Consider the following 142,754-nt stretch of genomic DNA (forward strand, 5'->3'; position numbering starts at 1 on the left):
TTATTCTGCTGACTCTAGTCTGTGAACTCTTATGATACAGAGGCTGTGACTTATGCATGACTCTTTTCCAGTGTGTACCGAGGGCCTGCTATGTTGCTGCGTAGCAGGATCTCAGGGGTAGGCATTCCAGAATATGCAGCTGTGAATGAGATGGGAGTTTTTCTAGAAGGAGCTTATACTCAAGAGCGCAGGTCAGGTCATCCAACTATGGTCCACTTATAGTTTTTCTACAGCTCACAAGCTAAGAATGATTTTTATATGCTTAAGAGGTTGAAAAAATTCAGTTGCCTTGTGAAATACAAAAATCATGGAGATTCAGCTTTAAGTGCCTATAAAGTTTTCTGGAACACAGCCAGGCCCTTTTCATCTATGCATTTATGCATTGTCTATAGCTGCGTTCATGCTACGCCGATGAGGCAGAGTAGTTACGACAGAGACCATATGGCTGCAAAGCCTGAAATAATCACTATCTGGCCCTTTTCAGGAAAATACGTCAATCTTTGCTCTAGACCTCTACTGTCCAATAGAACTTTTGTGATAATGAAAATGTCCTATATCTGTCCAAGGTGGGAGCCACTAGCCGCATGAGGCAGGCTAGTGTCACTGATACGTGAGTGTTTTTTTCTTTTTTTTACACTTTATTGATTATTCAAAAGATTTTATTTATTTATTTATTTGATCAAGCAAGGGGGGAGAAGCAGAGGGAGACAGAGAGAGAAAATCTCAAGCAGAGCCCGACTTAAGGCTCGATTTCACGACACTGAGATCACGACCTGAGGCAAAATCAAGAGTCCGAGGCTTAATTGCTTGAGCCGCCCAGGCACCCCTAGACTTTTACACTCTAATGATAACTGATATCAGTTTAAGGAGCCTGCTGTGGCTGGTGGCTACTGCAGTGGACAGCTCAGCCTTAGGGGAGATGGTGATTATGAAGATGCTGATGGTGTCACCATGTGCCAGGAGCCACGCTAACAGAGCAAGGGCAATGCTCTTACCGTTCCCACTTTACAGATGAGAAAACTGGGGTGTAGGGAGTTTGAGTGATTTGCTGACGGTCAGGCAGCTGGTGGGTGGCAGAGGTGGAACCCGGGTAGATAGACTCCAGAGCTGTCACTCTAACCAAGAAGCAGTACTGCCTCAGTAAGGTAAGACCTAGACACATTGAACTATGACATCTAGGAGAATATGACAGGTCCTGTGGATTTCATGTAGACAAGGCAGGGAAATGCATGAGAGAAGAACATCTGACCAGGGAGGGAAGAGACATCTTTGTACGTGCCCGACTCTTGAATCTGGTCTTTGACATTCAGGCAGGATTTGGACTATTAGCGATGCACTTGTAAAGTAGGAGGGTCCAATGACCTGAACCTGGGTGTGACATTGGGAAAACGGAGGGGCTCTCAAAGAACTAGAGAGCAGTCCAGTTCGGAAACCCATGCCAGAGCTTTGTCAGCCAAGGACACACACGTTTTCTTGACAGGTGGGTGCATTTCCTCTTTTCTATCAATAGCAACCATGTAAGTGACCTTGTCTCTCTTTTCCCTTGCTGGGAAGCTTCGCCTCACACTTGAACTTGATGATAGCAATAGTTAGGAAAGTCTTAGGGCTTGAATATTTATGTTTCCTCTTCCATCCTGCCCCCAGCTTGATTTCTGCTCTTATTTATGTTTTTATTTTTCTGATCTTACTATTTATTCTTATTCGTGTTTTAACCTAATTTTATTTTAAGCTTATTTATTCTAATGCTCCTCGGTCCTTTTATGAATGTGTCTGGGTATACATAAGAAAGTAGGTTCTGGGGGCGCCTGGGTGGCTCAGTGGTTAAGCCTCTGTCTTCGGCTCAGGTCATGATCTCAGGGTCCTGGGATTGAGCCCCGCATCAGGCTCTCTGTTCAGCTGGGAGCCCGCTTCCTCCCTTCTCTCTCTCTGCCTGCCTCTCTGCCTACTTGTGATCTGTCAAATAAATAAATAAAATTAAAAAAAAAAGAAAGTAGGTTCTGGTCGGGTGAGTATCTCAGGTGAGTGCAGGCAGGTAAGTCTGAAAATATAAGAGGACTGTCTGAAAAGACACGTTGGTGTTGGGCACTGGGCAGTCACGGTCAGGTGCAATCCCCATGCCCTCTTCTCCGGCAGCCTTGGCTAGTATCCTGGCAGCTTGTTACTCAGTTCTCGGAAACCTGGCAACTGACCTTAATTCCATCCCGTGCTGTTGCCCCCTCGCTTCCTGGACTGGCTGATATGTGTTGATATCTCCCCCGAGTGTTAACTCCCAAACATCCTTGGTGCCAGTGTTGCCATTGGCACCAGAGAACATGCTGGCATCCTGTGACCTTTCTTTCTTTTTTTTTTTTTTAAAGATTTTATTTATTTATTTGACAGAGAGAGATCACAAGTAGATGGAGAGGCAGGAAGAGAGAGAGGGAAGCAGGCTCCCTGCTGAGCAGAGAGCCCGATGCGGGACTCGATCCCACGACCCTGGGATCATGACCTGAGCCGAAGGCAGCGGCTTAACCCACTGAGCCACCCAGGCACCCCTCCTGTGACCTTTCTAAAGTAACCTTGATTGAGGTCCTCTTCCCCTTGAGGTCTTTTGCTCAGAAGGTAAAAACCCAGGTGCATTGGCTTGGCTCCAGGTCCAGGTTCACACCCCAGCTCTACCTCTTCCTATCTCTATGACTTGAGCAAGTTCCTTAGCATCTCCATGCCCCAGACTCATCTGTAAAATGGAAATGACAATAGCATCTACCTTAGGAAACTGTGGTGAGGGATGGGCTGAGTTAGTATGTGTAAAACATGGGGGTCGTTCCAGACACAAGGAAACACTGTGTGTGTGAGTGCTAGCCTTATCGTCATGAGCTCTTCAGACTCATCTTCAGCCAGTTGTCCTCATGCGGCATCTGGGTTCCCATGTCTGGAGCTACTTGCCATTCAGAATATTCCCTCGTACCTCTGGGTGTTTTGCACATGTTTCCTCTGTCTGAAAGCATTCCTTTCCCCCACTTCACCAACTCTTCCTCATTCTTCTTGCATTAGTTTAGATGCCACCTCCTCCAGGAAGCCCTCCCTGCCTACCCTCCATCCTCCCTCCCCCACTTGTAATTTTCTTGTCTCTCTCCCTGAAGACCAGAAACTGTGTTTGGCTCACCCTTGGAGGGATAATCACAGTTCCTGGTAGAAGAGCTACACATTAATCTGTTAATGAGTGCTTGGATGACTCGGTGGTCAAGTTAAGACACAGTCCAGACAAAAATGTATGCAATTGGAAATGAGATGATGTCCATTTCCAGCCGCAGAATTTCAAAGCTGGCAGGACTCCTAACCCCTGTTTATACCACTGCCACTGGGTGACGCCACTTTAGCCGTGAATAACGATCAGCCTTCCTCAGGATCAGTCTTAAATAATGAGTGCTCCTGGAACTTGTACTTTGCGTACAAGGCTAACGCCTTGTACTCCTGATCAAGGCTGAACGGCAAGTGCATGCTGTGATGGGTAGTAGGAAGATGGGGAAGGTCAAGGGAATACTGAGACAGGGAGTTAGTCCCCATCAGGGGATGGGGAGTTAAGAAGGGTTTCTGAGAGCCTGGGGGTGTAGACAGGAGGCCCATTGCAAATCTGGAATGCTGGACTCAGTTCAGAGAGCAAGGGTGTCATGGAGGTGGGAGAAAGGAGAGGAGAGGTATAGAAGTAGGTAAGGCCCATTTGGCAAGAATTGATGAGAAAACATTCAGAAATGGGGCACTGAATTCTATCCTGGAATCCAAATCTAGAAGTAGGCAGGGGTGGGGCAGCAAGCTAAGAGGTGGGCCAGAAGGACCAGCCTTAAGATCTGCTTCATTAAGCTTCACCAACAGCCATCATTAAGATGAACGCAAATAAGATGTTTATTTCAAAGTGGAAAAGGCCCCTAGGTTTTCCCAGTGCAGAAATTTGTCTATGCTTTTCTCCAGCTTGCAGCAGAGATTTTTTTTAATGATCCTCTACAGTTGAGATGACCACTGCACTGTACAGTGTTGAGTTGTAAGTGATAGCCATGGAGCCGAGCCTCGGGCTCTGGGCTCCCACCTTCAGGCATGGCTGCATCAAGGTGGTCAAAGTGTGGCTAGCCAGCCTGGGCTTTCCACATGGCTGTAATTTTGACTGGGTGAGTATCTCACTCCCTGACCTGCTCATCCGCTGCTGTCTCACGGTCTTCCTTTCTTGAATGACATAAAGACTGCACTTGAAATAACATGTTGCTTTATAATTATCCGCACTTGATCTTAGCCAAAAGGCTGAGAAGTGATTGCTTTATAATTATCCAAATAGAAGTTTAGAGACTTTTATACTGTTGTTTTCCAGAAATTTATATCAGTCAGTGTTCTCACATGTAAGCAAAGAAATAAAGGCTGGGTGACCTAAGTAGGAAAGGAATTTATTGAACGGCTATTGGGTAACTCATAGAAGTTCTGGGAAGGCATGACGACCAGGTTTGGGGAAGGTGCCAGTTGGGGCAACACTCAAAATGACACTGCGGAAATAGTTGGGTAAGGACACCATTCAGGATTCACTCTATGGGATGTGACTAGAAAAGCAGTTAATGAAAGCAATGCAGTCTTGACATTCTGTGTGGTTCCCTTGTGCCTTTGATACAGATCGCAAATGAACATTAAGTAGCCTGACGGCTTCCTGATTATTTATTCTTTAATCTCTCCCTGGCTGGTCAATGCAAATGAGTTCGTGTGGAGAGGCAGCCCAGAGCATACTTCCTCCCTGATGGCAGATCAGAAGTGGCATCTTGGTTTCCGGTGTCCCACCTGTGCTGTGAATTGTCTCAACTTTTCACGTCTCGCGCCATCGCTTTGTAGCCTTGGTTTCCTTCTGGAAACACTTGTTTCCTTCGGTTTCTGTGACTCCATTCTCTCCTGGTGTGCTGCCTGCTTTCTAAATGTTCCTTCTGGACCCCCCCTCTTCCCTAACCTCTCAACCTTGGTCCTTCTCAGGCCACCTTCCTTCTTCCCTTTCCTTCTCTCAAAACACCTCCACCCCCATGGTTTTGTAATGAATAAGCTGGTGATTTCCAACCAGCACCTGGATGGTCCCTCACAGGTGTCCCAAGGTCCCCGCACACTCCGTGTGTTCCCACGCACCTTCGCTGTCCCACCTGTGCTCTCTGAATCAGTGAATGGCAACAGCATTAACCATTGTCTAAGTCAGAAACCTCGGCGTCATCTCTGGATGCCCTCCTGGGTTCCCACACATCAGTCCCTGGGTTCTGTGCCTCTTGTTTCCTTAATATCTCCGGAACCTGCCCAGCTCTGCTTACCTGTATCGACACTTTTTTTTTTTTTTAAAGATTTTATTTATTTATTTGACACACACACACACAGAGATCACAAGTAGGCAGAGAGGCAGGCAGAGAGAGAGGAGGAAGCAGGCTCCCCGCTGAGCCGAGAGCCTGATGCGGGACTCGATCCCAGGATCCTGAGATCATGACCTGAGCTGAAGGCGGAAGCTTAACCCACTGAGCCATCACTATCTTTCACCTGGATCACTGCAACAAAACCCCTAATAGGTGTCCTTGCTCCAGGCTCCTCATACTTCCTACTTCTTCCCTTGCTTCATTACAAGCAGAGTGATTAAGTGGATAGTGGGCCACTTCTCTTTACTGCGCGTGACCTTTCAGTGAATCTCCAGAGGCTCTAAGAAGAAAACCCAACTTCTGCAGCAGAGGTTGGCCCATGCCAGGCCTGTGGGTTGAATCTGTCTCACCGCGTGTTTTCGTATGGCCCACAAGTTGACAATTACTGCAATTTTAGTTTTTTATTTAAATTCAATTAATTAATGTATAATGTATTATTGGCTTCTGAGGTAGAGATCAGAGGTTCATCAGTCTCGTATAGTATCCAGTGCTCATTACGTCACCTGCCCTTCTTAATGCCTGTCACCCAGTTACCCCATCCCCCCCCACCTCCCCTCCAGCGACCCTGTTTGTTTCCTGATTAAGAGTCTTGTATGGTTTGTCTCAGTCTCTGCTGTCATCTTGTTTTATTTTTAGCTCTCTTCCCCTATGATCCTCTGTTTTGTTTCTTAAACTCCACATATAAGTGAGATCACACGATAATCTTCTTTTTCTGATTTTTACATTTTTAAATTGTTGAAAAAAAAATCCAAGGAATGTGACATGTGAAAAGGATGTGAACTTTGTTTAAAATATACAAAAAACTCTTAGAACTCAACAAATCGAAAACAAACAATTGAATTTAAAACTGGGCAAAAGGTCTTAACAGACATACCTTGCCAAAATACAAAGATGGCAAATAAACATACAGAAAGATGTTTAATGTCATACGCTATGAGGGAATTGCAAACACAAACAATGGAGAGATGTCGCTACACACCTAACAGAATACCTGACATCCCAAACACTGAAAACGTGGCATGCTACTGAGGACATGGAGGGGCAGGAACTATCATTCACTGCTAGGGGGAATGCAAAATGGTGTGGCCGCTTCGGAAGACAATTGGGTGGTTTCTTACAACACTAAACATACTCTTATCCTATGATTCAGCAGTTGTGCTCTTTGGTATTTATCCGAATGAGCTGAAACATGTCCACATAAAAATCTACACAAGATGGGCACCTGGGTGCCTCAGTTGGTTAAGTGTCTGACTCTTGGTTTCGGTCCAGGTCATGATCTGAGGGTCGTGAGATCTGTGTCTGCCTCTGCGCCTGACATGGAGCCTGCTTGGGATTTTCTCTTCTCTTTTCCCTCTACCCCTGCCCCCCAAAATACCCTGTACATGAATGTTTATTGCCAAGTCATAATTGCCAAGACTTGACAGCAAGATGTCCCTCAACAGGTGAATGCATAAATAAACTGTGGTCTGGCCACACAATGGGAAGTGATCGGTACCAAAAAGAAATGAGCTATGAAGTCATGAAAAGATATCAAAGAACCTTATGCATAATATCATGTGAAAGAAGCCCATCTGAAAAGGCTACATGCTGTAGGTTTCCACCTGTATGACGACGTGCAAAAGGCAAAGCTCTGGAGACAGTAAAAAGATCTGGGTTTGCTAACAGCTCAGGGAAGGCAAGGAGGGATAAACCGAATCTGGTGGACCTTTAGGGCAGTGAAACTTTCTATATGAAAACATTCTATAGGATACTATAATAGCAGATGCCTGTCATTATACATTCGTTAAAACCCATGGAATGTGCAACACCAAAAGTGAATCTTAATATAAACAGTGGATTCCAGCTGATAACATTGTATCAATATTGGCTCATCATTTGCTACAAATGTCCCACACTAATGCAAAATGTTGATAGGGGAAAATGTATGGTGGGTGGGGGTGAGATGCTATCTGGGAATTCTCTGGATTTCACACTCAATTTTTTTGTAGACCTAAAACTCAAAAACTAAAGATTATGGATTCAAAAATTACATCAATTTCAGTGTTCCCAATGTATTATTGGAACCTGTGCATGTCATTCATTTACATGTTATCTATGGCTCTCTTTGGGCTACAAAGTCTACCTTGAGAAGTTACCATGGTGACCAGATAACTAGAAAAGCCTAAATCAGTTACTTCCTTGCTCTTTTTGGGAAAGAACGGGCTGACCCTTGGTCTAAGCCTTTCTGCGTGAGGCTGTCATTTACTCTTCCAGCTTCCTCCGCACCCTGCTGCCTCCCATCTCATCCTTCAGTCATCGGAAAAATATTTTCCCTAAGAACCCAAACACTCTCTTGTCCATCAGTTTCCTCTACTGGAAAGACCAGGCAGGACTCCAGCAGAATTTTATGTGTCGCAGCATCTCTTTGGGGAAGCCTTCTCTGACCTCCTGAGTCTGAGTTAGGTGCCCCTTTGGTGCTCCTTACCCTCTCTCACATATCACCCTGTCTTTGAAAAATGTTATGTTCTTGCTGATTCCATGAGACTGTGAGCTTTTGAGGGTGGGGCCATGGCTCTTCTCTGCATCCTTGGCGCCCGAGTGCCTGCTGTGTGGATGCCAAGGGAACATTTTTCAAGACTTCTGAACCTGGCATGCATGCATGGATGGGCTTCAGAGTATGTGAAATCAGGTGGTAAATGTCATATGTGTGTCTGTTTAGGCATATTTTCTGGGCAGGAAGCCTGTTGTTTTATGAGCTCCTCCAAAGGGGTCAAGACCAAAAAATTTTAAATTAAAAAAATTAGATTTCCTGGAAGAGGTATGGATACATGGTTAGCAAATTGCCAATAGGGATACATTAACAAGATTTGTTGACTTCATTCATTTGAGAGAATGAAAGTTCCTGACCCAACTCAACACAGCCAAAAGGTCTTTGTGGATGAAGGACCCACCACTGTTTTTGTTAAGCCCCATATTCATGACCTATTGATATAAAGTTAGCATTAGTTAAAAATAACATAGGCATAGGAGATGGATATACAGAGGAAGAATATTTAGAAGAGATATATACAGATATCTGGGCTGAACTTGATTCATGTTTATGATGATTAATTTTACATGTCAAGTTGGCTAGTCCCTGAAGCCCAATTTTTGGCTAAACGTTAAGTCTGTTTGTTGTTGAGAGGGTATTTAAGGTATTTTCCAGATATGATTAACCTTTAAATTATAGACTTTAAGGAAAGCAGATTACCTTCCGTACCATGGGTGGGCCTCACCCAATCAGTTGAAGGTCTTCAATGAAAAGATTGAGGTTCACTGAGAAAGGAGTTTGGCCTCCAGGCTGCCTTGACACTCAAGGCTAAAACATCAACTTTCTCTGGGGGTTTCTATCCTGTTGGCATACGCTGCAGACATTGGATTTGCCAGCCCCCCACTATTATCCAAGCCAATTCCTTACAATAAATCTCTGTACCTTACTTAATACAACTCTCTCTCTCTCTCATTGAAATTCATGGATTTAAATACACTACTTTGGATAAAGCTATGTTTTGGATGAAGCTGTTTTCACTTGGAAAACTCTTTATTAGACCCAGGATTGCCACTCCTCTGGTTTTGTGTTTCATTATTTTCAATTAGTGCTCAAGGTAAACACCCCTCCTGAGTTTACATAAGCATTTGCCAGTGAGAAAAAGTAGGAAAACTTTTGTCATTTGAATGCTTGCTGGATTTGGGTTATGTTTGAAATCACAACCTTGAGTTCTTTCAGAAGCACAAATACTCAGCCCTCCCGTGTACTACAAATAGGATTTTTTTAGTCTGAAAAGTTCTCCTTGGAGATCTGAACTATGTGGATCTGTCCTGAGCCACTGGAAACTAAGCATAAGAAACAGGAAGAAATGGGCTGCCAAAATATTCCTTCCTTCTACATATAGGCTTTCTTGGTTCTACTTCTGCTTCCTGAATGCACCACTGATATTTATTTTGCTTTTAAAATTGTTTGCAATCATTTTGCAAACATTGTAATGGCAACTAATGGGTTTTTCTTTTTTTTTAAAGAGAAAAATTTAACTGTAACTGCCTTAGAACCCGCTTTTTAAAATTTATTTTTATTTTTTAAAAGATTTTTATTTATTTATTTGACACAGAGAGAGAGAGATCACAAGTAGGCAGAGAGGCAGGCAGAGAGGCAGGCAGAGAGACAGAGAGGGAAGCAGGCTCCCCGCCGAGCAGAGAGCCCGATGTGGGGCTCCATCCCAGGACCCTGAGACCATGACCTGAGCCGAAGGCAGCGGCTTAACCCACTGAGCCACCGCCCCTAGAACCCGCTTTTGTTGTATTTTTCAGGGACATAGGCCAATGGAAAAGCTGACAGACCTTGGAATCAAGGGCAAAAGGCCTCTGGAGGAGAGAAAGTGGCACAGAAACTATGGTGGGACAAGTGTCACTTCCGAAGTGTAATTTACAAGTTGTTCCTCTCCCAGCTTCGTGGCGTCACCGAAAGAGCATTTGCACGATTTGGAAACCACGGATGCTGTTTAGTTTTTCAGAACAGCTGTCTCCGTGACCTCTCCCCAGGCTCAACTATCTACTGCCCGTTTCCCTTTTTGTCTTTTGAAGCCCCAGCATCTAAGGATTTGGCAGCCCGCACAGGGTTGAGCACCACTGACACAGGAAATGGTCCATGGCTGGACTGGTGCCTGAATGCAGCTGAATGGGGACACACACCCAGGCCTTAGCAAGGAAGCAGCTGTCACTCAAAGCCCTCAGCAGCTCAATGTCACCAGCTTGCTCATCTCCCTGTTGGAAGTGTCTTGACTGTCTTAGGAAGGTAACACTAATGACGGGACGCAGGATAGCTTGGGCTTTGCCTTGTAGTTTGGGTGGCTCTTTGGATAGGAGAGAAGAACGTGGGAGATACACTTGCACTTATTCATTGTATCCCACACTGTGCTGGGCACTTAATCCCCTATGTTCTGCAAAGGCAGAGATCCTTGCCTGGGTGTGAGCCACAACAGCCGCGTGGTCTTGGGCATGTCACTGCACTTCTCTGGGCCTCATTTTCCTTCTGCAGCACAAGCACCAGCACCTACACCACAGAGTTATTATGAGGACTAAGGTAACTATCATGTGGGAAGCACTCAGGGCAGTGCTGGGAACATGTGTGCCATTATGAGCTTTCTGGGTTAATTTCAATACAGCCCTGCTTATTTGTTTAAGATTGGGGAAACTGAGGCTCATGGAGATTAAGTCAATTGCCGGAGGTGGCAAAGCCTGCAACCAAGCTCAGATTTATCTGCCTGCCGTGTTTTCTTCTCATAACATGACTGGACCTGCTCGGTGCTATCGAATTCCCTCTCCTGCCTGCCAGCTCAGCATTCAGTTTATTAAGCCGTTCTTTGTACCGACAAGGGTGAAATCCTATATGACTGAAGCTCTGTCTTTAATCTCCCATTCCACCCATCCCTGGTGAAAGGCCAGTGGCCCCCCAGTGGGGGCCCTGCGGGGGAGGAGACACTTTTCTACATTTCCCTCCTGCAGGCCTCATTAGCCCTTTCCGATGGTGCCTATGCTGCTACGATTTTCTGAAAGCAGGAGTAGCCTTAACTGAATAAAAGACATATTCTGATGAGCAGGACCCTTCCTTATCAGCCTGGTGGATTTAGGAGAGCGGATGGCCCAAACCAGAACACACACACACACACACAAAACACAAAACTAAATAAAAAGTAACAAACAAAGGTGAAATTAATTTTCATACTATTTAATCTAGTCTATCCAAAAGTTACCATTTCAACCTGAATCCATATAAAAATTATTGAGATCTCTGTGTATATTGTGTCAATATAGTTAAATCCAGTGTATTTTACACACACAGCCCTAGAGCTATATACCATGTGAATACAACAGGTACCAGACAGGAGGATACGTGTTCCCCAAGGGCCTTCTTTATCCATTTACGGATTTTATGTCTAAAACTGCCTCCCACTGCCCCTTCCTTCCTCTCCGGGCAGATACCCCGATGGAAAACATGGCTGAAGCGGTAGAGGAGCCGCCTTTTCAGCCCCCTCGAATCCGAATCATCCTTGATGAGTGGTTTTTGCAGGCAACTGGGATTTCTCGGGGGTTCACAGAGAGGGAGGGCTGCGTCTATCTGCTCCCTTTGTACTGGTCACCACGCCGGGTCAGGCGTCCTGATGGAGGGGGGCAGTGCGGGTTCTACAAGTGCCCTGACAAGTCCTCTGCAGTGTCTCGGGCCCACAGGGACGTTGAGACCTCCACTGGCCACAGCACCCCCGGAGGGGAGAGCGGCCCGATCGGCCAAGCCGACACTTGGCACGGCTCGGATTTCCTGGACCGGATGGCGGGCCCGAGCCCGGAGGCGGGCGAGGAGAAGGCCGGGCACAGGATGCGCTGGCCCGGCGTGCGCATCCTGTGCACCCGCCCGCGCTCGGCCCGCGCCGCAGCTGCCGCAGATCCGCCGGGGCCGCCGCCTCCTCCGGGGCCTGGAAACGGCAGGAATCTCCCCACCCCGGCCCCGCGTCCTCCCCCTGCGGGGGCCGCCGGGCGGAGTCGCCCACCTGTCATCCGAGACGCCCCACGTGGGGCGGCCCGGCTGGGGGGGAGGAGGAGGGGGTGGGGGTTGAAAAGGGAGGGAGAGACGGAGGCTGAGGCAGCGAGGGCGGGGGGAAGGCCGGAGCGCGAGCGGGGCGGGGCGGAGCGGAGCGAGGAGGCCCGGGGCCGGGGAGGGAGAGCCGGGGGCTCCCACAGCCGCGCCGAGAAGGGGCGAAGAGCGGAAGGGAGAATCAAGGGGACCCGCGGCGTCCAGGGCGGGACTGGTAAGGGGGCAGCGCCGGGCTGGAGAGAGCGGAATGGATGACAGGCGGCCGAGAGGAAGGGGCTGAGAACAGGGACGGGGTTAGAGGGAGAGAAGAGCAGAAGAACGATTCCAGGGCGTGGAGGGGCGGAAGGGGAGCTCGGGCCGCCGCGCCTTTAAGGTTGCCAAGGCGACGGCTCTGGCCAGAGCGAGGCGCATTGACGTCAGCAGCCGAGCGTTGATTGGCTGCGGCAGGGTCGTTTCCGGTGGAGCCGCCGCCGAGCCGCTATCGCTGAGTAGAGCTGGGCTGGGAGGGAAGCGCCGGGACAGCTCAGCTAGCCGTAGCCTCGCACCCGCTGCCCCGTGTCCGCCGCAGCCCGTCCCCAGGTGAGTGGGGTCGGTGGGGAGCCCCGACGCGCCCCGCTTCGCCACCCCGCCACCCGTTCGGGGGCGCTGGACCGATCCAAGATGGCGTCACGGGGAGCGACCTGCAGGGGGACGGCCGCACCCCCCTGCCCCTCCCCGGCCCCGGCGGGCGCCTCTCCGCGGGCCTCACGCCCCGGGCCGCGCCCCCGACCCCGAGTCCGCGGCCCCGAGGCCCCCAGGCCGCCGGGGCTGCTCCGGTGCCGGGCTCACCGGCCGCCCGGGCCGTGCGCCCTCCCCGCGCTCCGCGGCGCTCGGGCCCCCGGCCCTCTGCGGCCCTCGCGCCCCGGCCGCCTCCGCCCCCGCGCGCAGCGGCCTCTGCGCTCGCCCTCCCCCATTTCCTGAAGGACATCCCTTCGATTTTACTGGAATCCGCCATCGTGTTCCCCAGCCCTGCTGGCTGGTCTTGAGACCCGGCTGTTGTCGTGTTTCTTTCTAGAGAATGTCTCCTTGTCATCTCCAGCGGGGGCTTGGCCTCTCCTGCGTGGGGTTCCACCCCCATCCCACCCCCACCGCCACCCCCACCCCCCGGATTGCAGCCTGCCTCCTAAATTTGTCCCGGTTCGCCTCCCCTTTCCCGATCGGCCCCTCCCTCCCCCTTCTCCGTCCCCCCGTCTTTTCGCCACCATTGTGGCCGTCCGACTAGAGGAGGATGAAGGAAGGATAGGCCTCCCTTCTTCGTTCTGTGGCCACGACTGTGGCAGGAGTGAAGTGAAGGGCACTCTGCTGTCCTTCCTCTCGAAAAGAAGTACGTGGTACCTCTTAACCCCTGCAGCGCAGCGCAGCGCAGGTGAGATACCAAACCGCTACTCTCAGAGGTTCTCAGGAGCCTGGGCTTTCTGACCGGAGGAAGGAAAAGAGAACAGTTCCTCGGGAGGACCCCAGAGGAGGTGTTCCTGGCAGGTCTGAAGGGGCTGCGGTCTGAATCAGCACGTCTCTCGAAAGTGTGCTAGGTATTTCCTCGCGTGAAATCCCTCTGCAGCTGATTCGGATCGCCATTGAATGGACGAAAGAAAAGATCGGAGTTGTCCTCTTGGGAGCAGATACAATGCAGTGAAAGTTTGAAAGTAGTTACGTAATTTTGGGGGGTTGGGGAGAAGCTACAATGTTGAGCTCTTTAGTTTTATGAACAAGTACGGAGTTCATCTAGGTGTATTCGATTAAAAGTATTCAGTCTGTTAAATTTGGATTAAGGGGTTCACATGATGACTGCGTTAATCTTGGGGCATTTTTTTTTGTTAAGGTGCTGCCTTAAGAAACCAGTGTGTTCTTTTTTAATACATAATTTTGTTTCAAACAAAAAGCCAATTTCACTTCTTAGACACGGTTCTCTCCTTTCTACCAGCACAAAACCTGATCTTTGAACGGTTTCTCTGATCAGTTGAATAAATGTATTGGTATTCGGGAAATACGTCCGAGTATTTTGAAGCATAAAAGGTCTGATTTATCATTGTTGTTGGTGGGCTTTGGTATTTGAAATGCAGAAAATTCTACTGAAGTGGATTATTAGTTCATAGGATTGTCTGACCTGGAAAAGTGTCTGGTATAAATCCAAAGTAAATGAAGCTTTTTTTTTTTTTTTTTGATTGTATATTTTTGAAGTAGCATGATTCTTTTTCTTTGACTTTTAGTTTAGTTGCTTGTCAGGGAGCTACAGACTTTCTCATGGTCATTTAGTCTGTTATCACCTTTATCATGAAAGTTGTCAAAACAAAATGAGTAACAGTGTAGCACTTTGGCTTTTGACCCTGGTATTTTATATCTTTTTTCTTTCAAATTTACAATTTCATCTTTGATTTTGAGCGCATTGTATTTCGAAAAGACTGATGCGTATTGAATTCAGTTAGGGGGAGAGGACCTCACTTTTATTTTCTAATCTCAGTTGCTTAATAATAAGGAGTTGCAAGGAAGATAATTTATGACTGTTAAATTATTATGTTTTTAATTCCAAGGTAAAGTCTGCTGCTCACTCTTCTATTTTTACATCAAGGTAGTTTGAATCCTCTAAAATTCATTAAATGCAATTTATCTGTTGACTCTTCATGTAAGTTTAAAATTTAACCTATTCTAGCATTTTTCTGTCCAGTTGAAGAAAATGTTTTGACATTTACCTCTCCAAATCTTTTATGATTTTTACTTGGTAAGGTTTTTTTGTTTGCTTTGTTTTATTTATTTTTTTTTCCCGTTAAGGACTTTTTTCTCTTACCAGTGTGTTAGTGCAATGTTATTTAGGGCTGGAATTTTATAGAAGTGTCTGGAATAAAGGCTGCTTTTATTGGGGGTTCCTTTTTTGTTTTTAAAATTTTTGATTATGCTTGTAGTTGGCTAATCAGATCCTTTGCTCCAGTGGTTTGCTGGGTGACAGTAGGACACTCCCCCAGGATAGGAGGTACATACAGGGAATGTCAGATGCTCTTCATTGTGCTTACTTGCTTTCACTTAGAGCCAGCTTGTGAGCCCTTGTAATTCTCAGTCCTGTTTACCATTTACACACTTCCTACGTCATCATGATTTCTTTTGCAGGGGGAGAACTGAATGAAATTCCCTTAAGGGCCTCACTCCTCAGCAGTTCACCTCTGTAGGGGATAGTGGCTCATACTTCCTCCCAGGAGCTCAGGTTCTTGCCTTTTACTGTTGCTTCCTGCAGAACCCAAGTGAAACCCTTCTTTGGGAGAATGCTGTTTTCCCAAGTATTTTATTCCTGAGCCCCCACTTCCTGTGTTAGGAAAAAAAAAATCTTCTTAGGAAAAAAAAAAAAGTCCTTGTGAATCAGTTGGCTGATGAATTTATTAAGCCAAAGGCCAAATTGGCATTTGCTCTTTATAAATAGTTCCCACAAGCATATGTGTGTTTCTTCCTTGTAGAGAACCATGGCGTCTGGCAGCACCACCGCCAGCGAGGAGGAGCGCAGCCTCCGGGAATGCGAGCTCTATGTCCAGAAGCACAACATTCAGGCGCTGCTCAAGGATTCTATTGTGCAGTTGTGCACTGCCCGACCTGAGAGACCCATGGCATTCCTCAGGGAATACTTTGAGAGGCTGGAGAAGGTAAAAATAAATGCGGGGAGAAGATGACCCTGGCAGTTGTTAAACGTGATGCTGTAGAATGTTGTTAATCTGTACCATTTGGCAGAAAAGAATTCTGACCAAATAGGAAATCTGAAACAGAATTTCCAAAAAGAAATGCAGTTAAGGCATTTGTAGTGACTTTTAACTTTGTGATCAATAGAATTATCAGAAAACAAACCCATATGCTAAGTTTAGTTGGGTAACAGAGGGCTTCTGCATGTAGTTCCTTGTAACTATTTTAATCCATAAAATTGATTAAAATAACTAATTAGATACAATTGATCAGAAGTAGCAGTTGTAGGACAAGAAATTCTACAGTACTTGAAAGCAGTGAATGCTTCAGCAAAACAAGTAAACTGGGTAAACCTTATCTCACCTTTTAAAACCAATGTAATGAAGCATTTGAGTCCAGTTTCTGACTGATACATCAGAAATTCTGAATTAGAGATGTCCATATTAGTACAGATACCAATTTATCTCAGATGAGTCCACTCTAAGGCAGAGACATTAAGATTGATGGTTGTCAGAATTTTACTTTATTTACAGTTTGGGTCAGGACGTGATTCCTCTTGAAAAAAAATTAATTCAGTTTTTATTCTTTGTTCATCCTCATTGTGTGTATGTCACTGTGACCTAAGCATATAGTTTATGCTTTTCTAAGCAAAATGATAATCAAGAGCAATGCTTCAATTCACTTCCCTTAAGAAATGATGAATGAGAAAGTCTGGAATGTTAAATGTTTTGAGTAGTTTGATTTGTTTTTTTGTGAATCAACAAGATGAAGTTTTGATGTGGTTCATAATAATTGTGAACCAATAGGGATGCATTTCTTAGGTATATGATCATTAATTATCTAATTGTATAATAGAAATGTTTGTAATACATCCGCTCTGTTTGGACAATCTTTTAAGTAGCGTACTTTATTACTGAAAGAATCTGTTTATACTGGGATTTAAAAAATGTTTGATAGCTCCCTGATCAGACCATTTGCTACTGTTTTCTTGAAAAGCTGTTTGTTAAAATTGGTGTTTAGTAAATGATTAAAATAATTAACAACAAAGAACAACTATTCAGCCCCCATAAATATAGCCTTGCTGTCTTAGAATTGTGGTAGAAAGTCTGTTTTTCTCCTTTTTAAGCAATTTCCAAATAGTTAGTGAAATACTGTAGAGCCAGGCTGCAGTGGGCGTTCCCTGTTTTGAAATAAAGTGTGTTCCTGGAGATCTGGTCCTGAAATGGGTCACTGTAAGGTGATCCCTCTTCCTTTCGGACATCAATAGAAACCATTAAATGAGGGAATGAAGTTGGTGAGACATTAAGTGTGTGTCTTTTTATAGGGAGTGTTGAATGTGTGGTGCTAGTTTCAAAGCCTGGGCTTAACTGTAATGCTGTTTAAGCACTAACCAGCAGGGAAGGCAAGAAATCATTATTAAATAGTTTTTTTGCGCATGGGATTTTTACATTTAATGTATTTTTTTTGGCTTCTCTACCTTTTTAACAAAAGTCAGAGCTGAACATACGCTTTCCTGTAACTCCAGGATCTTGATTCACTCGCGCACATTCCTTTAGCGGGGCTTGAATGTTGCTATCTGGGCTTTCAAGCAACCAGATTTTTAGCTTTTCAGCAGATCATTGTTCTGTACATTAGGTGTTAGGTTTATATGTCTGAAATTATACAATCACGTTCTTGTCCCCTCCTTTCTTGTGTTAGCCATGGGTCATGTACCCTCAGCTGCTCAATGAGAACTGTGCCAAAAGAGTCACAGTTGGTCCATTGAAAGTGTCTGCATTTTGCTTCAGGCTTTCTCCTGGAATTTAAATTCTCATTTCCTCATATATTGGCACTTTGCCTGTCTGATAGATCAGAGGAATTTTAATAGCTGTGTCCACTGAGTGGCTCCTATGGGCCAGGTACTGTCTGAAGTGCTTTGCATACACACATACTCATTATTTTAAATGTGTGAGGTAGGCGATCACCACCATTTTGAGAGGTAGCAGTTAAAACTAAGAAATGAAGTAATGTGGTTGTGGTCTTGCGGTGTAGAGTTAGACCTTGTGGCAGCATACAGGCACCCCCTCCCCGCCCCCCAGTGGCTCACTACAAGAGATCTTATTTCTGTATCACGTGTAGCCCTTCTGGGCTCAGCCCTTCCTGTCTTCTTGACTCCACAGGTTTTGTTCTGGGGCTGAGTGGAAGGAGCAGTTGCTCTATAGAGCACGCTGTTGTCAAGGCAGGGAAGGACTGAAGCTCAAGGGGGCAGACCGTAGAAGGGGACAGTGTGGCATGTCTGCTTATATTCCATGGCCAAGGCAAGTCATATGGCCAAGCCCCAAGTCCATTTGGAAGTTTATTTCATCTGCAGGGTAGAGTGGAATGGCAGTGGCAGAGAGGGAACGAGTAATTGTTGAGAACATGTTAAGTGAGTGTCGAGGGGAGTGTGAACTTAGAACTCGAGAACTTCAGAAGTGCCAGTGTCTAGTTTGTTTGTGTCTAGTGTTTTTTGTTTTTTTGTTTTTTTTTATTGCTTTTGTTTTAATAAGTGGGACAACTAAAGAGGGAAGAGACTGACAGCCGAATGACAACAGCAAGAAAAAGGATATAAAAATGTATCATAATCTGTACTAGAATGTGCTCTCAGTTAATGGCTCTGAGTGGTCAAGATGAGGTTGTATCTGATTGCCGTTTAAAGATAATCCATGAGGGACGCCTGGGTGGCTCAGTTGGTTAAGCAGCTGCCTTCGGCTCAGGTCATGATCCCAGCGTCCTGGGATCGAGTCCCACATCGGGCTCCTTGCTCCGCAGGGAGCCTGCTTCTCCCTCTGACTCTTCCTTCCACTCTGTCTGCCTGTGCTTGCTCTCACTCACTCTCTCTCTGACAAATAAATAAAAAAAAAATTAAAAAAAAAAAAAAGATAATCCATGAAACAGTTAAAAATCACCATGCTTTCAGTACTTGAAAATTATTTTAAAAATTCACTTAGGTGTAGTTCCAAATGAGATGTTATTTGTATAATTTTTCATGAAATTTTTATGAAATGCCAATGCCTGGTTTTGAGGGATAGAGTGTGTTTTACTTATGGTCTTAAACTAAATTTGGGGAAACTGGATTTTTACAGCTATAGCTATAGTTTTAGAGTATGAAATGGGAGAATCTTACTGGTGTTGGCATCACCAACATTGGAAAATGAAATGAGTTTTCTGAAAAATGTATTTTAAAATATTGGTTACATATTTGCTCATGGTTCAGAATTTTACAGGTACAAAGGGTATGAATGGAATATATGCATTATACTGCATTTTCTATTTAACTGTGTGTTAACATAGCATATAATATGTAAGATATGTTTTATATATGTACAAATTAGACATTATTATATAATAATATATAAAATATTTTAAAAAGTCTCCTTCCCACTCCATTGTCTTCCTTGAATATAGCCAGTTTTCCATAGATTATATAAAGGCATTTACCTACAAATTCAGTTATAAAAGAGCTGCTTACTTTCCCAACAGGTGGCATGGCATTCCATTGTATGGGTAGACTATAGTTTATTTAATCACTCCCCTGATGATCATTTTGTTTCTACTGTTTTACTATTATAAACAACGATATGATGAATAACTTTGTACGTATCTTTCCATATCTTGAAATAAATTTCCAGAAGTAGAATTAACGGATTATTTGGTCAAAAAGTAGACTCAGGCATGCCTGGGTGGCTTTAATTTGTTAAGTGTGTGCCTTCTGCTCAGGTCACGATTCCAGGAACCTGGGATTGAGCCCTGCATCCGGCTTCCTGATCAGTGGAGAGCCCCCCTCTCCCTGTCCCTCAGCCTTTCCCCTCTGCTTGTGTGCCCACGCGCCTGCTCACTCTCTATAAATGAAAATAAATATCTTTTAAAAAAAGAAGTCAATGCATTTGTAATTAAGTAGACAAATGTATTAACTGTTTTATTATATGTTTTTCTTACGGTGGTTTCTTTTTCTTAATTTGAAAATTAGAAAATCCAGAGAAAAGAGAAAAATCCAAACCTTCCTTCCAGAAAAGAATAAAAATCAGGCATGATTTTACTAATAGAAACTAACATCATTAATACCTTAATGGTTATCATCCTAGGCTTTGTTCCTGCATGTATAAGTTCTTTTCTTTGTCTTGATGCCTAAAGCAGGGCTAAATACCATGTAGGAGAAAAAGTAAGCATCTTAATTTCTTTTATTATTATTATTATAAGTTTTTTTTAAAAAAGACTATTAGAGAGAGTGCTTGTGCACAAACCAGCGGAGGGGCGGAGAGAAAGGGGAACCGAATTTGTGGCTGAGCAGGGAGCCCACATGAGGGGCTCGGCATCACGACCCGGAGATTATGACCTGAACCAAAACCAAGAGTCTGACGCTTAACTGAGAACCCAGGCACCCTTCTTTTATTTTAAAAGAAATTAAAAAATTTTTTTTTATCAAAACGTTTTCTGAAATTATCAGTGAATGCTAGTAAGTTCATTTAGAATTTGAAAGATGGTTTAGAAATTCTGGAGAATGAGTTAAGTGAATGAGCGTATAGTAGAGAACATAATCTTATTTATAGGAGGCACAATAACCCGTTCTTTACTGCAGAGTTAAGAGGGATTTCTAAGCCCTAGATCTGAAAAAGAAGAATGTTAGAGTTTATTTCAGTTTTTATATGAATTGGTTTAATGAGTTCGAAGACAACTAAACTTCTCTTGGTTTTAATTTTGTCATAAACTCTGATAATAAGAAGGCTTCCAGTTCTCTAGGAGAAGTATTGGTAGATCTAATCTTATTTAAATTCTTGGTTACCATCACATCATTTCATTGTTTGTTTCTCTTTGAGACTCCAGCAAGAATATAAATTCCACAGGCTTAGGACTCTTTCCTGTTAGTTTTGACAACATTTTCCTAGCATATACTTGACATGGCAGATCTAGAGACTTCTTCCTGAGTTAATGAAATAATCCAGTAACCCCAACATTCTTCTCTATCACTTTGCTGTAGCTTAGTGGTTATTTCTAGGTAATATGCTTCTTGTGTGTGTGTGTGTGTGTGTGTGGTATGTGTATGTTTGGGGGGGCGGTTCATGCTTCATGCTGTCTGTAGCAGCATACAAAACCCCCAAGATTTTGTTTTCAGTACATTATAAAGCCTTGTTGTCAATCTGTTACTATAACAAGTGTCCCATTTTTTATTTGTGGGTTGTGTCTGTATTAATGGCTTTTCATTAAAAAGTATAGTATCTGTTACTGTCTGAGGAAACAGTATGTCCTTTCAGAGTATCTCTTTTCAAACTTGACTCACTGTTTTTGCATTTGGAATTGATATTTCCCCCGTTCACATCGGTAACAGAGGAAGAGCTTTGAAGTGATGGACATTGGTTCTTACTGTGATAGGAGAATACCAGATTTACATCCTGAATGATCTCGTTTTATAAGCTGGCAATGTTTTTGTTTTGTTTTTTGTTTTTTTCAGGAGGAGGCAAAACAGATTCAGAATCTGCAGAAAGCAAGTTCCCGTGCGGATTCGAGGGAGGATGAAATCTCTCCTCCTCCGCCCAACCCCGTGGTTAAGGGCCGGAGGCGCCGCGGTGCTATCAGCGCGGAAGTGTACACGGAGGAAGATGCCGCATCCTACGTTAGGAAGGTAGGCTTGCCGCCCTCGCCCTGGGGAGGCTTGCCCAGGACCCCGTGGTCTCAGCTGACCTCCGTGGGTGAATGCAAGTGCTGTTTTGAAGAGTAAAGCGTGGACAGGATGGGCTGTGCTTCACGCTTCACAGTTCTTGGGTACTGGCGAACAGGCTTGCTGTAATAACGTGCTGTCCGAGCAAGTGACTAACGGTGATGGTCAGACAGTGAGTAATGGCGTTTGGGGGGGTTCCCTTTCCATGTGAGGTTGCAGTAGAAGAAGCAGGCAGTACTCTTTTTTTCTCTTGAGTCCTGGTTGGTTTTTTGACATCCTATAATTCATGTTGTGACTTTTTTAACCGCTTATCATCTAAGTTTCATTCTTTTGACTCTGCTTTAGAGTTAGCCATCCATTTTGAGTTACGGTGTTAAGTCAAATGGGGAAGAGAATCGTGCTGACAAGAGGCTTACGAAACTAGTAGTACGTGATCACGGTTAAGAAATGGCTAAGTGTCATAAAATGCTTAGTGCTGCCTCAGAATAGTCACCTTGGTTAAGGTGCCGATGGTTTGTTTATTTGTTGACTGGAACCCAAACATCAGCCTTTAAATACAGGCTTGGTTGTAGGCAAGGGGATTAATTAGTCAATATTTATTGAGTACTTTAATATTTAATAAAGTACTTTAATATTGAATAAAGTATTGAGTACTTTATAGATCAAAGATATTACAAGTGTGTTGTGTTAAATACTTAACACAAAGTGGACTTGTTTAAATACCGTAATGTATCTTGACATTCAGTTGAAATGCATGTTCAAACATGCTCTGCTTTTGATTTATGGAATTGTTACTAGACCTTCTTTTCTAGGTTATACCAAAAGATTATAAGACGATGGCTGCTTTGGCCAAAGCCATTGAGAAGAATGTGCTCTTTTCTCATCTTGATGATAATGAGAGAAGGTACGTGCAGGTTCTTTTTATTTCAGTACAGTGGTGGCCCCACACTAGTCGCATCATTGTTGCAAGTTTTAAGACTCTTAATAATTGTTTTCCTGAGGACAGTCCAGGCTGAAAATCTGGGCACTATAAGTCTAAAGTTAATATTTGCAATCTGTAGAAGACGCAGATGGGGTCTAACTTGAGGCCTTCTCTCTCTTGCAGTGATATTTTTGATGCCATGTTTCCGGTTTCCTTTATTGCTGGAGAGACTGTTATTCAGCAAGGTAGGGGCTGCTCCCCTGTGTCCTGTAGTGCTGTGGGAAGTTGGTATTCCTCCTTCAGTCTACCATTTTCTTCTGTCTTAATACTACTGGATTTTCCTATTTTTATTTCTTTCCTTTTTTTTTTTCTGTGAGTATAGTTGACACACAGTGTTATTTTAGTTTCAGGTGTGCAACTTAGTGATTTGACAAGTTTATACATGATGCTGTGTTCACCGCATTTATAGTATCATCTGTTCCTTTATCAGTATTATAGTATTGTTGATTGTATTCCTTATGCTGTCTCTTTTATTTGTATGATTTATTCATTCCTTAACTGGAAGCCTGTACCTCCCACTCCCCTTCACCCATTTGCCCAACTCCCCACTACCTTTCTCTTCTGGCAACCATCAGTTTGTTCTCTGTATTTATGGGCCTGATTCTGCTTTTTGATTGTTTATTCATTTGTAGGTGTGTGTGTTTGCTTTTGGTTTTTTCTTTTTTTAAAATCCCGCTTAGGAGTGGAATCATGCGGTATTTATCTTTCTCAGTCTGACTTATTTTGCTTAGCATAGTACCCTTTTGGGTCCATCCATGCTGTTTAATATGGCACCATCTCATCCATTTTTATGGTTGTATAATATTTCATTGTGTATATACACCAAGTTTTCCTAGTCCATTCATCTATTGATGGCCGCTTCGGTTACTTCCGTATCTTGGTTATTGTAAACAGTGCTACAGTAAATAATAGGGGTCCATATATCTTTTCAAATTAGTGTTTTCATTTTTTTCTGGTTAATACCCAATAGTGGGATTATTGGATTATATGGTATTTCTATTTATAGTTTTTTTTTTTTTTTTAGATTATATTTATTTATTTATTTGTCAGAGTGCGCACGCTCGCATGCTGCGCGAGCGAGTACACAGGCAGGCAGAGCGGAGAAGCAGGCTCCCTGCTGAGCAAGGAGCCCAATGTGGGACTCGATCCCAGGACCCTGGGATCATGACCTGAGCCAAAGGCAGCAGCTTAACCGACTGAGCCACCCAGGCATCCCTAATTTTTTGAGAAACGTCCATACCTTTTAAAATAGTGGCTGTACCAATTTATATTTCCCCCAACAGTGCAATGATATTGTGTCATCTGCAACGAGGGGTCCTTTTTCTCTGCATTCTCCCCAGCACTTCTTATTTCTTGTCATTTTGATTTTAGCTGTTATAACTGGTATTAGGTGAAACTTCCTTGTGGTTTTGATTTGTATTTCCCTGATGATTAGTGATGTTGAACATCTTTTCATGAGCCTATTGTTCATGTATATGTCTTTGGGAGAATGTCTGTTCCCCTACCCCATTTTTTAATCAGATTGTATCTTTTTGGTGTAGAGTTTATAAGTTCTTAATGTATTTCAGATATTAACCTTTATTGGATATATGATTTGCACATATCTTCTCTTGTTCGGTAGATTGTTTTTTTGTTAGTGGTTTCCTTTGCTGTGCAAACGCTTTTTATTTCGATGTAGTCCCTTGCTTTAGGAGACATATCTAGAAAAATGTTGTTATAGCCAATGGTAGAGAAATTATTACCTGTATTACACTCTCTTACAGGATTTTTATGGTTTCAGATCTCACATGTAGGTCTTTAATCCATTTCGTGTTTATTTTTGTGTATGGTGTAAGAAAATGGTCCACTTTCGTTCTTTTCCATGGAGCTGTCCAGTTTTCCCAGCGTAATTTTTTGAAGAACTTGTCCTTCCCCCAGTATACATTCTCGCTTCTTTTGTCATAGATCAGTTGGTCATATGCTTGTGGGCTTATTTCTGGGCTCTCACTTTTGTTCTATTGATGGGTGTGTCCCTTTTTTTGCTGTACTACACTATTTGGATCACTACAGCTTTGTAGTGTATCTTGGAATCTATCTGGTATTGTGATACCTCCAGCTTTGTTGTTTTTTTCTTCAGGATTGCTTTGGTTATTTGGGATTTTCTGTGGTTCCATACAGATTTTAGTATTACTTGTTCTAGTTTTGTGAAGAATGCTGTGTTGGTATTTTGATAGGCATTATATTGAATCTGTAGATTGTTTTGGGTGGTAGGGGCAGTTTAGCAGTGTAACTCTTCCAGTCTATGATGAAATATCTTTGTTTTTGTCATCTTCAATTTCATTCATTAGTGTTTTATAGTTTTTGGAGTATAGCTCTTTCACCTCTTTGGTTTATTCCTTGGTATTTTGTTCTTTTTTGGTGCAATTGTAAATGGTGTTTTTAAAATTTCTCTTCCGGCTTTGTTGTTACTGTATGGAAAGGCTATTTATTTCTGGCTCTTAATTTTGTATCCTGCCACTTTACTGAATTCATTTATTACTTCTGATAGTTTTTTGTTGGCGTCTAGGATTTTCTGTATATAATATTGTGTCATCTGCAAATAGTGACAGTTTAAATTTCTTTACCCATATAGATGCCTCATTTGTTTTTCTTGTCTGATTGCTGTGGCTAGGACTTCCAGTACTGTGTTAGAAAAAGTGGTGAGAGTGGACATCCTTGTCGTGTTCCTGACCTTAGAGGGAAGCTGTCAGTTTTTCACCATTGAGTATGATGTTAGCTTAGCTGTGGGTTTTCATATATGGCCTTGAATATATTGAAGTATGTTCCCTGTAGAGTTCATACCTCCTCAAACTATTCCAAAAAGTAGAAGAGGAAGAAAAGCTTCCAGATACATGCTATAAGGCCAGCATTACCCTGATACCAGAACCAGACAAAGACACCACCAAAAAAGAGAACTATAGTCCAATCTCACTGAGAACGTAGTTGCAGCAATCCTAAACAAAGTAATAGCATGAAGCAATGCATTAAAAAGACTGTTCACCACAATCAGGTGGATTTATTCTGTGGATGTGAGGATGGGTCAGGATTCACAAATCAATCAATATCATACACCACATCAGCAAAATGACAAAAGTCATATCATCAAACTAAGTGATCCTATTTTTTTTAAAGTTAAAATCCTTTGAAATAAAAGGTACAATTTCCCTTAAGGACGACTATTTTTCTAATATCTGATACAGTTTTGTTTATACTAACGCTTAAAAAATATTCTTATGTTTTAATTTTGAATGTTGTGTGGGATTTCAGAACCATATGTCTTCCATACAGCCTTTATATTCGTTATTAAGCACGTACAGAGTAAAATAAAGTAGGAAGTAGCAAAGCATTTGCATTCTTAATCATACAGCCCATCTATTTATAAGGTTCTGGGCCTTCTACTGATTCTTAACCTTTTTGCCCGGTATATGGACATGGATCTGACTTTATGGGTATCTGCCTGTCCCCCTCCTCGCCCCAGCCTTTTAAAATGCCTTTTAAAATTTATTCTCGAAGACTTTCATCACGGGTCTCTGTAATCCATGTCTTCTCCAGGTTGGTGACAGTCTGATGTTTTGTTACTTTCTGAGTTGTTTCTTGTTTTGTGGTTACAAATGACGTAGCAATTAAAATATTTGTACACATGTGGCTTTTTTTTTTCCCCCAGAGATATTCTTCAATAGGAGATGACTTAAAAACATTGATCAGTTTTATGGCTTTAAAAACATATTGCTGGACTTTTTTTCCCGTGAAAGGTTATGTTAGTTTATAACACAGTTTCTCTCATCACCTGTATAAAATAAGTTTATTTATTATTTTATATTAACTTGGTAGTTCTAATATATGTTTCTTTAATTTATATCGCACATCTGACATTTTTACTCTCTTTTAGGTGACGAAGGTGATAACTTCTATGTGATTGATCAAGGAGAGATGGATGTAAGATTTAATAATAGCAAAAATATATTGATGATTGTAGAAGTTAATGTGCTGATATTTATTACTATTAAGAGTTTCTGAAGGGCTTGTATAACTCTTACATGTCAAATTCCATCAACATTTTTGCTAAATATTTTAATGATACAGAGAAACTTTAAATTACTGAAGATAATTTCTTTAGCTAGACACTAGTTTTTTTTTTTTTTTTTTTGGAGAGAGAAAGCATGCATGCATGCTTGAGAGTCGGGGGAGGAGGAGGGGCAGAGGGAGAGAGAGGCAGATTATGTGCCCAGCACCTATGTGGAGCTCTGTCTCACAACCCTGAGATCATGACCCGACCAGAACTCAAGAGTCAGACGTTGAACCAGCAGCCACCCAGGTGCCTCTTGGTTTAAATCTTGCTGGAGTCATGGTTGAGGTGTTTGTGTGTGCTCTGTGGTAAGACAGATGAGAGAGTCTCAGTCCTACGTGGTCATTAGCTCTGAGACTTGGTATAGCTTTCTGGATTCTGTGAGTCTTGTTTACAAGTGAAATGCGGATAATAACAGCATTGCTGTCAAGGACTATTAGACAGTTCAGTGCCTCCTGCAGGTGAGATGCTTAGCACAGTTCCGTGACGCAGCACTCTGAGTGTACGTGATGGTTAATGCTGTTTACCTTTTTGTCCTGGTCATCCCTATGGGAACCTTTTTCTTATCTGGTAATTAAACCAGGTAATTCACAGACACTCTGGGTTTATTTAATTCACCCTCAAACAGCAACTGCTTTGCTATGCTTTCTCAAAACCATATATTCTATTCTTTGAAACAAAGTTCAAGATTCTGCGCCCTTAGAAAGTTTTGTGGATTTTTAATAGTCCTTTGTTTGCTGTGTATGTGGAAAAAACTCATTCTTTGTCATTTGTGTTTTAGGTCTATGTCAACAATGAATGGGCAACCAGTGTTGGGGAGGGAGGGAGCTTTGGGGAACTTGCTTTGATCTATGGAACACCTAGAGCCGCCACTGTCAAAGCAAAGACGAATGTGAAATTGTGGGGAATTGACCGAGACAGCTACAGAAGAATCCTCATGGTGAGACAGCGTGGATTTTCGCGTGCAATTTAGGATTTCAGTCTGTGTAACTGATGTTTGAGTAATATCACCAGATCTTGTAGAACGAATGTCTGGCCAGAAAAAGCATAGGAAACAATTGTGTAATGGCCAGGTCCCACTTGGAGGTCTGTCCAGTTGCCGATCTTTACTTATTTGATCTTTGCGCTGAGATAGCTTGATAGGTGTTACTTCTAAGTGCATCAAGTGACTTAAAGCTAGTCAGAAGTAATCCGCTTCCCTAAACTGCCGGTGAGTTATCTGTAGTGCAGATGTCCCCTTTCACTGAAGGAGTAAACAAATAATAAAACCACTGGAATATTCTGCTGATGTAGGCAGACTTTTTGAGAACTTCTCCGTGGATTTATAGAGTAGCTGTAGATTTAAGTGCCAGCTAATGGCATGAGTCCTCTTGAGTGATTTCTGTAAATTTGCGCAGTGCCTGTCTGGCTGTTTGACAATATGCACTTGAGTGTATTCTGAATATTTGTGTATTTGGGGAATATGTGTGGACAGTTAAATGTATACGTGCGTGTGACGACATTGCAGAGGATGCTGTTTCCCTCTCACCTTCCCCCAGGTGTATTTAACCTCACAGATAAGACACCTAGGTTTAGGTTTGGGTGATGGCACTGTTTTTGGTGGGAGGTCTAGAAGTGGTAGCAGTTTTATTTCCTCACTTCTGTGGAGGGTTGGGGTTGTGGGGAAGAACCCTGGGCTAGAAATATGTTCAGCTATAGTCACACATATAACTTTTTTTTTTTTTTAAGAACTGATTATTTATTTGGCATTTCACTAATTGGTGATTTTAGGCACCTTCTTTGGCCATATGCCTGATGTTATACTTTTTTTTGAGGAGGGGAGTGATGAGGGGGAAGGAACAGGTAGAGAGAGAATCCCAAGCAGGCTCCCTGCCCAGCACACAGAGCCTGACCTGGGGCTCGATCTCACAACCCCAACATTACGGCCTGAACCATAATCAGGAGTCGGACTCAACTGAGCCATCCAGGTCCCCCAGCTTGGTGTTACGTTGAAGAATGAGATACTAAGCTTTTTATTGAGCTGAACAGAGGATTTACCATCAGCAACCAGAAGAAAAATAATCATGTATCAAGAAGCAACAGCAAGCGTTAACTATTTTTTTTTTTTTAAGTTTACTTAATACTCAGTATTTATTAGCTCACAGCATTATGTGATAATTAACACATTTTTGAGATGACTTTGTTTTTTTCGTTTATAGGGAAGCACTCTGAGAAAGCGGAAGATGTATGAGGAGTTTCTTAGTAAAGTATCTATTTTAGGTGAGTTTTGGAAGATTGCACAATCAGTAAATTGAAGTGTTGGTGATAGTTAAGAAGAACCTATTGCATTTCATAAAAACTGCTCTGGTTACAAGTCACACCCCCCCCCTTTTTTTTCTTTCTTTCTTTCTTTCTTTCTTTCTTTCTTTCTTTCTTTCTTTCTTTCTTTCTTTTTTGCTAATAGTAATGAAAAACACATGGGATACAAAGTTGAAGTTTGACTAAGTTAGAAGTAATTTTACAGCGTATTTAATTTGATAGTATATGACAGACCTCTTAATTAGAAATGGTGGGCCTGAGAAAAGCTTCTTGGATTTGTGTGCTCTGCATTCCTCTAGGAGAGGCAGAGAGGCTGAAAGTGTCCTCCTTTGACAGTGGACACTAGTAATTGTCCCCCTGCGGGGTCTGTCTCTTTCGCTCCATTGGTGAGTTTATTGATAGGTTCAGGACAGTGAGTATTGCTAAGAATGCCTTTTCCCTGTAGAAAGATTAGGTGCCATTTTTTGACTTTTCTCTGAAAAAGTGCTAGAATTGTGAAGTTTAGAGTAAAGCAGGTTAACTTGAGATAATTGTATATATTTTCTTTTGTGGCCTTAGGGTGTGGTTACAACTTGTTCTTCCCTGGGAGGGGTTGTGTGCTGATTCTTAGGTAATAGCCTTCTGCCATTGTTTTGTTAGAGCAAATGGACTTTTTCCCTTATTTTTCCTTTCTCCAAAAGGATTACATTTCATTTGTGACTGGAGTTTCAGTTTGGCCTTTGAGAGCTAATATCACTGTCAGTTCTCCTTGTTGGCTTCATAAGTAAATTCATCTTGGGATTTAAATAGATAAGTTATTTCCGTGAACCTTTGGAATAGTACAGTTGATACTTTCACTTCTGGGTCTTGTAGGTTAGATTCGCATTGATGGTATTCATTAGGAAGACTTACTGATTACATTTTTTAAACTCCTTTACCATTGAGTGCAGTTGGTACAAATTAAAATGGCCACTGGACTACTGAAGTAAGGGTCTGAGGGTCGTCTGTAAGTAAGAGGAAGATCTGGCTGAGATTTGAGGTAATTGAAGAGAGGTCCTGTGTTTAATCTGTAACACTGGATATCGAATGGGCATGGCTGTTTGATTGATTCTCCTTGTAGTTTATTTTTTGACATTTTTAGCAGTGACAGTGTGGAGAAATTCTTTTGATTCTTGCCTTTCAGAATCTCTGGACAAGTGGGAACGTCTCACGGTAGCCGACGCACTGGAACCGGTTCAGTTTGAAGATGGGCAGAAGATTGTGGTGCAGGGAGAGCCAGGGGATGAGTTCTTCATTATTTTAGAGGTAAAGGGATCTGTGTTTGATGCTTAAAAAAAAAGAAAAGAAAAATTGTAAGAGATTTTGTAAAATTATAAAATTATAAGAGAAAAAAAGGGCCCAATTCTGATTTATAGTTTGATTTTTTTAAAAGAATACCTGACAGTTTTATTTAAAAATTATCTTTCACTTTGAAGTGGTGCTGTTTGGTTTTCTCCCAGGTCACGACATTTTATTTCATTTATTAATTTTTAAAAAGATTTTTAAAAATTTTTTTGAAAGGGAGAGAGAGGGGAGTGGGGTAGGCAGAAGCTGACTCCCCGCTGAGCAGGGAGCCTGATGTGGGGCTCCATCCCAGGACCCTGGGACCATGACCTGAGCTAAAGGCAGACACCTGATGGCTGAGCCACCTAGGCGCCCAAGTCACCACGTTTTAAATGAGTTTGAGTCAGAATTCTGGAAGGGATATTCATGAAGTAATAGCCAAATTCTGACCTACTCAGTCCTTATGCAAGCCAAATGAAACTCAGCCATGTAGCTTAACTCTTACGGATCTGTACCATCCTTGTTAAAATCCTATGTTTGGACTGTTTGGCAAACAAGGATTAAAGGCAGGTATTTCAGTTGTAATAGTTACTATGTTTTATATCTTCACAATTCATGGAAGTGTGTAACAGTTGCTCTCGCCTGCCAAGCAGAGCCAAAGAGCAGATTTTCTGTGACAGTGGCGCAGTAGGTGCTGACGGATAATTCAGGAGTTGCACTCTTTCTCTGGAGGGCCAGTTGGGAAGTCATCGAGGCTTTTGTGAACCTTCGGGTTTGTATTGCAAAGACTCCGCTCTTGTTAGAGTGCCAAAGTGACAGACAGTGTGTAAATGAATGGGTATGCTGTTCCTTGTAACATTTTATTTATAAAAACTGACCTTGGTTCTGGCCCTCTGGCCGCAGTTTGCTAACCTGAGTCTGAGCCCCCGTGTGATGAGGAGACCCTCCCAGTGGGGGCTCCTGGTGTGACGCTTCGCAGTCGTCTTTTATATGGGTGGGAAGATGGAAATGGCTGCTGAATCATTTTTTTGGATTTTTAAGTTTTTTTTAACAAAGTAGCCGGAATTGCATTGGACATTGTCACCCTGGTTTTAAAGTATTTGTTTTGCTGTTTGGTGATTGTATTGTAGGGTTCAGCTGCTGTGCTGCAGCGTCGGTCAGAAAACGAAGAGTTTGTTGAAGTGGGAAGACTCGGGCCTTCTGATTATTTCGGTATGTGAATTTCCTTGAACTAAATACATAGTTAAGTCACCTTTCAGTGAGATAGCGGTCTCCATAGTCTTTCTTAGTTTTGTTGAAGTTTATTTTTTAATTGCAGTCTCTCAGAGAGAGGTTTTGGAGTGCCTGCCTTTAACCTGTTAATACTCAAGTTACTGATTGTCTTCTGTCTACCAGGTTGTTTTTTTTTTAAGTGCAGATGTGTGGTTTGTCCTAGTTTACTGAGTCATTAAGACAGAGAAGCCTGGCTTTCTCACTGCCGGCGGTCCGTGTCGGTGCTCACCGGCCCCGTGTCTTCTCCCCTCGCCAGGTGAGATCGCGCTCCTGATGAACCGCCCTCGCGCCGCCACGGTGGTGGCTCGTGGCCCTCTGAAGTGCGTGAAGCTGGACCGACCCAGATTCGAACGTGTTCTCGGCCCGTGCTCAGATATCCTCAAACGAAACATCCAGCAGTACAACAGTTTCGTGTCTCTGTCTGTCTGAGATCGGCCTCCTGTGCCTCCCTTTCCTCCTCCCCCACCCCCGGTCCGGGCTTCACCCCTGCAGACTGCTTTCTCTTCTTCGCAGCGCCACGTGGCCGCTGGTACCGCAGCTTCTCGTCTGTTTCTATTCAAAGTTGCTTTTATTGCACCGTTTTTAATTTGGAGCATTGATTGAATGCTCAGGCACAGTTAAATAAATAGAAAGAGTTCTGTGGAGACCTCGCTGTTACTGCTTCTCTGTGTGCAGTGTTAGTGTTCGACCTAGGCAGCGCGTGCCCTGCTTTCCGGTGAGGGCGCATCCCTGCGCTGCGCGGAGTACCGTAGAGTAACGGTGTCCCAGTGCAAGATTTGTTTTTTTAAGTGACATGATTTTCCAGTTATCATAGGCATATTTTAGACTGTGGCCATATATGCTGTGTTTCTTTATAGAATAAATGATTTCTCATTAAGCTCTGAGGATTAGGAAAAACAGATCTGGAAAAATCTTACTATAGTAGAAAGACATCTGCCTGTGTTTAAACTAGTTTAAGGGTGGAAAAGTGCCCATTTTTGCTAGTTATTGGATGGATAATGGTCTGTTGAGTTTTGTTTTTTGTTTTTTGTTTTTTTCCTCTTAAGCAGAATTTTTGTCAAGCTCATCCGCCTGGTTTTGTCTGTCTCCTGTTCGTGTTTCCTCCAATTCTGAAACGTGTGGGTGTGGCTATCTGTGCCTGCCTTTGGAGTTTGAAATCAAATCGTAGACTGCAAATACTGAGTTGTGATTTAACTGTGTCTGCCTCAGCTCAAATATTGCGATTAGACCTTTCTTTATCCAGCTAGTGCCAAATATTGATCACCAGATGCTGAATCGGGAGTGAGAATTTGAGGTCTACAGTCTAGGTTAACTTAGAGCTTTGGCTGAGTGTATGACGTCCTTCAGTTGGCTCCAGGATTCTCTCCTGTGCTCCCTGGACGCTGGCTGCCGGAGACGGAGTTGGCTGGGAGAGGGCAGGACAGATGAAACCGACGTCCCAACAGAAGAATGGAGGTGATGTTGGTGAAGGAGAAATGCCAGGGGGACAAAGTTCAGTGTTGGGGACTCTGTCCCACTAACTTCATTGGGACACGAGATTTGGGAAGAAGTGTTTTATTTTGGTTTTCCCTTTTTCCCTTTTTATGTCAGCTAGGATTTGTGGTGGTTGGGGGGTGGGGGTGGGTGTGTCTGTGTTGTTTCAGAGTGGTCTACAAGGCCATCCTGCTGAAAAGGTCTGCTTTTCTATTTAGCGTTTATTTTCTGTGGCAAACTTCTTTTGTAAAAAACTTGTTTTGAGTCTTAATTGTTTTCCAGTATTTTCCAGCCTTATCATCCTTATATGTTACATTATTCCATGTGCACCAATGATACCCAGCAGTTTATTTTTATTATTGTTGATTTTTTTTTTAAAATTTCAAAATTTCACTGTTCTGTAACGTTAGGCACTTTTATTTTCATTATGATTTATATATAATGTAGGGGTTATATTTGGGAGTGACTGCAAGCATTTTTTTCCATTTGTGTGCAACTGGCTCTGATTATTAATCCTCTCTCCTACCCTGTCCTGGGTCATTTAAATTGGTCGTGATTTAGTTTCATAGATTTGAACAGTTTTAGGTTGTTAATAAGTTTGGAGGATAGATCTGGGAAAGAGGTTTCATTTACATTTTAGTGTGAGATAGAAAGCCGCCTTATTACAAATTCTTTTATGTTTCAAAATAATCTATATTAAATGAGGGTTTTCTGACCTGTACTTTGTGTTTAGCTACCTTTTTCTATTTAAAAAAATTAAGAATAAAAGTTATGTTCTTATTAGCTTAAAGCTTGATTTGATCTTTGTTTAAATGCCAAAACTGTACTTAAATGAATTATTTAGAATGCCATAAATTTGCACAGTTCTCATATGTGTATATAATCATGTTCATGTATATTTAGATACATTTAATGCTTTCTAAATGAGTTTTGCTCTTAAATCATTTGGCTTGCTGTTTACTCCCTTTTGTAGTTTTTAATCTAAGGATTTTTAAGTCTAAATTTAATAATTAATCACATTTAAAGCTTTCTCTTTGTGCAATCTAAGAAAATGTGAGAAATCACAATTGGTGTAGTTTGTCTTAGTTGATATTCAGGGCTTTAGAAGTCATTATTTCTGGGCGTGGTGAGTGAATTTAAGAGACCTACTGCTCTAGAAAGTATAGATGGCCAAAGGACCATTTTGTATCGTTTCCTGGTTACTAGTCTGATTATACTGTGTGTGCTAATATACTCTATTCTTTTTGTTATAGATTGTCTTAACGGTAGGTGAAGTAATAAAAAAAGATTAAATAATTTAAATCCTTAAATGAATCAGTTTTTCTTCCCCTCTTCCTTTCTTTCTTGTCTTCTTCCCCTTCACCCCCAGAAACTTTGAATCTGGTGGGCAAGAATGAAAATCAAGAGTGAATTATGGGGTTAGTGTTTTGAAAGAATGTTTGTTTTCAGTGTTTTCCAATCCATTCCAAAGAATGAATCTCAGATCCTTATCTGAAGTGTGATTGAGTTGAAGCAGATCTCTTTACTAGTAATGGAAGGAAAAGATTAAATCAGAAGCCAAAAGAGTGCCTTTTTATTCCAGACGGACTGGTTCTCTGGTCTCAGAACTTTGCCAGACTTCATGGGAGCTGTCATTTCTGGATCAGCATACTTTGTGGTTTAAATTTAATACATGCCTTTGGGTATTTTTTACGTATATTTTACATTCATGAAGTCTTACTTCTGATAGTCCTCGTATTTCTGAGATGATTAAGTTGTACTCATTAGTTAGTTGGTATTCATTCCTTCATATCCAGTGAAGTTGGAGGTGTGTCGTATTCTAGAACATTCTTTAATTTGTGCTGCTTTGTAACAGATGTACTTTTGTCTGGATTTAGTAGCCCCTTCCCTTAGCTCACTGGAGGGGGGAACATTCAGAGCCACCACAGAATATAACTGAGGAGAACTTCTTCAGATTGACTGTCCTGGTTCTAATTTTATTCTCCTAGAACTCTGGCTCACGTGGAGTTGTTTTTGTTTTTTAATGACTTAAATATTGACATTTATTTATTTATTTTTAAATATTGACATTTTAAAATTGAAGTAGCATGATGTTTATTTCCTTAGTACTGCTTTATCTCCATAACCACAAATTAATAACTGAACATTTTTGTATTTTTGTTCCGCCCAGGCAGAGTATTTCTAAATGGGCGAGGACACCATCGAGAGGCAGTGGCCAGAACACCATTTAATGTGTCCCCCAAAGTCATGTCATACCGCTGCCAGTGAAGGCTGCAGCTAGGAGATTGTGAAAGGGAGTCTTAAAGCTCCCTTCTAACCTTGTGGAGCTTACACGTAGAAATCAATATTATTGTGTACATTTAATGTTAGAATTTGTTAACATTAAGTTCAGAGCTGTGACTTCATCCTGAGTCGACCTAAATCTCAAACCCCTAATGAGTTTAATTTTTTCGTTGTGTGACAATTTCTGCCAATTTAGCTCAAGTAGCTTTGTGATTCTCGAAGCCACCACTAGATGGAGGGTGTTTGTTTTTATCCTCTTGGTGAACGTCAAAGGAGTTACAGTTCATCATCCTCACTCATGGTGTTGTCTTTGCGAATTCTGTGAATTTGTCTACCTGCTAAAACTGATTAGTAACCCCCAAATCAGTACTCGGAGCACTTTCCCTGTTCCCCACATGTGGGCGGAGCGGCAGAGACTTTGATTCTCCGGACCTGACACGCACGTCCGTCTGCGCTCCGAACAGCGCCGCTCTGCCCTGTGCTTCCGGCGCTGCTGCTGCCATCGCGGTCCGCCTCGCGGTCTGTCCGGGGCTACGCCAGCATTTTTGCACTTCCTGTTGGTGATGCCAGTACTTAAAATGGCTCCCCGAGTGTCGTGCTAAAGTGCTGGCTAGTGTTCCTGAGGTCGAGGAGGCCGGGATCTGTGTCTTGTAGAGAAAGTAAGTGTAGTAAGTAGCTTCTTTTTAAGGCCTGAGTTATGTTGGCTTCAAGGTCAGTGTCTAAATCAGCAGTACATAGTGTGGTGTCTTGAACACACCCCAACACCTCAGACAAGGTTATGTACTGATTTAGGGCCAAAATTTAACTAGAGTCTCTCCGGAACCTCAACCCTGTATTTCCTCTAGGCAGACGGGCCTGTCTCCACTAATCTGGTGTCGGTGGTGACTTTACAAAACCACCATGAGTAAGAGAACCTGCCTGCATTTTTTACAGTCTTCAAACTCAGATTGTCCTCCTGGCTTTTGGGCAGGCAAAGCTGAGTTCCTTCATGCCTCTCTCCCCACCAGTTTTTGTACTGACCATTCCCTTTCATTTTTCATTTCATTGTCCGTAGTAATGTGGAAAGTTTTATAGAGAGGAGAATTTTTATGTGATGGGAAGTTGAACGGCGGTCCAGAATGGACATGTTGGAAGAACCTGACAGTTCTAAGAAAGTAGTCTTTTGTCCCCCGGCGTTTTTGACAAATGATAGAGTCTTAGTCTTTGCATTATTGAAAAAATAATGGAGTATTTAAGTAAAAAATTAGGTAACTTGGTACCTTACATATTGTGGTCAAACTCCATTGGCAAAATACACCACAGCGTTTATTCTAGGCCGTATAAAAGCCAGTGCCTTGTCCTCCAAGTGGCTGGATCTGAGACAGAGCTGTGGCTTACCTTCCTGTCCTCAGGCTCAGCGGATGACACCCCAGGCCACTCTGTGCTGTTCTTTGAACATCTCTGCCTGAATCTTTTTCTGCCGCCCCTCTGTGTGCAATTACCTGGTTTCTCCGCCCGAAGACAGTTGTCTGGAAGTAGGAGACCATTCCCGGAGTGGGAAGCCCTGATCGCGGCAGAGCCCGCAGGTGATGGAAGTCTCGGGGGGAAGGGTCTACCAAAGGGTTGAGTTGTTTTTTTGTGTTTTTTTTTTTTGTTTTTTACATAAACCACCATAGCTTCACAGACTGATTGAAGTGCTGTTGGGTTTTTGTAGGACTGTGGAAAGAAAACTTGGGCGTACGCTTAAATCATTGAGTTGTGTGATTTTGTGAGGCCGTTTTTTCTGTGACCCTCGGAGGTCAGGGATTCAGTGTGTGTGTCGGGGAGGCTGGGAGAGCTGTCTGCCGACACCTGGGAAGAGCCCCGCGGAGGGCACTGGCGTTACTGTCCTGGAGACGCAGGGGCGGGGTAATGCACCAGGGATGTGGGGTACCGGCTGGGTCAGAAAGACTCATGTCACTTTTCAGCAGATGACCTCTCTGCTCCCTGACCTGGCAGCCCCCTGCCTCACACTTCTAGAATTTGAGCTACTGGCCTTTAATGGGGAAGTGGATGTGCTGAAAGCGACTGTTTTTACTGGTTTATTGACTGACAAGTCACTCCATAGTATGAATACATTCCTGTCATTTGGGTTTTCAGACATGAATTACGGGCTAAGAAACAGAGCCTGCTGTGACAGTTCTCTCAGATGTTGGCAGGTCAGTAGGGAGAAGGCGGAGGGGGTGGGATTCCTGATGTGTCCGTTTTTAAGGGAGGCTTCAAAAGTCAACTTGAAGGGCGCCTGACTGGCTAAGTTGGTGAAGCATCTGCCTTCGGCTCAGGTCATGATCCCTGGGATCAAGGCCCCCATTGGGCTCCCTACTCAGTGGGGAGTCTGCTCTCTCTCCCTCTGGCCCAACTCGTGCTCTCTTTTGTTCACTCTCAAATAAATAAAATATTAAAAAAAAAAAAAGGTCAACTTGATTGAGTCCTTTTTTGATAAAGCCGCTGAGGGGAGGGACATCTAGAGTGTCAGGCCTCTTCAGAGAGCCTCCTGCTGCTTTTGGGGGCAGGGGGGTGACCGTTCGAGGACCTTATGGGAAAGAGGATTGTGGTAGGTGGGCAGTGGGAGGCCCTGGCTTTTCTCCTGCCCGAGTCCAGGCTCATGCACCTGCTGGGCCCATTCTGCTGTTCCCCTTTAAGACTACTGGTTTTCCTTCCGGTACAATTCTTTCTCTCCTTGCTGGAGGCTAAATCTGACATAGTTGTTGTTTTGGTTGGTGTTTAAATATTCTTCAGATTGAAAACATCCCTTTTCAGATATTCTGAGCAAATTCCTCTGTTATTTTTACCCCTTGCAACAATGTTTCCAAGAAATTACTTTTGGACTGGTCAAGGGATTTCTGTATTCAGCTGGGCCACAGTGACTGGGGCAGAAATAGAAAGGGTGAAGTCTACTTCGGACCAGTTTGAAAGCTACCATATTTAGATTTTTTTTTTTTTGTCTGCTCCTGAGATGCCAAGCGTTTTATCTGGGTCAGAAATTATCCTTGTAAACAATAAAAAAAAAGAAAAGAAAAGAAAAATGATCCTTGTAGATACAGTAAGGATCTGGAGGTCAGCTAGGTGTCCATGATGTCCTTTAATTTTATTTGTTCTACTCTTTCCTGGGACAAGGCTTCCAAACCTTCCAAGCCCGACTCTTACCCAGATTTCCCAGTGGACTCAGGACATGGTCTGTGGCGTTGATGAAACAGTACTTTCTGGGAAAGAGGGAGCCAAGGAGGTCCACTAGAGAAGCCATGCACCAAGGAAGAAAGTTCAGCGGATCCCTCTTGCTCTTGTGGAATCATCCCAGTGCCCTACCTCTTCCAGAGCTCTAGACCCAGCCCCTCCTGGGGCTGTGAGGAAGCAGTGGTCCGCACCCGAGTATATGGTTGGCTCCGGGGTAGTTCCTGAGGTCTGGCTTCATCCCGCCCCTAGCTTGTCAAGTTAGCCTGGCTAGAGTCTGGGGCGGACTGTTGTGCTGGGTCAGTGGCTATGACATTCTGCTCTCCGTGGGCCTCCACGCACCCCTCCACTGTCTGCAGGATGATTTGGAGTCTCCGGTCCAGGGCCAGGAGGTGGGGCTCTGTGAGGACGGGGCTGAGCTGGTCTTCTAGCAAAGACTCCCGCATCACGTCACTGAGTCTGTATTCGGCCTGGGCCAGCAGCTGCAGGTGCAAAAGCGTTTTCTTTTTTATCCTGGAAAGACAGAGCCATAGGAGGCAAATGAGTAAATGTGAACAGAAAAGCTTGCCTGAACTTCTTTCCCCACAAACAGCTGCCGTGGCTGATGTTCTGGAAGCCTTCTCCCCCAGTGTCTCATCAAGCACATGTTATTGAAAACCAGAGAAAGGAAATAAATGACAGTTAACGGCATTTGAAGGAGATTTAAAGCCACCGAGAGAATTTTCTCGTAGGCGAAATGATGAAGAGGTTTGCCATCTCAAAAGCCGTAGGTACCCTCAGCCCAAGTTGGTTCTTGCCAGTTTTATATTTCCCTGTGTCAGACTCTTAGAGGGATGGAGATGGGGTGGAGCCAATCTCGACTTTATAGGATCTTGATTTCTTTTTTGAGAGTCTGACTTGCACTCAGATCTGTAAGCAGCTTAAGTGTCCGACTTGTCATCAACAACCACTGCCTAGCCGACTTGTAGCAGGGGGCGCTGGAGGGAGGCACGTTTAAATGAACCAAAGAAGCAGATAAAGAACATGCTCTGCTCAGACTTTTCCAGCTGGAAACGGTTTTGCTAGGCGTGCATCCCGTATTTTCAGTTAGCTCTGGAAACCGCACCTGAGCCGGCGGACCCATTCACCAGCCTGACTCCCAACACCAGAGAGGTGTGGGAGTGGGTTAGACATTCTCTAGAGCAGAGAGGCCACACTAAGTCCAAGTACTTCCTTTCAATCTGACATGAGTTTATAGGGCTTTTTAAAGATTTTTATTTTTTTTTTAAAGATTTTATTTATTTGACAGAGATCGCAAGTAGGCAGAGAGGCAGGCAGAGAGAGAGAGAAAGGGAAGCAGGCTCCCTGCTGAGCAGAGAGCCCGATGCCGGGCTCGATCCCAGGACCCCGAGATCATGACCTGAGCCGAAGGCAGCGGCTTAACCCACTGAGCTACCCAGGCGCTCATTAAAGATTTTATTTTTATTTTTTTAAAGATTCGTTTATTTTAGAGGGGGGCGGGGCAGAGGGAGAGAGAGAGAGTCTTAAGCAGACTGTGTGCTGAGCCCAACGTGGGACTCGATCCCTCAAATCCGAGATCACGATCTGAGCCAAAACCAAGAGTCAGACATTGAACTGGCTCTGCCCCCCGGGCGCCCCTAAGGTTTTTATTTTTCAGGGATCTCTGTACCCAACATGGGGCTTGAACCCATGACCTGTAGTCAAGAGTCGCCTGCTGTACGGACTGAGCCTGCCAGACGCCTCTGGTTTATGGGACTCTAATCAGAATTTTACTTGGAGGGTGAACAAATGGTATTTACGAGCTGCTCTGAGTGCTGAGCGAAGCAGAGCTCTGATGAGTCGTGTGGGAGACGATCAGCCTCTGCAAGGGTGAGCCCTTCTCTGGGTGGGCTCGAGATAAAAGTTAGCGTCTGAAGGGTTTACAAGATGAGGTCCTCATTCATCCTGTGTGGCCAGATGGAAGAGGGAGATGTTGCTGGGGAAAATTCTGTAGGTGGACAAGGAATGAGGTCATGCCGGTGCCCCTACCCCCTGGGGTCCTAGACCAATGAACTCGAGGACCTCCGGAGCCTAGTTGCAAGTGGGATGAAGGGCACAGTTGCCACCTGCCCTGGCACTGGGAGCTCACCTGCAGCACTGGGACAGCGGCGACAGGATGGAGAGTTCGTCCTGGGAGTGTCGTCCAAACCTGGATGGGGAGACGGGCTTTCAGGGTAATCCCCTCGCCCCTACACACCTTACTCTGAACGGTTTCCTCTCTCCTCTACCTCAGCCTTGTTCTGACTCACAGCCGGGCATAAAATGCCAGGGGTCAGCCCCTTGTCCTCAATCAGCTCCCCCAAGGCCTCTGTGCAAAGAGGCTACTACCAAGCATCATTCGTTCAGGACTGAGCCAGAGAGTGAAAATGTGGAAAACTGACTAGCAGACTCAGGAAAATCCACCGTTCCTTGGCAGAGATCTGGGAAAAAGGGAATGGGACGAGGAGGGCAGGGCAGCTGGGTACGTGAGCATGGAAGGGCCTCGTCCTCGTGGGCTTCCGGTTGGCCTCGAACAACCACACCTGGGCCACGGCAGGGGACAGCGGTGTTGCGACACTTACCCTCTGGCATTGTCAAGGTGAATGAGGAACCCATCATCCCCGAATTTGGTGAACATCTCGTAATGGTGCCGGTCCATATTTCCTGCAAAGGAGGGCAGGTGCGTCTGACCTCCCCATCCTCCCTGGGCCCGGAGTTGAGTTGGGAGTCTGAACCCAGGACCCCACGCCGTTTCCCACGGTTATTAGTGGCGGTGCAGCGGGAGAGGGGAGCTAAGCGAGCAGACAGTCCCTCCTGTGGACGGGTTTCCCACCACGTGCCCGCCTTCTGAGGTCCTCTCTAAAGAGGGGAGCGTGTTAACCTCTGTCCCCTGGAACCCCCACCACTTCCGAGGCTGTGGGCCGTGCAAGGTTGCACAGGCTTCATGGTCCAGGCTCGAGCTCATGGCCCAAGGTCATGGTGAATCCCAGCCCCACAGCTGAGGCCGCTGCTGCCAAGCGCCTGAGCGTGGGGACCTACCTATCAGGAAGTCGAAGATGGCCATGTCGATGATGTTGAGGAGGCGGTTGCTGCTGTTGTACGGGTAGATCTGCTTCACGGTGTCACAGTAGAGTGGATTGACCTCCCACCTGAGGGGGAGAAGAAGTCCTGGGGCTGGAAAAGCCAAGATGGCAAGGTGTTGGGGGCCCTCCTCATGCCTCCCTGCACCGCCCCCCCGAAGCCCCGCCTCCCTGATCCCAACTCGGGGGGGCCTGGGCTTCCCAGGGTTTACTCAGGAGGAGCAGGTGTCCCTCCTGCGGGCCTCCCACTGCATCCTGTACGACAGCAAGTGGGACACCGTGTGTTCGTGATGGGCCTGCTCGTCTGACCGTCCCCCTAGGCTGGGGAAAGCCTCTGTCCCTGGTCTCCGTACCCCCAGCACGTAGGAGGCTGTTTGTAACTGAATGCATGAGCCAAAGGGGGAGAACAGACACCGCTGGCCCTAGGATTGGTGTGAGATCAGGAAATGCTTGGGGCTTAGGGGCTGGCGGCAAGGCCTCGGTGCTGGGGTGCAGCTCCTCTCGGGGACCAGGCGGCCGGGACGTGGGCGTGGCATCGTGGCCAGGGGGCCAACTCACTCCTCTTTCCCTGCCAGCGAGTAGGATCGGATCCAGGGGTTGGGCACAGACAGCCGGGGGGCCAGGTTGAGGGACGGCAGGAACGCGGAGAGGGAGCCCTCCAGCAGGTGGGGGTTGCCGCACACGGCGTATTCGGTCTTGCACATGTACGGGCACTTGGCAAAGAAACACACGTTGCTGGCTGGAGGGCACGGGAAAAGAGAGAGAGAAGGAATAAGAGAAGGAAGCAGCAATGTCGTGTTCCTGTCCCCACCCCACAGCCCAGGAAAGTCCTCCAGGAGGGTGGGAGAGGCCTCAACTCACAGCTCGGGCACAAGCAGCAAGGACAAGACAGTATTGCCCTCCCAGATGCCGCGGCTTGCTAGTGCTCTTAAACTGAGCATCCTGGGTGCCGAGTTTTCAAATGTCTCCGAGCAGAGGAAGTGTGGGCCCCAGCCTCCCATCCAGATGATGAGAATGCTGTGCTCGCATGGGTGACCTCTGAATCTAGGGGGGGCCGGCCTTGTCCACGCCCACACAGGCTATGCGGCATCTCACCCGCGACCCTTTCCCAGGGTGGGAGAGTCTGATGCAGCACAGACCCACCCCAAGGAGGGCTGGCAGGTGCTCAGACCCCTGGGAATGCATCGGTGGCCACAGGGGCCGACCCTCCCACACCCAGAACGTCGCTCGGGCCAGTACTCTACCCGGAGACACGAAGAAAACACTCTGCAGGATTTCATTCTTGGTGACCTCTAGGATTTCCTTGGTGACATTGACTAGCCTCCCCACTGTGGGTGGCACTCGCCGGAAGTCCAGAATCCTGAAGGAGAGAGAGCCCTGTTCACGTCGGGGGATCGTTGAGGGGGTTGGATGGTCGCCCCTTAGGAATGGTTGGGCATTCCTGACCACCCCCAGCTCAGGGCGCCCTGCAGTACCGAGCTGACGGTGCTCAGGGCAAACCTGTGTCTAAGGAGCTGGGAGAAGGGGTGGCAAAGGAATCCCGATTCCAGCAAGCCTCCTGGACAAGCCTTCCTACAGTCCACACTGTGTTCTAGGTCAGAGCTCTTCATACATCACTGGGCGTGCAAGTGAGCTGGGATCTCCTTCCCATGCAGGCTCTGATTCAGACCGGCCAGGGTGAGCCTGAGCTGCCGGATTTCTGAAAAGTTCCTGGTGTGGGGCCCTGGCTGCCGGTCCTTAGAACACCCCGGGAGGAGCCACGACGGGCAAATGGGAGGGGAGGAAGTTGAGGAATGTGCCTTCACCTCTGGGAGAAAGGGGATCTATGGGAGTGAAAGCCTTCTCCCTGTTATCAATCAGGAAACTAGAGCGGAGGGCAGGGTCAGGTCCAAGGTGGCAGCCTGAGCAGCCTGGCAGGGTGGTTAGCTTTCTTCTGCGTCATTCTTTTCACTACATGAGAGGCCTTGTGTTCTTCAAACATGGGTTTGAACGGGAGATGTGTTGAATTCAAAGGCATCACTGAGGTTCGTGAGGAAGACAGGATGCGGGAAGGAAGAAACGCCAGGGAGGTCCCGCCTGAGGTCCTGCCCGGCGCCCGTTGGGCCGTCGGCCCTCGCAGTCAAAGCCATGTCCCTGGGGCCCGACCCTACCTGTCCAGGTGGAAAGCTGCGATCTCGGCATTGTGTCTCTGAAAGTCAATGAAGTAGAAGAAGTCGGCGGGTGTCTCTTCATCTCGCTGCTGTCTGGAAGGAAGGGAGGACTCACGCCCTGGACCCAGACTCGGTGGGAGCCTGAGTGGAGGGCTGAGAAGCATGACTGGAGGGAGAGGGAAACAGCCTTTCGTGCTTTCAGTGTCCGTGTTGCCTGATGGAACGACCTGCCAGGGACGGCCCGTGGCTCCCACGGCTGGGAGAAGATTCTCGGGGTTCCCGCAAGACCCGGTCCTGCAGACGCTCCCCGGACCACATCTCCTATCTGAGCCACTTTCGGGGACCGCGGCTGATGCTTCTAAAAGGTAGGTTAGTTGGGAAACTACACAGACATTCTTGGGCAGGTGTAGACAGAAGAGAGGCACTTTCTGGCCAACCAAAGGGGCAGAGACCCAGACATACAGAGTTAGAGGTGGGGGAGGAGGTGGGCCTTTTCTAGAAGGAAAAGCGTCCTAGGGATGCAGTTTAATACAGCTGACATTTGAAGACCAGAGATGGTCCAGGTCTTAGGGTGACGGGGTGAAAAAAATAAGCCTGTCCCTTCGGAGAAGCCTCCGGCTGGGTCCCGAGAATGAGCCCAGCCGGAGGCTTGAGGGAGGCTGGTTCAGAGGATATTGATTAGAAAATCGCTAATGGATTCCTGAAAAGCCCCAGGTCTGCCGGAGGGCGACGGGGCTGCTGGGTATGAATGTTCAGAAAGGTGCCTCCCAATTCTTCAGGGCAGCGTGGCCTCTGGCCCCAAGCTTGACTTGCCTTGCTGTGAACACCCGTGCAAGTGAGATCGGCCCTGGGGGGCAGCGTGAGGCCTGCAGAAGCAACTCAAATGTGCAAATATGCGTAATGTTGCCCAAAGCAGGAAACCGCTCCAGCGGTTGAAACAGTGACGTGCACTTTGCCAAAAAACACACGTCCTGGAAACCACGGCGAGGCGCTGCCAAAGCAGGTGTCCTGTGTTTAAAAGGTGCGGCCACCTTGGAAGGACAGGCCTCCGTGTGCTGGTGTGCCCCTCTTCTCCTCACCAGCGTCGCCGCCCGGCGCCGGGGCAGCAAGGAGCGTGTCCGTGGGGCCCCATCCGCACATCTGAACCCCTGGATTCCATCCGTCAGGGTCCACCGTCTCTCCGGCACCTTTGAGAATTTTCTAAGACATCATTTCCCCGTTTCTGTATGGCCCACCTAGATGGCACTTCAAATTTGAAAATCATTTTTACATCAGGGCTTCTCAGGCTTCGACAAGGGCTGATGCATTTCTCAGGGTCTCTAGTCCATAGATGACATGAAAAATACGATCTTTAATTATGGCCATAGTTTATGTTCTCCAAAGATAAACTTGTACTTTCCCTTTTTAATAAGGGACACGTTTGGTTTTTTTGTTTTTGTTTTTGTTTTTACTTTAAATGACGTAGAGAAAAAAAAAATGCACGCTTTTCCAAGAAATACGTTTTTTAAAATGATGCTGTTTGGCTTTGGACGAAATTTTATACAAATGCAGATTAAAGTTTGTGTTATGGCCCCAGGATAGACAAAAGGGCTTCTGTGACCCAATGCTGGAAATTTTTGCATTCTATCCAGGAAGAAAACCAGTTGGTTTGGACAGGTTGTTTGTAGGTGACGGGTTGTTTTTAGGTGACGAGGTAGAGACAGAGGAGGGGCCGGCACTCCCGGGCCTCTCCGGCACATAAACCATGGCCAGTGCGAGTGGTTTTCCTGCCCACATCTGAACAATGACAGTAAAGCTCCCTGCCGTATAATTAGCTCTAAGTTTTAATAAAAACCACTGCCATCCTAAGGGGCCAGATAAGATGTTCCTCAGAGAATGCAGCCCCCGGATCTGGTGAGGGGTGGTGAATGGGTGAATGTGCAGATTTATTATTGTTTTTATGCCCGAATATAGGAGGAGATCCCCTTCCCAGCCTGCCCACATTCACGGATTTTTGTTCCGATTCCCTCACGGCTGCCGCAGCTGGACGCGGAGGTGAGGAAGGCGGTCACTTACCTCATGGGTTTGAACATGGCCTTCCCGAAGTCTGAGAACCTGAGGACCAGCTTGAGGTGGACCCCGCTGGGTTTCACAACTGTGAGGGGGGAGAAGGGAGGGTGAACACTGTCTCTGAGCCTAACCTCAGGGATGCGACCTTTTGGTCCTTCAAAAAAACAAAAAACAAAAACAAAAACAAAACCCAATTGGTTTCTTCTTTTTGTTCTTATGGGTTAAGATCCTGAAGACCAGCATTTGCTTTCGAAACCTGCAGGGTAAATTCTAGTGTGTCAGGACATGGAGAACGTGTCCAGGGAGGGGCTCAAGACAATCCCAAAGTCGTTCTTACGGGAAGAGGGTAAATGCTGTAGGTTTCCCGAGACAGACCCTCACTGAAAACCCTAAACGATGTTTTCCTAAGAAGAACTGATGTCGTCCCCTCTGTGCTTCCCAGGGACCCCTGTGGATTCTGATTCTGCCACCTGTTACGTGGCATTGGACCCGTTTATCTGCATCTCTCTCTAGTTCCGACCGCACACCTGGGCCGGGACAGGGTTTGGGGACTGACACACCCGTGGCGCCCCTTCCTCACCCGGCACTCGGCCCTGCCTCCTGATACTTTGCATTCTGGCTGCTTCGCTCGCTTTGCCCCGTCCTGGCCTTGCTGTGAGCCCCTCGTGGGTTGGGACAACACCTTACTCACCTTTGTGTTCTGTAACACGGCAAATGGTGGGCAGGTGCTAAGCCAAAGCAAAGGGAAGCCCCGGGCCCTACAAATGCTCTTCTTGAAGCCTTACCATCATGGCACATACTGGAATTTCTATGTGTGATCAGTGTGTTGAAGTAAATGGAGGAAGTTACTCATCATGGGCGGTGACTTGCCAGTGCGTGGCCTGGCCACTCTGGGGGCTGGGGAGCTCCGTTTCCAGGCACAACTGAACCTGACTCATGGCACCCTGGGAGCTGCTCTATCTCCTGCCTGTCTTTCTGATTCTATTCTAGTTACCCCAGTGGGTCTCCACTTCGGCTGCACTGGACTCACCTGGAGGGCTTTAAAATTCTGATGCCTGGACCCATTGAGCCAAGACCTCCTGAGGTGGAGACAGTCCTCAGTACTTTCTAAAGATCTCTAGGTAATTCTAGAATGTGGCCAGCTTGGGAACTGCTGCCCAGGGCATCTGCTTCTGAAATCTACAAATGTCCTCCAACTCCTTGAGGATTTGGTTAAAATCCAGGTTCTGATTTGGAACATCAGAGTGGGGACTGAGATTTTTCATTTCTAATAAGCTCCCCGATGATGCTGATGACGAAGGGGACCACGTGCTCTCCAGCAGGACCCTAGGAATAGCCCCTCCTGAATGCCTTTTCTTCTGTGTGGGTGGCTATGTGGGTGGATGGGTGGAGAGAAATGTCGAGTTCTTAGAGACTGGGCCGAGAGACTCAAGCTCCTTCAGCTTCCAACCAGGACCACCACAGAGTGAACGGCGAGTTCCTCATGTTGCTGCCAGGTCCTGGGGTTTACGGGGCTGTGGTGGTGGAGGGGCTGGACAGAGGCAGGGTTGGGTCACTTACTCTGGGTGCAGTCACATGCCCCAAGCAAGGCCTTCTCGTCCTGACTATAATCTGTAAAGGAAGAGAAGGGAGTGAGAACGTCCAGTCTTGCTCCTAGGAGAGCTCACCACACAGCACCCTTAACTCTGGTTAGACCACAGAAGGGGAGATGGTGAGGCAGCCTGGGGCCCTTATCCATTCAACAGGGGATGGCTGGGGGCCCCAGCTGGCTACAGCCTCCGCCCTGCTGCATCCCAGGCCCCATGCCCTCTAGCCCTTCAGTAGATGCTCCAGCAACTCCTGGTGTGTGATGGAGGCTAATCTGGTCCTTGTTAGTGACTAGGCTGTTGGAGTGCTTGAGAACACAGACGTGGCACGGTAGGACTGTTTGAATCCCAGTACCACCACTGGGTCTCTGGTCAGGTTGCTTAATCTCTCTGAGCCTCAGTTTCCCCACCTATAAAATGGCCATAACATCTATGTCATATTGTGATTGTATAAAAGAGAGTTGCCAAGTTCCTGAGAAGCTCACAGTAAATGGTAGCAACCACCATTCTTAATGTGTACAGAAACGCTTTCTTCTGCCTCTCTGATGCGGTGGTGATGAGATTAGAGCGATAAGATCTCATTCAAAGGCAAAAATACAGGGTTTGTTTTTCTTCTTACGGTCCTACCACACGTCAGAGCCAACCCTTTAATATTTCACCCTAGAGCCCAGTCTGAGATGGTTTATGCAGCCTCTCCAGGAGAAAGTTAGTGCATCCCGCCTGACCCAGTGCATCTCACCAGCACTGATGGTGGGAAAGCGCATCATGTCCTTGAGGAGTTGGCTGACGACAGGACTGGACCGGGAGTACAGCCCGTGGCGGCTGATCCCCAGGTGGAACTGGACCCAGCTGGCCTCGAGTCGGAGCTGCAGGGGAGCGTCATTGGAGGTGATGTTGAGCTGCTCTTTGTACATCTTGTGTCGTCTGAAAGAGCAGGGAGAGTTTTGTTTTGTTTCCACTGGGGCTATGAGAAGTGCCAAGGCTTGCCAGCGCCCCTTGTCTGGACTCTCTATTCATTCTTTCATTCATTCAACAGCAGTAGTCAGCACCTACTTTGCACCTGGCTTTATGCTGAGCTTAGGATACTATTGGGGGCAAAACAGGCACATGTCTTCCTTGCCCTCAAAGGGCTTATAATCTAGTGAGTACAACAGGCACGTAGATGCACAATGCCATCCACAAATACATAAATACCTAATTACAAACCATGACCAATTCATCAGAAGGAAAGGGCAGATGGTTAAGAGTAAAATTAGGGACCTCATATAATCTGGCATCTGGGTCTCTTTGTGCACTTCTCCATGAAAGGGTCTGTATGCTTATACTTCCCACTCTTTTCTGACCTAGGGAGTGAGGAGTTGGGGGACAGAAAGGTACCTGGCGAGAAGGAAGTGGTTGGAGGGTGAGGATCCCTTCAGTAGTGCTGGGGGCCAAGTAGATTAAACAGTAAGTCATATAGGAAAAGAAGAATCCATTAGCCATTTAATGTGTGTCCTGCTCAAGAGCCTTTTCTGCTGGGGTACAAAGAAGAAAGCAACACCAGGGCTGTATAGAGGCTAAGAGTCTAGTTTGGGAGACAAGTTGTAGGTCTCTGAAATCATCAGAGGAAAATACAAGGCGGTTGTAGATGATGGCTAGATAGGTCAATCAGACGAAAACACCCCAACCTTTTGGAGACGGCAACAATGCCTACACAATGAAGTGGTCAGACGAAGACAACCGCAGAGGAAGGTGGGCTTCCGCTGGATCCTAAAGAATGGGTGGTGTTTCGACTGAATGGGGTGTACCAGGGTACTCCTGGGCGGGGGATGGTAGGAGCGCCGGGAGAGGCTGGCAGGGGACCGATGTACGTGAGGATCAGAGAGGCAGGTGCGGTAAGTAGGCGACTGAACAGAAACGTGGAGGCCTCCAGCTGGAAGGCAGAGCAAGCGCGTGATGTCATCTGGCGAGGTAAAGCTGACTGTAGGGCAGGTGGGCTTGTGGGGGGAGGGAATGGGTGGGTGTTCCTACCCATCTGTGTTTCTCAAACTGGTACCGGACCTCTGAGGTCTGTGATGGGACTGAAGTGTTTTTTTTTTGCTATAATTTTTGAATTCTGAATCTATCATTTTGAATTCTGCTAAGCATAAAGTATCTCATAATACCACCGAGTCAATGTTGACTCATTGTTTCGTAAATGTTTAATGAGATATGAATTCCTTCTGATTTTGGAGTTTTCGTTTTCGAGCCAATACATTTTCTTTGTTCAGGTCTTGGAGCCCTTTAAAAGCTCTTGTGTATTTTCGGCACTGTGTCCACATTGCTAACGGATAAAGACCCCCGATCTATTGTCTCCGTCGGCTCAGGACGCCCAAACCAAACACCACTTCCCCGGGGAGCTTCAACACCAGCCATTGATTTTCTCACCCTCCTGGAGGCTGATGGTCCAAGATCAAGTGTGGCTGGGTTTGGTTTCTTCTGGGACCTCCCTCTCGGGCTGACAGACAGCTGTCTTCTTTCTTGTCTCCTCACGTGGCCTTTTCTGGGGGTGTCTCTCCCTCTTCTTATAAGGATGCTAGTCTTGTTGGTTTCAGGCCCACTCTACATAGGAATCTTGAGGGAACACTTGCTCACCCACAAGCTTTGCTGGTAATCACCAGGAAGGTCCACTCCAGAAGACTTTCCTCAACTCAGTCCAGGGGGTCAGGAGAGAGAAGGGCTGGGACAGCAAGGCAACTATCCATTGCTGAGGTTTCTGACCGGAACACATTTCTGCCCACGTATGGAATTTGATGAGATTCATTGCTGTCAGGCAGGGCTGCGTACTTCCATTCTCTTTCTCTCTCTTTTTTTTATTTGACAGACAGAGATCACAAGCAGGCAGAGAGGCAGGCAGAGAGAGGGGGAAGCAGGCTCCCCGCTGAGCAGAGAGCCCGATGCGGGACTCGATCCCAGGACCCTGGGATCACGACCGAGCTGAAGGCAGAGGCTGTAACCCACTGAGCCACCCAGGCGTCTCCCCATTCTCTCTTTAATCAGCTTCTCTGGGGGTTAAGAGAAGTACTTGGTAGTAGTCTTCTCAGGCTGCCAGAACAAAATACTACAGATCCGGTGGCTTAAACAACAGACATTGATTTCTTGCAGTTGTGTGGACTGGGAGGTCCAAGATCAAGGTGTGATTTGGTTCTAGATGAGGGTTTACTTCCTGGCTTGTGGATGGCCACCTTCTCACAGCATCCTTACATCCTTACGTCCTTACGTGGAGACAGAAGCAGCTCTCTTGCTTTTCTGATAAGAATACTAATCCCATGATGGATCCCTACCCTCCTGACCTTATCTAAACCTAATTATTTTCCAAAGACCCCACCTCTAAACACCACGGCATTCAGAGGTCAGGCTTTTGACATATGAATTTGGTGGTGGGAGCAGGAGGAAAGGAAGACTCACAAGTATTCAGGCCATAAAAAGATGAGCCTGTTTTTCCACCCTTAACTCATCTGTAGAGAACACTTATTTAACATGCGAGGGAGAACAGATGCCCCATCTAAAGGGGACAGCTGCTATTAAGTTTCAGCTAACAGTAGTCATGCCTTGTCAGTGCTCATTCATTTATTCATTCGTCAAATATTTGTTGACTGCTAGACGCTGATCTCCATCCTGGAGCTAGGGCTGTGTACAAAACAAACTCTGTGTTGTCATGAAACTTACGTTTCCTGGGAAATCATTTATTCTGAGTGTTCAAGAGACGCTAGAAATCCAGATCTTGGTCAGAATGTAGAATCTTCCTTTTTATTATTTATTTATTTATTTATTTATTTTATTTATTTATTTGAGAGAGAGACAGTGAGAGAGAGCATGAGCGAGGAGAAGGTCAGAGAGAGAAGCAGACTCCCCATGGAGCTGGGAGCCTGATGCGGGACTCGATCCCAGTAATCCAGGATCATGACCTGAGCCAAAGGCAGTCGTCCAACCAACTGAGCCACCCAGGCGTTCCTAGAATCTTCCTTTTTAAAGCACGCTGGCTTAAATCTAAAAACATCCTGTATCAGCTGCGTATACACAAGGAAACGAAACCAGTATAAACCAGTATCGTGACGAGATTCGTGACGAGATTCCTACATTCCCTCGATCATTGCAGTATTATTCCCAACAGACGCGGAAGGGACTTACTTCGGTGTCTCCCAATGGATGAGCGGAGAAAGGAAACGCGGTGTATATACAAAGGAATATTATTCAGCCTTAACAAAGAAGAGAATCCTGCCATTGGCAACGTTGTGAATGAACCTGGAGGACGTTATGCTAAGTGCAATAAGCCAGACACAGAAAGACAGACCCAGTATGATCTCACTCACAGATGGAATCTAAAACAGTCCAGGTCAGAGCAGCAGAGAGTAGGATGATGGTTGCCAGGGTGGGGGCTGAGAGGAAGGGGAGATGGGGAGCCATTCATTGGTCAAAGGGTACAAAGTTTCCATTACACAGCATGAATGCCTTCTGGAGATCTAACATACAGTAGTGTCACTACAATTAACAATACATACGGTATTATATGCTTGAAAGATGTAAGAGTCGATTTTTGGTGTTCTCTGTACACGCTGCGGTAACTCCGTAAAGTGATGGATATGTTAATTAGCTTGTTAATTGTTAATTAGCTTGACGGTGGTAAATTATTTCGCAATCAATCAAAATGTTAAGTGTGTCAAGATATTGAGTTGTACACCTTGCAAACAGACAGCTGTTGTCAGTTGTACCCCCGTAAATCTGGAACAACAACAAAATAGCCACCCATTCATGTTCCTGTCCCTGTGCGGTTAAGGCACACTCAGATGTGATCTGACTCAATGCAGGGACATATTAAGACACACATGGCTCTGAGGAAGTCCGCGCAAAGAGGCGACAAGGCTAGGCTAGGGAACTCTCTCTTAAGTCTTCGGTCTCCAAGAGCAGAAGAGAGACGGATGGCGGAGACTTCCCTCTCCCAAGTCAGCGAGCCCACTGCAGCCATCCAGCTAGGGGTGGGGGGAAGATTTGAGCTCCCGGCATCATTCTTTCAAATGACACACTGTTGAACTGCTTCTATGAAAATCAGGGGAAAGGACAACTTGTTGACCAGGTCTGTAGGGCCCCTGCCAACTTTTCCTTACGTTATTAACATTTATTTTTATTTTAACAGCGAGTCGGGCCAGGCTCTCGTTCCCAAGCCTACTTTGAGGTTAAAGCTAAGGGACGGCTAACCTCTCTGGGGAGTCTGGTGGAAAGATGGCACAGTCCCGAGCTAAGCCAGTCCCCCTGCACTAGAGCAGCGCCCAAAGCAAGTTAGGAGGAGAAAGAGCTGGCTTTTCGTTGGGGCCGAGCTGGCTTTTGGCAGAAGGGCTTGGGTGGGGGGGCGGGGGAGGTTCTCTTAAGTGGCGCTCTTAGCTGATGAATTCCAGCCACAGCGGCCGTCTGGGATACAGCATCCATAGGAAAAAGACACATGTGGCAAATTGAGTGTCGCTTCTGGATGAGGGCAAATTGCTCTTCAAGGCATAGGCGTTTACTGTGAGGCGGGGGACACATGGCTCTCTGGCTAGCTGTTCTACCCTTGCCGGAGCCAGCGTGACAACCTTGGGGAAAGGGTGGGAAGGGGAGAGAAAGGTATCAGGTACCCTTTACCGGCTTTTATTTTATTTTATTTTTTATGGTTACGATAGGGCTGTCAAGACTAATTTATTTCTGGTTAGAAACTTTGAGCGCCCTTGGTTCCTTGGGGACAACCAGCAGGGCGTGCTGGAGCTGGCTTGGACCGGGAGCTCAGGGTTGGCCCTGGTGGGAGCTTTGACACCATGGCAATTGGCAGAAGTGACCTACCAGGGTTTAAAAGTATAAAAGTGCTGAACACAGAATTTACCCGCTTTCTTTCCTGTTGGCAATACTTAAAAAAAAAAAAAAAAAAGTAGTTTTCTAAAAGAGCAGTTCAATAGGGCAAAGGTAGATACCGCTATGTTGGGGGCCCCTGGGTGGCTCATTTGCTGAAGCGTCTACCTTCAGCTCAGGTCATGATCCCGGGGTCCTGGGATCGAGTCCCGCATCGGGCTCCTTGCTCAGTGGGGAGTCTGCTTCTCCCACTCCTTCTGCAACTCCCCCCCTGCCTGTGTTTGCGATCTTTCTGGAATAAATAAGTAAAATCTTAAGAAAAATACCACAGTGTTGTTAAAAAGCTATGTGTATGTGTATGTGTGTGTGTATACATCTCTCTCTCTCTCTCTCTCTCTAGTTTGAGGGCCTGGGTACAGCCGCCATGTTTGGATCATCTCATCGGGACAAGTCCCCTTCCTCTCGAGGGGGTGGGTTGGGTTTCCAACACTTGCCCTTTGAAAGCCGCAGATCCTGCTCCTATGCATTGTATGCTTGCTCTGGCTTTGGGAGATGGGGTCAGGTCCCCTGTATGTCACCTGCACACACTACAGAGGGATCGAGCCTGGTCACCTCACCTCCAGGTTCTAGTCGGGACTCTGGAATTCATTCCCGATGCCCACAGTCATTAGGGACATTTTTATTTTTTTAAACTGTAAACAAAACTGCTTCCCCAATTCCATCTTATATGTGGATGACCTGATAAATGCCTTTCTCAGTGCCTTTATTACTCAATGCCTAGTTAAACCCTTGCTTCATTTCCAGACTCCGTTCTTGGCTTGCCTGGTTGGTTGTTTTCTCGATAACCTTAAATCTCTTCCTAACGATGCTTCCCAGACTTGCAGCCCGCTGGGACAGAAACCTTCAGCCACAGAACTCCTTCAAGCACCATCTCCAATGCCCCCATCTCCAGAGTGAACATTTCCTTGACTTTCCCAAATAAATACTAAACACAAGAGCAAAACACGAGGCCTGTTCTGCTGGGTAATACTGACAATGGGAAAGTTCTCTCCCTGCTAGAGTGAGATGACGGGGTCACTCAGACATCAGCGCAGTGAGGCAGACCAGCAGCTAATCTGCAGCGTGACAATAGAAAAAGACACAGACTTCTGTGTCCCGAAGACCTGGTCCTGTTTCTTACCTGCAGAGTGAGTCACCTTGAGGACCGGGCTATACCTACAGGACCTCCCGTGAGCCTATGACCAGTGCATGAGATACCTATTCTCATCCCCAATTCACAAATGAGAAGACTGAGAACAGGGCATGGCCTTCAAAAAAAAAAATGTAGTTTAAGCCTTCTGAGCCTCAGTTTACCTATGGTGGAAAATGGGCATGCTGACATTGAGCCTCACTGTGTTGTAAGAGTGAAGTGTAGTACCATCCAGCCACAGAGAAGTCATCAAAGAATGGTTGCTTTTCTAAATTATTATTATTACTGTTTATAAAGACTGGAGATCAGGAGAGTAGGATTTCAAAAATACAGCTGTAGTGGGTAAGCAGAAACAGTGGCTTTGCAAGCCAGAGCGGAGTCCTTGGATCGTCCTTTGCGCAATGGAAGGACCTCTAGGTCATCTATTGTATTAGATACCGCCAGGGGCACGCTCTCACCCATCTTTGAGGTCAGGGACCATCCACGGGACCTCAGAATTCCTTTGTTAGTTTGCAGTCTTGGGGTATAAATGGAACCCCAGCCAATGCACCTTGGAGGTATTAAGGCAATATTCTGAGTGTTCAGGCAGGTCTGGCCTTGGAACATTCAGCTCAGTGGGAGCCTGGATCCGCCTTTGCTTGCTAGCAGGTGGGCAGACGGCAGCATGTGGAGGGTGCCAACCTCCCCTGTTCGTTCTGAGATCCCGAGGGCACAGCCACCCCGGGCGGGGGGCGGTGTGGGCGTGGCATTCATTAGCCAGGTGCTGAGGGTGCGTCAGGCAAGGAAGGGAGACAGCTGTGACTCAGAGGGCTCAAGGAGGATCTGGAAGGTTCTCAGCGCTTGGGTGAACGCCCCACGCTCCCAGTCACTGACCCCATGGCTTCAGATCTGAAAAACCTTCCCGGCGCCTAAAGTTCCTCGTCTGTAGGAAATAGAAGAAATAGAATTCACCACCTCGGCCCTGCCAAAAGGCATAGATGCCTTGATTATGTTTACAGAGACCCCGTGGGTTGGGGTCAAATGCTTCTGGAATAATTTTGGCACCAGGCCATGCAAATGCAAATAATACTTTCTTTTGGCCGTTGCAGTGGAGAAGCCAGGGTGACATCAGAAGGGAAATTTGAGGCCCGCCCTTATTCTCCAAAAGCAAAGAGCAAGCTATTCGTCCTCAAATTTACCAGTGGCAAAGGCCAAGCTTCTGACTCCTTTCCCCCTCCAATTCATTTCCAAAACCTATAATGTTATCTCCACACCCTCTAAAATTTCCATTTTCTTTCTGCTGCCCGCGCCAGCGCAGCCCTCGAACCTCTTACCTAGACCCTGGGATGTCCTCTCTCTCCCCTGATACTCATCACTCTGTCTCCCCCTCTGCCCTCTGGGGCGCCCTGACAGTCAGACGGACAGTAAAACACAGCTCCAAGTGTGTGTCTCCCTACAAAATCCTCCTCTAGGTCTTTACTGAATCCTTCCCAGCCTTCTGGGCCAACCCCCCACAGAACTTCCTCTTTGAAGCTTTTCCAGTCCAACCACCGGATATGATCTCTCTTTCTCGTGCCCACAAATTTCCACCCAACTCCCGTTTCTTCTGCTGCGCTTGCCATTTTCTGGGTAATGGTGATTTAGACACATTTCTCATTCCTTCTAGCACATCGCGGATCGGGGCAATGTCTTGTTCGTCGTTGCGTCCCTTCCAAAGCCCAACGTGGCCCCTTGCCCATGGAGGACACTTCACGTTTATTATTGAAAGAAGTCAGAAGCTCTCAGCTACCACCAACACGTGCTATGACTTGAGTATATTTCTGGTATTAACATGCTGCAAAATTTTTCAGCGATTCGATGGTCTCTAATTCGAAACGAATCTGGTCTTTCCTAGATTATTTTACCCCAACTGTCCACAAAGAAAACTTTCTAACTAAGGGAACCCCATAGGAGTGGGGCATTGACATCCAGGAGTTAGAGAGGGTAACTAGCAGAAGGGTGAGCGAGGAGAAAAAAAAGAAAGAAAAGAAAGTTGAGTGAGGATGGGTCATCTCCTCCTGAGTTTAAACATCACAGCATCCTTCACAACTAAGACCCAGCATATGGGGATCTCTCTCTGTTTTTAGCTGCATTGGGCCAAACTAACTTCCAAACAATGTTTTATAATTTATTTATTTGTGTGTGTGTGTGTGAGAGAGAGAGAGAGAGCAGGGAAAAGGGCAGAAGGAGACAGAGAAAATCTCAAGCCAACATCATGCCCAGAGCTCAATCCCAGGACCCCAAGGTCATAACCTGAGCTGAAATCAAGAGTCGGACGCTTAACCAACAGAGCCACTCGGGCGGCCCTTCCGAAGAATTAAATGCAAGATCATTTTGAAAGTCCTGGAAAGAGCACATGTCTTTTGATGGATACTTCAAAAGGCTGATTCTCCAGAAGAAATTCGATATCCCAAGACATAAAAATGAGTGGGTGGCATAAATGATGTTTTCCTGGTGTTTGGAACTTTAGGGAGCTCCCTGGGTTTTCTCCGACCTTTCTGGTCTCTTGGTCTGGTTCCCACTCAGGCTTCCTTGATCCACCATGAAGTGCTAGAATCCCAGAAGGCTCTGTTCTGGTTCTCTCCCTCTAGCCTCACCTTTGATATCCTTGTCCCCACACCCGTAGGTTTACCTGCTACTCATATGCCGAGGGCTCCCCAATTCTTACCCCCAGCCCTTTGAGCTGCTGGCCTCTACATCCAGCTGTGTATTTCTATAAAGGACCAGACAGCAGATATCTAGGGCTTGGCAGGCCGTGCCGTCTCTGTCTCGACCATACAGCTCTGCCACTGTAGCGTGAAAGGAGCCTCGGACAAGGCAGAGAGGAATGGGGGAAGCTGCATTCCAGTACTTAGTCTATCGGTGAAAACAGGTGGCCACGGGCCAGTTCGGGTCTGCGGGGTGTCGCTTGCCAAGGCTGGTTTTAAAAGCATCTGCAGTCAACAAGTTCAAACCAAGCTCACGCTTTTCCCTCCAGCCCGGGGCCTCTGCTGTGGTTTCTACCCCCAAGGGCTGCCTGTCAGGGAGAAGCTGACCCTGGGCTTTGGGTTTCCGAGAGGACAATGGGCTAAGGAGACGCTCCCTGGAGAAGCAGGGGAAGGTGTGTGGGAAGCAGGGTGGGGGAGGAAGAAGCCAGAAAAAGGGGTGACTTTAGGGGAAGTCCTCTCCATCTGTCTGATCCTTTGGGAGACTGGTGTGGGCTCTGCAGCTTGTTACATTCTGGAAGTTTGTCCTACAGTGCGAGGCGAGGGAGCCAGGCTTTTGTGCTCTTACGCGGGTCAGTCACTGGCTCCGCTCTTCCCAGGGCAAGAGCTTGTGGGGTCATGAGGCAGCCAGAACAAAGCACCACAAACTGGGTTGCTGAAAACAACAGAAAGGTATTCTTCCATATTCTGGAGGCCAGAAGTCCAAAATCAAAATATCGGCGCAGCGGGTGCCTGGCAGGGGCCAACTCTTGATGTCGGCTCAGGTCATGATCTCAGGGTCCTGAGATCAAGCCCCGCATCGGGTTTCAATCTCCGTTGCGGGGGGAAGTTTGCTAGAGATTCTCTTTCTCCCTCTCCCTTGACCGTCCCCTGGCCTCCCTCTTTTTCTCTCTAAAGTAAATCTTAAAAAAAAAAAAAAAAATTTGGCAGGGTTGCTTGCACTTCTTCTGAAGGCTTAAGGGATGAAGCCTTCTGGTCTCTTCCAGCTGTTGGTGGCTCCAGGCGCTCCTTGGCCTGTGACAACATCACACCAGTCTCTGTGGTCACGTGGCCTCCTCCTCTTCTCTCTTCCAAGGACACTTGTGACAGCATGTTGGGCTCCGTTCAGATAATCCAGGATTAGCTCCTCATCTCAGAATCCTTAACTTAATCACATCTTTGCAAAGATCTGTTTTCCAAATAAGGTAGCATTCAAAGATTCTAGGGATTTGGTGTGGATATCTTTGGGAGCTATTTTTTTTTTTTTTTTTTCTACCTAATGCAAAGAGTAAAACTCTCAGGGACTTCTGGCCCCTCCTAAGGGTGAGGCTGGTAGCAAAGCGTGCAGAAGCTGGAGGCTGGAGGCGAAGCTGGAAGGGGCCCAGCCCAGTGGATTACACCGCTGTCCATCTGGATGAGCCAGACTCCTTGGAAACATTCTAGAAATTTTCCTCCCCCTCTCCACAATGTCCACTCCATCACTAAGTCATACAGACTTGGCGCAAAATGCTGACATGTGTTTTTTTTAAATGTGGAAGGTAAGCATTTCTTATGGTCTCACTATAATAAATGTGCTCATAAAACCCATTACTTAGAATGGGGCATTTCTGTCATTCCTGAGTATCATGGCTTACTTTTTCTTTTTATAGATTTTATTTATTTATTGAGAGAGAATGAGAGAACAGGGGAGGGGCAGGGGAGAAGGAGAGAGAGAGAGAGAGAGAGAGAGAAAGAGAGAGGGAATCCCAAGCAGACTCTGCGGCTGGCATGGAGCCCAATGCGGGGCTCGATCTCACGACCCTGAGATCATGCATGACCTGAGCTGAAATCAAGAGTCAGACACTTAACCAACTGAGCTACCCAGGGGCCTCATGGCTTCCTGTTTCATGGTTGTAGTTAGCAAAGAATCCTGAATTCTTAATAATTAAAAAGAAAAAAGAAAGTCAATAGCTCTTGAAATCAAAATGATTGTTTTTCAGAATGCAAGCTGATGCCGTCAGCCTCCTGCCCAGAAGCATTCCGTGTTTCCCTACTGCTGTTTGATAAGCTTCTTTACCGTTGCTGCCAGCCTGTGTTGGCGCATGGGATAGCTACGAGCCACAGGAGACTATTTTGATTTAAATTAACTAAAATGAAATAAAATTAAACGTGGTTCCCTGGCTACATTTCAACTGCTCGGTAGCCACACGTCACTAGTGGCTACTTCTGTGGACAGCACAGATCATAGAACATTTTCAACACTGTGGAAAGTTTTATCGGATGCCATTGGTCGACAGCCATGCTTCTCTACTCCAACCACGAGGGTACGGACCCGTCCCGCCACAGGGACTTGGAACATGCTATCTCCTCTGTCCGGGGCACTCGTTCATTCCCTCTTTTCCCAAATCCTTCTCATCTGGACTCCAGCTCAAGCCTTCCCTTCCTTGAAGGTCAGCATTGACCCACGTCAGGTCCCACGTCACTACCTCTGTGTTCCATTGCAGAATATCTTCTCCTTCGTTCATGTCAGTCTTACAATTTCACACTTGTTTCTGCTTATCAGACCCAAGCACTACAGCGGTAGAGTCTTTTTCTGTTTTCTTCTTGACACTGGATCCTGAGCATTTGGCATGTAAGAGGGGCTTAAGAATCTTTGTGGAGTGAGTGGAAGTACTCCGCAGCTCACACGGAGTGGGTGCACAGCTCTAAAAGGAACGACTTACTGTATTTTTCTGGAAAGGCAGTTAACAGAAATCACAAGCTTATTCAAGGGAAGCTGCTCTGTATGCTTCTTTTTGGATATCAGATGTTTGCCAGAACATTAAAATCTCCAGCCATTCTACCTACCCTCCTTCCTTCTCCATCACTGTGTCATCTTTGGAATTTCCTGCTTCTCCTGCATCAGGACAGTCTGAGCTGATCTGGGGAGATAACCTCCGTTCTTTCTGCTAAAATAAGTCTCCCCTTGGCATCTGGACACAGAATCCCTTCCAGAAGCAGCACAACGATGCCAAGCCCTCTCAAGCGTAGCTATTTCATTTGTGCACCACCGAATTTATATTTGGGCTAAATTTGGTGGTTATGAAGCTGTTATGAGAAATGACACTCCCTCCGCCGTGAAAGCTCACATGGAGGTCCCTGCAGAGGAATTTGGTGATAGTCCATTAATTATTTTCTAACGACTTGAATCCCTGTTCATTTCCTGGAGCTGTTCCTTCCTGAGCAATTCTAGAAGGTGCTGTACCAGGTGCAGAGGCGTAACAAGGTTCCCTCCCTGTCCCATCGCTAGAGTGGATGGTATTCGAGCGTTCGTGGAGCCCTGGCCACCTGCACCCAGATCCTGAACGGAGGGAGGGAGGTGGGAATGGGGTGTCAGGCCCCCAGACAAAACCCTCTCTGTTGGGGGGCACCTGGGTGGCTCAGTGGGTTAAACCACTGCCTTCGGCTCAGGTCATGATCTCAGGGTCCTGGGATCGAGCCCCGCATCGGACTCTCTGCTCAGCAGGGAGCCTGCTTCCTCCTCTCTCTCTACCTGCCTCTCTGCCTGCTTGTGATCTCTCTCTGTCAAATAAATAATAATAAAAAAACAAAAACAAAAAAAAAACCCTCTCTGTTGGAAACTCAGGGTAGTGGTCCCTTTGCTCCAGCCTCAGAAGAGAGACCAAGGGTGCCTGGGTGGCTCAGTGGGTTAAGCCGCTGCCTTCGGCTCAGGTCATGATCTCAGGGTCCTGGGATCGAGTCCCGCATCGGACTCTCTGCTCGGCAGGGAGCCTGCTTCCCCCTCTCTCTCTCTGCCTGCCTCTCCGTCTACTTGTGATTTCTCTCTGTCAAATAAATAAATAAAATCATTTAAAAAAAAAAAAAAGAAGAGAGACTGAGCAGGAGTCACATATCAGAGTCACATTATTTTCTTCCCAACTAAGAAGCTTTATGTTTCTCAAGGGGAAGGATCCGCCTTGGATTTCTTTTGCTTCTGCCTCAGTATTTGGCAAAGTGCTGTGCACACAGTAAATGCTCTATAAATAATGATTCCAAGACGTCTGAACAAGTTTCCTGCTGCAAAGACGCCGTCTCCAAAACACTAGGATCAAAACTTGGTAGGGGGATTTCTTGAACACGGAAATTGCACTGGATTTTGCTCTCGGTTAGAACGGAACTCAGAAGGCTGGTTCTCCTCGTTTTATGAATTTCCAAAAGCATTCCGTGAGGAAGAAAATTTAAAAAGCATTAGAGTGAGCCTCGATGGGGCTTGGCTTTCCATTTAAATCTGTGCACCTGCTTGGTCCATATGTCTGTTTCAGTATTCTTATCCTTGACACTGGCCTTAGAAATAACATTTATTCAGAGTTGTTTATTGTGGTGGTAATGAGTTTGGAAAACGCTTCTTCTTTTTTTTTTTTTCTAAAGATTTTTATTCATTTATTTGATAGACAGAGAGAGATCACAAGTAGGCAGAGAGGCAGGCAGAGAGAGAGGGGAGGAAGCAGGCTCCCTGCTGATCAGAGAGCCCGACGTGGGGCTCGATCCCAGGACCCCGAGATCATGACCTGAGCTGAAGGCAGAGGCTTAACCCACTGAGCCACCCAGGCGCCCCGGGAAAACGCTTCTTTGGATTGTTCTGTATCTCCGGTGACCAAGAAGGATCCAAGTTCAGTGGGGCCTGACATTTACGTATTTGGAGGACCATTTTTTAAGAAAAAGAGTACAAAATTACGAATATAACATTACGAATATAACATTAGACATGAAGAGTGGCTGTTTGTTTAAAATGAGAAGAGATATCAACGAATTAAGAGTGTCTTGAGGATTTAGAGCCCTTTCTTCTGAGATGCCCTATTGACCTCGAAATACGTCTTGCCTGGGACCCGGCTCCCTCCCTATCTGGCTTTCGTCCACACCCTATGGCGACCAGCACCCACAGGGGAAGTCGGGGAGCCTGGGCTGACGCTTTATCAGCATCCTGGTATATCTGCCCTGGACAGGCCGGTATGCAAATCACAACCCAGAAATAATTACTTAGCACCTAGCACGTCACTTTTCAAGCACATTATCTTAGGGCAGTCTTTAGGGGGCTTTATCTAACTGGACCTTCTGGATCCCCTTGGCCGGGAGCTGAGTGTGAAAACGTCAGAACAATGGCATCAAGCAGAAGTGGCTGAGGCCGAGAAGGGCGTGGGCTTTTGGAAAGGGCCTTTTCTGTTCACCATTCGAATGGACTTTATTCCTGAGCCCCAAGCTTTGAGCTCCTGCTGGCGGCCTGTGCTCACCATAGAATTATGTAGAATGACCAGCCTTTGGCAGACTGCTGGACTCACCGTCCAAAGCCGTACACAGGTCATGGGCTGCTGACTGATGTCTCCCCACCACTGGGTCCCATGGGTTCAAAGAGGACATTTCCCATTTCTTCCCTTTCTACTCATCCTCCTCCTGGTCTGTTCATCTCTGTGCCCTCGAGGCCAAGGGAAGCCTATGGGAACTGTGATGCAATAGTAGTGGTGGGGAGCCTCAGACCCCAAGGTGACGTCCCCAAGTGCTCTTCATTTCCTCGTTTTTCTTCCCAAGACAGACAAGCACTCACCCCTGGAGGCTGTCCTCCAGCTTGGAAAAAGTATCTGCTTCCATTAGCTCGTGGATCAGAGCTTGATTTTTAGGGGTAGGAGATGAGTGGTGATGCTGCTGTGTCTGTCCATTAAGAATGAGTTTGCAGATCCAGAGAGAGGGGACTGGAGAGGCAGGTCCTGGGTCCTGAGTCCTGGCTCTACCACTCACAGCTGTGTGACCTGTGGCAAGTTACCTGACCTCTCTGTGCCTCCCTCCATCTGAAAAGCAGGGATGGCAAATGTACCCACCTTTACGTGATTTTAGTGAAGATTAAATAAATTCATTGTTATTTATGTGCGTTATTATTACTATGATTTTTGAGACTCCTTTATCACAGGGCTCTGTGATATGCTGGTGGGGAAGGAGGGTGGTGAAGAATTCTGCACAACAGCTGCTTAATTTCCCAGTTACCTGAGTTGCGCTCACAAGGGTGGAAGCAAGAGCTTATTCTCTATTCTCTAGGACGGCTCCTGCAGTAGGCTGAGCAATGGCTCCCCGCAAGGAGACCCAGATCCTAATGCTGGAATCTGTGTACTTTTCCCTCTATGACCAAAGGGACTTGCAGACGTGATTCAGTTGGGGATCCGGGGAGGGGACGATGATCCTGGATTGCCTGCCTATCATCCCAGTGTCCTGATAAGACGGACACACAGACGAAGAGATACAGAGAAGAGGAGGTGGCGACGTGACCACAGGGGCAGTGATCCCAGTGAAGGGACCTGGAATTACCAGAAGCTGGAAGTGGCAGCAAATGAGTGCCCCCTCCCCACCCCCCCCCCAGAGCCTTAGGAGAGAACATGACCTTGCCTACACGTTGACTTTGCACTTCTGGCCTCCTGGAAAGGAAGAAAATACATTTCTGGTGTTTTAAGCCACCCAGATTGCGGTCATCTGTTTTGGCAGCTCTAACAGAAGTGGCCACAGGCAGGTACAGCCAATGGAGCCAACAGAAACCACCAGCCACACGGAGTGGTTCTTGGCTCCATGGTTCCTGAGAGCAAGTCCAAAAGGCGTTCCCCTAAGGAAGCCCCTTTCCCGCGCTCAGGAGCTGGCACTGGAGGCGGGGACTGCTAATAGGCTAGAGATTCTGAAACCTGGCTGAGTGCTAAACTCCTTCTACAGATCTGGCCGGACAAGGAAACAAGCTCCCACAAAGACTTGAGAGCCCAGGGGCGCCTGGGTGGCTCAGTGGGTTGAGCGACTGCCTTCAGCTCAGGTCATGATCCTGGAGTCCCGGGATCGAGTCCCACATCGGGCTCCCTGCTGGGCGGGGAGTCTGCTTCTCCCTCTGACCCTCCCCCTTCTCATGCCCTCTCATTCTCTCTTTCTCTCAAATAAATAAAATAAAATAAAATAAAATGTAAAAGAAGACTTGCGAGCCCATTGACAGGCAATAAGGAGGTGATCAGCGTGATCCAAACTCAGGCCGCTGCGCCCTTGCCCTGTGGCTCCCGAGAGCCAGCCCCTCAGCAGCCCCTCACACCTGTCACCAGCACCCTTCGCTCCCTCTGGTGCTCTCGCATACGGTGGTCCACAGCGAGCACAAGGAGGCTCTTGCTCTGGGCCGGGCACTCCCCAAGCCCTGGCTCATTTCTCGTCACAGCTACCCGATTACCCATGAGGCAGGCCCACCGCTGGCCCCATTTCATAGGGGAGGAGACCCACCTGAGTTAGGGACCTGTGTGGAGTTGCCTCAAGGTCACCAGCCTGGTGAGCGTTGGCTGCAGAACAGGGACAGAAATCTCAGGGACTGCCTTCTGAGGACACCTCCTCACCACCACTCTGGTTGTCTGTCATTTTTGCGGCCATTGACAACCCTCTCGCTCCCTGTGTCTTGATCCTTGTGAGCAAGGATCATTGATGACTCCCCAGGCTCCTCCCCAGGGAGAGGGACCCATAGCCCCACGCGTGCAACCAGGAGCCCATCCAAGTAGGGAGGGCATCACCGTGCCCAGCCTTCACCCTCGGGGGCGGGTAGCCACGAAGGACATTAGCTACATGCAGCTGGGCGTGTAGGCATGAAATGACTTGCTTAACTGAGGTGGACATCTAAGCTAAAATAAGAAACCCTCGGTCCTCATGCTCCCAAGTGTGAAAAAAAATAAAGATCTTGTCAAAGTGGCTAGACTTACGCATTTCACGCAGACTCTGTTGGAATTTGCTTCACAGATGGGCTCGACACCCGTGGCAATGAGGAGGAACATTCCAGGAGCTGAGACAATGACCTCAGTGGGGAACCTGATTCTTGATCTTCTTAACAACCTTAAGACCGATCGCCCAAGATGTGAGTAGACTGGACACTCTGGGGAGGAAAGCAAGAGCCATCCCCAGTCTCCAGGACCCCCAGACTCAAGTCCAGGAAAGCGCAGACCCCTTCTAGTGGGGCTACGTTTCTGCCTGGGTGCAGAGCTGAACACCGACATGACTCCCAGACATTACGGGTAGCACACAAAGAGATTTGGAAAGAGCCGCACGCTGAAACCTCTCTGGGCAAGTCACAGTGGTGGGAGAACAGGAAAGGCTCTGGGAAGTCCTGCAGTCAGCCCTCCCGTCCCGAGAGCCCTTCCTGTCCCCGGCACGTGTTGGCAACCCCTGGACTCCGTGGTGCACACGACACATTTGGAAACATTCAAGAGCCATACCGGACCAAGGAACCCCTCCACCCAACCATGACTGATGATTCATAGAGCTGGGGTTCCACAGCTGTTTGTCCATTTTTTCCACCGGACCGCTGCCTCTGGCGAAGACCAGAGCTTCCCAACCAGAGGCCATTTCACTCCCTGGGGGTGGTGATACTTGGAGAACATTTTGCAATAGGGGTGGCGGGGGAGGTGCTCAGGGAAGTGTTTGAACTCCCTTTGGTACATAGAAAAGCCGAGCGCAATGGAAAATCGACCCGAAATGTCAGGAGTGCTGACGCGGAGCGACCCCGGGCTGCAGCCACAGAATCACGAGCAGGCAAGACACTGAATCCTCTGGCCATGACCTGAAAATCGCCAGGATGGGCTCTGGACTCTGTGCAATTGGATATTTTCCATAGACAGCGTGCAAGTCTTCCTCCGGGCCTCCCACACTCCTCCGGTATCTTCTGCGCAGCAAAAATTATAAATGTTTCTTAATGGTTTAAAAAAAAAACGTCGAATGGGAGTCAGCACGTCCGGAGCTATCAGAGTTATCCCACTTCGCAAGCCCGTGGCTAAAATGCTAACACACCTGACCCCCGCAAGAGATACGGGACGGGTCTGTTGAAATGTCATCATTTTGGTTCTTCCCAACCTCCCATTGTGCGGTCCCCAGATAAACAGAGATGCCTCATGGACACAGGACACATGCGTAAGCGTTACACACACACACACACACACACACACACACACACACAAACACACACACACACACACACACACACACACACGCTGTGAACGAATGATATTGACGTTGGCTGGGCGAGGGTCTTCTCTCTCGCCTGGACTGTTTTTCCTGACTGCAGAAGACAGAAATGAGGTCTAGCGGCCATCCTTGGAGCGGACCCAGAAAAAGAGGAACCTTAAAAATCCACACCTGGGGGGGTCCTCTGATAATCAAAGGTCCATCAGAACGTACGTACTTTCAAAAAATGTTTGAGCTTTGCCTGGAGGTCTGGCACACAAGGCAAGGGCATTTGAAGGACAGAGAAGTCTGAATGCAGGGAGATCGAAATGCAGGGGGTTGTAATCGGGGGTTAGGTGAGGGCCGGGGGGGGGCGCACAGTACATGATTTCATGGTTTGTGGGCCAGTTTCCTTGTGGCTCAGCCACGGACTGAATTCTTTCCAGTCCTTGGCCTGGAGACCTAGCTTGAGTTAGGGCTCATTTGCATGGCATTCTTTTTTCCATCTGATTTACAAACAGAGAGTGATCGCCGACCTTGGCCTGTTTTCCTCCTCTGCACGCGCAATGACCCATGGGGTAGGATAATTTATTGAGATATTTTTGTGGTTTTTTTGGTTGTTGTTGTTGTTCTTGTGGAATTTTTCCCAACTCTGTTCCGAGGAGGTAGCTGGGCTTTGAGTTTCCCTGTCCCCGAGGCTGCTGATGACCGAGGACCAAGCAGGCAAACTTGAGACAGGCTTCCCCACTCCTTCTCTGGACTTTTTTCATTTTTGGTTTTTGGAAAGCCTGAACTCCATGAAGGGTTACGCTGGACAGTGGGGTTTAACAGACTGTGGGATGTGCCTACCGAAGCGCAAACTATTGAGGGTAGTAGGCAGATTCCGAAAGCTGCTTAGGAAAGGGAAATTGGCTGGGGGGTATATGTCTGGTCTGTTTCCTGGGGGCGACCCAGGGTGGCAGAAAGTGACTGCATGGTGTGCCTAGGAAGGTGTGTTTCAGGTACTGGAAACCCACCCCAGCAAATAGTCCTGTGCTTATGTTTGAGCTTGGCATAGACCCAACAGAGTATCCCCAGCCACCTGCACAAGCCCAAGTGACAAACATGAACGAGGGGAGCCTCCTCACCTGTTCTGTCACCTGTGACCTTAAGCACGTCCGCCCAGCATGAAGGGGTTTGGGAAAAAGAGCTTCCGTGATGACTTCGAGTAGATAAATGTCCAACCAACCTAACAGGAAAGGGGGCTTTGAGTTTCATCTTAGACTGGATTCCTCGGAGAAAGAAACCTACCTCTTGTTTCTTTCACCCTTGTGCTGGTGGATCAGAGGCAGGTTCTGCTAGAATCCCAGGGTAATCTCCGTGGTTTCCCACAACAGAGGCTCCTTTCTTACTCATGCTCCTTGTTTCGTGAAGGTCGCAGCGTGCTTCAGGGACCTGGCCTTGGGGATACGCCAAGATCCCAGCGGGTGGCCTTCTGAGGCCATCAGGGTCAGGAAAGAGAGGCCCCGGAGCGTTCACTACTGGCCAGGAAGTGACGTAGGTCATAGGTCACGTCTACTCTCCTGCCACTGGCTAGAACTGATCCTATGGCCCCACCTGGCTGCCGGGGGGCTGGGACCCAAGGGGAACACATGGATGCTGGTGCCTCACTCTCGTGCTATTAGCTCACATAGGATGTGTCTTTACTGAGTGTCACTAACTTGCGCTTGTGAAGAGCTTATTAGACATGAATCGTGGGGGTCCTTTGCGTGGCTTCTCTTCTTCTAGCTCCCCCATGCCCTGTGAATTGATCATCCCTCTAGTCTCTGGACGGGGAAATGAAGCTCTTTTTCCCAAACCCCTTACTACGCATGACAACGTAGTAAACAGAAAAGACAAAGGAACAGCCTTTTCTGCTCTTCCCCAGAGTCGGCAGGGCAAGTGATGCTTTGTCAAGGACTTACTCGGCCAACCAATGGGGTCCCCATAAAGATCAGGGAGAGGGTGGCGAGAACACCAGCCACACGGGCTTGTCTGTCCGCTGTTGGGAAAGCAACGGTATCAAGATTTCAGTGAGCCTTTGCCGAATGGGCTGATTTCTCAACACAAACTCGTTTCTCTCCGGCTGAAACACAATCACTTCCCCCTCTCCGAGCTGGGTTCATGCTATGTTGCAACAGACCGCTTGTTTCCACTCGGGGCTGACTGGTCCCCCACCCCATCCTGACCTCCCGGGGTCACGGCTCTGGCTCAGCGGTTGAGTAAGACCTACCCAGCATGACAGGGGCTTCTGAGCTGGAGGGGACCCAAAGCAGAGGAGACCTGAATTAAATGGGGGCAGATCGGTGACCGTCCCCAGTGCTGCTGCGATGAAACCCAAGCCTGGAATCAGAACACGGGGGAGGGATTCAACCATCACTGATTTTTTGCCCCTGATTATAAAAGCAAACATTTTTTTTGGTGGCGTAAAGACAACACAAAGAGGTCTAGAGGGCATCACAACGGATGAGTTGAGCTATTTTTACAGCTTTTGGTGCTTACCACCAACTCGCCCTCCGGGAAGCCCACACGATCTGTGTGTCCATGGCCGAGGGCTGGGAGCTTTTCGGCCTGGCCCACCCCCAGACTGCGACGCAAGGGGTCACTCTGAGAACACAGCCCCCAGGCCTCCTGCTCTTGACTCTAGTTTCAGCTATGCTGCCAGGACCCGATCTCAGATAGGAGGCGAAGTTCAAGTCAGTGTTGAATTTCTGCCTTGGAAATCCAGTTTCTGGTGTAACCTCACCCCCCTGAGCCTTTCTCCTCCACCGAGGATGCGTACAATAGTAGTACCTCTCTTACGGGGTTGTTGTGAGGATTAAGTGAGAGAGTTTGGGAAGGAGGCAGCGCGGCTACCCTCCCCCCACCGCCGGAGTAAGGATTTCTCGGGTGTCAGCTAGGACCACTGTCACCGACCTGTGGGAGGCTTTGTTGCAAGGAAAAGGGCTGCCGTGAGCAGAGAGCAGCCTGTTTAACTGGCTTAAGAAATGCTTGTGGAAAGAGCAAAGGAGAAAAAAATAAAGTCATTTCTGGAATCCGCAGGATTCCTGTCATTTCAAGTCCTGTCCCTGGGCAAACATTAGCTGACCGGTTTCTACTCTGAAGCGTGTGTGGGGGGCGGGAAGCGATGTGATCTCTGAAAGACGTAGACTAATGGCACCGAGACCCAGTTCCGTGTTCTGTCCGTCCGCAAGCACTAGGCGTCCGACGTCCGGGTGACCGTGGAGAAATCCATCCATGCATTTTCTGTCTCCGGAAGCACCAGATGTGGCCAAGGCAAGCCAGGGCGCTGGCTGGGCTGGAGGCCCTGGTGCTCTTCCCGTGGCTGTGGGACCTGGCCAAGGCTGCTGTTGCTTCATCAACTGAGAATCCCACGTAACTGGATAAGGCTGGCGACCGACATGTGGCAAGTCACCCACATCGAACACAGAAGAATAACCAACGAGCGGTCCTTCCCCTGTTGGAGACACTGTGCTGTATGCACCAAGCATCACGCTCAAGACGTTACGTATGTGACCTCACTCTGCCCTCCAGTGCCCTCAGGGTGGGTATTCTGGGCCACACTGCTGATGAGGACACCCGGTCTCCAGAAGACAGGCCTCTCGGTGACCTGTGGCAGAGCCAGGATTTCAACCCAGAACTGCCTGCTCACAGAGCCTCTGAAATACTCTTTTTCTCATTCATGCACCAAACATTTATTAAGCACCTACTGTGTACAAACCAGCCTTTTGGATACTGGCTTCCATCGTCAAAGACGCAAGCAAGCCTCCATCCTTCTATTAGGCTCTAGGATGATCATAATAGATGACCACAAGTTTGGTGGCTTTCCAGAAATTGAGTGTTCTCGCCGTTCTGGAGGCCGGGAGCTTGACAGCGAGGTGTCAGTAAGTCTCTGCTCCTTCGGGGGGCAGGGGTGCTGCAGGGGGAGAATCAGTTCTTTGCTTCTTCCAGCTTCTCGCGGTTGTTGGCATTCCCTGCCTGGGAGCCCCACCACGCTCTCTGCTTTCTTGCTCACGCTGTCTCCTCTTTTGTGTCTACTCTCCCTGTTTTTCCTTAAAACGACACTTGTTTTATCCATTCATCTGTGGATGGACATCTAGGTTCTTTCTATAGTTTGGCTATTGTGGACATTGCTGCTATAAACATTTGGGTGCACGTGCCCCTTCAGATCACTACATTGTATCTTTGGGGTAAATACCCAGTAGTGCAATTGCTGGATCATAGGGTAGCTCTAGATGTGGTATATATATATGCATATATATACACAAAGGAATACTATGCAGTCATCAAAAAATGACATATTGCCATTTGCAACGATGTGGATGGAACTAGAGGGTATTATGCTTAGCGAAATAAGTCAATCAGAGAAAGACAACTATCATATGATCTCCCTGATATGAGGAAGTTGAGATGCAATGTAGGGGGGTTGGAGGGTAGGAAAAGAATAAATGAAACAAGATGGGATTGGGAGGGAGACAAACCATAAGAGACTCTTATTCTCACCAAACAAAGTGAGGGTGGCCAGGGGGAGGGGCGTCAGGAGAGGGTGGTGGGGTTATGGACATTGGGGAGGGTATGTGCTATGGTGAGTGCTGTGAGGTGTGTAAACCTGGTGATTCACGGACCTGTACTCCTGGGGATAAAAATACATTATATGTTTATAAAAAAATAAAAAAAATTATATATAAAAAAAGGGGAAATGTAAGAACATATACAAGTTCTAACAGATTGTTATCACTTGGATAAAGTAATAAAGTGTGAGAATAAAAATAAAAAAGGACACTTGTTTTAGGATTAGGATACACCCAGATTACCCAGGATGAATTCCTCATCTCCAGATCCTTCACGTAATGGCATCTACAAAGACTTCTTTCCTTTTCCAAGTAAGATACCCGTGACAGATTCAGGGGACGAGGACGTGAATGTATCCATTCAATTGAGTACAACGCTTTAAGAACCTTGTGATCTAGTGAGGTTAAATGCTGAGCTTATCAATAAGCGAGAAGGTGTTAAGTCCCGTTAAGAAGCCTGATGAAAACAAGGCAGGAGCCAGCAAAGGAGGCCCTGGGACCCCTTTAGGTCACTGGGACAGGAAAGCCCCCTGTGGGTGGGGAGCTCTGAAAGGAGACCCAAAGGGCAAGAAGAAGCCAGCTGGTTTTTTGGGGCCTAATCGTTCTGGCCCATCTGCTTGTTTTTTTTTTTAAATACATAATGAAAAACTGATGTTTTTGGCTGAGTGGATCCTGCCAGGGAAGTCAGGAAGAAGCATTTTCATAGATGCAGATAAAACAGTTTTCCTAATCACAGATGACAAGTAACCTTAACAGATCACTAACTCCATCATTGCCAGAAAGAAGGGCGGCCGCCCGATTGTCATAAATCCAAGCTCATCGTTTCTGGCTGACCTCCTCAGACCTTTTAATGGATTTACAGCTCATAACAGAACAGAAGGCCACCTCGTTCGGTGACATTTTGCAATGAGTTTAACCCACAGGGGCCACCACTAAATTCTACTGCTCAGATTAGGCGTACCGTGGTGGCTTTGTTGATGGTTTTTTAATACCGAAGGTGGCCATTCGGTTATAATGTCTTTTAATATTTTTCCAGCCCCCAATTTTGCAGCCACATGCCACGGCACAAGGCTGGGTGGCACTGATTACCCTTTGACCCACCTGTCACTGCAGCTCCCGAAGTATTGTGTGAGGAGGATGCAGCCCGCCCTTGGACCTTTGGCTCCTCGCTGGACGGAGGTCGGTGGCTTTGAATCCTTCTGGACCATGCGACCTTCCCACAGAACCTTCTGTTCCTACTTCCAGGTCTAGCCAACTGCCTAGTCTCCCTCTCTGCGCTGAATGATAACCCTGAGAAACTCCCCCCCGCCCCTCCGCCCGAGCTCCTGGGCAATTTATCCTAAATATAATGCCTCTCGACATCGAATAGAAGCTTTGCTGTGGGGCTCTGCTGGGTGGCTCCTCCGGTGAAGCGTCCGCCTTCCGCTCAGGTCATGATCCTGGGGTCATGGGCAGGGAGCCTGCTTCTCCCTCTCCCTCTGTCCCCACTCCCCCCACCCCCCACCCCACTGGTGCTCTCTCTCTTGCTCACTCTTTCAAATAAATATATATTTTTTTAAAAAACAGCTCTGCTAAAACATCAGGCTTGTTGGGAGGCTGCCCCAAGGAGGTGTCTTTTACTTGTTTCTCTGGAACCTGTCGGTTTTCTCCTTCGATAACACAAGCCAGCAGGCCTGCGAGCCGGTCCTGGGCCACACAGGGCCCGCGGGGTCATGACCGTAATGGACTTGCTGGGGGACACGGCGCCACTTGTGCTGGGGAAGGTAAAGGCTCTGGTCCTTCTACCACGTGGTGTCCTCTGAGGTGCCGGACGTGAGGGAGGAGGAGAACAGGGAATTTCCAGGAATCCCTGGGTCCACCCTGGGCTATAGGCTAGCTCTTGCCCTAGAGACAAGACACGACGAGCAGCTCTCCTGAGCACAGCTAGCTCGGGGGCGGGCAGGTTTTCACAGAGGTGTTCTGAGACGTTCCTCCCTCTAGGCCCCATGGGTCTTATTTTCCCTCTGACTTGTTTTGTTTAACTATTTTATATTTATTTGACCATGAGACATATCGTAATTGTCTTTATGATATAGTTAAAAGATTATCTACTAGATGATGTTTCATTTTTAAACATTGTTTTTACAGGGATGCCTGGGTGACTCAGTGGGTTAAAGCCTCTGCCTTCGGCTTGGGTCATGATCTCAGGGTCCTGGGATTGAGCCCCACATCGGGCTCTCTGCTCAGCGGGGAGCCTGCTTCCCCCTCTCTCTCTGCCTGCCTCTCTGCCTACTTGTGATCTCTGTCTGTCAAATAAATAAAATCTTAAAAAAAAAAATTTTTTTTTTTTTTTTTTTTTTTACAATAAAACCATGGTCACTCACGGTTTGTATTCATATCAGAACGGGACTGCAGTGGCCTGCAGGGTGGTCTCCCAAAAGACCTCATGTCCACGACCTAATCCCTGGGACCTGTGAACGGGACCTTATTTGGAAATAGAGTCTGTGCAGATGTAGCAAAGTTAAGGATTTTGAGAGGAGATGGTCTTGGATCCCCCGTGGGCGCCCCAGATCCGATGGCACGTGTCCTTCCAGGAGAGAGAGACAGGAAGCAGTGAAGACCCATGAGCTCAGAGACAGAAGAGGGGGTGACGGGACCATGGAGGCAGCGTGGAGAGGGATGTGGCCACAAATCAGAGAACGCTGGCGGCCGCGACGAGTTGAAAGAGACAAAGAACTGGTTCTTCCCCAGAGCCTCTGGACAGAGCACTGTGCCCTCTGCCAAGTGACCCCTGCGTTTCAGAGTCAGCCTCCAGAATTGCGAAAGAACACCTTTGTTACAGGACACGAATGCCAGTGACTGAATCCCCTTCTCAGAACTTGCTCAGGAAACGCTAACACCCAGTGGCTTAGCGATGTGACTTCCCCAGGAGTGGGAGATGGAGCTCTCCAAGTGTTCTCTGCCAAGGGGCCCCGGGCCACGGAGCGACGCCGTGTGTGGCATGAAAATCCGTCCTTGATGGTCTGTTTCATTTCCTGACAGCAAATGATCCTAGATGAACCTCCTTCCTCACTCTGACATTATAACGACACAATGATTGTGATGATGATAAACACAGCGCAGACATTTTTCCCCGTGTTGCTTTGATGCCATTGCACTGAAGGAATTTTTGCAAATTTCAGCAGAGGGTTTCCCAGAAGGCGTGGCCTCTGAGGGTCCCGGCATAAGACAGCACTTTTCTTCCCAGGGGTCGGTCGTACACGGAGTCTGCTGCCCGAGGCTGGTGCCAAGGATACCGCTATATATCCAAAGACAGACGGATTGGGTGTCTTTCCATGGGGACACTCAGTCAGCCTCTTACTGGCTGTGAAGACACATCCTTTTCTATAGTGAACTAATTACAGACTGTTGAAAAGAGCTTCAAGAAGGGGCGCCTGGGTGGGTCAGTTGGTTAAGCGTCTGCCTTTGGTTCAGGTCATGACCCCAGGGTCCCCGGATCGAGTCCCGAATCGCACTCCCTCCTCAGTGGGGAGCCTCTTGTTTCTCTCCCTCCGCCGCTCCCCCTGCTTATCTGCTCCTGCCCTCCCTCTGCCGAATATATAAATAAAATCTTAAAAAATAGGGGCGCCTGGGTGGCTCAGTGGGTTAAGCCGCTGCCTTCGGCTCAGGTCATGATCTCAGGGTCCTGGGATCGAGTCCCGCATCGGGCTCTCTGCTCAGCAGGGAGCCTGCTTCCTCCTCTCTCTCTCTGCCTACCTCTCTGCCTACTTGTAATCTCTCTGTCAAATAAATAAATAAAATCTTAAAAAAAAAATCTTAAAAAATAAATAAATAAAAGAGCTTCAAGATGCAGAAAGGATTCTACACACTCATGCCTCTAATCATATTAACAGTTATTATCAGAAATGCTCTAGAGATAAGTGAATGGAGAAAGGTCTTTGGAAATTTCCTTCAGGCCCTTAATACACATGAGAAGTGAAAACAGATTTTCATCATTGTTCTAAATATTACATTGGTTCATAGAAAAGGAAGTGTTTAAAAATTTTCAAAGCAAGGAACACCTGGGTGGCTCAGTCGGTGAAGCGTCTGCCTTCAGCTCAGGTCATGATCCCAGGGTCCTGGGATCGAACCCCTTATCCGGCTCCTTGCTCGGCGAGGAGCCTGTTTCTCCCTCTCCCGCTGCCTCTCCCCCTGCTTGTGCTCTCTCTCTTTCTCTCTGACAAATAAATAAAATCTTTAAAAAAATGTACAAAACAAGTTTTAAACACCTGGTGGGAGCATGCTGTGTCCTCAACCCATTCCATCGGAGTGTCCATGGTCTTGGGGGTGATTAGGACCCTCGTGGGAGGGTTGCAGGGAGACAGAGAGACCAGTATCCACTTCAGACCTCATAAATGGTCTCCAGAACAAGGGGAACTTCAAGTCTGTCCGTAAACAGGTCTGAATGAAGAGCCAAACATGCCCTTGACCGTAAGCGGGGATGGAGGCTGTGTCGTCTGGAACTGAGGGAGTTTTCAAGGGCTTGGAAAGGGAGGCCCAGAGGCTTCATGCAGCTGGAAGAACTAGACCAGGAGGTGGGGACCATTTCAGCGATGACTGCCGGTGTCCCAGGAGCTGAGGTGGAGGCAGGCCCGAGGCAGCAGATCAGCCACAACGCCTCCCCATCAGCTGGCCTCTGTATGCGTCTGCTCAGGCTGCTGCCACAAAACACCTCAGACTGGTGTGGCTTAAACAATAGATGTTTATTTCTCACAGTTCTGGAGGCTAGAAGTCCAAGATCAATGTGTCAGTGGACGTGGTGTTTCCCAAGGCTTGTCTCCATGGCTTGAAGGTGGCCGCCTTCTCCCTGTGTCCTCATAGGGCCTTCCTCTGTGCATAAGTATCCCACCTGTCTCTCTGTCTTCCTTCAAGGACACGGGCATAGTGGCTTAAGGCCCCACCCTTGTGACCTCATTTGATCTTAATCTTCATTATCCAGTCTCCCAAAAACAGTCACGTCCTGAGGTGTATGGCAGGTTAGAACATGAACGTATGACTTTTGCGGGAACATGATTCAGTCCATAGCGGCATCATTCGGTTTTGGGGGGTTACGTTAGATGTCTTTCTCACTGACATATGGGGCAGATTCTTGCCACTTGGAGCCACCGGCGCACTGCCCGACAACTGACCAGCAAAGGGGACCTGCTCTGAGCCTTGCTCAGGGGAACAGTACTAAGTTATTAGACTGCCTCTTCTCCGATGGCCAGGAGACCTGAATCTCCCCAGATGGCCTGAGATGTATCTAAGCAGAGGTGATACTTAGGAAGCTCTAGCCAGGACTTCCAGGGGCCGTGCACACATCTCCTCTCTCTTGATAACCTGCTACCACCATGTGACGAATCCTGGACTAGCTGACTGGGGGATGACAGGCCGTGGACAGCCACAGTCATCTCAGCCAAGGTCCCAGACAGGGAACCCCAAGGAAGAGGACACATCCAGGATCAGTAGAACATACACAGCAGCAGACCACAGATGTCTCAGGGAGCCCAGCAGAGAATCAGAAGAAGGCTTAGCTGAGCCCAGCCCAAATGCTGACTTGCAGAATCACGAGCTAATAAATGGTTCTTGTCATTGTTCTTCTTCTTTTTTTTTTTAATGGTTCTTGTTTTAAGTCACTGCATTTTGGAATGATTTGTTGTGCAGCAAAGTAAGCAGTGTACAAGCCCTAAAAGATGCTCTCTTATGCTCCAGTTGCCGGAAGCATTGGCAAAGCTGTGGTGGGAGGTGTGGTCATTAGCAAGTGCCTTGATCTCATTACTGACAACAGCTGAGGGGGTGGGGTGAGGGCAGGGGTAGGGGGCTTGGGTTCTAGGCACACCAATTTGAGAGAAAAGAAGAAAAGACATTTACTCTATTTCCACACATTCCAGATCAGTGGTTTTCAAAATTCTTCCACAAGTGGAACCTTCCTTACAAAAGAAATCTTACCCAGTATTGCCAAAAAAAGAAACAATATTTATAATTTATCATTATCAATCTAATAGGGTAAAATATGTAATTTCATTTTTAAAAAGCCAACCAATAAAAATGAGAGGGATAACAGGATTATGAACTCAAGCATTCAAACTTGGGGGCAATGGAAGTCGGACATTGTCTTATTTCAGAACCTGATTAATTTCTAACACCTTGTTTTGGTAACAGTACAAAAAAAACCCTGATACACACACAGATTTTAGCAGCGCACCTTGCAATCTCAGAATACTCCTCAATTAAACAAAGATAGAAGAAGCCATCTGTCCCCATGAACCACCTACCACAGGCTCCGTGGGCTGCCATGTGCAAAACACAATCGGTGAGAGTTTTCTCATGTGAAGATCATCTTGAAGTACGCTCTTTCAAGATGAAAATTAATCAATCATTTCCAGAACCCAAGAAACGCCTCCCCAAACTCTAGAAGTTCATGGAGCACACTTGGAAAATGCCCCATATTTTCACTCTGACAGACTTTGAAGAAGAAATCTTGGAATACTTGGAATACTTGGAAAACAGAGCAGCAAAGAGCCTTCAGGGACCACAACTCAACCCTCTTCCTTTCTGAAGGAAGGCAGAATCGACACACTGGTGTCGTGGCTCCAAGCGGAATCTCTTGTCGGGAGACAGAAAATAAGCCCATGAATGAACGAGGCCTCATCAGTTTCTTCCTCGGGCTCCCGTGAGGGCGTAAGGTTGATTTGCGCCCACATGCAAAGATGCCTCACTTCTTGGGAGGATTTTAATGGTTGGTATAAAAAGTCTGCACGTGTTAGGAATTTGTTATGAATGAATTTGGTTTTATTTATTATTATTATTTTAAAAGATTATTTATTTGAGAGAGAGAGAGAGACAGCAGAGCACGAGAAAGCAAACACCTGCTGGGGTGGAGGGGGTTTGAAGAGCAGAAGGAGAGGGAGAGGGAGAAGCAGACTCCCCGCTGAGCAGGGAGCCCTCGTGCGGGACTCCATCCCAGGACCCTGGGATCATGACCTGAGCCAAAGGCAGACAGATGCCTGACCAACTGAGCCACCAAGGAGCCCTGAATTTGATTTTAAAAAGCCTTAATTAAAACTCCAGAACAGTGTCTACAGGAGTCAGAAAGTGCCCTATGCTTAAGCGGAGACCCTTTCTAGAATCACTGGTCAGGTCAGTTCCTCCAGGACCCCTGTCCCCTGTCCACCCAGGGTCACTCTGGGGGACTGCCCTTCCCCACACTGAGCCACCTGGCTGGCAGGTGTTTCCGATAGCTCCGCCTCCCTGACATCAGTGATTGGTTGAGGCGTGGGCAGCCCCCTCAAAGGTGGGCCCATCACAGCCTTCTACAGCCGGGTGTTTTCTCAGAATGGGCCAATCGGCATCTCGGCTCAGACTCTTTCTTTTTGGAAATCGGAGAAACTCTTTTCTGTCTGGTCCTAGGACAGACTGTGGACTGTCGGGAGGTGAAGCTGCAAGAGGGGATCCAAACTGAGGAGACAGAAAGGACAGCTGCCCTTGCTGAGTTCTGGTTACTGGAGTCTCATTTTCTTTTCCAGCTCGCATTACTTTGAGTTGGGTCTCTGTCCCTTGAAACCAAAGTGTGCTTTCCAAAAATAATAATAAGCCTTTGCACAGAATGCAAATTCGGTGTCAAATTTAAGGGAAACACAGACTTCATCACTTGAACTCAGTGGGGTCCAGTGACCCCGTTAAAAACCCCCAGCAGCAGAACAGCCGGTTAATAAAGGGGTTTGATTTGATGGTGGAGCTGCCTTTGGTCCTTCTCTAGCATATCTGACGGCTCTGAGGGGCGCGGGATGCGTAAAAAGCAGCTACAGGTTGTACATCATCTTAGCTCAGAGCGGAAACCACGAGCTGAGCTGTTACATGCAGATAAATACACTATTGCTACAGAATTTGCAGCTGTTCACCCACGGAAGAAAATGAGTCAGAAAGAGAAAACTCCCATTTGAACTGATGAAACGGAGACCCCGTGGGCCCCTTGGATCGGCCAGGAGAGACCACTAGTCCCTGCGTTTAGACTCTCCATTGCCCTCAACATCATCAGACGTATTTCCCTCCAACCCACGAAGCTTGCCCAGGTACCGACAGCACGTTTGCTCTCTGAGCTCCGTGCATGGCTTCCGGGGGCCAGACAGCAGGGATGTTCTCCTGCCAGCAGAGATCTTCTCTAACCTACCAACGTCTTCCAAGTTTTCTAAAATCCCACCTCTTCCCCGGCCAGCCTTTTTTCAACAGCCCCGCTTCTCGGTCCACGGGCCCCCGTGCCAACGCTCCTTAAGCTTCTTTTACTCTCCGTATTTTGCTGAGTTTTATTACAGGTTCTTGGCTGATTCTCCGCTCTTCTCGATTCGCTGTGGCTTCCCAAATGGAACCCGTCTGTTACTAGGGGATCCAATAAATTAGACATTTTTCTGACTCTTAACTTTGCCTCTTGCCCAAACCAAATTCTACTGGCCGCCCCCAGGGCTTGGCCTCCAAAGTCCTGGATGCCAGCATCTCCCCAGCTCTCAAACTCAGTCTGTCCTGATTTCACGTTTCAACCCCAGGACATTGTACCAAGGGACAGGGCACAAGAAGAGAGACGCCTTGCTTGTTGTATTTTCTCCTCGCCGTGGCTTCCATGACGCGTGTCCATGTGTGCGCCTCTAACAACAGGCTCACAGTTGCTCCATTGCCTCGAAAATTCTGTCCCACTCTAGTGGCAGCCGTTGAGAATGGTACCCCCGCTCGGCTTTCTGCTGCGTGCAAGCCTCCTTCAGTGGAAACCATGGGCTCTTGTCAGCCTTGCGCTTAATGAATAATCACAAGAAAAACACACGTCAGCATCTGCCAAGGGGCAGCGCCAGGAATGAGTTGGCGAAGTCAGGGTCTTGGTGCTTCCCACGTGCTTTCAGGCAAGACTTCTTGGCTGCGCTTCCTCAGAGAACAGGAAGCTAAGGAAATTCCCTCTTCCTGGCACCTGATGCCTTCTCAACTTTCCTTCAGGGCTTTTTTTTTTTTTTTTTAAAGATTTTATTTATTTGACACAGAGAGATCACAAGTAGGCAGAGAGGCAGGCAGAGAGAGAGGAAGGGAAGCAGGCTCCCCGCTGAGCAGAGAGCCTGATGCGGGGCTCGATCCCAGGACCCTGAGATCATGACCCGAGCCGAAGGCAGAGGCTTTAACCCACTGAGCCACCCAGGTGCCCCCCTTTTAAAAATTGACTTTATTTAAGGTATTGCAATGAAGAGAACACCCAGCCCAGATCCAAATTTTAGGATCTCTCAGTAGGGTGGTTTTGTCTTAGACCTCTATAGGGAGGGGTAGGAAGTTACAGGTGGAGCGATTTTGCAGTCAGTGTTGTTTTGGTTCGAGGCCTTTTCTTTATGGGATGCAATAGGCCATTTCCTAACAGCCCCCCAATACTGCTGTTGTCTGTTCCCAATTATTTGCTCCGCAGTATTTCCTCTGACTCTGCCCCCCTCCCCCCCGGAGGGACCCCATGGGAAACCAGAAGACCACATGCAAACTGGGGGCTTTTCATGCCAGGAGCAACAGAAGCATGCTGTTCACTCCCACAGGCAGCTACAGTCATAAAAAATAATGTGGTGCTCTCAGTGGAGGGTGCATACAGTCAGGGAGGGACCAGAGTGGCTGGAGGTAGTCGGAAAAGCCTTTCCAGAAGAGGGAAATTGAGGGCCTGTGGACTTCAAAGGATGCACAGAAGAGAGCTGATGGTTGGGACCATATTCTGGATCCAGACCCTCTGGGTCCAAAGCCCATCTGTGGTTTGCTGGCAGCGTGACTTTGGAAGGCAAGGTAAGCAATCTTCTTGTCCCCAGTCTCTTCTATGAACTGGAACAAGCAGCCCTACTGTATATTCGTTTGCTACCGCTGTGTAACAAACTACCACGAACCCTACTGGCTTAAAGTTGCACCCATCTGTTAGCTCATGGAGTTGGAATTCAGCTGTGTTCTTTGTGCCAGCTTTGCAAGGCTGGTGTTTAGCTGTCGACCAGGCTGAGTTCTTGTCCAGAGACTCTGGGGCAAAATCTGCTTCTGAGCTTATTCTTGTTGTTGGCAGAACTCATTTCCTTGTGGTTTGGGGACTGATGGCCCTGTTTCCCTGCAGGCCATTGCCTGAGGACCAATCTTAACCCCTAAGTGTCCTCTGCCATGAGGTCCCTTTCATTGTCAAGTCAGCAATGGTCCATCAGACCCGTATTATACTCTGAATCTCTAACTTTCTTTTCTTCCATCAGCTGGAAGAAACTCCCTCCTTTTTAAATCTTTTTAAATTAATTCATTTATTTGAGAGAAAGAGAGTATGTGTGTGTGCACCAGCTTGGGGAGGGGCAGAGGGAGAGGGAGAGAGAGAGAGAATCCTCAAGCAGACTCCATGCTGAGCAGAGAGCCCGATGCGGGGCTCGATCCCAGGACCCTGAAATCATGACCTGAGCCGAACCCTCAACTGACTGAGCCACTCAGGTGCTCCAAAGCTCCCCACTTTTAAAGGGCTGCTGTGACCAGGCCAGGCATACTTGGATAATCTCTCTATCTCAAAGTCAACTCATCAGGGACCTTAATTACATCTGTAAAATTCTTTAGAGCAGTTCCCAGGTTACTTAGTTGAATAATGAAGGCAAGTGTGTGTACACCAGGGCTGGGGACCTAATGCGGCCATCTTGCAATTCTGTCCACAGTATGCACTTGCTTCTAAGGAAACTGTAAAGCCCAGAAAGTCAGCAAGTTTCTGTGAAGTACTGGGGCCAGATCAAGCACGTTTCAGATAAGAGGTTTGTGGGCAAATAGTTAGGCAGTTGAGTTCCCCGGACTGATGAGAACTTCCCACTGTGAAAAGAGAGTGTTAAGGGCTGGGAACAAGAGAACAGCTGACAAGCATCCTCCCGTGCTTGGCCGAGGGTTTCATTTTGAGACATTCGGGACACAGGAAGTGCCTGTACTCCTCCGACGAACACCACGTAAGTCTTGGCTGCAGTCAGGGCGGTAAAGACCGAGCTCTGGAAGGAGGAAAAAGGGACCCAAAAACGGCCTCTGGATTAGCCCTCTCAGAAACCATCTGTTTGGAGTTTGTGGCTCTGAGGAGAGTGGAGAGGTTTCCTCCAGCTACAAGTCCAGGGATGCAGAAACCGCTAAAATAATAGGTCTTCCCAAATCAGTCAAGCAAAGCCCTAATTGGAAAAGAGAGATGGAAGTCAGGGCCCCCACTCCCTCTGCTAACCACACACAGGTCTGGTCGAGGTCCATGTGCTGCCCGAAGGAGGCCATTTCCTTTCTTAGCCGGGCGGACATCACTGATGGAAGAATCGGACAAGGGCCCAAGATCCTGGTGGTTCTGGGAGAAACGCAAGTGGCCACTATCCAGAAGGAAAAAGCTGGACATGTAGCTGCTTTGCAAGTTGAGTTGCCTGCTCCCGATCTATGTTCCTTATGGTCTGGGGCCGGCCTGAGACCAGCAGGAAGGAGACAAAGGGGCAGGTGAGGGGAGACACCGAGGGGGTGAAATAAAGTGATTGTATTTTTCATTCCACCGATGCCATGGCGGGAAGCAGCTTGGCCTTCAAACCGCCCTAGACCAACCAGTTCTCATTTCCAGCTGACTTCTTTTTCATCACCCCTGGCTCCTTCTCCCCTCCCTCCCCCTCCCCTCCCCCTCTGCCCCTCCTCTATCTGCCCTGGCCTGCTGGATCTTCTCAAAGCTTCCCCGGGAAAGACTTGAGCCAATTTACTCCCTTTAAACAACTGTCATCTTTGAAAAGCTGCCCAGTCTCTTTGCTGTGATTTTTCAAAGGGAAACTCAGGGCGAGGCTTTGCTTTTGGTGACAGCAAGTAGGTAGGAGGAGAGGGAAAGAAAGGTGCTTCCTGTCCCTGGGCTGGTGGGAAAAACACAGATTCACACACACATCCAGGCTTCTGAGAAATGCTGACGCTGTAATTGTAGGAAAAGACAGCCTTCCCATACCTGAGAGATCGTCAAGGAAGAAAAGCAGAGAGTAGGGAATTTGTTTCAACACCGGTGGGGTTGGAGGGGGATGACCCTGTTTGACCTTGACTGTCAAGACCAGAGGGTTACGGAGGGACCAACCAAAGACCCGTGGGCAAAGGGCCAGGCCAAGCTGGCCACTTGTGACATGTCAAAGGACAGATGTTGTCCGGCTTGGGCAGCCTGTCGGCAGAGAAGAACCCCAGCCCACCGGCCAGGAAGCCGCATTTCTAGAAGGTAGAGGAGAGCAACAAGGTGAGCGGTTACCTGTGCCCCAGGTAAGCCCTGCCTTCCGGCCTCATCTGGCTGGTTGGTGCCCGGCCTGAAGTCCTGCAGACTACACTCCCCTCGCTCCTCGATCAGTCTTGGCTTTTCGCTACTCAAGACAGGTGCCCAAGGGGTCATCGTGCCTGAGAGAGCCTGGAGTTGCCTCCCTCGTTGTGATCAGCGACCAACGACTCGGCAGAAACACTTTTTTCCCTGGTTGCATGTTTAGCTTGGATTGTGCCACACTTAGTTCCGTTTTTGAGGGAGGAAGGAGAGGACGGGAGGGAGGAACAGTGGGTAGGGGAAGTCTGCAGAACACCCTGAATGTCAGCCCGGGAGACTCTACGGGACGCACAGCCTATCTTTTGCATTTGAACTTCACCTTATCTTGACATGCAATTAACAAAGACTGATGGAAAGCCTGAAACATTCAAAATGATGTCTAAGCTCCACCTTCCACCAAAATCAAAAAGGAATGTGCTGGGAGGAAAAAAAAAAAAAAAAAAAACCAAAAACCAAAAAACAAATAACAACCAGGTCATTCCCTACCTTCTGTTGGTAATGAGCTCACGTTGTTAGAAAGATACCTTCCAACTTCACACCATGACTTATTGGCGTGGCGGTTAAGAAAAAAATATATTACTCAGACTAACGGTCGCTTCTGGGCAAGGGGTGAAGAATGCTGATTTGGCTTCTCTCGCTGCCTGAAACCCTCCTGGTGTGGCAGATGGCTTGCTGCTACAATTATTTTGGATAGCAGTTAATGGTAGGTAATTATTGGCACGGTGGCATCCATATAGGTCTATAACTCTCTAGTTTTTAAATACTGGCTGGGTTGCGGCTGTAAACAAGGAAGGCTTGTCCGTGCAAGAGAGACACAACTAGTAAGGTCATTCGCTGTTTCTTCCTTTGCTGTCTAAATATTTGCTTGCACAGAACTCTGGAGCCTTCCTTGTCCTGGGGTAGCCAGAGAAGCACACAGCAGCACGGGTGCGGGCTTCATTGAAACTTCCACTTGCTATCTAGTCATTAGCCCACTCTCTGGCTTCAGGTAATGAGTTACGCTCTCTGACAACAGAACTCTGGGTGTGCTTCAAGTTCACACTGGCCACTGAGTCCTCCACGTTTGTTCTTAACCTTGATGCACGTAATAGGGCATCGGCTTATTAGAATCCTCCCGTTTGCCATACAGGTCTGGTGAAGGCAGGTATTCTTTGCAATCCTAGGTCAAGTTTCAACCCTCGAGAATGCAGCTTCCTCTCCTGCTTCAGCCCACAAACCTCGCTTGAGGTCTGGAGGCAGGAAAAGGAAGAGGAAAAGAAATATCCCAGCTGTCGCATTTCAACCAACCATGCGAAACTACGCTGTTAGCTCCGAAGACAGCAAGGTCAGCAGCCCCCATGGGTCGACCCCTCTGTTAAATGACCAAAATCATTTCTGTCCAGGAAATGTGTTTTTGTGACACACGATGGCGTAGAAATCAAGCTCAAACATTGACGGTGGGAAATGTCGGTGAGAAAGATTTTTGTGTTTCTGCCAAAAATATTCTCCTGGACTTTCCTTCAAGATCCGGAGGAACATAAGGAAGTGCAGGGCCACAGAAATGAGAATACATGAATGCTGATTATGAAAGCAAACGACTTCGCCCACAGTCCCCTCATTCTGGAACCTTCCGCAGATAGGTAGACGATTTTCTAAGGGCACAATTTCCTAGTCCATTGATCCCGACGCCCACATTACTGATGAAATCAAGGTAATGTTGAACAGGACAGTGTCTGAGAAACACTCTCAAATTGCCTTTTTATTATACCCAATTAGCAATGAAATGGAGAACCACCTTTTCTCTAATCTAAAGTCATCAGCCACGGAGCTGCAAAATTCACCACAGCGATTTCAGCCAAGGGCTCCCCATTTCATCTCCTTTTGCTTTCTGAAAGTCCTTCCCTCCCTCAAGCCCCAGCCGGCCTTAGCGCTACAGAATAACGAGCAAACAGTTAAACTGGGCTAGCCCTGGGAGGCCACTGAGATTTATGGTCGACCCATTCTCCGCAGGGACTATAAAACCCTCTGATGACATCTCATTTTGAAATCTCTTGTAGTAAGAAAAGTAATGGGTGTGGTTCAAAATGAACTCTGGATGCCAGTGATATTTAGACAAGTCTGTACTTCGAAACAGTTCTAGCTCATGTGAAGATCTCTGTCATTAACCCCGATCTCAGTTTTGACTATTCTTCCCACTCCAAACTACCCCCTTCCTGCCCTTTTACGTCTTCTTAAGTGAGTCCTAAATAGGTTTGGGCTCCCCACCCCCCAACCTCCAGCTACATTTTGCTTTGGATTTTTAGAAATTTCCAGGTAGCTTTCTACCTCCTCTGTGAAAGTATCAAGCCTCAGATCCGTGTCAGCCCAAATTACCCCAATGCTAAAACCACCTTCAAGTTAGAGCACCGGCCAGAGAGACAAGCCGGGTTTTAAAAAGAATAGGTCGGTGACCAGGTCAGGGAACTTTCCGCCCCAGCTGACCTCTTGCAATCTCTGACCCGGGCAGAGGAGTAAGTTAAAAGAAAGAGCTGGGTGTTCAGGGAGTAGCATTGCTTTCTGGAAGGCACCCAGGTCCAAAGCGGAGTGCGGAATTCGAACCAGCTCTGGAGTTGCTCTCTTTGGGAACCTTTTCCGGAACACCCGAGTCCAGCAGCGGCTTCCCAACATCAGGACAAGGAGAAAGAGGGGGACAACGGCCCAGGACAGTGCAGCGGGGCTAAGGGGTGAACAGGGAGCTGGAGGGAAGAGGCTGAGAGCATTTCTCCGCTGTGGGGCTGCACTGAAACTTTCTCCCCCTGAGATGCACTCGGGGCTGGACTGTGCCGTCCGCCAACAGCTGGTGGGGTCCGGGCGGGGAACACGAGCGGCGCCAGGCGCCCAGCGGGAGCTCCGGGCGGGGGCGGCGAGGCGGGGCAGCGCGCGCGGGGGGCGCCCGGCGCCCGGGGTCCTCACCTGTTCCAGCGGGCCACCTTCCTCCGGTAGTACCGCAGCGCCTCCTGGCTGGCCAGGAGCGAGTCCTCGGGCCCGAGGAGCGGCGGCTCCTCTGGGACGCGGTACAGCGGGTGGGCGAAGAGGGCCTGCAGCTTGGAGCCGCGGCCGCCGCGCCGCTCAGCGCCGGGCCCGGCTCGGGAAAAGTTGCGCGCGGCCGCGCGGGGGTTCGGGGAGGCGGCGGCGGAGTCCGGGGCCGGGGACGAGGCGTGCCGGGAGCACGGGCAGCCCCGCGGGTCCTCCCGGGGCCGCAGCTGGCGCCGCACCTGGGGCCAGAGGTGGAAGTAGAGGTCGGCGGAGAGCAGCGCGCCCAGCAGCAGCAGGGTCAGCAGGCGGTCCCGGCGCAGCCCGGGCATGGCCCCGCCGGGGCGCGCGGGCGTCTCCGGGGACCCGGGCGGGCGCTGGGCGCCGAGGGCCGGCCGGGGTCGACGGGGCCGGCGTGTTCACCGCGGAGGATCGCCCCTCCTCCTTGGAGGGATGTCGCCCCTGAACTTGGGGACCCGCGGCGTGCGGGCTCGCGGTGCTGGCGGGCGTCCCTGCTCCGCGTGGAGTGGAGACCAGAGGATGGTGCCTCTGGGCCCCTGTCTCTGGCACCTTCTCTCCCCGCGCCGCCCGCCCGGGAGCCCGCTGCAGGGAAGGGCTGGGGGGCGCGGGTGTTTGCTGCCCCCCGCGGGCGCACAGGCGGCGGGGCCGGGAGCAGGCGGCGGCGCTCGCCTCCCGGCGGAGGAAGGCGGCGGCGGAGCCTGGGGCGTCTCTCCAGAGGATGCTGTCGCTGGGCGGCTGCGGCGACTGTTCCCGCGGCTCCTTCCGCGGATGGCGGGGACGCCCGTGCCCCCGGCTGCTCGCGGCGAGCTCGTCTGCGCGCCCGAGTCCTCGAGGCAGAGGTGACGCCGGGCCTCCCCCGCCTGGCCCCGCGCCCGCCCCTCCGCCCACTCGCAGCTGGCACCTGCCTCTGGCGCAAGCTCGCCAGCCAACTCCCGGGGCCGCTGCCGGCTCTGCCCTTGCACCTTGTCACCCAGCCGGCACCTCGCGCCCATCCCCCTCGCCCCAGGCCTCCCACTTTCCCTGCTCTGGGCTCAGTCCCTGCACTTTCGGGGACTCAGGTTGTGTGTGTGTGTGCGCGCGCACGCAACCTTTTATTTTCATTTTCTTTTTTTAGAAAAAAGACAATTCCCCGAAAGTGTTTCTTTAGTAAGATTTGTCACATATGTATGTGCGTGTGTGTGTGTGTGTTGTCTGTTTCCTCTTCCTATCACCCCCCCCCCCCCAACCCTGGGCACACACTAGGTCCACAACACCTACGTGTCCCGTGCCTGGCACCTAGTAGGCACTCAGGAAACACCCACTTAAAGAATAAAAAAGTTTGTCCTTTAAAAATAAGGCACCGATTTTACCTAGAATCTTGGTGATTTCCTGTTTGGAAGGAGTTTGATTCCAACTGTGCCTGCTCTTTACAAAGAGGAAATTTCTCCGGCACTCAAGGAGGGAGGGGCCTCCCGATGACCCCACTCTGAACTTTTGCATTTAGCTTGGTGTGAAAGTAGTCCACCCAAATGAATCACTGGACAGCACATGTTAGACTTTCCCCTGATAGTTGGAGAAGTAATTTATACTCCCCCACCTCATTTCCCTTTTGAGGAAGAGGGAGGGGGAGGGGTCAGGCCAGGCCTGGACTCCTGGCTCCTCTATTTAATGGGGGAGGGCGGAGTGGGGAGGAATTGAAGTGCAAGTCTGTTGGGGGAGGGAGCCCCACTGAGCTGAATGTTCCAGAAAACTCATGTTTGCCACTAGCCGCTTGCCCAGAGAGTGAAGCTTCCCATGTAGGCCAATCCTACTCTTTAACCGCCTCCTTCCTTTGGATGGAGTCAGGAATTCTCAGACACACTTTGGCTTGTGGGTTCAGAGCAGAGTTCCTTCCCCTGTGGTTCAGGGGAAGGGTCTTTGCTGTTTGCCATACCCTCATCTGTAACTGAGTGAAATAATAGGACTGACCCAGTAGGGTTATTGAGTGCTTGGAACACCCCTGAGCACGTGGTGCATAAGTATGTGATATGTGTATGCTAGAAATATTATGACTTCTCGGTTCCTGTAGCACACTGGGTTAAGTTAGATACTATTTATGAATGGGACAAGATTGATAAATCGTGAGAAAGGAAGATATTGGACAGGGATCTCTTTCAGGAGCATATCATGGCCTAAAAACTCAGTCCAAGTGAGAAACCCCACATCGATACTCTTGCCACCTACTTTCCTCTCCTGGGTATTGATGTGGGGAACAAAGGCGGAAGAAAAATTATTAAATTTCCTCACCACCTACAGCCTGTTGACAAGTTCTTGAAACAGGCAGAGTGACCTTCCTCTAGGAACTCAACTGCCTCGAAGTTAATACTTTGCTAAGGGCAAAAGGCAATCTTAGCCTGGCTCCCAGGATCCTGTAAATCTACTTTAACATATCAAATTTCCTATAGAAGTTTCTAAACCCTGCAAGATACATGTTGGCAATCATTCCCCAAGCATAGGACAGACTGATAGACATCATGACTAAGGTTTTATTAGATGGTAATGAATGACCTTTTTGCAACAATAGCTAGCCCCCTCAACGTCCTGCAAACCTTGCTTCCAAAATTCCTTAGAGACTTACACTACCCCAGACCCCCTCCCAATTTGAAAGTATATAATGGGCCACTCCTTGTGACCCCAGTGCAGCTCTTTCTGCCTACAGGTCCTGCCCTCTGCTTTAATAAAACACCTTTTTGCACCAAAGATTTCTCCAGAATCCTTTCTCGGCCGTTGGCTTTGAACCTGAATGTTCTTTCCTACATCAGGAATGGTGGTGGGCTTTTGTCCATCTTGTTGCACGATCCCCTTTGTTTTATCTGGAATCAAATTTCAACTGCTTCCCAGTTTCTGAGAAACTTTGCAACTCCTGATGGTCTAATTAGGCATCATGGCCCGAGGATGAAGAAATCAGGCACTGACCAGGATCGCAGCTGCACTGGCTCTGTGGCAAGCTGGTGTGCATTCTTCTGGGCTGGCAAAGGACGTGGGTAGGAAGCCATCCCCATCCCACGACTCCAGTCCTCCGCTACTCATGGGGTTACGCTCCCTTCCTAGACTCTGTTGTCTGGCCTCAGCTCAGGAAACAGTCTTTCTAACTTGATTAGGGATTATCTTAAGCACTTTTCCTCTGCTCTATCAAGGTCAAGGGCAAAACTGCACGTGGAAGTCAGATGTTAAGTGTACATGAGGTTGGGGCAGGAGAGGGGAAATCCTAGGGGCAGAATTGGCCAGTCGGTTGCGGGTGGCCTCAGTGTCCTCTTCCGTCTCTCAGAAAAGGGTCTTGCCCTTCTGCTCCTGCTCGGACTCTCCTCATCTTGGCCCCTGGCTTCCTCATCTACATCCCTTCAATCCACATCCAAGTTATCCCCAACCGCTGTTGACCAGAGCCTGACATGCTGCGTCAAGCCTCCCCTCGTAAAACCATCCCCACCTTTCCGTTCCCACGGGACTTCAGTGCCGTCAGAGTCTCCTCATTTGCTGCTCAGACTCTCGCAAATAGGTTCCTAACTGGTCGCCCAGATTCCAATATGGCCCCATCACAGTGCCCACCTGTGTGAGGATAGAATCAAAACGTTTGCCAGAGTGAGCTTTCTAGCACGCGGGTACAACCACGATGTCCTGTTGGAAAGCCCGCACGGCTTCTCATCGCATCGGGGTTAGGCTACTCACTGTGACGTGGTTCTTCATGGTTTGGCTTCTGCCTCCCCTTCCTGCCTCATCTCTCAGCTCTCCTACGTCTTTCCGGTTTCACCCCATAATACCTTCTGCATTTCCCCCAGTGCTTCATGCGCTAGTAGACATGCCTTTATTCAAAAGTTCTTTGGCATTTCCCCACCTGGAGAATGTCTGTTGTCTGCCCAAGCTATGGCCACGTGTCCCAATTTCTCTGATGGTTTTCCTCATGCCTGTTAAGCTCAGTACCGTGTGCTTTCAGGGACCCCCATAGCTCTTTCATTCACTCCTATTAAAGCATTGACCAGGTCACATTTAGCTGTTTGTATGCATTAGAGGTTGAAGGACACCCTCCCACCCCATGCTGTCAATTTATATGGTGAACTCCTAACCCTTAATACCTCAGAATGTGATCTTATGTGGAAATAGGGTCATTGTAGATGTAATTAGTTAAGATGAGGTCATACCAGATCGGAACGGGCCCTTAAACTAATATAACTGGTATCCCTGCAAAGAAGGGAAATTTGGACATGGAGCTAGGCACGCCAGGGGTTCTCCATGAGAAGATGAGGACAGAGGTCAGAGTCATGCTTCTACACGCCAAGGAACACTGGAGAGAGCCAGCAAACCACTAGAAACTAGGTAAGAGGTAAGCAGCTTGTTTTCTTACATAGTCCTTGGTAGAGATTATCCCCATCAACATCTTGATCTCAGACTTGTGGCCTCCAGAACCAGGAGACAGTACTCCTCCTCCTCCTCCTCCTCCTCCTCTTCTTCTTCTTCTCCTTCTCCTCCCTCTTCCTCCTCCTCTTCCTCCTCCTCCTCCTCCTCCTCCTCCTCCTCCTCTTCTTCTTCTTCTTTTTTAAGATTTTTATTTATTTATTTGACAGACAGAGATCACAAGTAGGCAGAGAGGCAGGCAGAGAGAGAGGAAGGGAAGCGTGCTCCTTGCTGAGCAGAGAGCCGGATGCCAGGATCATGACCTGAGCTGAAGGCAGAGGCTTTAACCCACTGAGCCACCCAAGTGCCACTACACTTCTGTTTTTTAAGCCCCCAGTTTGTGGTCCTTTGTGACAGCAACCCTAGACACTGACGTAGTACCCGTGTCTGCCTTCCTCACTCGAGCACAGAGAGGGGCTTCCTTATCTCTGGGCCCGAAGCTCCGAGGACTGGGCCTATCACTTATGGGAGAAGTTTGAGCTCAATGAATGCAGGGAAATCTTTGAGGTCAGGGACCTCACTCAGGCTGTCTCTGCAACTGTCGGGTATCACCTAGAACCTGGGGCATGGGAGGGGCTTCATGATGGGTGACAATAAAATAAAACATGGTTCCTGCCTTCAAACACCTTTTATGATTATTAGAGGAAAGAGATCTGTTCGTACCTACAAGACAATTGAGAAAAAGTCCGAGGCTGTACACTGGCCTGATGAGGGAATCTGTGCCTTTGCGGCATTAAGGGAGCAAATGGAAAAGGCACTTGTGTTTCCTTTCAGTCTAGCTAAATATCAAGCTCGTTACTTCCAGGAATTAAATCACAAGGACAACAGAGTCAATATTTAAACACAAGAGTTCCTCAATCTGTGAAGGTTACACTCTGTTTTTATCTTGCACATGTCTGCATGTTGCTGAACACACAACTAGTTGTTTCTTGTTTGTGTGGTTGGTTTTCCAGGCCGGATTGTAATTCTGAGGACAGGGCCAACACGCTTTCTTCTTTTTCCTGCTTCTATGGGACCTCGTGCCTAGCATGGCAACCAGCTAAGAATGAATCCATTCCTATGGGATCAGTGCTGTTTGTGTGTGGGGGGGGCGATGGGTGTGTTTATGTGTGTGGGGGGGTGATGATTGTGAAGTGTATTTAAAGTAAAAATCTGGACTTATAAAATATGGCCCTAGATCAATGTTGGCTGTTACATTTAATTGGAATAGTTAAGTTTTAGGAATCTTAACAGACCTAGTGAAAGGACGATAGGTAAGAGACATGAAATAAACTATGCTGACTGCCGCTGTCTGTGTCTCCAAGAGTTATTGTTACCATACAGCTGTGTGAGGGCTGTGCTGCTGCTAACTTCTAGCTGTCCCAGCTGTCCCTGAGAGAGGAGGACAGCCGCTCGAGTACTGGGAATGGCGGATCCTGAATGCAGTGAGAATAAGAAATGATTTGGTGTCATACCCAGTCTCTTTGAGCTAGAAAGAACAGAACTTTCTTTACGTGACCAAGACATAATGTTTCAAGGTAGGCCAGACATTTCTCCCAGTGCAGCCTATGCATCAGAATCACCTGGGTGGGGGAGGGGGGTTTTACAAAAATGCAAACTCTAGGGTCACATGCTAGATCTGGGGAATCAGAATCTTGGGAAGAGGGCCCAGGAATGTATAATTTCGACAAGCTGATTCTTAACAGCTTATACTTTTCTGTGTACCCTGAGGTCCAATCTGATAGACGCTGAAGTTGGGGAATCATCGGTTGAGAGGATAGTGCTAATGAGAACAGGACATCATAGAGGTCATGCCACATGACCATCCAACCTGGGTCATGAGGTTGTGAGGGAGCTCCTGGAGAGAGTGTGTTTGGTCCAAGACGAACTAGCTCAGCTACTGCTGCAGGAGAAAACAAAAGAAGCAACCCCAGTACCAAATGATGGATACGTAGCGTGATCTTACTATAAGTGTCATTTCTTTGCTTATTAGTACATTTCCTTTGGGATACTGAATTACCTTCTCTGGCCTCAGTTTTCTCATCTGAAACATGAAACACAGAAATGAATGAACTCTGAGGCCCCATTCAGTTCTAAAAAATGATGATTTTACCAGGTTTTCTTGTATTAAGCATATACTAATCAAGCTTTTTTTTTTTCCACAACCTATTCTCACTATAAACCAAATATTCTCACTATAAACCAAATATAAACCAAATAGCAAGCCAGCACATTGTGCAGGAAACACTGAACTGAGAATCAAGCTTAGATTTTGGTCCTGAATCAATGACATAAGGGCAAAGTATTTACTGTCTCTGGGCAAAATTTTCCTCACATGTGCGATGAATATTTTAAGTTAGAAAATTTCAAAATCTCTTTCCAGAATTAATTTCCTCCAGGAACGATGATGAAATGTCAATGAAAACCGAGAGAATCCATTGCCAGCAGACCTGTTCCAACAGAAACACGAAAAGCAACTTTTTCAGATGGATGGCAAATACTACCAGAGGGAAACTTAGAGCATCAAGAGTGAAGAAAGAATAACAGAAATTATAAAAATCTGAGTAAATAGAATAGCAACTTTGTTGCGACTACAAAGGAACAGCCTGAAGGTATCACTTCCAGTGATGGAACAGTTCTGTGTCCCTGTAGTGATGGTGGTCCCATCAATGTGTACCTGTGTTAAAATTCAGAGTTACACTTTTGAAAAAGGTCAACTTTTTTTAAATTTAATTTTTTATTTTTTTATTAATGTATAATATATTATTAACTCCAGGGTATGTCTGTGAATTGCCAGGTTTACACACTTCACAGCACTCACCATAGCACATACCTTCCCCAATGTCCATAACCCCACCCCTCTCTTCCTAGAAAAAGTTCAACTTTATTGGTCATTTTATTCTTCTAACTCTGTATTAAAAATAAAATAAAATTAAATTAAAAAAAGCTTGTATGCATTTATTCAAAAGAATTTTCCCCACAGTCTGACTTATGGTAACAGAGAATGGATGGCAAAATAGTTAATGGTCTATCCACAGGAATATGTAAGGAAGTTGTGGTATGCTTATACAATGGGAAACAGCAGTTCACAGGAAGGAACTACAACTATATTTTCTGTGCAGGGACACACCTTAAAGTTGTAAAAGGATACGGATACCTTTATATGATATACATATGTGTGTCTACAGTGTATCTGTGTGGATACTATTTAGATAAGCTTCGAAACTGGTAGAGTACTTCTTTTTTTTTTTTTTAATTTTTATTTTTTATAAACATATATTTTTATCCCCAGGGGTACAGGTCTGTGAATCACCAGGTTTACACACTTCACAGCACTCACCAAAGCACATACCCTCCCCAATGTCCATAATCCTACCCTCTTCTCCCAAACCCCCTCCCCCCAGCAACCCTCAGTTTGTTTTGTGAGATTAAGAGTCACTTATGGTTTGTCTCCCTCCCAATCCCATCTTGTTTCATTTATTCTTCTCATTTGCGACAACATGGATGGAACTAGAGCGAATCATGCTTAGCGAAATAAGTCAAGCAGAGAAAGACAACTATCATATGATCTCCCTGATATGAGGAAGTGGTGGTAGAGTACTTCTTGATATTACTTACGGATAAATATATACGTAAAATGATAAAAACACGCATGAGAATAATGAACACAAAATTCAGCTTCGTGGTTACTGGTTATATATGGGATTGAAGTGGGGGGGGCGGGATTATTGCTGGTTATATGTGAGGCTTTGAGAGTATCCACAATGATTTATGTCTCAGAAAAAAGAGCCGAAGGCTATTTTACAAACTTAAAATTTGACCAAGTTGGGGGGGCAGGTACATGGATCCTAGTCGTCTTGTTCCTTCTACTTCTCTGTATACTTAGAATATCTCATTAAAAACGTGATGTGCCTTGTGGCTTCCAATCCTGCCTGGGTCAGTCTATCTTCTTAAAGAGACCCATGAGCTAAACTGTTGGGCTTTGATATTGAGGTTAGGCGAGTTAATAAAGGTCAGCAGTCAAGAAATTTGCACTGTTTTCTTTTCAAGGGAGATACATGATAGAGGTCAAAGAATATGTAGAAGCACAGTCTTGACTTAAATGAGCTGTGTGTGTATCTTGAATTGGAAGAAGTCTGTACCCTCATGTGTGTAGCTGCCTTCAGATGAGGTCATTCTTCTAGGTGGCACCCTTGTGTCTGCTCTGTGAGTTTCATCCACCCGACTGAACAACAACAGCTGTGTGTTCTCTGTTTCAGTTTTTACAACACAACTATTTTCAGAAGGCAGGGTGTTGGGATTTTGTGTGGGGGGGGGAGTGATTTTTAGACAATCATGTCTTAAAGTATTTTAATTTTGTCTAATCCACTCCTAATCCACGCCATGAATTCACATCCATTGGGTGAGACAAACACGAAACCAATGAAACCCACATAAATATCTTGTTCTGGCTCCAAGTTTAGTCTCGGACCATCAGTACAGCTAAAAACAAGTAGAAATGACTCTAAAAGGCTTTGAAAATTAACACTGGTCTTAACTCAATAACTTTTGAGGGAGTGGAGCAGTGAGAATCTGGGCTCCATGATGGTTAGCGTATCTTTCTAAACATCCCGAATGCACGTATCTCTCTTCACAAAGACTACAGTTTGTGGTCTCATATTCTCCCTTTCTTCCCATCCATCTCACACCCTGCAAACTCAAGCCCATTATGCCCATCCTCTGCTCTTTATTCTATCCACCCTAGTCTTTCCATCGGTAGGGCTGTTCTTGCTGGCTGTCATTCTCCTAGATGCCTCCTGCACAATTCAGCCCAACAGAGGGTTGCTGGCTGGCTGGGTCATTAAGGACGCCTCCCTTCCTCAAAGGAGCATTTCAAATATTTGTAGCACAATATTGTACTATTGTAGTCCTGTCAGACAAAGAAGGATAAAATTGTCAATTGTGAGAAGTACCATTACATTATCTCAACTCTCTTCATGCTTTAAAAAAAAAATGTGGAAGCAAAGATGTAAAGTGGAAAAGATGATTAATTACTTTGGAAGCAGGTGGATGATGATAGCCCATCTCTGTGCTGACCTGGTCATGCGGTTTTCTCTCTGGGTCCAAGTCCCACGTGTCACAAGCTTCTACCGCGTTCCCCTGATGGTAAGGAAAAGGCAAATGGACCTTATGGTCTTTGCACCTACCTCTCTTTCTTCCCAACTTCTATGAACTAAACATTGGAACTGAGGGTCCTGCTCATGGTTTTACACATGCTCTCAAAATGAGACAGGGCATAGAAAGACATGGTTCTCTTATCTTTGAAGATACAGGAACTATAGTGGTCATGGCCGGACACATGTGCTGAGCACTCATTTTTTTTTTTTTTTTTTTTTTGGTGTTCTAGGTGCAACCTTAATGAGATGAGTCTGTGGCCAGGACTGGGACCTGTGCTTACAGATAGATAAGTCCTCATCAAAGTTGGTTGCTCAGCTGTGTAAAGAAGGCATCAACTCTGACTAGCTGCAGTCCTGTGTAGTCAGAGGGAGGGCTCAAAGCACCTTAGTTTCATTATATATATATATAATGTATATATATATGTATATATATATATACATAAATAATGTATGAATGCTTTTCCTTTGTAAAATATGTGGACAATGTGCAAGATTTTAGAGCAATAGGGGAAAGTCCCCCTTCCTTCTTCCTCTTCTCTTATTCCCTCCCCCGGAAGGTAAACATTGTTACTCTGATATGACTCCTTCCAACGCAACATATACTCACATGGTGTTTCCTCTACCTTACTAGTAATCAGAGCAATGCAAATGAAAACAACTGAGGAGGGATACTTACTTTCCTATCGTATTTTCTTTGGTGAAAGTGAATGGAAATATTAGAGTCAGTTAGGGCTTGGGGAAGGGATTGTAAATCGGAGCAATTGTTCTGGAAGTTAATTTGGTCATGTAAAGGCGCCTAGACTTTGTCTCAGTTGGGTCAGAGTCAGGTGGGAGATTGAAAGTGCGCAGGTTATTTAAACAGAGAGATTTAATCCAAAGAAGCTGTTAACTAGCAAAAATGGTGAGATGTCTTTAAAGGTTCCAGAAGTAGCCTGTGCAGGAGCCATGACATCTAGGCTAAGAAAGGACTAGGAGGCTGCTCCCATCTACAACCTAAGGTACAGATTTAAATCTCTTTGAAGGGGGTGCCTGGATGGCTCAGTCCATTAACCATCTGCCTTCGGCTTAGGTCATGATCCCAGCCCTGCATCGGACTCCCAGCTCAGTGGGGAGTCTGCTTCTCCCTCTGCCTCTCCCCCTTCGCCCTGCTTGTGTGCTCTCTCTCTTTCAAATAAATAAATAAAATCTTTTATAAATAAATAAATCTCTTCGAAGACCATGTGTTTACCACTGGAAAACTTGGCCATGGGTGGTGAAGAAACTTTCATATGGCAGGCCATATTGATGCGTAGACATGCCCATGGGATGAAGAGAAAGTGCCCGAGGCCATGCTGGAACTGCTTAGAAACCACTGCTGGTGGGTTGTGTGTGTGTGTGTGTGTCCTGAGGTTGTGGTCGGAGCTGGGTCTCCCTTGCTGCATTAAAAAATTGAGGACTGGCACCCAAAAAGGGAGTGTCTTCCTGCCACTACTGTCTTGCCCAGTGCCTTCCACTGACGAAGCCTATCATGTGCCAATCCACAGCAGAGAAAGTTTTGCAGGATCCAGCTCCAGGGTCACAAAGCAGGGGAAAGAAGGGTCAGTTTGGAACCGAGACACAAGAACTGGCAGATTTTGACCTCTGAATTCCATTTTTTAAAATTTAAGGGGGATAATTAAAAATGTGTCCAAGTATTTAGTTAAAGAATGTTTATTGCAGTATAGGAAAAAAAAAAAAAAGGGAAAGCAGTCCAGTCTTCAAATACTGAGGATGGCTTGAGTAAAATAGTGGTTCATCTATAAGATATATAGATATTCATATGTGAATATTTATATATATTCTATATATTCATTTATAATCATGAAAGATGTTTATACTATTAGGTTAAAAGTGCATTAATAACGACTTTTATATTGTGGTCTATTAAAATATTTATCCGTATATTTCCATGTATTCATAAAAAATCTTGGAAAGGCTTGGTATCTCATTTGTCAACTCTTTGGTATGATATCTGGCTCATAGTTGTTTAGTAAATATTTACTGAGCAGATGTATTGTTTTAGTTTCCTGGGGCAGCTATAACAAATTGCCACATGCTTGGTAGCTTAAAATATCAGAACTTTATTCCCACAATTCTGGATACCAGATAGCTGAAATAAAAGGCTATGTTCCCTCCAAGGCTCTAGAAAAGGCTTCCTTGTGTCTTCCAGCTCCTGGAGGTTACAGGATTCCTTGGTCTGTGGTGGTATCTCACTGCTCTTTGCCTTCACATGCTCTTCTCCTTTGTCTATGGTTTTCCTCTCTTATAGGAACGATCGGCTTTGGTGTTAGAGCCTACCAGATAATCCGCGATGACTGGTGAAGCACCTTTTCACAGAAGGTCACTTTCACAGGCTCTGGGCAGATTTATCTTTTGGAGGGTTGGAGAACCAGCAGCATTCAACCCATTACGTCTCTGCATGAATATATAACATTTTATAGTGGTTTCCTTGGGTGGTAGGGTTTATGAATGATCTGAATTTTCTTTTCTATTTCTCCTCCTCCTCCTCCCCCTCCCCCTCCTCCTCCTTCTTCTTTTTCTTCTTCTTCTTCTTCCCCTCCTCCTCCTTCTTTTTGCTTACCAGTACTTTTATGACGTTGATGCAAAGATCTTTATATTACTTTTGAAATAAAAAGAAAGTGAAAGAGCACTTGGCATAGGAAAAGGGAAGAAATACACGGAGAAGTCCTGATTTCATCATCTTCAATATATGGGTGAACCCATAGTTCACGAACTCTCAAACAGCTATACCCACTTAGTGAAGGGAACAGTCAGAGAAAATAAGCCTTGGCGGAGGGGCAAATTCATCACAGGAGACCTTTGTGCATTAATGCTCGGGGCAAAGCTAAAGAGTTCCTAGCTGAAATCCTCACCTCACCTTCTGGGCATCTGAGTTGAGCAAACCTGTGGTCTGTGCGGCATTCACCTTCTCTAGCCACAGACCGAGTCTGGAGTCTCCATGCATTGTTCTATTTCAGTGCAGACCTCCCCCTTCCTCTTTTTCCTCCTTGTTCTCATGCTCTGATTCATTGACGAATTCCTAGGAAGATGTTGCTCCATTAAAATAGGAAGATCTGTGACGTCAAAAGGCATTTTAAAAAAAGCTCTCATCTTCTTTTACTGACAGAGGCAATCTTTCCAAAAGGGAAGCAAGGAAAACAAGCGAGTTTGGGCGGAATTGCCTTTTTATTTCTCTTCAAGTTGTAGATGTTTTATTTCCAGCCTCTTTTGAAAAACTCACCTTTTAAAAAAAATTTTATTTTTTTTTAATATTAAGCATACAAGTTTAAAGCTAGCCTAAAAAACGGTTGAAAACAAGGGCTGAACTCAAGATTCGAAGTGTCTCCTGGGTAGGAGATTACTTTTTAAAATTCAGGTTAATGAAAAATAATAGTCATCTCTTACTGTAAAGAAAAGGAGAGCCTTTACTGTAACCCTTAAAGTCATTGACAGTAGTGACATTAACATGTTGCGATGTCAGTAACGTATTATGAATGAATAATAATGAATGCGTGAGTATCCAAAATGTAAGAACGGATCACTTTTTTTTTTTCATTATTGAAATATTTTTGTTTTATGTACAAAGAGTTAACATGAAGGTAGGTATTTTGGAGAAACGCAGTAAGGCACAGATCTTGGATGACCCACTCAAGGAAGTTCACTTAATCCAACTTAATGAACCTGTGTCCTTCGCCGACCAGTGAAAACACTGGCAGCTCACATTGGGACCGTATTTCCGGGTCAGACTGTGCTGGTTTGAGCAGATGCGACAAGAATGAGAAACTTGGCTGAATTTTCTTGACTCCAGTAGAGCTGCTGGTGACCCATCTTGCTTTCTTGGGAGCGATGAGACAAAAAAAATGGTAGGATACTAGATTCTAAGAAAAACTGGAATCGTTTTTCTGTTAAAGGCCAGATAGTAAATATTTTAGGCTTTGTAAGCCAAATGGTTTCTGATGCTATGATGCAGCTCTATCATGGTAGTAGGGAAGCAGCCACTGATAACACATAAACGAAGGTACATGCTTCATTCATTGGAACATTCCAATAAAACTTTATTTACAAAACCAAGATGTGGGCCAGATTTACTTCATGGGTAGTAGCTTGCTGACCTCTGAAAGAGGACCTCAGAGAGTTGCAGTAATATACCAATAATAGTTGCTTTCCAGAACTGGAGAAAGCAGATTTTTATCTGGTCTGTTGCTTCCTTGTAAGAAGGAAAGGCCAGTATATTGGCAGATCTATGTGCTTTTTGGGAAGATTAATTTGGGTTAAGTGGTGATTGACGCAAAAGGAAGAATGGGAAAATGAGCCTCTGTATTTGTGAAATAAATGCTTTGATTCTCAGAAACAAGAATCTTTTCAGTTAATCCTATTGGCAATACTTTTGGCCATTAAACTCTGGGAACACGTTTAATATTTGCCTTATAAGTTCATCTTATTATTACTTAAAATTTTTTTTTTCAAGTAGGCTCCACACCTACCATGGAACCCAATGTGGGGCTTGAACTCACAACTCTGAGGTCAAGACCTGAGCTAAGATTGAGTTGGATGCTCAACCAATTGAGTCATCCAAGTGCCCCATAAGTTCATCTTATAAATAAAGCTTTTGCCATACAGAGTTATGTGTTGAATGATTGTGGTTTATGCAATAATATAGCTGAGTTGGGAAAATGATCAGTTAATCACGTACACAAGGGATTTAAAAGGAATCACTTTACCTATGATTTATTCATTCTTGTTCATTGTCTCCTATGTAATATTTGATTGCAAGATAAAATTGAAGAGGAGAGTAAGACAATAGAAATGAGTGATATTTTGGAGGGATTGTTGATGGAAACAAAACCCAGGGAAGACTGAGCACATTATTTGGAAAGTGAATTGCTCTGAGTACAAATACTTGTATTTGGTGGCATCAGTTAGTTGAGAAATCCCTAACTTCCTCCATCTTCACTTTGAAATTGGATGATTTAATGCTCATACAACCAAATCAAATAATGCACATTAACTCATGTAGCCTCTTAATATCCTTTGTACCAGTTGGGTTCTCTTTGATGCAGAAATGCAGAGATAGGTGTGCAAAAGATTTACTGCCCAGAGGGAGCCATCCGACTGCAATGCGGATCTGACAGTCTCTACTAGTTGGGTGAGGAATTCTGTAGCCAAAAGTGCTTGTTAAGGGAGTTCTGTGTTGGTGGGGATTTTGGGCCATGCATTGCTCAGTCACTGGCAGGAAGTGGTTTTGGCTACTATTGCCTCACTCAGTTAATGGCTTTAGAAGCTGAGATGGAGCCAACAGCTGGAGGCTGTCAACTAGCCATATAGCTAGGCAGTGAGTCCTTTCTTGAGGGGAGACCTGAGTGGGCACATCTCTATGTTTGACACATTCTTTTAACTTTAAACTTTCTCTTCCCTTCAAGTCTCATTAGCTGATTTGTCTTTCTCTGCCCTTTGCAGTGAGGTTCCCAGAAATCTCTGCTCGTTCCTCCTCTCTCTCTATGCTATAGACCCTTTCTAGAAGATTTCTTCTGATAAAGCTTGTTATTCTCACCCATGCCAGGGATTACCTATATATTTATAATAAGTTATAGTTGGGGGCATAAAACAGAAAGGTCAAATAACAATGGTTTAAATGTACAATGAATTTGGATATTCTCAGTCCAGTGGTGGAATGGCGTCTCCCTGTCCAGAAACCCAGGATCCTTCTATCATTCTACCCTGGAATCCTAGCGTATGGCTTCCATATTCAAGATCACATCATTGTCACAATGGCTGTTGGGGCTCCGGCTATCTATCACATCCTTGATGGGAGAGTGGAAGAGGAGAGAGAGCCTACCTCCGGTCTGAGTCATCCCAATTTAAGTGGTTTTTCTGGAAGTCCCTTACAACATCACTATTTAATCTTTGGTTACACCATAGTCACATGTCTACATCTAGCTACCAGGGAAGGTAGAAATGTAGGGTCTTTGTTTGTTGTTGTTTTTTTTTAAATTCTAGCCTCTGTAGGAGAGAAAAGCATGCAAGAAGAGGACGGAAATGGATTTTGAGGATCTAAGTCCATTGAGTCTCTCACACTCCCAAACAGGTGTTTCCTGATCATAAGTTTCTTCTGAGTTGAAAACGTGTATTCTTCTGTCTCCTTGACATTTCCACTAGGATGTCCCCAAAGCCACTCAATCTGAGCATGCGTTAAACTGAACTCCATTATATTGACCCACAATAACGATTATGTTTCCTCCTATATAATTATGCCGCTGACGATCTGGTCATCCAAAATCTCTCATTTCATACTCTTCTTTTCTCCTCACTTTCCATATTCAATCTGTCTCATAGTCTTGTGAAAGCTTTCCCGGTTATTTTTCAAATAGGTCCTTTTTTCCCCATTGTCATTGCCAGGATCTTGGTTTAGGACCTCATTATTTTTTGGCTAGAGGACTTCTGTATTGCTTTATTCGTCTCCATCTTGAATCTTCTGATCCATTCTTCATGCTATTGCAGAAGTTGTTTTTGCAAAATGTAAATCTGATCTCATTGTTCCACAGCTTAAAATCTTATGCTGTTTACACACAAAGGCCAAACACTTTAGGAAGGTAGATCTCATGGTCTGATGACTGCTCTCATTTTGGCTTTATCTCTGGCCACTTCCTGTTATATGTCCTTTGTTTCATCCATGTTGTTTTAATATCTATACACCCTTGCAAAGTAGATAGGATAGCTAGACAGCCATGAGCCCCCTTAAGACCTAAATCTCAAGTTCTGTCTTTCCTTTTCCTAATGCCTCACTCTTCCCTGGGAGCTCTAAGTTAAAACTCATAGTCTTCTGATGATGTGTTCAAATGGGTTTTTAATCTTTAGAAAGATTACAAAAGGCTGGCTGATTTTAGGGGAAAGATGATGAGTTTGGATTTCAACATGTTGCATTAAGCTGCTTATCTGAAACCCAAATGGAAACATCTAGAGTTAGGAGATTCTGGGAGTGGGAGAGACATTTGGAGATAAGGATTTTAACGAGGTCAGCAAAGACCTCACAATTTGTTCTGTGAGTGTGCCTGAGGTAGAGTTCTGAAGGAATGCTTCAAATTCTTCAAATGCTCCAAATGATGTATCTGGCTGCAAAAAATACAAATATAGCCAATAGTTGTTCACATACACCTAGATCCATTGTTATTCAGGCATCTGGGTATTTGTTGGATTGGCTTGGCAGTCCCTTGATATCAGGGTAGAGTCTTGGCTTCTATACTCTTCTCCTGACCTGCTGTCATGGAGGCAAGGTGATGTTGCTCAATGGTTCTTGGTCTTATGTGGCAATATCCCAAGAAAGAAGGAATGGCCAGGAAGAAATTATTTTCTCCTTACATGACTCTTTTATAGGAAATACGAGATTTCCCAGAACACCTCAGAGGTCTTTCCATTGTCACTGATGAGAAACAGGCCACATGCCCAACCCTCCACCAATCACTGTTAAATGGGAACAGTTTGCCATGATGGGACTGAGCTCCCTGTTAGTGGGATAGCAAGTGAGAATGGCAACCACAAGTGCTTGCCACAGAGTCTATCAAGACCCAGGCCTCAATCACAGTTTTGAGAGGATGAACATGGACCTAAGGCTGGTGGTGTTGGTCAGGTAGCCCTCTTAACATAAAAAGAGGGGACAGAAAATGGTCAATGGTGTCAAATGTAGTGATGACGTCAAGAAGAATGAGTGAACAGAGACTGAAGAATGTGACACGCGGAAATTGTTGGTGAACTTTAGGAGCAACGCCTTCTGTTGGATGCTTGGGTTGGAAGCAGAAAGTCATGGAGTAAATGGAGGAAACCAGTGACGTGAACATACGGGTAGAACATGTACAATGATGCCAGGTGTTTGATGGTGAGTGGAAGGCAGGTGAGAAGGCAAGGCAGCCAGCGATGGGCAGCAAACACAGTGAAGAGTGAGAGGTATTCCACAACACGAAGATCCGGGTTCGTGGGTAGGCGGGTGGGAGAGAGTCAGTGGGGAAAAGGAAATAGAAATCATGGAAGAAATGGAAAGCAAGTGATGTCCCAGATGCTACGGAGGATAGAGGTGACAGGTTCACTTTTTAGAAGAAGAGAAGGACATAATCAGAGGGTGGAGGGAAGGATGACAAAAGCTAGTGGATATTTTGAGATGCTGACAAAAGAAACACGAAAGCTTAAAATGGATCTTAGAGAAGCAGGAGGTTTGGTCATCTCCGGAACTTACTGAGGTCTAAACGTGGAGGGTAGATAGAAGGAAGAAATGGGTTAAAAGTGATGGACTGAGGAGAGAAGACAAGGCGATCTGGAACATCAAGAACTGGGAACAGTTTACAAGTCTAGAACAGAAATTAAAATAGGAAGAAAAAAAAAACCTCCTGGGAAATTAAATTGGATGACCAAAGGGAAAAGGAAGCCAGAAACCTATAAATTTCCCTGAGAAGGGAAGGATTTATAGATGAAGAAAAATTTGATGTGAAAAATCCATTTTTGGCTTTTCCCAGCTTCCTACTGTTTGTGAAACAACAAATATCGTTTCTCCAAACACAAATGTTTCAATTTCCTCAGCTGAAAGACGCCATGTTACTGTGATACTATTTATAAAATGAAGCTTTGTTTGTTCAATCTTACTCAGGATGACAAAGCTGAAAATAAGTCTCTGGGACAGAATTCAAGTCAGCTAAATCAAGGACACATCTAAGGTACACATCGTCTCTACCAGCCACGAGGCTTTGAGATGACCTAAAACACAATACCCTTTAACCTGCCTTAATTGGAAAGAGTTAAAAAATAAACATAAGAATCAGACAGACGGAGATGAAAATATCACCTTTTTTCCCTCATAAACGGAGGGTAGAGGGGTTAGTCTGGTCTGTAGGTTTGTCTACGCTCCCCTGGATCAAACTTGCATTCCTCTCCCAAGCTGGAGGTCTTCTTCTCTGGAATGGTCCTGCCTCAGTAAACCTCCTGGATGACCAAGAAGACGTGAGAATTCAGTGAGAATACAGGTAAACAGTAGGTGGCTGTTTCCTCAAACTGAAAATGAGCCAACTCAGATCCTTTTGCCAAACTCATGAAATCAAGGAAGTCATCTGCTGCTTCCCTGGAAGGGGGGGGGTCATTGAGGGGGGGAAGAGAGAGCCCTGAGTCTAATTAATGTCTTCCCCACAGAATCGTATTAAGCATCCCTGCCCAAACAAGGCACTGTGTCCGGCCCAGGGGTACGAGGGAATAGAAGGGCACATAAGACATGTCCCAGGATTCAAGAACTTACTATCTAGCCTGAGAGAGAAGAAATAACCTGGTGGACAGACAGAAACACAGAGACTTGGGAGCTTAGGGCGGGTGGCATTTGGTGTGGGGGAAGGGAAGAAGGGAAAATGGGAATTGAAGGGACCCAGAAGGTCAAAGCCCTCCCAAATTTCACTAAGGAGTTTGGTCTTTATGAGACAGGACCTAAGAAGTGGGGAGGGGAGTGGACGGTGGTTGAGAGGGGAAGACAGGCTCAGGGTGAGAGGGAATGAGGACTTGAACGAGGTGTAAATCAAGAGAAATGTTGGAGATAGATACCACAGTGGAGGGTTGGATATAGGGTATCAATAAACATGGGGCAGTTAAAGTGTCTTCCAAGGCAACGCAGAGAAAGGGGGAGAAGACAGAGTTTGGTTTTGTACACGTTGAGTTGGAGAGGTTGGAAAGGTCTGCACTTTTTTAGAAGGGAGTTAGAAATAAAGAAACACACACACATGGACAACAATAAATAAGTGAGTGTTTACTATGTGGTGAGCCCCTGTCCTGATTACCGGAGACCCAGCAGGAAACATGTCAGATCTTGTCCTCGTCCCCTTAGGGCTTACGGTTGGTCCACACCGTTTCCCTCTGTGAGTGTCCACCCCTCCAACCTCTTCTGGACTGTTTGCAGGATATCGGGGACTCTCTAAGCAGAGGGGCCCTTTTCTAGCCTATGCCCTGCAACTGTCACGATACCCTTTCCCACTCACAGTCCCTTGCACCAGACTACTTGTTCATGCTATCCCCGTGGCCCCAAACCCTGCGCTCCCGAGGGCATCTGTGTCATTGGCAAGGGTAAGACTCTGCACCGGGTTTTGTCTGTATGCTGTGTCTCCCGGGCTTGTCGAGTTCCACGTTTTCCATCTGGATTTTCACAACTCATGGTTTCTCCCCACCCACACCCCCATCCCCATGGAGTTCCAAGGAACCCAGTGCAGGGGGCGGGCAGGCAGTCACAGACCTTGCTCTATTCTTGAGGCTTCCTTTAGCACTTCTTTTTGGTTCCTTTGCAAAATTTCCTCTTTCAAATGCCTGCTACAAATAGAGAAATCTCCCATGCCTATGAAGGGAGACAATAATGGGGTATGTTTGTATGTATGTCATGTGTGCACATGTGTATGTGCATTTGTGTGTGTATATATGTGCAAACGTGCAGGTGTGTATCTGTGCATATGTGTATATGTGCATGTGTGTGTCCACACTAATGTGTGTGGAAGTGTGTATATGCGTACATATGTATGTATGTGTATGCATGTGCATGGGAATATCTGTATGTGTGTATATGTGCGCATGTGTGTGTGTATGTGGATGTGTGTGTGTGCCTGTGTTCATGTCTATCCTAGCAGCAGGCGGATCAAAATACTTGGCTACTCAAGTAATTGCAACAAAGTAGTGTGAGTGTGGTTTGCAGAGAGGTAGGGGAGCTGTGGAAGCCGAGGAAAGGGGCACTGCAAGATTCTAGAACAGAGATTCCCAAGCTTTGAGGGTTCACAAAGTTCTCAGTGTCTTAGTAACCTTTTCCTAGCAACATGGGGCAAATACCTAGGAGTTCTGTTTATTTAATGGCCAGGTCCAAAACACTAAGAATTCAGGTCCTAATGATTTGGTAGCTGTTTTTTTTTTTGTTTTTGTTTTTTGTTTTATTTGTTTTTTGTTTTTTGTTTTTTTAAAATACACATCCTAGAAAACATTTTTCTTTTATTCTTAAAAACTATTATAATTGATCCTTGAGCAATATGGGTTTGAACTGCATGGGTCCATTTATTTGTAGTTTTTTCGCCAATAAGTTTAAGACTGCAAATGTTTTCTTTCTTAATGATTTTCTTAAATTTTCTTTTCTCTAGCTTACTTTACTGTAATAAGACAGTATATAATATGTATAACATACAAAATACATGCTAATCATTTATGTTCTCAGTAAGGCTTCTAGTCAACAGTAGGTTACTGGTAGTTAAGCTTTTGGAGAATAGAAGTTAGAGGGAGATTTTTGACTGTGCAGGGGTAAGTGTCCCTGACCCCCATGTTGTTCAAGGGTCAGTTGTTCTTATTCACGACATACGTGTGCCTGTTGAGCTGCACAGCTTCTAGAACCTTGGAATCAGACTGGACACCGCCATTCTCATGAGCCCTCTCCACATTGATTTCTATATGGTGGTACTTGCCTTTTTACATCACATCAACTGCCCCAAATCTAACTTCTCTCAAATGATGTCACCGAAAGGAATGCAGTGACCTAATGTTGAAATTGCAAAGTATCTTTTATTAGGAACTCTCAAGGTGTCCAATACATGTCAACCATCATTGGATTTCCCTTAAAATGTAAAGATACCCCAGAGTTCTCCCTGTGAGTTCCTTACAGAGCCATGGGGCCTCTTGACCCATTAGTGTAGGGGGAATCAAGGAAAGCCTCTTAGGACCAAAGGAGGTTTGAACCAAGACACTAACCATGAGAAGGAATAGTCCAGGCAAAGTGGTGCTGGTGACAACCTCGCAAGGAGGGCGATGTTTTGTGAGAAAGTCTCATTCATGAAAGAATGTGATGACCTTGAGCAACTTACCTGCACTTTAGAGTACTTATCCTATCTGATTTTTAAAAAAGAATTTATTTATTTATTTGATAATGAGAGAGGGAACGCAAGCAGGGAGAGTGGGAGAGGGAGCAGGGAGCCTAATGCAGGACTCGATCCCAGGACCCTGGGATCATGACCTGAGCCAAAGGGAGACACTTAAAGACTGAGCTTCCCAGGTGCCCCATCCTATCTGATTTTATACAAAAGTACACATTCTTTGTAATATATATTATAATTATATTGTAATATAAGAGACATTATTTGTTTTATATATTATGTAATATAGGTAGTGTAATATATAGACACACATATATAAATACAGTATACATATAAATATATACTCATATCCAGTTGTTTTCTATAGACACACGTATATAAATACAGTATACATATAAATATATACTCATATCCAGTTGTTTTCTCACTGCTGTGGGGGACAAGCAAGGTTGCTCATGGACAGAAGCCATAAAGGGTGTTCAGTGGAGGCTGTGAATCTTGGATTTGTAGCAGAACTGATTGGCATAGTTTTAGAATTTCCTCCAGCCGTATTTGGCAGTCTGGGGACAGGAATAGAAAAAAAAAAAGAAAAATGGTTGGCATTATTCAGTGCGAGGAATAGGCAAAAGAGATGTGGCAGAGAGTCAAGGGGTCTGAGGATGGGAAGATTTAGAGCGCTCACTGTCTTAACCTCAAAACCTGATTTCCACAATGCTTTGGGGAAGATATTGTTGGCAGGGAGGCCCTCTGTGGCCCTTTATCCCTGATTTGTAGTATCTTGTGATGACGTGCCTGGATGTAGGTCTCTTTTTGCCTCTGATGCCGTGCCCTAGTATGGTCTTCCACATGAGAGGCTCTTTTCGCTCTTGAAAATATATATTTTTCTACTTGCTGTTTTCCGTTTGGAACTAGAACTCGTGTTCGCATTATTTGGCTGTTGGACCTTCTGGACTGATCTTTTCTCTCATATCTCTTCCCTCTCCACCCAATCTTTTTCAACTCCTTATTTCTGTTTTTGTCTTTTTCTGGAAAAGAAATTGTGATGAACTTGATCTTCAAGTTCCTTCATAGAAATTTTTATTTGAGGTACTTTCTATTTACTTTTTTTGTTCTCTGATAAATAAATTCTTGTTTTATGGGTACATCATCGTCTCATAGGTCTCCAAGGATGTTATTTAACATTAAAAAAATCCTGAACTCTGTTTTCCTTCCTTCCTTCCTCCTGTCTTTCCCTCTCTCTCTCCTTTTTGCATCCTTTCTCCGTTCCCTCTGTCTCTGTCTCTTTGTCTCTATCTCTGTCCTCCTTCTCTGTTCTTTTTTCTTTTCTTTTTTTTTTTCATAATTATCCCAACTTCTCGGCGCGTTGAGAAATAAGGCAAAAAAGTAATGTAGCCGTGAGATCAAAATACCACATTTGTTAAACTATTGGACGCTTAGGTAGGGATATGGCTTAGAATGAGAGCCAAGTGGACCTGACTGAACCCCAGAATTGTAGACTTCCGTACGCAGTCACGGGCAATGCTGGACTGAGACAGGCCTCCTCTCATGGTAAGACTTACATCGGGGAAGAGCAGGAGAAAACACTGTCTCTGCTGGACAGATTCTCCTTCAAAATGGAAGCAATGCTGAACCAAGCCTGGCCAGTTCTTCTTCCTCAATTTACCCTTCTTGCTCTGTAGGAGGATCAAGTCAGGGATTGGGAAAGACCAAGCGTGTGTCACATTTCCAATTAGAAGGAGACACCAGAGCTTGGTAAGTTTCCCTGCTAATGTCTCCTTGGAGAAGAGGGTCATTGCCTGGCTTCTGTCCTCCTGTACCTAGGAGAAGGTGGAGCAGGTGAAGGTGTTGACTGTTATGAATATTGCCTTCCATCTCATCTGCAGGATTACTCCTTGTGTTCCCCTCCCACCCTCTGTGATATCAGGTACCCCCGTTTCTGAGTCTCTCTGAGGTTCTCTTCCCAGTCCTCTGTTTTTGTTTTTGTTCATGGCCGCCATGCCCTGTTAAAGAAGTTACTCCTGCTTGCTTTCCATTCTGTACAACTTTGTTGCTCGTGGGTTTTCCTTCTCCTGGAGTGTCTTCCCTGGAGAAGTTACACTTTTATTCCTTTTCTTTGTCAAGAGGTGCACAAAAGCAAAAGCTCTGGATTTTTATTCTCACTGGGCCACGAACTAACTATATGACTTTGGACACTTGTTAGAAGGTCTGAACATTATAATATGTGTAAAATGCTCAGATCCATGACAGTGATAACCATTAGTTTCATCATCATAACCTCATTTCCTTCTTAGCGGAGTTTTGGGAAGGGGAGGGTGTAAATGTGAGTGTTCCCTCGCCATCTTTGTAGGTGGTCTTTATAGTTCTTACTTTTATTGGTGTTTTGTCCGGATTATCATTTCTGTGAAGGCAAGGGTCCATGTTTCTCTTATCCTTTACTGTATCATTACAGTAGGCACACCACAGAGCGTGGAGTATTGAGTTCAGACAATATTTGTGAGCAAATTACTGAAAACAGATTCACTCATAATGCTCATGTAGGAGGCAAGATTGTACAGGACATAAGAACAAGAGATTTTGAATCAGCCTTGTTGAACCTGAATTATTGCTGAGTCATTCACTTGTATAATCTTGTACATGTTCTTAATTCCTCCCATTCTCAATCTCTTCAACTGTAACCTGAGGATAAAAATAGTGCAGACCTCCTAGAGCTAATATGAGGACCAAAAGAACTATATTGTGTGAAGCACTTAGCATGATGCCTAACACACAGTCATCACTCAATAAATACGGGCTGCTGTTACTGCTGTTATTCTAATTGTTTCTTTTCTACATGCCATCATGGGGCTGGGCACATGTAGACACATCATTTATTGAGTGTCTAGGGTTTGGTGTTTCCTGTACTTAATCCCATAGTAGTGATGAGTGTGGTTTCTAGAGTCTGATGGCCTGGGTTTGAATTCAGGACTCAGCTGAATAATTTTGAGTGAGTTACTTAAGCCTCACTACCCATGTTTGGAGAATGAGGGTAGGCGTGAGGCAAACCCCATAAAGCTCTTAGGACATAGCAAGCTCCTAGCACGTAGTAAATAAATGCTCGTAAATGTCAGTGATGATGATGACAGAGAAGGTGGTGATGATGATGACAGTGATGATGGTGATGATGGTGATGACAACAATGATGTCAGTGGCCATGTTGACCATGATGCCAGTGGTGAGGATGCTTATCCTGTTTTGGGAAGTACTCGAAGGCGGAGAGGTTGGATATCCATCTGTTCTCCTGATTGTGTGACCTTGGACAAGCTACCTTCTCTCAAATTTTAGCATCCTCATTCGTAAAAATAACAACTAGTCCATGCGGCTGTTGGGAAGTTCGGGTGGGACACTATATATCATTAATTCCGGGATGCATATGTTTCTGCAACCAGGGATGCACCTTGTGGTTCCTGCCAGATAGGTGAGCGTAAGTTTGAAATTTTATTCAGCAAGTACTCATCAATGGAGAAATGACCACAGTGCCATATTTTTTCTTGCAAAACAATGACTGGTTCATGAGATCTAAGAAAGATATTCAGGAGTAGATAAAGGCATGTTATTTATTTATGTTTTCCTCAACTACGTGCAGGAGGCTTTCTTATCCCATGCCAAGCAATGCAATTGAAAGCAGGAAAAATTGTGAAATTCCACAGATGCGGATGAAAGACATGTCAAAGCTGTGAGAAGCTGTTGTGATTGATTGTAGCAAGATCAAGGCAGCATCAGCATCAAAACTTGCAGAACGGGCGTCAGTGTTAAAAGAATAGCCCAGAGGGAGAATCGTTGATAGCGTGAAGGGTGATTTTTGTGTGGGAAGAAAGTGGACATTGATGACTTTAATTTGAAAACCAATTTAAAACATTCAGACTCTGAATGTTTGATTTCTCTCATATTTTTTTCTCATTAAGACACAATATATAGTAAACAGTTGTTAAATTGTAAGTCTAAAGCAGCTCTTTCAGTAGGTAGACAGTAAAAATTCATCTCCTAAATTTGCCGATGTCTTATTTATTTTAACAGGTGTAGAAAATAACAGTATGTCCTTTGGTTGATGGCATTTTAGATTTGATGAAGACTAGTCAAACATGGAGAATTCTCTGCACCATGCCATAGTTACTGTATTTTTGTCCCATTTTACCCCAATAGGATTTACAAAAACTCAGAAAAAATACATAGCAGTGGTAGCCAGCATTCAAGAAGTTTCCTCGTGATTCCTGCATCCTGGCTTTCATGCCCTTATGTGATTCCCTTCCGCACTGAATAGGGCTCACGTGTGTGGCTAATAGGACATCTCAGCAATGACAGAGCATGGCTTCGTAGGTAGGTCATTCAAACATTGTCGAGTCCGTCTTGTTGGCTTAGATCACTCACTCTGGGGGAAACCAGCTCTGGTGTCATTAGGCAGTCCTAAGCAGGGGGTATAATGAGGAGGAAATGAACCCTTTTGCCAACAGCCGCAGCGGTTATAAATATTTATGTAAATAGTATCATTCTCTTTGTGTGTGTTTCTATAATCCACTTTTTGATACAATAAGCTTGTGGATCACTTTTCATGTGAATAAATAGAGACCATCATTGGGAATGAATGCAAAGTACTCCTTAGTGTGCACCTGCTGTATTTTGCTTATCTAATCCCCTACTAATGGACTTTTAAGTGACTTCTAATCTTTCTCTCCTGTAAAGGAGGCAGCAATAAACAGTCTCGTATAATTGCTAGTCTTGGGACTGCTGATGGAAAGGTATGCTCATCCACATTTTGATACGTGTTGGCAAGGCACCTTCCAGAGGTCTTGCCCATCACTGTTTTATTTTTGTGTAACAAAACCGATTTCTTTACTTTTCGAGTCCTGTTATCTTAAAACCTAGTAGCCATTTGTTTCAAAGACTCGGCATCGCTTTGTGTCATTTTTCTATAATTTGACTAAGAAGACAAAACTTTAACTGGAACACACAGGTTTTTTATTTCCTTCTTTATTAGGAATAAAGTGACATCTTTTCTTCAGGGGTCAGGTGGTTGAGGTAGGGCTTATTCTGGATAAATCTGTATTTACTAGTCTTATTCCTCAAGTTATTCATGACTCATTCTTGGAATAAATGCAAAAACAAGCACATAGAAAGAGACAAAAACAAAAACAAACAAATAAACAAAAAAAAACCCAAAAAAACAACTCATGTTCTTCAATGGCTTCTCTACTATCAGTTCCACCCCAGAAGGGTTTGGATTTATGACTTTGGTGTGTACCCTTCCATTCATTTTCTTTTGTATTTACCTATATGACATGTGCATAGACAGACACGTAGTTCTGTTGTGTGTTGGCTTTAATAGAAATGTGATCCTCATATATATTTTGCAGAGTACTTTTTCCACCCAGTACTATGACATGGTGGTCTCTGACAGTTTCTTTCTTCTTCCAGACTTAACCTCATTCCCCATAACGGATATGGAGTATCTCGTAACGTGGGTGTAACCATAGCTTGTGGAACCATTTCCAGCTGATGAACAGTTAGGTTGTTCCACTAGTAAAAAAGATAACGCAGTCAGTAACTTTGTATACATGTCTCTTTAGGGGACTCTTTCCCTAGGAGAGACAATAGAAGTGGAAACTCCATCAAAGGAGAAGCATATTTGAAATATAATTGCATTTATATCACTGTTTCTCCACCATTTTTTCATTATTACCTTCTGCTAAGAGGAAATTAATTTAAACAAAATTAGTAAATTTAGGACGCCTGGGTGGTTCAGTTGGTTAAGCATCTGCCTTCAGCCCAGGTCATGATCCCATGGTTCATGATCCCACATCCGGTTCCTTGCTCAGTGGGAAGCCTGCTTCTCCCTTTCCCTCTGCAGCTCCCCATGCTTGTGCGCTCTCTCTCTCTTTCTGCCAAATAAATAAATAAATCTTCAAAAAAAAAAACCCCTAAATTAATAAATTAATGACTTAGATGAATTAAAATAAGAATAAATTAAACTTCTTTCTGATGAGACAAATCAAGAGCCAAAGAATATGATTTTGTGGGGGCAGAGTTGAACATTGTAGCATCTAAGATATTTTTTGCCTCCAAGAACCACTTTTGCCCTCTTCAGAGCAATATTGCCCCCGCTGAGAATGCACGATTTGGATAAACACAAGCGGACAACTTTTTGGTTTGGTGAGCCTATTGAGAAGACATCTCTTTTTTGAGGGAGCTGTAAGATGCCACATTTAGGTCTTAAACTCTTGCAGCAGTTAGCACTTGTGGCTTGCTGAAACTCTTAAAAAATATTTACCGAATTGAGCCAAATGTTGACAATACAACGTCTAAGAGCTCATCGTCTTTACCATAAAGCACAGCAGAGAGACGCTACTTAATTTGTTCTCCTTCTTCAGCCACTAATTGATATTGTCAAGAATCACTAGAATATAGAGGGAAAACACACGGAAAAGAAATAATTGGGCTCCAGGCTGTCACTCCTGGGAGCTTGCTCACGAATTCCTTTTGTAGTAGTTTTGCATGTTTAAGGAGAATGGAATCTGGCCCAGGAGGCTCCTCCTTTGAAATACACTTTGCCACAAGTAGGATGTCAGGAAAGCCAAGCCCTCACTTTGGTTATGTGAGAAAAACCTTGATGGCTTTGAAAGAAATCGGGGCCCTTCAATATTGGAAAGCTGCAACACGAGAGCCATGGCATTTAGAAATAATTACTCCTAGCTCTGTAGTGTGAACCTAACAATCATACCGATGTGAAAGGAAGGGGGGCTTTCAACCATCACAGGAAGAAGACTGAAGTCATTAGCAGGGAGTCTTGGAATAGGGGCACAGACACAGCTGCTATCTGTGTGTGTGTGTGTGTGTGTGTGTGTGTGTGTGGTGGTGGTGGTGGTGGCGGGAAGGGAGGGAAAGGAGGCTTATGCCTCTGTGTTTCAGAGAAGCTCTATTCTCATCTCTCTGCCCTACCCCGGCTGTGTTATCTTGGGCAAACTGCTTGGGGACTCTGGTCCCCACCTGAGCTGGAGGAGCTGGGAGCCAAAAGGTTTTGCTCAAATCACTTGGGTAGAGAGATTTAATGTCAAAACATTTAGAACTGCAGCTGAGAGCTAATAAAACGCTAATGTCGGAGTGAGGAGGCTTCCTGGAGTTGTAAGGAACGTTTTTATGCATCTGTGAATGTTTTTATTTCCATAGTTATGGTTTCACTTTAATGTGGATTAGGAAAAAAATACAAGCACATCAAACTACTGATTTAACAGACAGTATTTATTGCTTAGGATGTAGTTTTTAAAAAATAAATTTGTTGTGAATTGATTTAAGTAAAAATAATATGTAAGGGTTGTATATGATTTTGTTTTTTTTTTTGAAGAGTGTAGATGCTTCTGGAATGAATTAAGTTTGGGAGCAGTGATTTATGCTGTTCCTCTCTGCCACTGGCTACACTAGCCACCCTTCAGCGTGCACCTGTCAGAAGCAGTTAAAATCATTCACTATGTCTTCTGTAGGTGAAAAGGAAGAACATGGAAGGAATTTCCAAGATGAATTTCAGCGCCCTTGTTAGAAACCCAAAACGCAAAAACACTTCTTAAAAATAGGGTGCACCAGGCTGAGCGCTATTCTAAATGTTTTATATATGCGGTTTCATCGAATCCTTAAAACCACCTTGGGAACTAAATTCCATTTTGATTATCATTGTCCCCATTTGACAGATGAGGAAATGGAGGCCCAGAGAGCTCTTTGCTTAAGGGTCTGGAGCTAATAAGGAAAGAGGGCAAGATGTGAACTCAGGCAGACGAACCCCATGTTCTCCATGCTTATTATATGATTCTACACAACACCCACCATGAGACATCCCTCCTGCTGGAGCAGTTGGGACCTCATTTTTTTTTTTTTTTAAGACTTTATATTTTTAGAGAAATTTTGGGTTTAAAGCAAACTGAGAGGAAGGCTCAGAGATTTCTCATAACCCCCATAACTCCCCTCCCCCTGAACCCGCCACTTCCCCAAAGCCCGCCCTCTCATCACCTCCCTAGAGGGGTCCGTTCGTTAGAAATATCCACAGTGACGCATCATCATCACCAAGAATCCATAATTTACCTTCGGGTTCATTCTTGGTGGTGTGCGTTTATGGGTTTGGCCAAATGTCTAGAGACACATAGTCCTCATGATAATATCACAGAGACTAGTCTCACGGTCCTTGAAATTGTCTCTGGCATTTTCGCCCTGCCTTGAGGGGGGGTGCCCAAGATCCAGCATCTCTAACAAGCTCCGGGTGACATTGTTCCGGCGGTCCTTGGACCGCACTTGGAATAGAAAGAACCTTCTGTGTTTGCAGGAGGCATGGTTCCTGTCCTGTCTTCACTTACACTGTCTCCGTGGCATCAGCTGAGCTCAGCCTGTGCACGAAGCTGGATACAAATTCATGGCAGGGACACATGATATTTGGCAATCGGTGGGGATCCGGATTCAGCACATATGCGTCTCTGGATTTCTCTCTTCCTTCGTTCGTTGGCTAAAAAGGGATCATTTTTAGCGTTTCTCCAAGAAAAACGCCAACAACTCCCTCAGGTCCACAGGGCACAAAGGCGTAGCCCTCTCTTTTTAGGGAAAGAGGGTTCCTAAGGCACTTGGAGAGGGTTCAGCATTGGTCTTGGGCTGCAAACTGGGTTTTTAACTTTATGTAACACTTTGGCCCTTTTCCTAGGTGGAAGTGTTTCGAAATTGTTTGACGTCCCTGCTCTGGGATGTCTATAAAGAGACAAATTGTCCTTTCATATGAGCTGACTTGGCAGGAGAGCGTGGCCTGTCCCTCTCGCTGTCCAGAAATCGCCTAAACCTGTGGCCTGTAACCTCTTCCTTTTTGATCCTTTCCCAGGGTCCACTTGGAGACCGGAGTCTGCCAGTAATGCTCCCTTGGTTTGCATTTAACTGTAGGAAATTGTCGTAGGTGTAACTGTCAGCCCAGGATCCTCAGTGTACGAGAAGAACAACTTACATTTTTGAAATTCAGGCTCATTTCCATTTCAAGCCCCCATGTCACTAGAGTGGAAAACATTTAATTGCAGTTTTCTTCCTATTTCTTCCTATTCTGGGATTGGATTTAAATGTGGGGGAGCTAGATGTCTGATGATCTTAGCTACTCTTTAATGTACTCTCTCTCTCTCTCTATATATATATACATTTTAAAGATTTTTATTTATTTACTTGAGAGAGAGAGAACACAGTGGGGGAGAGGAACAAAAGGAGAGGGACAAGCAGACTCCTCTCGGAGCAGGGAGCCAGGACGTGGGGCTCAGTCCCAGGATCCCAAGACCAAGATCTGAGCTGAAGGCAGATGCTTAAACGGCTGAGCCACCGAGACACACCAATGTACTCTTTTTATAAGGGTGTTAGATGAGACATCTGCCACCCATTCTGGTCCACCCTCATTGGCCCGAGCATGTCACCATAGAGACTTCCTTGTTCCCATTCATATGTTTCCTACATGGCTTTACTTGCGTTCAAGATTTCCAACAAATATTTTATCTAAGCTGAAAGTCCTTTCTAGGCTAGACTTTTAAAACATTAGAGCCAGGAAAATATTATTTTTCCTTAGTTTTGAAGTTCAGTCTCATTTCCCTTTCAAGCCCCCATGTCACTAGAGTGGAAAGCATTTTTTTTTTAAAATTTAAAAAGATTTTATTTATTTACTTGACAGACAGATCACAAGTAGGCAGAGAGGCAGGCATAGAGAGAGAGGAGGAAGCAGGATCCCCGCTGAGCAGAGAGCCCAATGCGGGGCTTGATCCCAGGACCCTGGGATCAAGCAGAGGCTTTAACCCACGGAGCCTCCCAGGTGCCCCTAGAGTGGAAAACATTTAATTGCATTTTTCTTCCTATTTCTTATTCCTATTTCTTCATTTACATCATCCCCTGAACCAATAAGCATGCTGTGGGGGGAAAAAAAAAATGGAAGAAGGGCCACCAAAGAGAAAACATGGGTTCAATTTGAAATAGATGAACTTGCTACAAAATCTTGTGCCCTAGATGAATGCTGTGGATCTAGGTGTGTTTTTTTGACTCTTTTTCCACCCTGGACATAATTTAATGATGCCATCATTCCCCTAAAAGTGAATCTTCATATTGTTCTTCTCTATTCTGGTTCACACAGTGTCTACCCAAAGAAGTGTGGAGTCCCAAGCAGAGGGAGATCCAGAGCTGGAGAAGGAAGGAGGGTAGCAGAGCATACGTGAGAACTTTGTAGGGTCATGGCTTGGAAAATGCAGTTGATCTTGATTGGCCCAGCTATGGGAGTTTGCAACAAGGGTGATGAACTAGTGGTCATTAACCAGTGATCAAGATAATACCAGTAGCAAATTTGCCTCACTGTGTATTATAGGGGGTGGTTAAGGAGAATGACTTTGGAGTGAAAAAAAAACCTCCATTTGATTTCTGGTCCTGACACTTCTTATAAAGTTGACTTTGAACAAGGTACTCTACCTCGCCGCTTTTTAAAATGCGGATAATAGGAGTATGTGGTAGGACTGTTTGAACGTTTGAATGAGATACCGTAATGCTTGCTTGGAGCTTGGTATAATAAGTGTCTGACCTTTTGCAAGCACAAAATTAATGGTAACATAATAGAATCGTACACATTGGGTTGGTTTTCTGAAAAATTCCTCCATTTAGTTATCTTCTAGGAGCTCCTTTGCGTGGTCCTTATTTATGAAGATGGAAAAAAAAACCTAAGAGGGACAAAGATCTCTATCGAAGTATGCTTAAGGTCTTTAAGTAGGTATAGCCAATGATGCAGATCTGCCATTGTTCCCTCTACCATAGAAATTATGGTGCTAACCCACTTTATTTTGAACACGTTGATTTAGAAAACCCAAGACCCTGGTTTTAATACACAAGACTTGATGCAACTTGTGAAATATTCCCAAATGCTTGTTGTGGGAAGACTAGGTTAGGCCATACTTGTGGAATCATAACCAAAAAGTAAGACACATGCTTTGTCGTTGGCAAAGGAAAGGATATTTTTCACCTGAAATATGCAGCTCATTTACGTGAATCGAGGCTGGATGTTTACAAGCTGCAAAGTTATAGACAGTTTTCCAAAAGTCCATGAGCAGGGACTGGTAAAATTTCTAGTGCTCTAAACTGAGTCTTATCATTACAAAGTTCCTGTATATGGATGACTCTCAGTCTGTTGTCACTAGCATGGTTTTGGGGCCTCTGCTCTGAATTTCTGGATTCCTTTTATTCAGGAACCTAAGCTTGACAATGTCAAACATTTACCAGCCTCTGAGTTCCAACAGATTGGTTGCTATTATGTCACCCAGCTCATCTCCTGGGATGTCTCCATGGAGTCCCTCTTCCTATGTATAGATCCTCCTCCATTTTTTATATGTTCTACCTTTGCTTTTTTTTCTTTCTAGCCTACTTTCAGAAAAAACAAAATAAACATCATGGAGATTGACCAATATCACCTGATATGGCAGAAGATATATCTTTGTGTAGTAGTATAATAAAATTTACCTCTTTCCAAACTTCTTGATTTTTTTTTTAAGATTTTACTGATCCATTTGGAGAGAGAGAGAGAGAGAGAGCACAGCAGGTGGTGAGACAGGGAGAGGGAGAAGCATGTGATATAAGAATTCTAAGTTTGGGGGCACCTGGGTGGTTCAGTGGATTAAGCTTCTGTCTTTGGCTCAGGTCATGGTCTCAGGGTCCTGGGATCGAGTTCTGCATCGGGCTCCCTGTTCAGTGGGGAGCCTACTTCTCTCTCTCTCCCTCTGCCTGCTTCTCTGCCTACTTGTGGTCAAATACATAAATAAAATATAAAAAAAAAAAAGAATTCTAAGTTTGTATGCAGTCAGTAATATGTCATCAAAATATATAAGGCAGTACAATTTTCATGATAAAAAATAAAACAATGTAGTTGAAAACTATATCTATAAGGCAAATATGGACAGAACTACAACTGTATTGGAAAATTTTTAGCATATCTGTCTCAGTGGCTGATAAAATAAGTGAATAAAGAAAACCAGCATCCATATACAAAATTTGAAAAACACAGTTAATAAACTTATGTATGTATAGATCTAGGGACCTATACATAACATGTAGTCAACAACTAAAGAATGCAGATTTATTTCAAGTGCACAATAAAAATTATATATGGAAACATAGAGGAAATCTCATCAAATTTAAGAATGCACATCAATGTTTGACTTCTAAACAAAATGCAGAAAAGTTAAAAATCAAGAACAACCAATGATGCTGAAATAAGTAGACAGGCATATCCAAGAAGTGAACTCTGCCCTGCACATCACATCATATATAAAAATTAATTCAAAGTAAATCTTAGACCTATTGGTAAGAGCTAAAGCTATAAAATTCTAGAAGAATCCATGGAAGAAAATCTTCATGGTCTTAGGGTAAGCAAAGATTTCTTAGGATAAAAAAGTGTGCTAATCATAAAATAAATGAATCTATTAGACTTCATCAAAATTAAAAATTTTAATTCAAAAGACGATGTTAAGAAAATGAAAAGCAGACTATAGACTAAGAGAAAATATTGACAATGCTTACATATGACAAATGATTTATGTCAAGAATAAAGGACTCTATATAGCTCAATGATAAAAGGACAATAACCCAATGAAATTGGGCAAAAGATCTGAATGGATACTTTATAAGAGATACTGTAATGGTAAAAAAGCAATGAAATGATGTTAAACATCCTTAGATAAATGCAAATTAAGACCACTAGGATGGCTAAAATTAAAAAGGTTAACACCAGCAAATGTTGCTGGGATGTGGAAAATTTAGAACCTAATTTATCACTGCTGGGAATGTAAACTTGTAGAAACTCTTTCAAAAAAAAGTTGGACAGTTTCCTTTCTCTCTTTTTTTTTCTTTTTTAATTGAATTTTTTCCCCTTTGTCTTTTTCACTCCTCACCCCACCCACCTCCCTTCTGGCAACCAATTTGTTCTCTGTATTAAAGGGTCTGTTTGATTGTTTTTTTTTTTTTTTTCCTTTGTTCATTTGTTTTGTGTCTTAAATTCCACATATGAGTGAAATCATGTGGTATTTGTCTTTCTCTGATTTTACTTGGCATTATACCCTCTACGCCTACCCATGTTGTCGCAAATGGCAAGATCTCATTCTTTTTTTATAGTTGAGTAATAACCCTCTTTATATATTTCACATCTCTATATTCATTCTTCTATGGTGGATACTTGGGGTGCTTTCATATCTTGGCTATTATAAACAATGTTACAATAAACATAGGGGTGCATAGATCTTTCTGAATTAGTGTTATTGTTTTTGGGGTATAAATATTCAATAGTAGAATTACTGGATCACACAGTAATTCTGTTTTTAATTTTTCAAGGAGCCTCCATATTGTCTTCCATAGTGGCTACACCAACTCACATCCCTACCAAAGAGTCCACAGGATTCCTTTTTCTCCACATCCTTGCTAATCCTTATTTCTTGTGTTTTTGATGTTAGCCATTCTGACAGGTATAAAGTAACATCTCATTGTGGTTTTGATTTGCATTTCCCTGATGACTAGTGATGTTGAATATCTTTACAGGTATCTGTTGGCTATCTCTATGTCTTCTTTGGAAAAATGTCTGTGTAGGACCTCTGCCCATTTTTTAATCAGATTTTTTTTTTTTTTGGTGTTGAGTTGTATAAGTTCTTTATATATTTTAGATATTAAATTTCTTATAAAGTTTATACCTTTTTTATATGAATCAGAAGTTTCATTCGTAGGTATGTTCATAAAATAAATGAAAACATACATCCACAAAAAGGATTGGACAGGAGATTTTCCCTGACTTATGATGGAGTTCTATCCCAATAAAGTCATTGTGAGTTGAAAATATCATTAAGTCGAGAAGGATACCTAACTTACTTAGCCTAGCCTACCTAAACATGCTCACAACACTTGCTGGGCAAAGTCATCTAACATAAAAGCTATTTTAGCTCATGTAACTTACGGAATACTGTATCGAGAATGAAAAACATCAGTTTTTTGCCTTTCTGATTGCTGGGTTGATAGGTTGCTGCAGCTCACTGTCCCCACTCAGTATCATAGAGTAGATCAGACCTCATATTGCTAACTTAGGAAAAGACCCAAATTCAAAATCCAAAGTATAGCTTTTATTGAATACATATCACTTCTGTACCATGGTAAAGTCTAAACACCGTAAGTCGAATCATCACAAGTCTGTACGGAGAGATGTGGGACCCTCTGTACGGAGAGATGTTTATTGTAATGTTATTTATAAGAACAAAAACATGGATGTAACCCAGATGTTCGTCGGTGAATGGGCAGATTGTGACATGTCCATTCAATAAGATACTCTTTCAGCGATAAAAAGAAACAAGCTACTGATCCATGTAACAACATGCCTGTGTCTTGAGAACATTATGATGCATGAGAGAAGGTCAAGGGTTTATGACTTTATTCATGTGAAATCCTCTGGTAGAGGACACTAGTCTTGCAGTGACCGAAAGCAGTTTAGCAGTTGTCTGGGGCTGAGGGTAGAGACAGAGAATATTTTCGATTGAAGAAAATGGTCTTTAACTTAATTGTGGTGGAGGTTACATAAGTGTCTACATTTTTCAAAACTCACTAGACTGTATATTAAATGTGTTCATTATATGGGAGGCAACTATACCTAAATAAAATTGATTTAAAAAGAAAAAAAATCAATTAAAAATATTCAGAAATGTGCTTCTAAGTAAACCATGGGAAGAAGAGGCTACAGAAATAGAGTAGTAGGAATCATTAAAAAAAAGTCACTTCATATGGAACCTAATTTTTCATGGAGTTCTAGGGTAAACTAGTGTAAATTTAGTGGGAAATAAGATTGTTTCCAAATTATCACTGTTGTTGTTAAGGGGGGGACAAAATCTACAGCGATGTGAATAATTGGAGAGAGGTGCTGTTAGAGTTCTAAATGGTTGAACCAAGCATCAGCTGCAGTCTGGGCTGGAGAGCCCATATCACCTCTCCTAGTTTAAGCTACAGATGCCTCTCACTGCAATTATAACTCTATCAGAACAGGCACGTTATAGGTCCTCCATAATGCTTTGCATTTCGCTCACGGGGTGTACAACGTTGTGTGCTGTTCCCATTCCCTGACTTCCAGGAAGCGGGGAGAGGGAATATTTGACTCAACTCCAAATGATGGGCAATACTGACCTTTGGAGAGAAGAAAGCTACATTCAAGGTATCAAAGAAACCCCTGCCAAGGTTTGCCCTAATGATGCTACATCCATTAAATCTGCCTCTCCTTAAATTCATGTTTCTAAAAAAACATGGAACAACAGAGAAAATGCCTGTGAAAGAATGCTAAGTTAAAAAAAAAAAAAGAAAAGCAGATTAAGAAATTCGGTAGACGTCTTCATCACAACTGTATATAAAGCAGATGGATAAGAAAAAGGATGGGAAAAATGTAGCAAATTCCTAACCCTGGTAGAGCTGGGATGGGAGGATTCAGGGTGAAATAAATTTTCGTTCTCCGATTTTTTACCAAAACAAAGGAAATTCGAATGCATCAATTCTGTTCAATGGCAGGGCCCACTTCCTCCCTTTCAGAAATGCCTGTTTGCGAGGCAAGGTGGGAGGGAAGATTGAGGGTGTTGACTTTTGACAGACAGGAAGGACTGAAATTCACCATTTGCTTTTCAATCTTTAAGTACATAATCAAATTATACAAAGGTCAACAGCAGGCATCCTCTCCAGCCTTGAGTCTCAGAAGAGAGGTACCAAAAGCTCTCCTTCCCAAATTCCCTCTCTCACTGACCCGCCATGACCTAGAGATTTCAGGGCTGTGGCCGGGAACAGGGTTCTGGTCTGGAGCAGAAAAAAACAGGAAGGCACATAAGCCCTAAGGGAGCATAGGAGCAGAGAATGAGCGGGGTTTTCTCATGAGATAACTTCTTGCCCAGAACCAAGAAGGAAATCAGCAAGGCCATCCACCCTGATAACTCAGTCGGCCATGGGCTTGGACACATCCTGTCCACCACAGCCCAAAGGAAGCTTGGACTTCAGACTTAGATAAACGTAGGAGAAGAACCATTTGACCTTGGACAAGTTACCTTTGCTGACCCTCAGCATGCCCCTTGAAAAAGGTGGGTGGTAAAAGCTATCAATATTATCCAGAGTTTTTTTTTCCCCCCTGATATTTTAAACATCAGAATCTCACTCAGGCCAACTTCAGCACAACAATGGAGGCCTTATCTGATGGCTGCTGGAGTGACCTCTAACTGAAGAAGAGAAAGAAGCAGGAGTAGAAGGCCACCAGCTACCCAGAAAACAATGATGTCTGCTTTCCTTTCTTACTTCTCTCTTTGTTGTCTTCATGCTTCCACCCCACCCTCCAGGCCGGCTTCTGAGCTAATTATGGGGGCGGGTGGGTGGGTGGATTGCTGTATAAACTTGGCTGTGAAAGTGGTTATTTTAAAAATACTTGCTTGGGGACTTTCCGTGTTGGTGACACAGGTCCTCAGAATTGTCTCTTGTATTGACTGAAGGGCTACAGTTTCTGCTTCTTGTCTTGGCTGCTACGAAAGGCTGCCTGAAGGGCCTGGAAACAGCCACGCCATGTTTTCCACTGCATCAAAGTGGGCCGTCGGCCTAGGATGAGATGTGTCCGTGTCCTTCTTCCGCACACTATTTTGTCCTCCACAACCTGGTTTTGCTGGGTTGTAAAATTTCAACAGCTGGTAAAGAGTGAGGGGAGTGGATGAGAAAGCCCCCTCCACTCTTTTTTTTTTTTTTTTTAATTTGCACAACTGCGGAGGAAATTGTTCATGACAAGGACTAATGTTTTGTGAATTAATATACCCCATTCTTCGTAGGCATGATTGCAAAGAAATTGACCAGAGCGGAGAGGGAGGGGGACTAAAGCCAGAAATACTAACAGATTGATTTTCATCTTACCTCTATGGAAAAATTTTACCCTGTGAGTCAGGACATGCATCTATGAAATATAAAATTCTCACTTTTAATGACTATCAAGAAGGTCCTTCTACTGTTTCATAGTTAAAATCGACACCCTTGATCCGCAGAGTGGCTGGCCTTTTCCAAGTTCCAAGAAGAGACACTGACTGGACCAGCTTGGGCAAGCTGCCCCTTTCTAGACCCATCATCTGGGACCACATCACACAAAATGGCTTCCAAGGGTTCGCCACTCTGGATAAGGGGCACAGCGACAGGGGCATGGGACGCTGGACCTCCCCTTTGTGAAGCATCAGCCCCACATCCTCAGGAAGTGAAGACTGGATTTATGTTAAAACCCCAGCGCCATATTCGACAGGAGACAAAATGAGCATTTGTTTCTTTTCCTGAAGCATGGCCCTGTTTCCTGAGAGCTCAGAATGACGGAACCAACTCTTGGTTCTGCTGATGTCTCTATGCTGGGGCGGGGGTAAAATGGTACGTGTTTCTTAAAAACCCCAAGAAACTGTTGAAGTAAGCAAATAGCTGTCAGGGGTATCTTTTAATTTCCATTTTATTCATGAAATACTCACTCCTGGTACTATTTCAGGTCAGCTGAAGCTCGACCTCCTCAGGTTATTTTGAGAATCCTCACGGTAGTCCTTTGGAAAGGGGGGACATCATAATCCCCACGTCACAAACATGTTCAGTGGCACTCAGGGGAGGTCACCTTGGAAACTTGTCCAAGGTGATGTGAATTGGGGTGCAATTTCACTCAGGTCCCAGCATTCCTGGCCTAATGTCATGTTCGCTAGACAAGGCAGGGTCCTTTTAAGAGTTTCACCCTCATCCATAGCTCCAGACATTTATTTCAGCAGAACTTGGTGTCTGTTCGAGCTTGGCAAGGTTTGTTCGGTCCATAATGACTGTTGGGTGAGAGCTTGGCGTATGGGTCCTGCCCTGAGTTAAGCTTAGGGGGCAGCTTTAGGATTATAATATTGTTGAACAAATAGTTCTAGGGCTGTTTAATTTATTTTATCCTAAATCCTACTTAGAAAATGTATTGAGTATTTTGAATTAGACCAGAGAGAAGGGAAACTCGAAAACTTTCCTACCCTTTGACAAGCGTTTTACTTGAAGATGTTTCTAATTTTTTCACCAGTATAAACAACTTTGCAGTGAACCTTTTTTCCCCCTTTTTCTTCCTACACACATCTTTGTAGTACGGTTTCTGGTATTTTCTGAGGATAGATTCTTAGAAATGGAATTTGGGGGCGCCTGGGTGGCTGAGAGTGTTAAGCCTCTGCCTTTGGCTCAGGTCACAATCTCAGGGTCCTGGGATCAAGCCCCGAATCGGGCTCTCTGCTCAGCAGGAAGCCTGCTTCCCCCTCTCTCTGCCTGCCTCTCTGCCTACTTGTGATCTCTGTCAAATAAATAAATAAAATCTTAAAAAAAAAGAAATGGAATTTTGGACTCCAGGTATATGGGATAATTAATTAACTAATTAACTAACCAACTAATTAATTAATTCACCAATTAATTACTATTTAAGGGTTTACAACCATAGCAGCAGTATGAGAGTGTGTTTGGTCTTGCTTTTGTACTAACAGTGCATATTATCAACATCTGATAAATATTTGCTGTAATAATTTTGATCTCTTTAGAGTTTAAATGAGGTGTAGCGTATTTTCATGTTTGTTCATGATTTCTGTTTCTTTTCCTATAGTCTGTTTTTACCCTTCACGCAGTTTTGTTTGTTTCCTATGGAGATGTTTGCCCATTTCTTATTGATTTGCAGTAACTCTATATTTGATATTATTTCTTCATCTACTGTAACAGCCGAAAATATTTTCTTCCAGCCACTATCGGTCTGTTTGTTTTTAACCTTGTTTTTGGTGTCGTTTGTAGTATAGATTTTCTATTGTTGTGTTGTCAGATCTATCAGATCTGTTCATTTACACCTTCTCAGTCTTATATCTTGCTTAGGCAGGCTTTCTTAGCCACAAATCAATAAAAATATCTTTCTGTTTTTTTTTTTTTCTCCTAATGCTTTTGTGGTTTTGTGGTTTATCTTTCGGTATGTAATCTATCTGGAATTTGTTTTTGTGTATGGCATGAGGGAGGGATCTAACTGGTTTTTTCAAAACAGAAAATCTTGACACAATTATTAAATACTGTTTCTTTTTCTCCTCACTTTATTTTTTTTTAATTTTTTTTAAAGATTTTACTTATTTATCAGAGAGAGAGAGGGGAGAGAGTGAGCACAGGCAGACAGAATGGCAGGTAGAGGCAGAGGGAGAAGCAGGCTCCCCGCCAAGCAAGGAGCCCGATGTGGGACTCAATCCCAGGACGCTGGGATCATGACCTGAGCCAAAGGCAGCTGCTTAACCAACTGAGCCACCCAGGCGTCCCTTCTCCTCACTTTAAAAATGCTACATCATCTACAATATGCTCACATATTCGTGCTTCTGTTTCTGGGCCGAAAATAATAGATTCTCATATGTAACTGTCACCCAGTCAGGATTAGACAGATTTGCAGTTTCCGAATTATCAAAACCAAACTACTTTTCTTTTCTCTTCTTTTTTTAAACTTTTTAAATTTCTTTTCAGCGTAATAATGTTCATTGTTTTTGTACCACACCCGGTGCTCCATGCAATCTGTGCCCTCTCTTATACCCACCACCTGGTTCCCCCAACCTCCCACGCCCCTGCCCCTTCAAAACCCTCAGATTGTTTTTCAGAGTTCATAGTCTCTCCTGGTTCACCGCCCCTTCCAATTTCCCTCAACTCCCTTCTCCTCTCCATCTCCCCTTGTCCTCCATGCTATTTGTTATGCTCCACAAATAAGTGAAACCATATGATAATTGACTCTCTCTGCTTGACTTATTTCACTCAGCATAATCTCTTCCAGTCCCGTCCATGTTGCTACAAAAGTTGAGTATTCATCCTTTCTGATGGAGGCATAATACTCCATAGTGTATATGGACCACATCTTCCTTATCCATTTGTCCGTTGAAGGGCATCTTGATTCTTTCCACAGTTAGGTGACCGTGGCCATTGCTGCTATGAACATTGGGGTACAGATGGCCCTTCTTTTCACTACATCTGTATCTTTGGGGTAAACCCAGTAGTGCAATTGCAGAGTCATAGGGAAGCTCTATTTTTAATTTCTTAAGGAATCTCCACACTGTTTTCCAAAGTGGCTGCACCAACTTGCATTCCCACCAACAGTGGAAGAGGGTTCCCCTTTCTCCACATCCTCTCCAACACATGTTGTTTCCTGTCTTGCTAATTTTGGCCATTCTAACTGGTGTAAGGTGGTATCTCAATGTGGTTTTAATTTGAATCTCCCTGATGGCTAGTGATGACGAACATTTTTTCATTTTTATGTCTTCATTGGAGAAGTGTCTGGTCATATCTTCTGCCCATTTTTTTATATGATTGTCTGTTTGTGTGTCCATTTACTATAGCACCAAGAACCATAAGATACCTGGGAATAAACCTAACCAAAGAGGTAAAGGAACTATACTTGAGGAACTACAGAGCACTCATGAAAGAAACTGAAGAAGACACAAAAAGATGGAAGACCATTCCATGCTCTTGGATCAGAAGAATAAACATTGTTAAAATGTCTATACTGCCTAGAGCAATCTATACTTTTAATGCAATTCCCATCAAAATTCCATCAGCATTTTTCAAAGGGCTGAAGCAAATATTCCTAAAATTTCTATGATATCAGAAGAGACTCCGAATTGCTAAGGAAATGTTGAAAAGCAAAAATAAAACTGGGGGCATCACATTACCTGATTTCAAGCTTTACTGCAAAGCTGTGATCACCAAGACAGCATGGTACTGGCATAAAAACAGACACATGGACCAGTGGAACAGAGTAGAGAGCCCAGATATGGACCCTCAACTCTATGGGCAAATAATCTTTGACAAAACATGAAAAAACATACAGTGGAAAAAAGATAGTCTCTTCAATAAATGGTGCTGGGAAAACTGGACAGCTATATGTAGAAGAGTGAAACTCGACCATTTTCTTACACCGTACACAAAGATAAACTCAAAATGGATAAAAGACCTCAACGTGAGACAGGAATCCATCAGAATCCTAGAGGAGAACATAGGCAGTAATCTCTTCGATATCAGCCACAGCAACTTCTTTCAAGATATGTCTCCAAAGGCAAAGGAAACAAAAGCGAAAATGAACTTTTGGGACTTCATCAAGATCAAAAGCTTCTGCACAGCAAAGGAAACAGTCAAAAAAACAAAGAGGCAACCCACGGAATGGGAGAAGATATTTGCAAATGACAGTACAGACAAAAGGTTGATATCCAAGATCTATAAAGAACTCCTCAAACCAAACTACTTTTCTTGAAAGGAATAGTCCTATCTCAACTCTGCTAATGCATTTGCCACTCAGATCTTCAGCATTTATGGCTGATTTTCTTTCTTCTGTTGCACTCTGTTCTGTGTTACTCCTGAAATATCTTACCGTGTGAACAGGCCCGATTTCTCCAATAGGCGGTAGCAGGTCTGGTAGCTTTACCTCTTGCATATCTCCCGCGACACTTCAGTTTTATGTGGAGCCCTGAACTTAGCCAGTTTCAACAGACTTTGCCTTTGGATTATTCTTTAGCTTTGTTTTTGTTTGCTTCCAGGAGAAATCACAATATCCTGGGTTCTTAGAAGTGGGAAGGAATCGTAAGTCCTCAGAAGCACATAAAACTTCCCACTCCTAGCACTTCTGACTTTTTGGTTTGAGGGTTAGCCCTAGAATTTGAATTTTTTAAAAAAAGATTTTATTTATTTATTTGACAGACAGAGATCACAAGTAGACAGAGAGGCAGGCAGAGAGAGAGAGAGAGAAAGAGAGAGAGGAGGAAGCAGGCTCCCTGCTGAGCAGAGAGCCCCATCTGGGGCTCGATCCCAGGACCCTGGGATCATGACCTGAGCTGAAGGCAGAGGCTTTAACCCACCAAGCCACCCAGGTGCCCCTAGAATCTGAATTTTTTAAACACTAGCTAGTTAGTCTCTCACTAGTTAGCTAGTCTCTCACTTGTAAATAAGGTGATAATTGGACAACCAAAGCTGTGAGAACAAAACCTCTGGTGTGGCAAATGATTCTCCAGTGCCGCTGCTTCTAGTTTCTAACAAGAGACACTACAAATAAACTCCTGGGTCTTACTATTCCAAAGACTCCTTGGACATTTACTTCAATGCAAAAAAAATGGAGATCTCCTAACAAAACAGAACCAGCAAAGCCAAGAAAAGAAAGAAAAGAAAAATCTCAAAGCACTAGATTGTGAAACTTCTCTGTTGAGTATCTTGTACCCTTTTAGAATAAAGGAGAATTAGGCATGACACCTTCAAGAGCCTCCTCTGAAAGCACCATCAGAAGAAAGATTCCAATGCTAACATCAGTCTGTTGCTGTGGAAGCTGACCCAGAATGAACCACTGCTTCCTTTTTCACCACCATCTCTTCTGGAAATTATTAAGAAATAGATGCCAGAGACAGGAATTTGAGAAAATGCCAGCAGTTTGCTTGATCTGGTTCTTTAGAGATGCAAATGTGCAAAAGGAGTTACAAACACGATGGATAGAATGATAATATTTTATCCTGTCATCTCTGTATCAAAGCTTAATTGGGTCTTGCTTAAAAAAAAAAAAAAAGACAAATGGGTGCTCTGTTTTTCAAGAGGAGAGGAGACGTCTAGATCTTTTACTTCTGATAATTCAAGTCCAGACTCCACAAATTAGTTCATTTATAAAGGATTCCATTTCTCAATGCCAATGTATAGACAGTCCCCCTACTTAACGATCGTTCAACTTAATGACCATTTTTGGGGGACTTTACAAAGTGTAAAAGAAGAATACATTCAGTAGGAACTGCACTTCAAATTTTGAGTTTTGATCTTTTCCCAGGCTAGTGATAAGTGATACCAAAAGTGATCTCAAGTTTTTTCCTTTGGCTCTTTTAAAGAGAGGTGCCTGCTGTAGGTTGAATTGTGTCCTCCCCATCCACAAAATTCAAATGTTGAAGTCCTAACCTCCAGAACTTCAGAACGTGACCTTATTTAGAAGTAAAGTCATTGCAGATATTGTTACTTAGGATGAGGTTAGACCGGAGTGGGGCCTCCAGAACTTCAGAACGTGACCTTATTTAGAAGTAAAGTCATGATATTGTTACTTAGGATGAGGTTAGACATGAAGATGAAGGCTGAGGTCAGGGTGATGCACGGAAACAAAGAATTGGCAAAAATTTCCAGCAGGCCTCCAGAGGCTAAGGGGAAGCATAGAATGGATTCTCCTTCTCAGCCCTCAGTAGAAACCAATCCTTCCAACCTTGGTCTTAGTTGTTCCAGAACTGTGAAAGAATACATTTCCTTTATTTTAAGCCCTCCAGTGTTTGGTGCTTTCTCATGGTAACCCCAGGAAACTAATACAGGCTTACATTTACTTTCTTGGAAAGTAGTTGATTTTTCAGGTATGGATGGTTGAACCAGAGGAATCAGCTTTGAGGCTGGGTCATTGGAGACAAGTGATAAAGACTGATTTATAATTGGATTTAATTAAAAGCAAACTGTTATTCAACACTTCCTCTGGAAGCATCTATACTGGATGATCAAGGGGGCTTTAAAGGTAAGATATGGATCACCTCCTTAAGAAACAGTCTAAGAAAGGATAGGAAAGCATAAGAAAAGCAGACATTGCTCCATAAAATAGTCCTGTAAGATAGGTCCAAATGCTCCTGGACTTAAGCTTAACAAATTATGTTGGGACGATCAAGACAAGTTTTTCTTTTCTTTTCTTTTCTTTTTCTTTCTTTCTTTCTTTTTTTTTTTTTTTTTAAAGAAGAGACCATATTTGAACTAGTCCTTAAACACTGATAAAATTTTGATGGGTAGAAATTGTTGGGAGAAGAAGGAGAGAAAGTAGAGGGAGAAAATTTCAAAATTGTTTTATTCTGTTGTGAACCAGAATTGTGGGGATTTGAAAATATGATGTTTATAAAGTCCCACTTATGGCACAAAATTTGGAATTATTCTTATTCCTCAAGTTACAAACACAGCTTGTTGTATAATTTCTAAATGAGTAGGACTGAATGGATAGTAAACTGTGTTCAAATTGTTACTAAATGTAGATGCCTCTTTCACCGGTAAAGCCAATTATTCACTCTTCCATGTCATTACTGTAATTATTCCAGAAGCAATCTGTTGTTTGTACGGTTTGGAAATTCTATGATTGTAGCAATTATTACGCTATTATTTTAACACTTATATAAATAATGTATGGTCTTTATGTGTTATGTGTTATGTTATGTATATTATCTAAACTTTTATTATGTGCTGGTGCTAAGCCCAATATGGAAAAATGTGCCTAAAAAAAGATAGATAGCTTTGCAGCTATGTTAGATGTGGGAAAATGCTCCAAAGGCAATGGCACAGGGGTTATCATACACAATAAGGGTCATTTAGAAGAATTCTCTCTGCAAAACATGAGAGCTAATGTTGAAAAAAACCCAAACAAGTGGGTACACCTTAGGTTCACAAAAACTCTGTAATTGGACAAAATAATGAGGAAACATGGAAAAACGGATAGCTACCCATCTGAAAGAACAGTTTTGCTTGTAGCTTTATGTGCTCAGAGAATATATACTCCAAACTTTGTAGATGTTCCCACAGGATAATTGCTCCTGAGATACACGAATTGAAGAAACACACTCCTTGTGCAAAATAGGACTGCCTCTAGCCAAGAAGGTCCACCAGGGTCGGAGGCAGTAAGGGTGGAAAAGCTCAATAAGCTAGAGAAAAGATGAGTGGGTTAGCTTCGTGGGAGCATGGAGGAGCAGGAATCGGACTGGAAAAGGGTCTGAGGAGCACCCACGATCTGCCTCCATCTCCCAGGTAAAGCAGGCAGTAGGGCAACAACTGAAGGTTTTGAGGCGGGCAGTTGTGTTGTATCTGAAAAGGTAGATGCTTGCCAAAGCTGAACATTAAGTGAATGATTCCTCAGAGCCATCCTGTAGAACGTTATTACTACCTACACGGGGCAGACATCATGTGAGATGTACCCAGGTCCAGAGATCCAACACAGGTGTGCTCATCACATTTCTCTCCTGCCAAGATAGAGTATGTCATGTCCCCCATCCCTGCATTTGGCAGAAGGAGACATGACAGGTACTTGCTCCTGATTCCTGGAGTCTCCGAATTCTAGGGAATCAGGGAAAGCAGCTCTGTAATGCTCTGGGTTCATATAAATGGAAGCTCTTTTTCTTTCCTTTTTTTAGTGTACATTGCTGGCAGAATCACACAGCTGTTCCCTGAATCAAAGATCAACTTGTGAGATTAGTTTTTACTGGTGGTGTAGGGTTAATTGCTTCTGTAAAACATCTGTTCCATAATGAGAAAACAAAGATTCCTTTGCCTCGACTGAGTATAATTACTTTTGGCTACCAGAGGGAAAGTTTCGGGATCATCATCAAAATGCAATGAGGATTGTTTGCAGGGGGACTTTTCTTCTCTATTTTATTCTTTCTAGAAAAGTAGCGAGGAGACTGTAGGAAGATCTGTGTTTATTACTTCTTTATAGGTTGTGAAAGAATAAAGCAAAACTCCCCAATTGGGGTAGGCTTAGTAATACAGTTGAAGCAGACCCCAGTGAATTAAGTTCAGTCAATTCAAAGGAATTCCATTTTGGAAGGAAGTGAGGTTATATCAGAGTTATGGGTTTGTCCAACCAAGCCCATAAATAGCGGCAATTCTAGGGCATCATTCACCCCTTTGAGTTTAAGATCTGCTCTGGCAAAACATGACTATTTTGGATGCCTGGGGCTTGCTCTCATCTGCAGTTCAGGTCCGGATCCTATGGCTGGAGCCTGACTATGATTCCATCTCCCTAACAGAGGGCTACTGTCATGTTTGATTGTTGGCTGTCTCTCTCTCCTTCTCCATGTGTCACTTCCGCCATACTCACCATCACATGCCTCCGCCCCCTGAACTCTCCATTCTTCCTACAGTTCTCCCTACATCATAACCAGGCTCTGACCTGACTCTCTTCCTTGAGCCTTGTGAGCTCCTCAGGCTCGACCCTACTCTGTTTTCCCTAGTTTCCTAAAAGCATCCGCTTCAGATTTTTCATTTCTGCCTTGCAAGTTTCCCAAACCAGATTCCCTCCTGGAGCTAGTGTAATAAGTTGGAGGACATTTGTTCCTCTCTTTTTACTCTTCCAAAGTCCTTGTCCTATGCAGACCACTCTTCCCCTGACCAGGAATGCTGGTCAATACTTATTCCCTCCCAGGGGACTTCATCTTTTTCCTTCCATTACCTTCTATTTGTGGGAATTTGCAGGGCATATCCTAGTCTTCTGAGCTCCAGATCCATGTAGTTAACCAACTGAATAGCTCCTCTTTGATGCTGTCTTTTTTCTTAGGGCTTCTATATAAAGTCCAGGCCAAATGGCTGAAAACAATAGAATTTGCTAGATAACATAGTTATGTTAGAATTACTTTTCTTGGTAAAAACAATAGCTTTTCAGCTAGCATGAGGATTGCTATGAATGAGCGCTCACTGGAGAAAGGAAATTATTTGGGTTGTGTGTGTTGGCAAACATGGTTTGGAGGAGCCCCTTATCATGAGCAAGGTATGAGAAGCTTGCAAGGTGGTAGCCTATTCTCCTAGAGTGAGTATCTGAGGCCAGGTCCTTGAATGATCTTGTGTTCAGCCTCTGACTCTTGGACAGTTCTGGGTTCCTGAATCCAACTGAGAGTAGTCGAGTGGTGCTTCTGGAAGGTTGTGGTGGTTGTCTTGGCCAAACTTTTCTAATTAAGGTCCCAAAAGGCAGAGAGCTAGGACTTCATTTAAATCTACAACACAGATCACATGACCTGTTTTGTCTCTGCTTGCCAGTAAGTGTTGAATAAATGTCCATGCAGGAGGGAGAATTTGGTCTGACATTTTCTTTCCTTATGACCTAATAGGAAGATTGGAAAAGAATAGCTAAACCTTCCCCACCCTAAATTTTAGCATCTCTCATTACGTACAGAAGGAACTTAGAAGTTGTTCGAGACCCTTAGGTCAGCTCACAACATAAGTACATGTAAACAACTTCAGCCATCAAATTATGAATTGAAACAGACTTAAAACAGACAAGTATGAAGTTCTTTATTTGGACAACTTAGAGTTGTTGCTCTAAAGGAAAATGTCTTTTACACTCCAGGAAATATCTAGTGGATGGTGGAAAAGGAGGAAGTCAAAGATTAGCTGATGGCCACATGAAAAGTCAAGAGGGCAAGGATGCAGACGCCCACTCTGGGAAGACAGCTGTGGTTGAGCTGGAGCCCTTTTGAATCCAAGGGTCATGATGAGAAGACTGGTTGGGAAAAATGTGTTCCATCGCAATTATCTTTGCCCATAAGGATTTGTGACGTATTTGCTTCCTTTTTTCCCTTTAAAAAAATTTATGTAAATTCAATTTAGTTAACATGTAGTGTATTACTAGGTTCAAGGTAGAGTTTAGTGATTCATCAGTTGCATATAACACCCAGAGGTCATTATATCCAGTGCTCTCCTTAATGCCCATCACCCAGTTATCCCATTCTCCGACCCCACTCACCTCCCTTCCAGCAATGCTTGGTTTGTTTCCTATGATTAATTCTCTTATGGTTTGCCTCCCTCTCTGTTTTTTTTTTTTTTTTTTTTTTTAAGATTTTCGTTTATTTGAGAGAGAGAGAGAGTGAGAGCACAAGGTGGTGGGGGGAGAGGTACAGGCAGAGGGAAAGGGAGAAGCAGACTCCTCACTGAGCAGGGAGCCTGACAGGGGGCTTGATCCCAGGACCTTGGGATCATGACTTAAGCTGAAGGCAGCCACTTCACCAACTAAGCCATCCAGGTGACCCTCCCTCTCTGTTTTTATCTTATTTAGTTTTTCTTTCCTTTTCTATGTTCATCTGTCTTGTTTCTTAAATTCCACATATAAGTGAAATCATATGGTATTTGTCTTTCTCTGATTGACTTATTTCACTTAGCGTATTACCCTCTAGTTCTATCCATGTTATTGCAAATGGCAAGATTTCTTTCTTTTTGATGGCTGTGTAATATTCTACATATATGGACTGTATATATCATCTTTGCTTCTCTTAAATCAAGACCAGACAAGAGCCAGATACCAGCAAGTCCATGACAGCAGTGACCTACCAAATAGTAGGACAGTGTGGTTAAGGACAGACCCCTCTGGTGTGAGGAAACAGCCGTTAGGGCTCAAGCCCTGCTTTGTCATTGTCTTCCTGCTCTGTGTTTCCTCTGGTTTGAGATGCAAGGTTGGCATCGTGGGGACCAAAAAGCAAACAGCAAACAACTCCCAAGAAGAGATTTTATTCTGGGGTGAACATTGGCTCAACTAACAAAATATTCCACTGTGTATATTAATCTCTGGACAGGACAGTGGTAAGAAAGAAAAGTGGATCAATGAAGGAAGGATATGGCTTCCGCTCTTCCTTCCCTACTTTCATTTTTTTAATGTTGTTCAATGGATCCCACATGGACTTCCTCTCACGCCAAGGCGAACTGCTTTATTTCTTATTCAGTCATCACAGCGTACTGGTCTGTTCCTCGGCTTCCGGATGGATGGTGTTTGCAACCTCAGCAGGGACATGAAGAAAGAGAAAGAAAGAAAGAAAGAAAGAAAGAAAGAAAGAAAGAAAGACTGATTGGCTAGTCCAGAAAGGAAAGGGCTAGGGACAGTATGGTTTTGAAAAACTGAAAGGAACAGCTGGTAAACCTTCCTGAAGGCTATGGCTTTTCGTTTCCCAGATGCTAACTTCTCTACCTTGAAAAGAGGCACAGAGAGAATCATCCCAGCTGGGAGGTAAACCAGCTGGCTGACGGAATAGCAATGATGTATGCATTGGCTCATCTCCTTTCCTGCTCTGTGGCAGGGCCTGACGTCTTTATACATGGTGTAATAGCTCTGGAAACCCAGAGCACCTTTCTGTGAAACGCTCCCAGGCCATCCCGATATTTCCAGAGTATGGAGGTCCAGGACTACTTTTGTAAAAATTAATTAACTCTCCACTTCCTTATTTATTTTGTTGAGGTATAGTGGCCATAGAACATGACTTTCAAGTGTACAACATATGTTCGATATTTGTACATATTAGGAAGGGATCACCACAATAAGTCTAGCTAACATCTGTCACCATACAGAGTTACAATTTTTTTCTTGTGATGATGACTTTTGAGATCTACTCTCTTAGCAACTTTAAAATATGCAATATGGTATTAACTATGGTCCTCAGGCTGTATGTTAGATCCCCATGACTTAATTATTTTAAAACTGGAAGCTTGTGTCCCTCATCCCTTGCCCCTGGCAACCACCAATCTGTTCTCTGTATCTACAGACTTGGGTTTTTTTTGTTGTTGTTGTTGGTTTTTAAAAAATTCCACATGTAAGTGAGATCATATGGTATTTTTCTCTGTGTGACATTTCCCTTAGCAAAATGCCCTCAAGGTTCTTGCATTTTGTTGTAGTAGCAAGATTTCATTCTTTTCTTTCTCTCTCTCTTTTAGAGAGAAAGATGGAGAGAGCGCAAGTGTGGGGGATAGGAATAGAGGGAGGGGGAGAGGATCTCAAGCAGACTCCTTGCACAGCACAGAGCCCAACGTGGGGCTCATCTCACAACCCTGAGATCATGACCTGAGCTGAAATCAAAAGTCGGATGCTTAACTGACTGAACCACCCAGGTGCCCCAAGATTTCATTCTTTTTTTGTGGCTAAATAGTATTCCATAGATGTGTATATCTTTATCCATCTGTCCATCAATGAACACAGGTTGTTTCCATAGCTTGGCTATGCTGAAGAACTGCAACGAACATAGAGGTAGATATATCTTCTTAAATTAGTGTTTTCATTTTCTTAGATAAATACCCAGAAGTGAAACTGGTGTCTTATCTGGTAGTTCCAATTTTTTTTTAAATTAAAGTATAATTAACATAGAGTGTTATATTAGTTTCAGGTGTACAATAGAACAATTCAGTATTTCTGCACATTACTCAGTGCTCACCATGGTAAGCATGCTCTTAACCCCCTTTGTCTGTTTCACGCATTGTTAGTTCTATTTTTAATTTGTTGAAGAGCCCCCCTACTGTTTCCACAGTGGCTGGATCATTTTACATTCCTTCCAAAAATGCACGAAATTTCCAGTTTCTTTACATCCTCACCCACACCACTTGCTATCTTCTGAGTTCTCTCTCTCTCTTTCTTTCTTTCCTTTTTTTTTAAATAGTAGCTGAACTAATGCGTGTGAGGTTGAGAGAGAATACATTTGAAAGTAGTTTTGTTCTCAACTGGACGCCCTGATGATGGTATCTTTTTTACCTATGTGAGTATGAATAAGAATACTTCTCCAATCTATCCTTTCGTGTCTCACTCTGGTGCTGTCCTTACATGAAGACTAGGCAGGCGGATCCAAGCAGAAAGACACCGTCAGGTGCCTATGGCATGAGAAAATGGGGGAGAATCAAGCAGGGCACATCTTATGGGAGTAGGGGAAGTTCAGTGCAAGTGTGGACAGGGCCCAGCTGAGCCGGTGAATGCTTCGTGGTAGACTGGCCAAATTATATCCCTTGGACTGAGATCCTCATTAAAGGCCTACACCTCAGAGACATTTTGGCCGACCGAGGTGCATCATTATGAAGACCGGGCATGATAACAGTAATTTAAATGAAGTTAAAAGAGCGGTCTAGATGAGAACAGGTACTCATGTTTCAACCGCTCTCAAGAAGTCTCCATGGGATGAAGAAAATTCACTGGAGGAATAAGGAGCAAAATCATCTTTTGAAGGTGACCTTGACCAGCCGTGGTGAGCGAGGTTGAGAAACAGGGAGCTCGTTCCACATCATGAAGGGTTCTGTTGTTTTCTTTCAAGTCATGCCAGTACAGAACCATTTTCGGTAGCAGCTGGGTCTACCCTGTGACTCAGTCATGTTCTGTCAGAGCTCTGCATCCAACACTTACCTTGTCTTTGCTAGCATAGCTAAGTGGCCATCTAGTCCCCCACAAGGGGAGCTGCAGAACCACTCTCTCGGGGAATCCTCAATGGAGAATGTGGCATATTTCCCTGCACCTGTCCCTAGCTGTGCCTCACTGCTGTCTTTCATACCCTTTGTACCCGTCAGGGTGACGGTAAGCTTCTTGGTAGAAAAGGAGGGGTCATTTTCTTGCTGCACTTTATGACACCCAACAGAGGAAATGCACAGCATAGGTGTGGGAGTTTGGCTGACCTGTGGTAAAAAATAAACATGGTTTCCTGTTTGCCTCTTATTTTCATTCCTAAGTGATTATGAGGAGTTGCTGGTACTTCCTGCCAGGACGAGCATTTTATGCAAGCAAGAAGGTGTCATTTGGGGACCAAAAAGTATCCATAGGAAGAACCTTACAAAAATCTTCACCTCTCACTCACCAGTATCATTGCTTAGAGTAATACTGAGTATCTTAAACTGGGCAAAATCATTGTATTATTTGGAGGGTTGGAAGAGGGACACCTGGGAGCATTATAATTTTCTCATGCATCGGAATAGCTTGAAGCTATTCCAAGCCAAGAAAATAATCAGCTGTCCGTTCGTCCATCTCCATCCATTCATCCACCCAACCTCCATCCATCTTTCAGTTGCCTTTTTACTCCCAACTAATTTTACACAATCTAAGATTGATCTCACACAGTCTTGTGACTTTTTAATAATTCCAGGTGTACAGACTAGCTTTCCCATGAGGCTGCAAGCTCCTGAGTGAAGGGAGACCATGTAATCCTTGAAAATGTTCTCATCAGCATGTAAAGCAAAAGGCCAGGTGCCTAACAGGTGTACAACATATCGTGTTAAAACTGAATGAGCCCTGGGAGCTGATCGCCCCCCACCTCCCCTGGCAGGTAAAAGACCTCCAAACCAAGCCCCCCTCCTCTTTCTCTGAAAGACTGCTGCGGCATGGCTGTTTTCAGACTGATTTACAAGATGGGCAAGACGGCCTCAATTACTCAAAACACACAATGCTACCTCAGGGAATTGCCTGCCAATTGCAGGAGAGCCTGCTGACATCCACTTTTCGTTCTTGGAGCTTTCAAACCTCCTGTCTGCCCTCTGCCACGAACACATTCGCCTCTGAGTCACGTGGAGGGCTCGCCAGCATCATCAGTGCTCCCTGGTAACAGCTGCCGCGTTGGTGCAAAACCACGCTTGGTGTCCAAAGCCTGGGCGCCGTGTTTCATTTTCATTCCTCCAGTTCTTGGCCATTCAGTGAGTAGCCTTTGAGTACCAGGCATTGGACTGGGCATGGGGGAATACAGAGGGACATTCATCCGTAATCACCACTTTTTAAGAGAGCAGAGCCCTCAAGATGGACAACAGATGACCACAATTCATTATGATAAACATCGTAACAGTGGAGCAAAATAGAAAGGAGCTGATTCCACTGGCAAGCCAGGTGGAGGCTTTGCCAAGAAGGTGACCTTCCAGTTGAGTCCTGACGATAAGTGGGAGGCCCCCAGGGGAGGAGGAGAGGCAGGGCAGTGGTGGTCGAAGGGATCTGTGCGCACAGAAGCGGACGAGTGGAAGAGTCCAGGATACCCAGTGGGAAGACGCCACTGGGTGTGAATGGAGGAGTGTGGGTGTGAGGAGGTGGAGCTCAGAGGAGGTGGAGGGAGAGGAACCCTGGGAGGGGAGGCTGGAACAGGTGCAGAAGGGCTGTGAGTGGGTGGCATGCTGAGCATGTGGGCTCTTGTTGATAGTCAACGGGGAGTCATTGATGGAGTGGGGAGACAGAATCATATTTGTGCCCAGAAAAATCTACTGAGAGAATGGTTAGAGAGCTATTGTAGGTGTAGAGGAGGAATGATGAGCGTAAATTTAAGATAGAAGAGGGAGGCTGGAGATGAGGGGCATACTTAGTCTGAAAGATGCTTAGGAGGTTGGTGCCATCGGTGGGTCACACACACACACACACACACATGTTAAGATCGACTCCAAGATCCCAGTTCCAACAGCTTGGCAGCTTTATTAAATGAGATGGGGGAATGTGGGAGAGATTGAAGATGTGGGAGGGAGTGTGATGTTTTGGGCTGGACGTGCTGAACTAGACCCACCCAGGCAAGCCTGGAACTCAGAGAGGGAGGGACAAACGTCCAAAGGGTGTCCTTTTGGGGCTATAGAGCTCTGCACTTGGCTCACAGATCGCAACTTTAAGGCACCATGGGAAGCTTTTTCTTCTTGGGCATTGGATCAGCTTGGGTATGAGTGTGTCACTGAAATGTTCCAACAGCCTGACCTTATGCAAGCTGAATGAACCTCAGGTCCCAGGCTGCTCGCATATCTGAAAGATGGAGGATGTTTACACCCATCTGTGGTGTTGGTGTACGGATCCACAGTGAGGTGGTGAGGTGCTGAGGCCCAGGAGACCCTCTGCAAACACTGTAATCAGCGCGGGGCAGAGTTCTGAAAAGACCGTACTAAGCACTCGCATGAGCTCGGTGCAAATCTAGTTATACCCAAATTCTCAATAATTAAAACAAACAAACAAAAAAAAATCCAGAAGATCCTTCTGCCTCCTCAGCTAGGTGCGGGGTTTCATTATGCTTCCCCAAGCCCTATTTCCTCACCTTAAATTATTCCTTGAGAAAGGCCGCTGCTTCTGAAGGACACCGGGCCCTGACACTCAGCTTGCGGGTTCCCTTTCCTGGCATTCCAGAAAAACAAGTGTTGGGAAAACAAAACAAAACAAAACAAAAAAACCCAAAGCCTACTGTCCGCACAGCAGTCCTCAGCGACTTCTGCAACTGCTCAGTTACATGGCTATTCACGACACGCAGATTATAGGGTTATTTAGCTAAAGGCTCTGTGGCTCGACCAGATAAAACTAAATAAAAAAGAAACATGCAAACGTTGGATGTTTTTGGAGCATATGGCAGCAGTTAACTTCTAGTCAGCAAGAAATAGGAACAAAACAAAACCGTGAGGGTTTCTTTTTTTTTCCTGTTTTGTTTTGCTTTGTCAAGGATGTGGATTATCAGGGACCCAGGAGTGCTTAGAAGGAGCAGCCTTGTTTGGAAATACCTTGTATGAATAAGGAGGATAGAAGGGAGGGATTCTTGCAGTGTTTACGTGGGCCTTGTTTGGGTGGCTGTTGTCAGGCCTGTGTTCCGGAACTTATGTCGGGTGGTGGTCTAAATAAAGATCTTGAGGCCAACCTGGGCAAGTAAACCTATTCCAACAAATGGCCACCATGTACTTGGTTGCCAAAGCCAGAAACCTACAAGCTATTTTGGAAACCTTTTTCTCCCTCACCGGTGGCATCTATTCAAACATCGAGGGTTGCCAGGGTACCCCAGACCGGGCCTCTGACCCGTGGCTGTCTCTCTACATCTTCTACCTCCCCCCCTGGGCCAGAACATCATATCCCTAGCCTGGACCATGGCGCTGGTCCCCCAGTTAGGGTCTCTTGTCTCTGATTCTCTCCATATGGTAACTGGGGGTCATCTTTTAATAGGCAAAAACCACATGGCTCTCTTGTGGTTGAAACCTTCACTGGATTCCCACTGCCCTGAAGGTGCAGGGCTGTGGCTTTGCTGTGGCTTCTGAGTTCCCTCCCAACACCTGACCTCTCTTCCGCCTCGCCTGGCCCCGTGCTTGCCCCTTTGCTGTCTCCCACTCCAGAACATGGATCCTCGTCTCAGTTCCCTGAAAACATTGTACTCACTCACCATCAGGACTCCATAAGAACGGTTCCCATGCCCGGAAGATGCCTCTGTTGTGGCTGACTCATCTTGACCTCAGTTTAAAGGTCACTTCTTCAAAGAAGCCTTCCCTGATTTTCCCAGGAAAGTCTAGTCCCCCAGCCAGTATGCCACAGAGAATCCTGCATTTCCTGGTGGCCATCCCTCAATGGAGCATACTAGATTGCCACTCCTTGCTGGTCTGTCAGGCCCTTTTGTGTGAGGAAAGGAGACCACATCTGTCTCGTTCCCTGGGGTAGCCCTGGACGGTGCCTGGGACACTGTAGGGACTCACTCAAACATTTGCCAAATGCATGAATGGGCCGGAGATACAGATACTTGCCAGCCGATGTGAGGGCATCCCTGGGGAAGAGGCTCTTGGAGCTCCCGCCCCACGTGCACCCAGGACGCATCCCCACAGCCAGCTTGAGCAGGGGACAGTCAGAGTAGAGACTGCATCAGACCTAGCACAGTGATGACTGCCATGTTCTGGACCTCAGAGCTCGTGGGTGGGGGTAGGATGTGCAGGCAACGGGTGCTGCAGGGGCGATAGGGACGTAGACTGGGGGCTCCATGCAAACAGGGATTGTCATGCTCACGGTCAATGCCCAGGGTCCGAGCTCAGAGGGCCCCGTCTCTGCTCTTCCTCACTCCCTATCCCCCTGCCTCCCTCCCCGATCAGTCACCCTTAGGATCCACAATCCCGTGCAAATGTAAACCCCCAGGGATGGGAAAGGACCTCTCTCCGGATTACCAGTTGTGACCACACATTCTCCCCAGCCCAGGCAAGCCCAGTCCTTCCTACGAGCTTCGCAGATTTCCTCTTCTTCCTGCCACCTCGAAGCACGGGGGAGGGTTTCCGAAGGCACCCATCTCTTATTCTATCCAGTGACGTCGTGGAGGTCATGGTGACAAAG

The 142,754-nt window shown here is 45.4% G+C and overlaps 2 protein-coding genes and 2 long non-coding RNA genes across 11 annotated transcripts; 3 read left to right on the forward strand and 1 right to left on the reverse strand.

Annotated features, from left to right (window-relative positions):
* The first annotated feature begins 12,051 nt into the window (after positions 1 to 12,051).
* Positions 12,052 to 34,091, forward strand: PRKAR1A (protein kinase cAMP-dependent type I regulatory subunit alpha). 5 transcript variants are annotated; one of them, XM_082708297.1, is made up of 12 exons: positions 12,052 to 12,214; positions 15,139 to 15,232; positions 15,480 to 15,662; positions 21,164 to 21,334; positions 22,183 to 22,274; positions 22,476 to 22,537; positions 26,260 to 26,306; positions 27,218 to 27,376; positions 28,635 to 28,695; positions 29,897 to 30,018; positions 31,167 to 31,248; positions 31,565 to 34,091. In XM_082708297.1, exons 3-12 carry the CDS (start codon positions 15,486 to 15,488, stop codon positions 31,735 to 31,737), a joined length of 1,146 nt encoding a protein of 381 aa, XP_082564423.1. In that variant the 5' UTR covers positions 12,052 to 12,214; positions 15,139 to 15,232; positions 15,480 to 15,485; the 3' UTR covers positions 31,738 to 34,091. The 5 variants fall into 5 exon arrangements, with proteins under 5 accessions (XP_082564423.1, XP_082564421.1, XP_082564420.1 ...); XM_082708296.1 differs by lacking the exon at positions 12,052 to 12,214 and adding an exon at positions 14,567 to 14,605; XM_082708295.1 differs by lacking the exon at positions 15,139 to 15,232 and having other exon boundaries at positions 12,078 to 12,214.
* A 2,448-nt stretch (positions 34,092 to 36,539) lies between these two features.
* Positions 36,540 to 37,495, forward strand: LOC309852072. The gene is made up of 2 exons (XR_014305063.1): positions 36,540 to 36,629; positions 37,183 to 37,495. It is a non-coding gene; the product is annotated as an uncharacterized lncRNA (long non-coding RNA).
* Positions 37,496 to 38,145: 650 nt separating this feature from the next.
* On the reverse strand, positions 38,146 to 86,658 carry FAM20A (FAM20A golgi associated secretory pathway pseudokinase). Of its 2 annotated transcripts, none has more exons than XM_082708299.1 (11): positions 85,633 to 86,658; positions 47,876 to 48,060; positions 47,111 to 47,161; positions 45,557 to 45,704; positions 43,502 to 43,594; positions 42,596 to 42,711; positions 41,910 to 42,090; positions 41,311 to 41,420; positions 40,854 to 40,935; positions 40,382 to 40,441; positions 38,146 to 38,766 (listed from the first exon to the last, which is right to left on the reverse strand). In XM_082708299.1, the coding sequence occupies exons 1-11, from the start codon at positions 86,022 to 86,024 to the stop codon at positions 38,502 to 38,504; spliced, it is 1,683 nt and encodes a 560-aa protein (XP_082564425.1). In that variant the 5' UTR covers positions 86,025 to 86,658; the 3' UTR covers positions 38,146 to 38,501. The 2 variants fall into 2 exon arrangements, with proteins under 2 accessions (XP_082564425.1, XP_082564426.1); XM_082708300.1 differs by having other exon boundaries at positions 45,557 to 45,635; positions 85,633 to 86,654.
* LOC309852074 lies at positions 65,999 to 73,962 on the forward strand. 3 transcript variants are annotated; one of them, XR_014305064.1, is made up of 3 exons: positions 65,999 to 66,386; positions 71,434 to 71,576; positions 72,525 to 72,714. It is a non-coding gene; the product is annotated as an uncharacterized lncRNA (long non-coding RNA). The 3 variants fall into 3 exon arrangements; XR_014305065.1 differs by lacking the exons at positions 65,999 to 66,386; positions 72,525 to 72,714 and adding exons at positions 68,912 to 69,710; positions 72,971 to 73,962; XR_014305066.1 differs by lacking the exon at positions 65,999 to 66,386 and adding an exon at positions 68,913 to 69,710.
* Positions 86,659 to 142,754: the final 56,096 nt, after the last annotated feature.

Source organism: Mustela nivalis (genome assembly GCF_964662115.1).
Source record: "Mustela nivalis genome assembly, chromosome: 17".
In the NCBI taxonomy this organism is placed as follows: Eukaryota; Metazoa; Chordata; class Mammalia; order Carnivora; family Mustelidae; genus Mustela; species Mustela nivalis.

Coding starts and splice junctions, on each gene's coding strand:
- PRKAR1A (XM_082708297.1), top strand. CDS start 15,486: ATGGCGTCTGGCAGCACCACCGCCAGCGAGGAGGAGCGCAGCCTCCGG. Junction 15,663..21,163: donor ACTTTGAGAGGCTGGAGAAG/GTAAAAATAAAT, acceptor TGTTTTTTTCAG/GAGGAGGCAAAACAGATTCA. Junction 27,377..28,634: donor GCTACAGAAGAATCCTCATG/GTGAGACAGCGT, acceptor TTTCGTTTATAG/GGAAGCACTCTGAGAAAGCG.
- FAM20A (XM_082708299.1), bottom strand. CDS start 86,024: ATGCCCGGGCTGCGCCGGGACCGCCTGCTGACCCTGCTGCTGCTGGGC. Junction 42,091..42,595: donor TGTTTTCTTCGTGTCTCCGG/GTAGAGTACTGG, acceptor CGTGCCCTCCAG/CCAGCAACGTGTGTTTCTTT. Junction 40,936..41,310: donor CATCTTCGACTTCCTGATAG/GTAGGTCCCCAC, acceptor CCTCCTTTGCAG/GAAATATGGACCGGCACCAT.